Source organism: Phyllobates terribilis, unplaced genomic scaffold (genome assembly GCF_046119375.1).
Source record: "Phyllobates terribilis strain yellow unplaced genomic scaffold, ASM4611937v1 Scaffold_5__5_contigs__length_657084704, whole genome shotgun sequence".
Classification (NCBI taxonomy): Eukaryota; Metazoa; Chordata; class Amphibia; order Anura; family Dendrobatidae; genus Phyllobates; species Phyllobates terribilis.
The window spans coordinates 40,201,908-40,326,492 of record NW_027362765.1 but is presented as its reverse complement, the minus strand read 5'-3'; the positions used below and the strand labels follow the sequence as shown (position 1 = coordinate 40,326,492).

The following is a 124,585-nucleotide window of genomic DNA, read 5'->3' as shown; positions in this document are numbered from 1 at the left end:
CACGCCCCCAGCTTTGCCCATAAATTTTCAATAGGATAGAGATCAGGGCTTTGTGATAGCCACTCCAAAACATTGACTTTGTTATCCTTAAGCCACTTTCTTACCATTTTAGCAGTATGCTTCAGGACATTGTCCATTTGGAAGACCCATTTCCGCCCAAACTTTATCTTCCTGGCTGATGTCTTGAGATGTTGCAACCATATTGCCACATAATCTTCTTTTCTCATGATGCCATCTATTTTGTGTGCACCAGTCTCTCCTGCAGCAAAATAACCCCATAACATGATGCTGCCACCCCCATGTTTCACAGTTGGGATGGTGTTCCAAGCTTCTCCCTTTTTCCTCCAAACATAACAATGGTCAATATGTCCAAAAAGTTCAATTTTAGCTTCATCAGACCACAGGACATGTCTCCAAAAATTAAGGTCTTAGTTCCTGTGTGCATTTGTAAACATTAATCTGGCTTTTTATGTTTCTTTTGGAGTAATGGCTTCTTCTGGACAGAGTGGTCTTTCAGCCCATGTTCATACAGTACTTGTTTCACTGTGGTTATTGACACAATCTTACTAGCTTCCGCCCTCATCTTCACAAGGTCTTTTGCTTTTGTCCTTGGGTTGATATGCACATGTCGGACCAAAGCATGTTTATCTCTGGGACACAGAACCCGTCTCCTTCCTGGATGGTATGATGGCTGGACATTCCCATCTTGTTTGTACTTGCATATAATTGTTTGTACAGATGAACAAGACACCTTCAGGTATCTTGAAATTGTACCCAAGGATGAGCCAGACTTGTGCAAGTCCACAATTCTCTTCCTGATATCTTGGCTGATTTCTTTAGGCTTTCCCATGATGCTACACAAAGAAGCAGTGTGTTTCAGGTGTGCATTAAAATACATCCACTGGTATGTCTCTAATTAACGCAGATGTTGCCAAAAAACTTATCCGAACCTTCCAAACACATGACATCATCATATGGGTAGTTCAGAATTGTTTAAAGGCATAGTAATCTTAGTGTATGTAAACTTTTGACTCTGCAGTAAGTAATAAAAATGGCTTAATCCTCTCTCTCATTATTCTGACATTTGACAAATATTAAAAATTATGGTAATCCTAATTGACCTAAAATGGGAAAGGTTTATTTTGATATGCATGTTTTTCTCAATATCTGACATGAAATGTGTCTTTTTATATAGTGTATGGAAACTTCTGGTTTCAACTGTATAGGGAATAGTAGGATCCAGGGGATACCGGAGACTTAGACGGAAGGTTAAAGAAATATGCCAATATATATAATAAATTATCAATAGAAGGTACCCTATAACAGAGTACCAAGAGACCCCTACATAGCTTTTTACTAGAAGTAAGTTCACTTGGTGTATAGTGTGCTGGGGAACTGAGCAGTGTGTAAATTCTGCTGGGAGCTGCAGAGTACCGTTTGTTGCAGACTAAACTCTGCTTTGCTCATGTCGTACATACTCCGCTCTGTACACGTATAGACACGGCTCCGCTCACATCATAGTTAGCTCTGTACACAAACGGCTCAGCTCCGCACGCCTCGTACACACGCAGCTCCGCTCCGTACACCCGTGGCTCCCCTCCATACACCTCGTACACAAGCGGTTCCGGTCCGTACACCTCGTACACACGCAGCTCTGCTCCGTACACCTCGTACACGCGCGGCTCCGCTCCGTACACCTCGTACACGCGCGGCTCCGTACACCTCGTACACACGCAGCTCCGCTCCGTACACCTCGTACACACGCGGCTCCCCTCCGTACACCTCGTACACACGCGGCTCCCCTCCGTACACCTCGTACACGCGCGGCTCCCCTCCGTACACCTCGTACACGCGCGGCTCCGCTCCGTACACCTCGTACACGTGCGGCTCCGCTCCGTACACCTCGTACACGCGCGGCTCCGTACACCTCTTACACGCGCGGCTCCGCTCCATAAACCTCGCACACGCGCGGCTCCGCTCCGTACACCTCGCACACGAGCTGCTCTGCTCCGTACACCTCGTACACGCGGGGCTCCGCTTCCTTACGCCTCATACACGCGCGGCTCCGCTCCGTACACCTCGTACACGCGCGGCTCCGCTCCGTACACCTCGTACACGCGCGGCTCCACTCCGTACACCTCGTACACGCGCGGCTCCGCTCCGTACACCTCGTACACGCGCGGCTCCGCTCCGTACACCTCGCACACGCGCGGCTCCGCTCCGTACGCCTCGCACACGAGCTGCTCCGTTCCTTACGCCTCGTACACACGCGGCTCCCCTCCGTACACCTCGTACACACGCGGCTCCGCTCCGTACACCTCGTACACGCGCGGCTCCGCTCCGTACACCTCGTACACGCGCGGCTCCGCTACGTACACCTCGTACACGCGCGGCTCCATACACCTCGTACACGCGCGGCTCTGCTCCGTACGCCTCGCACACGCGCGGCTCCCCTCCATACACCTCGTACACGCGCGGCTCCCCTCCATACACCTCGTACACGCGCGGCTCCGCTACGTACACCTCGTACACGCGCGGCTCCATACACCTCGTACACGCGCGGCTCTGCTCCGTACGCCTTGCACACGCGCGGTTCCGCTCACCTCGCACACGCGCCGCTCCGTACACCTCGCACACGAGCTGCTCCGCTCCGTACGCCTCGTACACGCGGGGCTCCGCTTCCTTACGCCTCGTACACGCGCGGCTCCGCTCCGTACACCTCGTACACGCGCGGCTCCGCTCCGTACACCTCGCACACGCGCGGCTCCGCTCCGTACGCCTCGCACACGAACTGCTCCGCTCCGTACGCCTCGTACACAGGCGGCTCTGCTCCGTACACCTCGTACACCCGCGGCTCTGCTCCGTACACCTCGTACACACACGGCTCCGCTCCGTACACCTCGTACACGCGGCTCCGCTCCGTACACCTCGTACACACACGGCTCCGCTACATCCACACTGTAAACCCCTCCTGACCCCACACATAACCTTCACCTCATCCAGCACCATGACAACCAGCACAGCAGAGTCCTGCATCCACTGAGGCCCCTGATCATGTGACCCCTGACTCCTCCCCTCCTGTGACCTCATCACAGGTCCTGTGCGCACAGAACAGCCATATATGTGGTGGCGGCTCTGCAGGTGGAGGTATGTGGAGATCCCCCATTACTGGGTGCAGTAATTACCCTCAGCACTGTGTGCTGTATACTCAGAGCTGTGTGTATATAGTGTACAGAGTGGAGCACACAGTATGGCTGTATTGTTCTAGGGCTGACAATCTTGTGCTTCTTTCAGTCTCTGCTACTACTGTATGTCATCTGTCACAGCGGTGATGTCACTATGAATGATATTATTTATTTGTATAGCACCATTAATTCCACGGTGCTGTACATGAGGAGGGGCTACATACCAAGTTACAAAAAAAAGTGTGGAGGAAAGAAGGAGGCCTTGGGAGGACCGGAGATTACATGAGGGAAGATATGGGGAGATTAGTACGGAGGAGAAAGGTTTGGTTGGCTTTGTAGGTCAGTTGATATGACATATCAGTTGTCTGTGAATGTAATGGGAGGTCGTGACCTCAATCACAGAAGATATGTTCAGACAAAATCCAACATCTACACGTTCTATCGCCTCAAATTTCACCTCATTATCGCCTGTAATTGTGTTATTACATGAGATCTTTATCATGTCACATCATCATCTTCTCCCCATTCAGGTCCCTACAATATCGGATCCTCTCAGTGGAGACCTTCTATATAAAAGAATTTTCCTGATTGACCCGTCATAGATGGATAGGGATAGGGACAAGATGGCGGAGAGGATATTACACCTCACCCTAGAGATCCTCTTCCGGCTTACTGGAGAGGTGAGAGATTCTGATGATGTCACATTACATTATTCTTATCTATGGGAATAACAGATGGACAGAACTGGAGAGGTGAGGACTCTGGAAATGTCTGTAGTGAGATTTATTAATGTGTCTCTCCCATAACCAGGATTACACAGTAGTGAAGAAGACCTCTAGTGAGAGCTGTCAGGCCCCTGTGTCTGAGGGATGGGGAAGACCCCTGTGCCCAATTATTGGAACTCCACCTCATTCCCTGATACATGAGGACGTCAATGACCAGAAGATCCTAGAACTCATCTACAAGATGATTGAGCTGCTGACTGGAGAGGTGACACTGCTGGGAATACTGGGACATTATACAGTAATGCTATAAAGAGATCGGGGGAATGACAGTATCATTGTATGCATCAGGTTCCTATAAGATGTCAGGATGTCACCATCTATTTCTCCATGGAGGAGTGGGAGTTTTTAGAAGAACACAAAGATTTGTACAAGGACGTCATGATGGAGGTTCCCCAGCCCCTCACATCACCAGGTAATGGACCAGACTATAATTATCTGTGTGTAAGGAATGAATTGATTCCCTGTGTGTGTTTCCTCCAGTTGTATCCAGTAAAGGGACAACACCAGAGAGATGTCCCTGTCCTTTTCTTCAAGACTCTACAGAAGAAAGTCCCAATTTTCCTCAGGATCAACAGGTAGATGGAGAGAAGGTGTCATGAGATCTCCCCTATGATGTGTAGATGGCTGTGAAGGTCTTGTGTTCAGTCTTGTTTTATCCCCCAGTATTATATGTTTTATACTTGTGTTATGAGAACGGTGGAGATGGCAGGATTAGAGCTGATCATAGATGTGACTTCTCCATCTGTCTGTGACTTTTACAGTCTTTGTTTCAGGGTAAAGATCTGACCCATATTAATACTACAGAGACATATGTGAGGGGTGATGAGCCGTGTAAAGAGGAGATTCCTAGAGATAACCGCCCAGGTGAGTAGTAACCACTAAATGCGGAGAAGTCACAGATTCTTCTCAGTCACTGGCTGTGGCTTCTTTATTTGTGGTGTAGTCCGGCCATATCACTATCAAGTGGTCCCAACACTGCCACTAGACCATTGCTTGCTCCTCTACCCAAAACTTTCCCTACTTATTGTATAGTACAACATCTTCTTTTTCAAAAGTTTCGCTAGGTATGATAAATTGGATTGCAGTATGATTGGTCTGCCACCCTCTTGCGAGTCTGCAAATAACTGGAGGTCTTTTAAAAAAAAAAAGTCTCTAATGTGTCTGCGAATGTCTGAAATCTAAATTTAAGACACTTTAGCTCTGAACTATGTAAATAAGTTCTCTTTAAATGTCTAAAATATAGTCAAGAAACTCAATCGAGAGAAAAAAAATTGGCTGCTAGGATACTTTTTATTAAGAAGAGCCACCAGGAAATCGGAACAGTATAAAAATCATAAAGTAACCCTGCTTCTCAAATTGTATCTCTTAGGGAATTTCTCTATAGGAGTAGTGATTATTTCTGACTTTCCAAAAGTTACCACACAGTGGTTGTTGCACACAGGGCTGTGGAGTTGGTAAGCCAAACCTCCGACTCCAACTCCTCAATTTCCATGACTCCGACTCCACAACTCCGACTCCCTCATACATGGCTCATGTTTAAGTGATAAATTTACTGTAGCACAGATATATCTCAGCGGTGGCACCTGGTCCCTCTGCTCGGTCCCTCCCTGGTTCACGGAGTCGACTAAGCCGACGTGCGACCTTGGTCAGGCCAAGTAGATACTTAATCACATCCCTCTGGTCCCTCCTTGCACCGCAGCACAGAGGTTGCACCACCCGGATCTGTAACAGTTTGCACAGGCCATGGAACCTGGTGGCTCCCAGGCTCCTTTGCTGTCTGACCTGTACCAGGAGGTTTCTCATCAGAGATCCCAACAGGAAACTATCCTGACCTACCTGCAGTCTGTCAACTCCCGCCTGGACACGCTGTCCACCCCGTCTGTGTCCGTCTCCAGCCGAGCGGCACCTTCTCCGGCGGCACCTCAACACACTGGCACTATGGCACATGGCTCTGGACCCTGTCTCTCTGCGCCCCCATGTTTTGGTGGTGACCCCATCTTATGTCGGGGCTTCCTGAACCAGTGCACACTGCACTTTGAACTCCTGGCACATCAGTTTCCCCCTGACCGGGCCAAGGTGGCGTTCATTATGTCTCACCTCACCGGGGAAGCATTGGCATGGCTAAACCCTCTATGGGAGAGAGGGAATCCCCTGGTGTCCTATCTTCCGGCTTTCCTCACTGCCTTCCGGAAGGTCTTCGATGAGCCAGGACAAAAGACTTCTACTGCCTCCTCTCTTCTCCGTCTCTGCCAAGGGAGTCTCACAGTGGGCCAGTATGTCATACAGTTCCGTACCCTTGCATCTGAGCTTGCCTGGAACAACGAGGCCCTGGTCTCCACCTTCTGGACGACCTGGTATCACTAGCTACCCGGATTGACATCCGTTTCTTGGAACGAGTTAAGGAGACTACCCGGGAGAGAAGATTACCTCGTCTCGCTCCTGTATTCCAGAAACCTGCATCCCAACCAGCAATTCCCCGGTCACGCTCGCCCAAACACATGCAGATTGACCAGACCAAGATGGTCAAGTCTCGCCAAGAGACCCGCCGAGCCGAGGGGAGCTGCTTCTACTGTGGCAGTAAAGAGCATCAGATCCATTCCTGTCCGTTGAAGCCAGGAAACTCCAGTGTCTAGGACCGCTCGGAGAGGTCGTCCTAGGCAAGAGTAAATCCTCTCCACCCTTGACTCTATCCGTTTCTATTCCTAGTGGTGAGACCCGCTTCTTTGAGACCGCCCACCTGTATTCCGGAGCCACTGGAAATCTCATTTCTCAGGCCCTTGTGGAGCGGTATCAGATTCCTACCAAACGTCTGACTGAACTATTGGCAGTTGCTTCCGTGGATGGGAGACTTCTTCAGGAGACCATCTTGCTCGTCACAGAGGCAGTAACCCTTCAGGTGGGTATGCTGCACTCGGAGAGGATCTCCTTTCATGTGCTATCTGGACTCTCTCACTCCCTACTGCTAGGTCTACCCTGGCTACAGAGACATGAACCCGTCCTGAATTGGCGATCTGTTGAGGTGCTCCGTTGGGGGCAGGATTGCCATGAGACCTGCCTGGTTCCGGTTCGTCCGGCTCGACCTCCGTCTTCTCTGGCTAATCTACCTGGTCTGCCGGCACCCTACTGGTCCTATGCGGACGTCTTTGACAAGAAGGAGGCTGAGAATCTTCCACCCCATAGGCCCTATGATTACCCCATTGACTTGGTACCCGGTTCTTCTCCTCCCCGTGGGCGTATCTACCCCTTGTCGCTGGCTAAGACCCGGGCCATGTCTGAGTACATTGAAGAGAATCTTGCTAGGGGGTTCATTCAGAAATCTACTTCCCCGGCTGGAGCAGGATTCTTCTTCGTTAAAAAGAAAGAATGCTCGCTACGGCCGTGTATCGACTACAGGGGCCTAAACCAGATTACCATCAAGAATAAGTACCCCCTGCCTCTCATCTCGGAGCTGTTTGACTGCCTTAAAGGCGAGAGGATCTTCACCAAACTTGATCTTCGTGGAGTGTACAATATGGTCCGGAACCGCCAGGGAGATGAGGGAAGACGGCATTCAACACCCGAAACGGTCACTATGAATACCGCGTGATGCCCTTTGGTCTCTGTAATGCTCCAGCCGTCTTCCAGGAGCTGGTTAATGGCATCTTCCGAGATCTCTTGTATTCTTGCGTAGTGGTGTACCTGGACGATATCTTGGTCTTCTCTCCGGATCTGCCCACACACCGGAGGAATGTTCTTCAGGTTCTGCTAAGGCTCCAGCAGAATCGTCTCTACGCAAAATTTGAGAAATGTCTCTTCGAGCAGACTTCCCTTCCGTTCCTGGGATATATTATCTCCGAGACTGGTCTTCGGATGGATCCCGAGAAGGTTTCTGCCGTCTCAAAATGGCCCCGACCGGAGGGGTTGAAGGTTATTCAGTGATTCCTGGGCTTCGCAAATTATTACCGCCTCTTCATCCCTTATTTCTCCTCCTGGACCACTCCCATCTCCGCTCTCACCTGTAAGGGAGCAAATCCCAAGGAATGGACTTCCGAAGCGGAGGAGGCCTTCATCTCCCTAAAACAAGCCTTTTCCTCTGCTCCTGTGCTGCACCGCCCGGATTGCAACAAGCAGTTCTTCCTGGCGGTTGATGCTTCCTCCTCCGGAGCTGGAGCTTTGCTCACCCAGAAATCCCTGTCTGGAAGAAAGGTAACCTGCGGCTTTTTCTCCAAGCTCTTCTCCTCATCCGAGCACAACTACTCCATAGGAGATCGTGAGCTGCTTGCTATCAAATTGGTGCTGGAGGAGTGGCGCTACCTGCAGGAAGGGGCTCTGCACCCGATAGTCATCTACACAGACCACAAAAACCTGGCCTATTTACAAAACGCCCAGAAACTCAATCCACGTCAGGGCCGGTGGTCACTGTTCTTTGCCCGATTTTGCTTTACTCTAACCTACCGCCCTGCGGACAAGAACATTAAAGCCGACGCTCTATCCCGCTCATTCCTGTCCTCCGACCTAGAGGAGGAGCTTCTGCATATCATCGACCCCTCAAGAGTAATGCCTGTGGCCCCGTTTGACCTGTCTCATCTTCCACCCGGTAAGACTTTTGTAGCTGTTCCGGATCGTAAGAAGATTCTTCTCTGGGGTCATTCGTCTAAACTAGCCTTCCATGCAGGCCAGAGGAAGACCTTCCTGCTCATCACCTGGCATTACTGGTGGCCCTCTCTACGCAAGGATGTTACGGATTTCGTCTCGGCTTGTTCCTCCTGCGCCCTTAACAAAGTTCCCAGGCATCTTCCCGCCAGCCGTCTCCTGCCTTTACCCGTACCTTCTGCCCCGTGGCAACACATAGCTATGGACTTTATTACGGATCTCCCTGTTTCTGCCGGTTGTACGGTCATTTGGGTGGTCGCTGACCGCTTTTCTAAAATGGCCCACTTCATCCCTCTGTCTGGTCTCCCGTCCGCATCTGAACTGGCTAAGGACTTCATCCATCACATCTTTTGTCTCCACGGCCTTCCCCTCCACATTGTGTCTGATCGCGGGGTTCAGTTCACTTTGCGCTTCTGGAGAGCTAAGCTGGATGTAACTCTAGACTTCTCCTCTTCTTATCATCCCCAGTCCAATGGTCAAGTAGAACGTATCAACCAGGTCCTCACCAGCTTTCTCCGGCAATTCGTCAATGCTCACCATAACGATTAGGTTGAGCTCCTGCCCTGGGCCGAGTTCTCCTATAACAACCATGAGAATGAGTCTTCTTCCAAATCCCCATTCTTTGTGGTCTACGGCCAACACCCCCGGATTCCATTTCCCATCTCCGCTTCTGTGGACAATCCTGCTGCAGAGTCTCTGGTCAGCAAATTTTCTACCATTTGGGAGAACACTAGATCCACACTTCTTCAGTCCTCTGAGCGGATGAAGAAACATGCCGATAAGAGATGTCTGGATCCGCCTCAATTCCGTCCGGGAGACAGGGTCTGGCTCTCCTCCAAACATGTTCGGCTCAAAATACCATCGCATAAGTTTGGTCCACGGTTCATCGGTCCATTTGAGGTTCTCAAGCAAATTAATCCCGTGGCTTACAAGCTAAAACTCCCGGCCACCTTACGGATTCTCAACTCCTCCTTCCACGTATCTCTCCTCAAACCAGCTGTTCTTAATTCTTTTTCTGATGATCCATGTACCACTCCAGCGCCAGTCTCTGCTGAGGACGTCTATGAGGTAGAGAACATTTTGGCCACCAAAAGGGTAAGAGGAAAAAACTTTTTTTCTGGTGGATTGGAAGGGATTTGGCCCGGAGGAGAGGTCTTGGGAACCCAGGGAGAACATCCATGCCCCTCTTCTTCTTAAAGAATTTCTTGCTGGCCTAAAAAAGAGGGTGCGTAAAGGGGGGGTACTGTAGCATCGGCGTCTCTGCCCCCTGCCAGGCAGAGACGCCGTCCCCCCTACCGCCGCGGTCCTGCTCCGGCGTCTTCCAGCCTCCCTGCTGCTGCTGCTGGTGCACGCAGCTTTCCTGGCACTGTGCTTAGGGCGCGCGCTCCCTCCCTCTAAAAGGGGCCGCGCGCGCCATATTAAAAAGTCCTCGACCAATGGCCGGAGGGTTTTCTCTATAAAAGGCACCTCCTCCAATATGTGCCCTTGCAAGGTTGTTGCTCTGTTATACTTACTTTGCTTCAGCCCTCAGGTCCTCTGCAAGTCAGTCCTGTCAGCCAGTCTGTTCTTCAGTCCAGTCCGCCAGTCTGACTACTTTCCTGCCCGAAAGTCTGCCTACAGTCCAGTCCGCCAGTCTATCTATGGATTCTGCCCGCCAGCTTACCTGGAAGCCCCTGCCTGTTACCTGCCGTGCCTGCCTGCCTGCTTACCTGGAAGCCCCTGCCTGTTACCTGCCTTGCCCGCCCGCCTGCTTACCTGGAAGCACCTGCCTGTTACCAGCCGTGCCCGATTGCCTGCTTACCTGGAAGCACCTGCCTCTACCTGCCGTGCCCGCTTGCCTGCTTACCTGGAAGCACTTGCCAGTTACCTGTTGTGCCCGCCAGCTTGCCTACCCGGAGCATCTGTCTGTCTATCAGCCAAATCAGCCTGCCTGACTACCTGGACCACCCGTCAGCCTGCCTGCCGTGCTCTTCCACTGTACCAGTCGGTTCCTGCCTTCCCGTGGGAGTCACCTGCTCTCATACAAGGTCGGTCCCAGAGTGGCACCTGGTCCCTCTGCTCGGTCCCTCCCTGGTTCACGGAGTCGACTAAGCCGCCGTGCGACCTTGGTCAGGCCGAGTAGATACTTAGTCACGTCCCTCTGGTCCCTCCTTGCACCGCAGCACAGAGGTTCCACCACCCGGATCCATAACAGCCACCACTTGCCATTTTGATGGAAAACACCTGCCCTTGGTAACCCACTATGATACACACCACCCAGTTTTCCCAAGCACCTGATAAGTAATCATGTTGCACTCTGGCCTATATCACAGGGTAACACAACCAGATTATACTTTCCCTCTTTAAGGTTGTGGGTACATTTAGAGCAGTTAAAAACAAACTTTTTACATTTTAGATCTAATATATGAAATATAAGGTACTGTGCTTAAAAGGTTACAAAAAGATGAAACAATAAAAAAAAATACATACCAGCAAAAATAGTATAAAACAAAAAGGGTTGAATAAATAAAGATTAGATCCATGAGCGATTCTTTGCAAGGGAAATCACACCAGAAATTAGGACGGATTTACAGATTATGTCTCTCTCGGATCTGGCTGACGTTTTTTTTGAAGGAGATATTACAAAGGATATAATCTATATCCCTCACCACTCGTCCTAGTCAGGTGACAGGAGGCGAATTGTATGCATGGAACATGAGAGCAAAACTATAATTCTAAATTTGTCAGATTTTCCCACAGGAATCTTCTAATGGGATAATATGAGCACCATACAGTATTTCAGAGAATACTTTCGTCATACTCGACACATGAAACACGACTATAATATATCCATAATTCAGGTTGATACTACATTTCTGTGGTTTCCCAAGGCTGAAAATCCTGGCACTTGAACCCACAGCAGTGATTTTGTCCCTTGATCTTAGATTGATCTCAGATTTATCCGTGCACGGTGTTGATATCAGATTATTATAAATATGGCATTTCCATTTCCACCATGTAATGTTCTGATTAAATGGAGATGTCCCATCTGCCTCAGTATCTTCACCTTTGCTATAGTGCCTCTTTGCTAACGAGGAAGTGCATGTTAAAAGTTTGCTCCCCTTGAAACTGTAAACTACCTGCTAATTAATTTATCTACACACAGGAGATGCTTCCAGATATCCAGTGATATTGTATTTTTCATTTAACCTATAACTCCTTGTAGAATCTGCTGAATTTTGGGGTGCCAGTTAATATTAATTAATAAGAGCTACTGGATCTTTAAGAGGGGGTTTATTACAGATAGGATATTTACAGTCACATACTTAATGGAAAATCTAACTAAGGGACAAGGGTACAAGAGAAAGGGTAATAGGAAAGGGTGGTAGAAGATGGGAAGTGGGAAGCATGACTATCTAGCTTGATGTGCTACCTTTATATCAGTCGCACATGGCCTATTCATTGCCGATCCCTGTAACACCTCCAATCAGGTCACAGCCTTTTGAGTTCTCCAGAAGCATGCACATGGCTGCTGATGCCGACACTGTTTTGAAGGTGGCGTTCTTGGGTCCCGAATGGATAAGAGGGTCAAGGGTCAAACATGATTGTGGAGGTCTTCATCTTCCTGCAGGTGGCATCATTGTATATAGCCAAAAGGTCATTGTGTCAAAAAGTCCTGAGGACAGGTTCAAATTCCATTTAGGCTGGAGTCAAGATGTCCATCAAGAACAATGGTTTGTAATCCAAACACCACAGGGGTTATGTACCTTTCAAGAGGCCAGACAAGATGTCCATCTCCCATGTAGATGCTCAACAGAACAAAAGGCACCACACCACAAGACACACACTTGTCTTCCAGCCTCACTGGTTTTGCAACCCCCATCCTTATAGCTCATGATCTCTTTGATGTAGGTCTTTGGTGTTAACCAGAGTTTATGGATTTAATTGTGAGCTCAGTGTTCTTATGATATATACATTGTCCATGTTCACTTACAACACTCCTCCATACAGCAATGCTAAACATGTGGACCCTATCTCACGGGTGTGTCAGAAGTGACAGACAGTCGTCCTGCAGTTGTTTGCAGGAGATCTCTACGTTTGGCATTACAGACACCTTCTTAGAGGCTGCCTGTCTAGGACCCAGCGGCTACCTTCCTCTGGCTAATTAACATCCTGGCCTGGGTGTATAAATACCTGCTGTCTGCTTGAGGGAGGTGCCGGCGATACTCACATTACCCCTTGTGAAGGCTTGGAGCAAGTGCATTACTTCTTCCTCTCTGGAGCTTTGAGGACGGGAGTTCATCTCTCTGAAGTCGACTAAAGCTAAGCTATTTTCCCTTGTTTGTTCCCCCTTGTTGTCTGTAGTGGTCAGTGGGTATCGACTAGCGCTCACCCCCCTCCCTTCCCTAGCCAGGGCCATACGCCAGGGAAAGACAAGGCGAGGTCCGCGTGCGGTGATTGGTGAAGAGCCAATATAGAGACGTTAGTGGAGTGAGGGTGATATTAGATCAGCCTAGGAGGTCTCCACCCCCCCCCCCCCTTCCCTAGAGTCTGGGCCCCCTTTCCCCCCTTCCCTTTCATATTGCACTTAGTCTTTCCTACACCTTGCGTGACACCCTAACTCTGGTTTGGCATATTGCAATGAAGAGAAGAGGGTGATTTTTTGCTTTATGAACACAGATTTTGCTGGATTGGTTTAGGGAAGCCATATTGCTTTTCACAAATCTTTGAACAACTCTTAATGTGGACACACTCTATTTTTCTATTAACAGATGATGATCGACCTAAGTAGGAGCTTCTTTTTTGTGGTATGAGTAGATGTTTCGATTGATATAATTTTGAGCTATTTAACATATTTGGAGTCGAACATCATTCTCTACTGGTCCTTGCTATAAACTGAGGTCTAATTTTACATTTTGAACCGTATTTTTCTTAGTGAATAATTGAAATGTGGTACATAACTTCCAATTTTTATCAACATTTTCTATACAATTATATATTTTAAGGATATTTTATTTCAAAATAATAATTGATTTTATTTTTAGCAGATGACTGTACCAGACCAGAGGGACATCTGGCATATTCAGTTTTAAAATCAGATGACATTAATCTCACACAAGATACAAGTGAAGTGAATGCCATTATTCCAGATATACCATCATCCCTTCACGGCGAAGATCTATTATCTAATTCATCACAGACTATTAGGAAAAATAAAAATAACAAAAGGGTGTTTAAAAATCATGTTGATATGGCAGTAAAGAAACCATTTTCATCTTCAGAATGTGGAAAACATTTTTCTCTGAAAATGAATTTTGATACTCATCAAAAAACTGACATAGAGGAAAAAAGATTTTCTTGTACAGAGTGTGGGAAATATTTTAAACAGAAATCAGATCTTAATAGACACGAGAAAATTCACAAAAAGGAAAAGCCTGCTTCATGTTCGGAATGTGGGAAATGTTTTGCAGATAAATCACATCTCACTACACATCAGAGAATTCACACAGGGGAGAAGCCATTTTCATGTTTAGAATGTGGGAAATGTTTTGCAGAGAAATCATATCTTGCTGTACATCGGAGAACTCACACAGGGGAGAAGCCATTTTCATGTTTAGAATGTGGGAAATGTTTTATAAAGAAATCAGATCTTGTTCCACACCATAGAATACACACAGGGGAAAAACCATATTCATGTTCAGAATGCAGGAAATGTTTTGCACTGAAATCACATCTTGTTAAACATGAGAGAGTTCACACAGGGGAGAAGCCTTTTTCGTGCCCAGAATGTGGAAAATGTTTTACAGAGAAATCAAGTCTTGTTACACACCTTAGAATTCACACAGGGGAGAAGCCTTTTTCATGTTCAGAATGTGGTAAATGTTTTGCAGAAAATTCAAGTCTTGTTAAACACAAGAGAATTCACACAGGGGAAAAGACATGTTTTTGTTCGGCATGTGGGAAATATTTTACCCAGAAATCAAATCTTGTTAAACACCAGAAAACTCACACAGGGAAAAAGCCATAATCATGTTCAGAATGTGGGAACTATTTTACAACTAAATCACATCTTGATTTAAAATACATAAGAAAACTCACAGAGGAAAAATCAATTTCATGACCATAATGTGGGAAAAGTTTTGTACATAAATCAAGTCTTGTTATACACCAAAGAACTCGCCCAGGGGAGAAGCCATATTCATGTTCAGAATGTGGGAAATGTTTTACAGAGAAATCACATTTTGCTCACATCTGAAAAGTCACACAGGGAAGAATCCATTGTGTGAAAACAGACTCCATTTTGTGTTTATGGTATCCATCTTGGAAAACCAGGAAATCTGTCGCCACAAAAAACGCTATTAACCTGCAGATATGGGGTCAATCGGCAGGTTAATAGTGTTATTAACCTGCTCAATGCCCACACTTAGCTGCACACTGCGGAGAGAAAATTAACTTTATTTCCCCACAGCGTTCGCATTTCAGTCACATGTGCGATGCCGTCACTGGTTCAGTCACCGCTCTGTGTATAGAGCGCAGCAGTTGCAACTGCACTCCGGGCCCTGACTGACATTTTCACTGCATTGACTGAAATCGGAATGCTGCATGGGGAATAAAGTTAATTTTCTTCCCGCAGAGTTCGGTTAAGTGCGGGCGCCAGACAGATTAATAATGCTATTAACCAGCAGATAGACCCCATATCTGCAGGTTAATAGCATTTTTTATGGTGACAAGTTCCCTTTAACACTGCTGTGAAGAGAAGTTTCACATTTCTGTTCACACTCCTAAAATTCCTATTGGCTACATCTTTCGACTGGACTATTTTTTTTACATTATTTAATCTTGAGCTCTGTATTAATAAACCAAACAGAGATGTGCTGTATTGATTTCCTGAGCGCTCGTAAAACAAATCGTATTATTTGGAGTTCAAAAGGCATAGAAGATTTTGACCAGACACGCATTGTACTATCAGTATCTCGAGGGAGGATGGACTCTCCAGTGACAGTGAATTCTAACGCTACAGCATAAGGACAGGAGCTTATTCTTACATTTTTGCTTCACTTGCCTTTTTGAACTGTGTGCATCAGATGGGATTAGTATATTAGTTTGAAAGATAGTACTTGTACTTGGAGGGTTGTTAGTGTTCCTGTGTCTTGATTGGCTGTTGAGAAGGATCAACTCAACAGAAATGTATCTTGTCCGTTTACTGGTTGTTTGTAGGCATTTAAGTGTCTCGGTGACTACCTACATAAGGATGTATGGTTTTAAGTGTTTGGCGATTACCTACAATAGGAGAAAATTGTGCCGTCACTTATACAAGCTTTAACCCCTGCACGATATGCGCTGCATATACCCTACTGTTCAAAAGTTTGGGGTCACCCAGACAATTTTGTGTTTTCCATGAAAACTCATACTTTTATTTATCAAATCAGTTGCAAAATGATTAGAAAATATAGTCCAGACAGTGACGAGGTTAGAAATAATGATTTTTATTAGAAAGAATAATTTTCTCCTTCAAACTTTGCTTTCGTCACAGAATGCTCCCTTTGCAGTAATTCCAGCATTGCAAACCTTTGGCATTCTAGCTGTTAATTTGCTGAAGTAATCTTGAGAAATTTCACCCCATGCTTCCTGAAGCCCCTCCCACAAGTTGGATTGGCTTGATGGGCACTTTTTGCATACCATACGATCAAGCTGCTCCCACAACCGCTCAATGGGGTTGAGATCTGGTGACTGCACTTGCCACTCCATTACAGATAGAATACCAGCTGCCTACTTCTTCCCTAAATAGTTCATGCATAATTTGGAGGTGTGCTTTGGGTCATTGTCCTGGTGTAGGATGAAATTGGCTCCAATTAAGCGCTGTCCACAGAGTATGGCATGGCATTGCAAAATGGAGTGATAGCCTTCCTTATTCAAAATCCCATTTACCTTATACAAATCTCCCACTTTACCAGCACCAAAGCAACCCCAGACCATCACATTACCTCCACCATGCTGGACAGATGGTGTCAGGCACTCTTCCAGCATCTTTTCAGTTGTCTGCGTCTCACAAATGTTCTTCTGTGTGATCCAAACACCTCAAACTTTGATTCGTCTGTCCATAAAACTTTTTTCCAATCTTCCTCTGTCTTATGTCTGTGTTCTTTTGCCAATATTAATCTTTTCCTTTTATTAGCCAGAATCAGATATGGCTTTTTCTTTGCCACTTTGCCCTGAAGGCCAGCATCCCAGAGTCACCTCTTCACTGCGTTGTAGGAAATCTTCAGTTTCTTGAAAATTTATCACATGGAATAGCCTTCATTTCTAAGAACAAGAATAGACTGTCGAGTTTCACATGAAAGTTCTCTTTTTCTGGTCATTTTATGAGTTTCATAGAACAAACAAATGTAATGCTCCAGATTCTCAACTAGCTGAAAGGAAGGTCAATTTTATAGCTTCTCAAATCAGCCAAACCGTTTTCAGCTGGGCTAACATACTTGTGCAAGGGTTTTCTAAACATCCATTCGCCTTCTTACACAGTTAGCAAACACAATGTACCATTAAAACACTGGAGTGGTGGTTGTTGGAAATTGGCCTCTATACACCTATGTAGATATTGCAATAAAAACAAGACGTTTGCAGCTAGAATAGTCATTTACCACATTAACAATGTATAGAGTGTATTTCTGATTAATTTAATGTTAGCTTCATTGAAAAAAAAATGTGCTTTTCTTTAAAAAATAATAACATTTCTAAATGACCCCAAACTTTTGAACGGTAGTGTATGTACGGTGCATTTCATGTCTTCCTCTTTGGTGCAGGCTCCAGCGATGAGCCCGCACCTTTCCTGGCACCTTTTTTCTGATTGTTCCTCACCTGGTTTTGGCTCCCACTCCTGAGAAAAAATACTGACCGAATACTGATAGTGGGAAGAGTACTATAAAGTCCTGCAGTGTTGAGGTCTGAAAAGCAGAATGTACAATCTATAAACTTATATACGTCAGCAAAATGATGAGATGATAGAAAAATATTTTGATAGTTTGTAGATGATTTGGATGGAACCCATCAAGGAGGGACTTGTGAATGTGCGTACTGGAGGGGAAAGGATTCAAAGGACCTTTTGCAAAAAGCTAAAGAGGAGGAGCAGGAGTTTATTCAAACTCTTAGAACAAAGAGAGAAAGCAAGGGGTGAAGAGAGAAAAGAATCAGCCCCCACTCACTCATCCATCATCACTGTGAATGATTTTTCCTTACCATAGGACATAGTTAGCAATAGTTTTTAGTTCCTCCGATTCTACCCCAGTGGTCAAATTAACTCTGGATAGAACTTTAGATTTCTTAATAGATACTAGAGTAGCCTAGTCTGTTGTACATGCAAATAATGTTTTTCCTTGGGAAATCACCGAAGATTTAATTCCACGAATTTTACGATGATTGATTTGGAAAAGGCATTCTTTTCCATGCCTCTGCACCCAGACTCCCAGTATTTATTTGCTGTTACCCATGGTCATAAACAGTATACATGGATGGTGTTATCACAAAGTGCTCAAAATTCACTGACAATGTATACTGCTGCAATGTCCTCCATTTTGCAAAAATGGACTCCTCCATATACGGAGGTTGTGTTGCTTCAGTTTGTAGTATGTGGATGATTTATTGCTTTGCTGTCCTGGTCAAATCTCATGTCAGGAGTCATCTACAGTGGAGAAAAAAAGTATTTGATACACTACTGATTTTGCAAGTTTTTCCACCTACAAAGAATGGAGAGGTTTGTAATTTTTATCATAGGTACACTTCAACTGTAATACAGAATCTAAAAATAAAAACTAGAAAATGACATTGTATGATTTTTACATACTTATTGCATGCAATAAAATGCTATTTAATTATGGGGTGCAATTTTTCAGGGGTTTGTGCAATTATATGGCATTTTTTTTGTTGTTTTTACTTGGGCCAGCACTCCTCCCATTTGACCCAGGTGTTTTTAAATTAGCAGGAGACTGCAAGAGGGGTTCCATCTATTTTTGCTCTCAGTTCACATCCTGAGAGCTTGTGGAAGGTGGGCTTTTATCATCTATTCACCTGGTGTTGGTGCTGGTTGGCATCCGTTATTGCTGTGGTTTTGTGCCTATGGGGCGGTGTGACCTGGCGTTATGGGGACGCTGCCTCATAGTATGGGTACTGTAGGGTACCAGATAGTCCACCCTGCTGGTGCACTGTCTCTGTGATGGTGGCTTGTGCACGGCACCTCACCTTTCAGGCTAAGGACCCACTAAGAGGTTCATGGTGACTTGGCAGTGGGCTTCATACAGTCTGATCAGAATGTTAACTAAGAACCTCATGTTCAGTTTGTAAATTTTTGCCGAGAGGCATTAGATCAAAGTATGAATATTTGGATGTGCGGTTCATGTCTTTTTCTACAGTTCTGGAAATTAAGTATTTGATACACTGCCGATTTAGCAAGTTTTCCCACCTGCAAAGAATGGGGAGGTCTGTAATTTTTATCGTAGGTACACTTCGACTGTGAGAGGCAGAATCTTAAAAGAAATCCAGAAAATCACATTGTATGATTTTTACATAATTAAATTGCATTTTATTGCATTAAATAAGTATGAGGTGCAATTTTATAATTTGTCAGGGGTTTGTGCAATTATTTGGCTGTCACTCTATATACAGTATGTCTGTCTATCTATATGTATCTGTTATCTATCTCTATACATCCAACAAAAAAAGAGACTCTTCTCCAATGATTAATGTAAAAATCCTTTATTGGTACATCAATTCAAAGGGAAATACATATTAAAACCATTAAAAAAATAGGGGAATATGTAGCATGCAAAAAAGAGACCCACGGCACAATAGAAAAACATTGTTGTCAATGGTAACTAAAATTTACAACAAAATACCATCCATATACTGTACACCTGAAGACCTCCAAATCAAACCACCACATTGGTTGTAAATATAAGATGGAAAGGTATACACACAGAGAATATAAATAACATTTCAATAAATATGGAACTTTACAGCCTGATAATATCAGCTCTCACCTGTCTGCTTTACAGTTGATTGGCACTAAAAATGTTTTTAATGGATTTATTTAATCATTAAAAGACACATATGCATGTTTTTCTCAATATCTGACATTAAATCAGAATAAACCTTTCCCATTTTAGGTCAATTAGGATTACCATAATTTTTGTTTATTTGCTAAATGCCAGAATAATGAGAGAGAGAGAATGTTTTAAGGCATTTTTATTACTTACTGCAAAGTCAAAAGTTTACATACATTTCATTAGTATTTGGTACCATTGCCCTTAAGCTGAATGACTTGGGTCAAACGTTTGGTACATCCTTCCACAAGCTTCTCACAATAGTTGGTCGTAATTTGGTTCCATTCCTCCTGACAAAACTGGTGTAACTGATCCTTTTTAGCTTTGCCCATATATTTTCAATAGGATTGAGATCAGGGCTTTGTGATGGCCACTCCAAAACATTGACTTTGTTATCCTTAAGCCACTTTCTTACCATTTTGGCGGTATGCTTTGGGTCATTGTCCATTTGGAAGACCCCTTTCCGCCCAAGCTTTAACTTCCTGGCTGATGTCTTGAGATGTTGCTTCAGAATTGCCACATAATCTTCTTTTCTCATAATGCCATCTATTTTGTGAAGTGCACCAGTCCCTCCTGCTGCAAAACAACCCCACAACATGATGCTGCCACCCCTGTGTTTCACAGTTGGGATGGTGTTCTTAGGCTTCCAAGATTCTCCCTTTTTCTTCCAAACTTAATGATGGTCATTATGTTTAAAAAGTAAAATTTTTGGTTTCATCAGATCGCAGGACATGTCCCCAAAAATTAAGGTCATTGTTCCAGTGTGCATTTGCAAACATTAATCTGGCTTTTTTATGTTTCTTTTGGAGTAAAGGCTTCTTCCTGGCAGAGAGTGGCCTTTCAGCCCATGTTCATACAGTACTCGTTTCACTGTGGGTATTGACACAATCTTTCCAGCTTCCGCCATCATCTTCACAATGTCTTTTGCTTTTGTCCTTGGGTTGATATGCACTTGTCTGACCAAAGCACGTTCATCTCTGGAGCACAGAACTCTTCTCCTTCCTGAGCGGTATGATGGCTGGACATTCCCATCTTGTGTGTACTTGCATATAATTGTTTGTACAGATGAACAAGGCACCTTCAGGTATCTTGAAATTGTACCCAAGGATGAGCCAGACTTGTGCTAGTCCACAATTCTCTTCCTAATATCTTGGCTGATTTCTTTAGACTTTCCCATAATGCTACACAAAGAAGCAGTGTGTTTCAGGTGTACATTAAAATACATCCACAGGTGTGTCTTTAATTAACTCAGATGTAGCCAAAAGACTATCAGAAGCTTCCAAACACATGACATCATCATATGGGCAGTCCATAACTGTTTAAAGGCATAGTAATCTTAGTGTATGTAAACGTTTGACTTTGCAGTAAGTAATAAAAATGCCTTAAAACATTCTCTCTCTCATTCTGGCCTTTGGCAAATATTAAAAACTATGGTAATCCTAATTGACCTAAAACAGGAAATGTTTATTCTGAATTCATGCCAGATTTTGAGAAAAGCATGCATATGTGTCTTTTTATATAGTGTATGTAAACTTCTGGTTTCAACTGTATACAGTGGGGGAAATAAGTATTTGATCTCTTGCTGTTTTTGTAAATTTGCCCACTGACAAAGACATGAACAGGCTATAATTTTAAGGGTAGGTTAATTTTAACATTGAGAGAGAGAATATCCCAAAATAAACCAAGAAAATCACATTGTATAAATTAGATATTTTTTTTCTGCATTTTGCAGTGAGAAAAAATATTTGATCCCTTTGACAAACAACACTTAATACTTGGTGACAAAACTCTTGTTGGCAAGCACAGCAGTCAGACGTTTTTTGTAGTTGATGATGAGGTTTGCGCACATGTCGGGAGGAATTTTGCTCCACTCCTCTTTGCAAATCATCTCTAAATCATTAAGAGTTTGAGGCTGTTGCTTGGCAACTCGGAGCTTCAACTCTCTCCATAAGTTTTCTATGGGATTAAGGTCTAGAGACTGGCTAGGCCACTCCATGACCTTACTGTGCTTCTTTTTGAGCCATTCCTTTGTCGCCTTGGCTGTATGTTTTGGGTCATTGTCTTGCTGGAAGTCCCAGCCACAACCCATCTTCAATGCTCTTACTGAGGGAAGGAGGTTGTTGGTCAAAATCTCGCGATACATGACCCCATCCATCTTCCCTTCAGTACGGTGCAGTTATGTTCCCTTTGCAGAAAAGCACCCCAAAGTATAATGTTTCCCCCACCATGCTTCACAGTTGGGATGATGTTCTTAGGGTTGTACTCATCCTTCTTCCTGCAAACACGGCGAGTTGTGTTAATGCCAAAGAGCTCAATTTTTGTCTCATCTGACCACAGCACCTTCTCCCAATAACTCACAGAATCATCCAGGTGTTCATTGGCAAACTTCAGACAGGCCTGCATATGTGCCTTCTTGAGCAGGGGGACCTTGCAGGCACTGCAGGATTTTAAACCTTTAAGGCATAATGTGTTACCAATGGTTTTCTTGGTGACTGTGGTCCCAGCTGCCTGGAGATCATTAACAAGCTCCCCCTGTGTAGTTTTAGGCTGATCTCTCACCTTCCTCATTGTAAAGATGTGCGGTTGTGGGTTGTAAGTAATCACCTAGGCAGATTAACGATGCAACAATATTTTATTGATCACAGCCATGGTAATAAGCAATTCCAGGTAAATGGCCAAAAAACAGTTCTCTCAGTCCTCAAATTCCCAATCTGGGTTCAGTAGTTCCACTGGCTTTGTATAAGGCCATACTCACTGTCTCCATCCTCTTTCAATCCTTCCACACAACTCTCCTAAAACATGTCTGTCCTTTCTTCCACTGGGCTCAGTCCCCTCCCAGGTCAGAAGTGATCACACCCTCTCCCTTAAACATTCACTGTTCTCTAAAACAATGAAGAATATTCTAGAAGCCTTCATCTGAGACTGCATGTAACACCCCCTGTGGTGACGGCTCCACTGTGTCCACAATCCACACACAATAAGACCATTGGCTGTTGGAACAATGGACTCCTGAGATAAAGTTGAGATTAGTGTAATGCTGGACATTTTACAAGTGAATCTTCCATACTGACAAGTAAGCAAAACTATATAAAACATAACAAGTAAATCACTAATAACACACAATAATAATATTGACAAAAATGGTGGTCCGTGCTGGAAAAGTATCATAGTCTTTAGTAAGTGGGCAGCTCCTCACATACCTCCCCCACTTTTTCAGCATGGACACGAATGTAAGAGGTCTCGCCTTTATGAGAACGAAACTTTGTATCATCCAGTTTCCTCAAAGCATATTCAATGTCGTCCTTGCGAATATACTCCACAGTCCCCATTCCACCCTGGTATACGTCAGTGTAATAGACATCTCCAGCTTCTCTCATATGGTCTTTCAGATCCTGCCAACTTCCCGATGGGGGAAGCCCTGAGACAAGGACTCTGTATTTAGTTCGCTGGATCAGGGGTCTGTCCTTTCCACGGGGTCCTCCATATCCTCCCCCTGATCCCCAGTTTGTCCTGGGAAACTCCACACGTGCCCGATGAGAACCAAACTTGTAACCATTGCGACCAACCCCAGAGTGCTGACACCCAGTTAGGGGGATGGTCACTTGGCGGCCTGGTAAAGGGAGCTCTGGGGGGACAGTATCTGGGCTGACCAGGGTAAGGGTAGATTCAGTGTCCTGAAGTCCCTGGGCCTCCTCCCTGATGTAATTTACCTCCCCCAGATTACATTCCTTCATTGTGACAGTCATGGCATTTTGTGTATTACTCACCACAGGTGGGGGGTTAAGGCCCCGTCACACTAAGCGATGCAGCAGCGATCCCGACAACGATACGACCTGTCAGGGATCGTTGCTGCATCGCTGGTGAGCTGTCAAACAGGCAGGCTCACCAGCGATCAGGGGAGCAGCGATATCGTGGAAATAATCGTTCCACGATGTCCTGCTCCCGTTACCAGCCTGCTGCTTAAGCAGGAGCAGGCTGGTAACTATGGTAAACATCGGGTTACTAAGTGCGCGTGTGCCCCTAGTAACCCGCTGTTTACCATGGATACCACTCTGCTACGGTGCGCGGGAGCCTCCGCGCACCGTAGCAGAGTGGTATCCATGGTAAACAGCGGGTTACTAAGTGCGCGCGTGCCCCTAGTAACCCGATGTTTACCATGGTTACCAGCCAGATCGTTGGTCCCGCTGGTCACACACAGCGATGTGTGCTGGCCAGCGGGAGGCCAACGACCAAAAAATGGTCCAGGACACTTTGCAGCGATCAGCGACCTCACAGCAGGGGCCTGATCCTTGCAAAGTGTCACACATAGCGACATCGCTGGTGAGTCACCAAAACCATGACTCAGCAGCGATCTCGCTAGCGATATCGCTATGTGAGACGGGGGCTTTAGTCTGCAGATAGTGCCGCTCCCTATCGGCTGAAGCAGTGAGAACCGGTCTTTGGCTTTGGGTTACGACATTGGCCCAGTGGCACACCAATCCTCGTCCTAGGTTGTGATGTGGGCTAGAACGTTCCCAGCATTCCCTGGCAAAATGCCCCATGCGGCCACATTTATGGCAATTTAGCCCTCCTTGCCCCAACACAGACCGAACTTGGGGGCTTGGGAAACCTCCCCCTCTTTGTGAAGTCCAAAATCCCTGCAGTTCCTCATGTGGCCGATCCATGGGTCTTGATGGCCTCCCTGTAAAATCCTGTTCCTGACTCACTGGGGCTGTACTTCCACGGTGCCCTGCTCGATTAGCAGACCAATCATCAGCCAATCTTGCAGCCTCATCCAGGCTGAGTGGTTTTCTATCTGCCATCCATGTTCCATGTTCCAGCATGATTATATCCATTACATGTTCTGCTTCCTAAGCCCTCAGTCCTTCTATCCACCGAGTGCATGCCGTACGTAGTGTGTTGGCAAACTCCCGATGTGTGTGTGCAGCGGGCTTGTCAGTCTCCCGAAACTTCCTCCGGTAGGTTTCCGGCATGACGGCATACCTCTCTAGCAATGCACTGCGAATGGTAGAGAAACATCTCTGATCCACCAAAGACAAGTTATTAAAAGCTTCTCTTGCTTTTCCGGTCAGGCCAACGCTCAAAAATCTGGGCCAATCACTGACTGACACCTCATGCAGCAGGCAGAGGTTCTCAAATAACTGGAGATGTTCATCAATATCTGAGGTGTCCTCATTGAACTGTGGTATATTCCGGTACCTTAAAGATGTAGGCCCCTCTCTCCTGTTATCCATTGTCCTCTGCACTGGGGCAGGTGGGGGTATCACTATATGCACACCTAGAAATTTGTTTAACACTGCCGCCCCCTCCATCTCCGTGGCCCGATCTCCTAGCGCGTCCAGCATCCTCCTCAACTCAGTCGGTCCATCCTCCGTCATCTATTCTGCCAAGTCACCGCTCGGTAACTTTCTCTGGTATGCTCTCTAGAGATAGGTGATCCCACCGCTTGCCCCCACTTGTAAAGATGTGCAGTTGTGGGTTGTAAGTAATCACCTAGGCAGATTAAAGATGGAACAATATTTTATTGATCACAGCCATGGTAATAAGCAATTCCAGGTAAATGGCCAAAAAACAGTTCTCTCAGTCCTCAAATTCCCAATCTGGGTTCAGTAGTTCCACTGGCTTTGTATAAGGCCATACTCACTGTCTCTAGCCTCTTCTTTCAATCCTTCCACACAACTCTCCTAAAACATGTCTGTCCTTTCTTCTACTGGGCTCAGTCCCCTCCCAGGCCAGAAATGATCATACCCTCCCCCTTAAACATTCACTGTTCTCTAAAACAATGAAGAATATTCTAGAAGCCTTCATCTGAGACTGCATGTAAGACCCCCTGTGGTGACGGCTCCACTGTGGCCACAATCCACACACAATGAGACCATTGGCTGTTGGAACAATGGACTCCTGAGATAAAGATGAGATTAGTGTAATGCTGGACATTTTACAAGTGAATCTTCCATACTGACAAGTAAGCAAAACTATATAAAACATAACAAATAAATCACTAATAACACACAATAATAATATTGACGAAAATGATGATCCGTGCTGGAAAAGTATCATAATCTTTAGTAAGTGGGCAGCTCCGCACACTCATGATCAAGGATACCCCACCAGGTGAGATTTTGCATGGTGCCCCAGATCGATGTCGACTGACAGTAATTTTGTATTTCTTCCATTTTCTTACTTTTGCACCAACAGTTGTCTCCTTCTCACCCAGCGTCTTACTTATGGTTTTGTAGCACATTCCCGCTTTGTGCAGGTCTATGATCTTGTCCGTGACATCCTTAGAAAGCTCTTTGGTCTTGCCCATGTTGTAGAGGTTAGAATCTGACTGATTAATTGAGTCTGTGGACAGGAGCCTTTTATACTATGTAAGCCAGCTGTCTTTAGTGCAGGTAATGAGTTGATTAGGAGTGTCTAACTGGTCTGCAGGAGCCAGAGCTCATAATGGTTTGTAGGGGATCAAATACTTATTTCTCACTGCAAAATGCAAATAAATTTATCTAATTTATGCAATGTGATTTTCTTTATTTTTTTTTTTTATTAGGGATATTCTATCTCTCAATGTTAAAATTAACCTACCCTTAAAATTATAGACTGTTCATGTCTTTGTCAGTGGGCAAACTTACAAACACAGCAAGGATCAAATACTTATTTCCCCCACTGTATATACTGTACACATGCATGCACATATTTATATCTGGGCACGCACACACATATATTTTGGTCAATTTACACATATATAAATGCAGACACGTGTGTATCTATATATACAAATAAATGCATGCACCCAAATTTATTTATACATGGGCACCCACATATATATTTACATATGTACACATGCGCAGACACACATATGTATGTATATATGTATACATGCAAGCGCACACCACATCTACTTTGCATTTTTTTTTAAAGTGTGATTACTTCTGTCTGGTTGTTGTAAGGCCATTTCCCTGGTGTTGAATTTAAAGTGCACGAAGTTGTCCTCACGCAAGACCTTAATTTTAACCAAAATTCTTTTGAATATAGGTATGGTCATTTAACTAAAGAAAACTGACTGCCAAAAGTTTCACAACATAGAGATTAATTCATTGTTTACAATGGCATAACTTAATATTTTATAGCATAACCTCTTGCTTTCATTACTGCACCACACCGATGGGGCATTGAAGCTACTGGGGTATTCAAGATATCTTGAGGGATCTTGCTCCATTCCATTTGCAAATCTGCAAACAATTCATCTTTATTGCTATGGGTAAGAGAGCCCCAACTCGTTGTCCTAACTCATCCCAAAAGTGCTCTATGGGGTGTAAATCAGGTGATTGGCTTGACCATTGCAACAGGTGAACATTTTTCTTTGCTAACCAATTTTTTACTAAATTGGATGTGTCCTGAAGATTTTTGTCTTGCTGGAATTTCCATTCCCTGCCTACTTTGGTTTTACCATGTCACAGCATTACATTCTCCAGTATGTCCTTGTAGATGGTAGCATTCATATTTACATCAATTCTATGCAGAGGGCCAATGGCAGATGCAGAAAAGCAGCCCCAAACTATGACATTGACACCATAATGTTTTACTATTGGTGTTTGGTACCTTACATCATTACTTTTTCCAATTGGGCGGTATATATAGTGCTTGCCATCACTACCAAACAGATTGAACTTGGTTGGAATCATCCGACCACGACACCTTAGACCAATCTGTCTCTTTCCATTGGCTGTGTTCTTTGGCAAACTCAAGTCGGACCATCCGGTTCAGCGACTCCCTTTGACCCCATATTTTTGATTCATTTTGTGCAAAATCTGTACAGCACTTTTATGGACATCACATACTGACTTTTTCTTAATGATGTGATCAACTCTGGAGGAAGTTTTCCGTGGTCGTCCACTTCTAGGTTTGTCAGCTGTTCCACAACCTTATTTTTCTTTCTTTAATATACGTGACACTTAACTCTGAGAACAGTTGAATTCCATAGCTACCTCTTTTTGGGTATTGCCTGACTTCACTCTCATCATATTAAGTTTTCTGATATCCGGTGATAAATTTGGCTTTGCCTTTGCCATGTTTTAACCTAAAAACACACACAAAAAATAAAGAATTTTAGGCAAAATTTGACTACCCAGACAGAATATGCAAAACATTTGGCTCAGCAAATGTTGAAAACTAACACATAAAGGGATAAAACAGTGCCAAACACAATTTTCGTCCTTATAGTTAACAACCATTTGCTTCCAGTTTACTAAAATACTAAAATCACCAGGAAAATGGCATCACAGCAACCACACAGATGTAGTCACACTTTAAAAAAAAAAAAAAAAAAAACCTTTGGTTGCCACTGTGTATGTATGTGTATATACAGTACAGACCAAAAGTTTGGACACACTTTCTCATTTAAAGATTTTTCTGTATTTTCATAACTATGAAAATTGTACATTCACACTGAAGGCATCAAAACTATGAATTAACACATGTGGAATTATATACTTAACAAAAAAGTGTGAAACAACTAAAAATATGTCTTATATTCTAGGTTCTTCAAAGTAGCCACCTTTTGCTTTGATGACTGCTTTGCACACTCTTGGCATTCTCTTGATGAGCTTCAAGTGGTAGTCACCGGAATTGGTCTTCCAACTATCTTGAAGGAGTTCTCAGAGATGCTTAGCACTTGTTGGCCCTTTTTCCTTCACTCTGCGGTCCAGCTCACCCCAAACCATCTCGATTGGGTTCAGGTCTGGTGACTGTGGAGGCCAAGTCATCTGGCGTAGCACCCCATCACTCTCCTTCTTGGTCAAATAGCCCTTACACAGCCTGGAGGTATGTTTGGGGTCATTGTCCTGTTGAAAAATAAATGATGGTCCAACTAAACGCAAACCGGATGGAATAGCATGCCGCTGCAAGATGCTGTGGTAGCCATGCTGGTTTAGTATGCCTTCAGTTTTGAATAAATGCCCAACAGTGTCACCAGCAAAGCACCCCCACACCATCACACCTCCTCCATGCTTCACGGTGGGAACCAGGCATATAGAGTCCATCCGTTCACCTTTTCTGCGTCGCACAAAGACACGGTGGTTGGAACCAAAGATCTCAAATTTGGACTCATCAGACCAAAGCACAGATTTCCACTGGTATAATGTCCATTCCTTATGTTCTTTAGCCCAAACAAGTCTCTTCTGCTTGTTGCCTGTCCTTAGTAGTGGTTTCCTAGCAGCTATTTTACCATGAAGGCCTGCTGCACAAAGTCTCCTCTTAACAGTTGTTGAAGAGATGTGTCTGCTGCTAGAACTCTGTGTGGCATTGACCTGGTCTCTAATCTGAGCTGCTGTTAACCTGCGATTTCTGAGGCTGGTGACTCGGATAAACTTATCCTCAGAAGCAGAGGTGACTCTTGGTCTTCCTTTCCTGGGGCGGTCCTCATGTGAGCCAGTTTCTTTATAGCGCTTGATGGTTTTTGCAACTGCACTTGGGGACACTTTCAAAGTTTTCCCAATTTTTCACACTGACTGACCTTCATTTATTAAAGTAATGATGGCCACTCGTTTTTCTTTACTTAGCTCCTTTTTTCTTGCCATAATACAAATTCTAACAGTCTATTCAGTAGGACTATCAGCTGTGTATCCACCTGCCTTCTGCACAACACAACTGATGGTCCCAACCCCATTTATAAGGCAAGAAATCCCACTTCTTAAACCTGACAGGGCACACCTGTGAAGTGAAAACCATTTCCGGTGACTACCTCTTGAAGCTCATCAAGAGAATGCCAAGAGTGTGCAAAGCAGTCATCAAAGCAAAAGGTGGCTACTTTGAAGAACCTAGAATATAAGACATATTTTCAATTGTTTCACACTTTTTTGTTAAGTATATAATTCCACATGTGTTAATTCATAGTTTTGATGCCTTCAGTGTGAATGTACAATTTTCATAGTCATGAAAATACAGAAAAATCTTTAAATGAGAAGGTGTGTCCAAACTTTTGGTTTGTACTGTATATTGTGGTAAGACGACTCACTCAGCCGCTTTCGGAAGTAGACTCAGGAACCCAGGTTTTCTCTGCAGGCTTTATTATATGGCATAAAGCCTTGCAGCTCCAGCAAAATAAATACGGCCTTACTGGCTAAGCGACAAAACAAAAGATTAAAAGATAGCACAGTCCCTAGGCGTGTGGGGTTCGCCCACACAGGTTGTAGCCCAGCCTTCAGATCCTTCCTGAGCTATGGCTTCCAGACTGGAGACCTTGCCTCTCCAAACACAACAACAGAAACAAAAATAGTGACTGAGCATTTAAGCTTGATCAGCCACACCCTGAGGGGAGGTAGGGTGAATGACTTCCCACCCTCTTTGCCATTCACATAAAACCACACACTTTAGGTGAGTTAACCTCCAACATATAACATGCTGGAGGAAAGTTTGTAGGTTTCATTTCACACAGGCTAGCAGCCGGAGTCACACATACCTCCCCTCGTATAGAACACTAGTGACCCTGTCACAATATATATACATGGTGTTACGGATCCGGGTGGTGGAACCTCTGTGCTATGATGTAAGGAGGGACCAGGGGGGCGTAACTAATTGCCAACTCGGACCGACCCTGGCCACATGGTGGCTTAGTCGACTCCGTGAACCAAGGAGGGACTGGGCAGGTGAACCAGGTGCCACTCTGGGACCGACCTTGTGTGAGAGCAGGCGACTCCCATGGGTTAGGTGGCTGAGGCTGAGCACGGCAGGTAGCCTGACGGGTGATCCGGGTAGGCAAGCAGGCGGACACGGCAGGTAGCCAGACTTGTGATCCAAGTAGGCATGCCGGCGGGCACGGCAGGTAGACAGGCTGGTGGGCACGGCAGGTAGACAGGCTGGCGGGCACGGCTGATAGACAAACTGGCGGGCACTGGCTTAGCCAGCACAGGTGCAGATGGAAGACCAGGCAGAGAGATGAAATGAGCCATCTGGGAGAAGTGGTCGGCGACCACCCAAATGACAGTACAACCGGCTGATACAGGAAGATCCATGATGAAATCCATTGCAATATGTTGCCACGGAGCGGAAGGCACGGGAAGAGGAAGGAGACGACCGGCTGGAAGGGGCATAGGTATCTTGTTACGGGCACAAGAGGAACAAGCCGTGACAAAATCCGCAACATCATTGCGCAGGGTGGGCCACCAATAATGCCAGGCAATGAGCAGAAGCGTCTTCCACTGGCCGGCATGGCCAGCCAGTTTGGACGAATGGCCCCAGAGTAAGACCCTCTTCCGATCCTGAGCTTCTACAAAGGTCTTACCAGGAGATAGATGAGACAGGTCAAATGGAGCAGCAGTCATAATTCTTGAGGTGTCAATGATGTGTAGAGGCTTTTCCTCTAGGTCGGAAGACAGAAAAGAGCGGGATAGAGCATCGGCTTTAATGTTCTTGTCTGCCGGGCGGTAATGGAGAGTGAAGCAGAATCGCGCAAAGAACAAAGACCATCTGGCCTGATGCAGGTTTAGTTTTTGGGCAGTCTGCTAATAAGCGAGATTTTTATGGTCAGTGTAGATGACCACCGGGTGCAGAGCCCCCTCAAGTAAGTAGCGCCACTCCTCCAGTGCTAATTTGATGGCCAGCAGTTCTCAATCTCCTATAGAGTAATTGCGCTCGGACAGAGAGAAGACTTTGGAAAAGAAGCCGCAGGTCACCATTCGCCCGGACGAGGATTTCTGGGTAAGTACTGCTCTGGCTCCGGAGGAAGAGGCATTAACCTCCAGGAAGAACTGTTTATTGCAATCCAGACGGTGTAGCACAGGAGCGGAGGAGAAGGCTTGTTTAAGACAGATAAAAGCATTCTCTGCCTCGGAAGACCACTCCCTGGGATTTGTCCCTTACGGGTAAGAGCAGAGATGGATGCGGTCCGGGAGGAGAAATGAGGAATGAAGAGGCGGTAATAATTAGTGAATGCCAGAAACCGCTGAATAGCCTTCAAGCCCTCCGATCGGGGCCACTTTAAGACGGCAGACACCTTCTCGGGATCCATCCGCAGTCCGGTCTCAGAGATTATATACTCCCAAAACGGCAGGGAGGTCTGCTCAAAGAGGCATTTCTCAAACTTAGCATACAGGAGACTCTTCCAGAGCCTCAGCAGGACCTGATGAACATCCCTCCGGTGAGAGGGCAGATCAGGAGAGAACACCAAGATATCGTCCAGGTACAGCACCACGCAGGAATACAGGAGATCTCGAAAGATATTGTTTACTAACTCCTGGAAGACGGCAGGAGCATTACAGAGACCGAAGGGCATCACGGGGTACTCGTGACCATCCCGAGTGTTGAATGCCGTCTTCCACTCCTCTCCCTGGCGGATCCGGACCAGATTGTACGCCCCACGAAGGTTGAGCTTAGTGGAGATCTTTGCGCCCTTTAGGTGGTCAAACAGCTCCGAGATGAGAGGCAGGGGGTACTTATTCTTGATGGTAATCTGGTTTAGGCCCCTATAGTCGATACAAGAACGAAGAGAGCCGTCTTTCTTTTTGACGAAGAAGAATCCTGCTCCAGGCGGAGAGGTGGATTTCTGGATAAATCCCCTAGCAAGGTTTTTCTTCAATGTATTCAGACATGGCACGGGTCTCTGCCAGCGACAAGGGGTAGATTCGCCCGCGAGGAGGTGAAGCACCAGGTATTAGGTCGATGGGGCAATCATACGGCCTATGAGGTGGTAAAGTCTCTGCCTCCTTTTTATCAAAAACGTCCGCATAGGACCAGTAGAGTGCTGGCAGACCAGGTAGGTTAGCCGGAGTAGACAGGGGTCGAGCAGGACGAACCGGAACCAGACAGGTCTTATGGCATTCCTGACCCCAATGGAGCACCTCACCCGAGCTCCAATTCAGGACAGGCTCATGTCTCTGTAACCAAGGCAGGCCAAGCAAGAGGGGATGAGAAAGACCGGACAGTATGTAAAAGGAGATCTTCTCTGAGTGCAGCATTCCCACCTGAAGAGTTACTGGCTCAGTGATCAACAAAATGGTTTCAGGGAGAAGCTTTCCATCTACAGAGGAAACCGCTGAAAGATCCGCCATACGTATGGTAGGAATCTGAAAATGCTCCACAACGGCCTATTGGATGAGATTCCCAGCGGCTCCGGAATCCAGATGGGCAGTCTCGAAGAAGCGCGTCTCACAACTGGTAACGGAAACGGACAGCGTCAAGGGTGGAGAGGAAGAACTCTTGCCTAGGACGACCTCTCCGAGCGGTCCTAGACACTGGAGTTTCCCGGTCTCAACGGACAAGAACGGATCTGATTCTCTATATTGGCACAATAGAAGCAGCTCCCCTCAGCACGACTGGTCTCCTGGCGAGACTTGACCATCTTAACCTGATCAATTTGCATAAGCTCTGGAGAAGACACCTGGGGGAGTGCAGGTTGCAATACTGGACTTTGGAGGACAGGAGCAAGGCACAGAGGTTTCCTCTCATGGGTCATCTCCTTAGCGCATTCCAGAAAACTGATGTCAACCTGGGTAGCTAATGACACCAGCTCGTCCAGGGAGGGAGGTATGTCACGACCGGCTAGCTCATCCTTGATCCGTCCGGAAAGGCCCTCCCAAAAGGTGGGCACCAGGGCCTCATTGTTTCAGGCAAGTTCAGATGCAAGGGTTCGGAAACGCACGGCATACTGGCCCACAGAGAGACTCCCTTGGCGGAGTCGGAGAAGTGAGGAGGCAGTTGAAGATTTTCGTCTGGGCTCATCGAACACCTTCCGGAAAGCCGCGAGGAAAGCCTGGAGATCGGACACCAGAGGATCCCCTCTCTCCCACAGAGGGTTAAGCCATGCCAACACCTCTCCGGTGAGGTGAGACATGAAGAATGCCAACTTAGCCCAGTCGGAGGTGAACTGGTGTGCCAGGAGTTCAAAGTGCAGCGTGCACTGATTTATGAAGCCCCTACATTGGACAGGGTCACCACCAAAATGTGGAGGCGCAGAAAGCTGGGTTCCACACCGCCACTGGGTTGAGGTGCCATTGGAGCTGGTGCCGCTCGGTTAGAGGCGGACACAGTCGGGGTGGACAGCGAGTCCAAGCGGGAGTTGACTGTCCGCAGATAAGACAGGATAGTATCCTGTTGGGATCTCTGGCGAGAGACCTCTTGGTACAGGTCTGAGAGCGAGGGAGGCTGGGAGCCACCGGGTTCCAAGGCCTGTGCAAACTGTTATCCGGGTGGTGGAACCTCTGTGCTGCGATGCAAGGAGGGACCAGAGGGTAACTAAGTGTCAACTCGGACCGACCCTGGCCACACGGCAGCTTAGTCGACTCCGTGAACCAAGGAGGGACCGGGCAGGTGAACCAGGAGCCACTCTGGGACCAATCCGGGTAGGCAAGCAGGCGGGCACGGCAGGTAGCCAGGCAAGTGATCCGGGTAGGCAAGCCGGCGGGCACGGCTGATAGACAGACTGGCGGGCACTGGAACCTGAGGGCTGAGGAGAGTGTTAGTACACAAACAACAACCTTGCACAGGCACCTCCATTTTGGAGGAGGTGCTTTAAATAGGAGTGGTCCTCTGGCCATTGGCCGGGGACTCTTTAGGACGGCACGTGCGGCCCCTTTAAGAGGGAGGGAGCGCGCGCGCCCTAAGCACAGCGCCCGGGAAGCTGCACGCGGTGTGCACAACAGCAGCAGGGAGCTGGAGGACGCCGGACCGGGACCGCAGCAATGAGGGGAACTCCTGCCGGGCAGAGATGCCGACGCTACACATGGTCACACAGATCTGAGGTTGTGGATTGTAATAATCACCTAGGCAGGTTAATGATGCAAATAGTTCTATTCCAATCGTCCACAATGCCCTCAGTCCACAAGTTCCCAATCCGGGATCGGTAGTTCCATTGCTCTCGTACCAAGTGATACCCACGGTCTCCGAACTTTTCGTTGGCCCACAGCTTTTGATATCTACCGCTGGTATACTCTGCAGTCACAGCCTATGTTTCTCCAGACAATGGATATCACAACCGCAGCACGTGTATCCCAGCCAGCAACAACCCTTCCATTTCCTCATCAGTGTCCAACATACCCCAAGCTGGCCCCCAGATTTGAGCTCAGCCCTAAGGAAACACTCCCATCCCCCCAAAGCTAATTGTGCATTGGCGGAGGTATTTTCCTGATTCCGGGCCCATCATCTGGGACTGCATGTGAGGCCCCCTGTGGTGACTGCTCCATTGGGTCTACTATCCCCATCCACACAATGGGACTAGTGACTGGGAGAACAATGGCTTAATTGAGGCCGCTGAGACACTGACAAGAGTAATGGAATGATTGCTTTTACCTTTACCAATCTTGTGTCTGGCTTTATGTATATATAAGATCTAGCCCACATGTCTTCCTCTGCTTACTGTCACTGAATGAAAACATTGATTCCAGAAGCTGAACACTTTCCAGGTGAAATTAGTGCACTTAAACTGACGAGCAAGCAAATCTCTAATAAAACACAACAATAAGAACGACAGAACCAGTGCTCCATGCTGGAAAAAGTGTGCATTCCTTAAAGCCATGGACTCTGTTTTATATCCATTGGTCCAATAGTCTTTAGTAATTGGCCATATATATATATTAGGGTGACAGTCAAAACATTTTTATGTACACTTTTAGTTCTCACCCTTGGGAATAATTCCTTTTGGTGTGATTGTAACATACACAAAGTCTCGTGACATTGCAACATTGTTTACTGATGGCTCAATCATCACAAAACTAACAATTATTTGTAATAGGTGTCTTGTAGCAAAGTAAATGTACAATTTTACAGTAGTTTCACTTTTTTTTTTAACAAAACACGCTTTATTTGGCTCAAGATAGTCATGGTGATGCTTCTCCACACACTGGAGAATAAACTATTTCTTGTCTTCTTGAGTGCTCAGTAATGAATTAAATGTACTCAGTCATGAGTGCAATGGAGCGTTCAGTGGCATCATTCACGATTTTCAATCCAGCGATTTTTGAGGATGCATCAATATTACTTGCATTGGTGTGCCGCAGACAAGGATCTTGATGAAGAAAATCTTGGTTTATTTCCAGTGCAACAAACAGTTTTTTTGTGTTGGACGACATGAAGTGATAAAGCTTCTTGTATGACACAAGGCCTTTCTTTTGCAGAGCCAGTACCATCTCAACCTTTTCTGTGGTTGGAACCTGACTGTCAAAAAAAAGCCAGACCCACCATAATCTCACTGAGGTACCATAGGTGATTCCGTTAATTCCTTTGTATGCTACCAGTTCTTGCCGTAATGTCAAGTCAGGAAGAGAGGTTCCAAGCCTTCAAGTATATGCGGACAGTAAAAGTGCAAAATTGACGGAGATTTTTTAACTCTGTCAAAGTTAAACGAAAATGGTGACACAACATGAAGATCTTCAGAGTGTATATCACTTTGGCCATCCATCGGGCCTGATGGTAGGCACCTGAAGTGTTGATGTGTACGTCTGGGTTTGCTGGCGAACCAAGAAACAGGAGTGCCAGTGTTAACAATTCCTTGTAATCATCTTTTGGATGACATTGTGCAAGCTGGTTTGTGCAACATTCAACTAGACACTCCTTAAGTGGACCTAGCTCAGTTGAAACTATGTCATCTTCCATTCCAGCCAAAAGCTTAGTTTTATCCAGTTGATTCCAGGCAGCCGAGTGCTGTTTTGGCACTCATTCTCTAACAGGTTTGCCATCACTTTTCTAGACCAATAGAGGGTTATCATTGGTAGCTTTATCATATACTGACATTGATTTGTTTATGCATTTAAGGACACAGTGCCACTATCAGTATTCAGTCAGTATTCAGTCAGTATTTTTTCTCAGGAGTGGGAGACAAAAACAGGTGAGGAACAATCAGAGAAAAGGTAGAATAGAAACAAGTCACCAATTCTGCATTTATCACCCACTCCTGGTTTTGGCTTCCACTCCTGAGATAAATACTAACCAAATAATGATAGTGGGGCTGTGGGCTTGTCTTTCCTCACCTGTCATCTCATGATGTTAATAATATACTCAAGTATCTTGACATGTCAAGCGAGATTTTCTTGTGAATACTTTTATCTTTTTTATATTATCCACCTTTGGTTCTAAATAATGTCATTCACACAAACATAAAACTCCGCTCTGTGAATGTCATAAACAGGTAGCTCTGCTCCATACACGTTGTACACACACGGCTCCACTCCGTACATGTCGTACACACATGCCTCTGCTCCGTACACCTCGTACACACGCGAATCCACTACATACACCTCGTACACACGTGGCTCCGCTCCGTTCACCTCGTACACACACGGCTCTGCTCCGTACACCTCGTGCACACCTGGCTCCGCTCCGTACACCTCGTACACACGCGGCTCTGCTCCGTACACCTCGTACACACGCAGCTCCGCTCCATGCACCTCGTACACACGCGGCTCCGCTCCGTACACCGCGTACACACAGCTCTGCTCCGCACACATCGTACACACGCGGCTCCGCTCCGTACACCTCGTACATACGCGGCTCCACTCCGCACACCTCGCACACAGGCGGCTGCGCTCCGTACACCTCGTACACGCGCGGCTCCGCTCCGTACACCTCGTACACGTGCGGCTCCGCTCCGTACACCTCATACACGCGGCTCCACTCCGTACACCTCGTACACGCGCGGCTCCGCTCCGTACACCTCGTACACACGCGGCTCCGCTCCGTACACCTCGTACACACGCGGCTCCGCTCCGTACACCTCGTACACACGCGGCTCTGCTACATCCACACTGTAAACCTCCTGACCCCACACATAACCTTCACCTCATCCAGCACCATGACAACCAGCACAGCAGAGTCCTGCATCCACTGAGGCCCCTGATCATGTGACCCCTGACTCCTCCCCTCCTGTGACCTCATCACAGGTCCTGTGCGCACAGAGCAGCCATATATGTGGTGGCGGCTCTGCAGGTGGGGGTATGTGGAGATTCCCCATTACTGGGCGCAGAGGGTATTAACCCCTTCAATACTGCGACTATGTCAGTGTTTTTTGTGTTGACACTTTCTGACAATCATAACTTTTTGGGGTACTTTTCCTATGATACAATCTACCCAACTATGAAAGAGCAAACATGGAAACAAGTATTGATCTTACAGACTGTAGTCTGCTCGTGCATCGTATAAGTATACTACAATGAATTAGATGAGAATTGAACCAGAAGGGAACTGAAGGAAGGTAACTGGATCCACAGTCACAGTAAACAATATTTCTGATCGTTTCTCAACCGTATAATCCTCTACTTCCTACTAACCCCCCTAATCCCTACACCTAGTAAGGAACTGGTCATCTCTCCCTCCATCCTTCCCATCCATCTCACCTTTTCCTCAGATCTGTTCCTCAACATAAAATCCTTTATCTCCAAACACAGACAGCCACCTCATGCCCTGTCCTGCTCCCACCTGCTAACACTTTCTTTGCTCTTCCTCACTGCCGGCGATATCTCTCCAAATCCTGGGCCTCCACCACATCCCTACAGTCACTTCTACCTCTCATCCAAGATCTATCACAAATTTCTGCAGCCTTTCTAACCTTATACCCAGCTGCCCAACCCCACTAACACTTGCTCTGTCTATAACAAACTTTCCTACATCCATGATCTTTTCATTACTAACAAACTTTTCTTCCTCTGCATCACCGAAACATGGCTCACTCCCTCTGACACTGCCTCTCCAGCTATACTTTCTTATTGTGCTTTCCATCTTTCTCACACACCCTGCCCCGGCAACAAGCATGGTGGAGGAGTTGGTTTTCTCCTATCAGATAACTGCTTCTTCACCCATATCCCACTAGCACCTTTCATTGGTCCCCCTTCTTTTGAGATGCACTCTGTGCGCATCTACTCTCCCTCCAACCTGCAACTGGCTTTCATTTACCGCCCCCCCAGGACTAGCCACCTCCTTTCTCAACCACTTCACCACTTGGCTACTTCATTTCCTTTCTGCTGACATCCCCACTGTAATCATGGGTGACTTCAACATCTCCATTGACACTTCCCACTCAGTTGTCTCCAAGCTCCTAACACTCACTTCCTCCTTTGCCTTGCTCAATGGTCCTCCGCAGACACAAAGATGCCCACAAACTGTACCATACCTTCACCCGCCTCTGTTCCCTATCTAACCTCTCTGACTCACCTCTACCCTGTCTGACCACAACCTTCTCACGTTCTCTTCCCTCTCCTTTCCAAGTGCGCAATACTCACTCCACAAACTTGCACACCCTCGCAGAAATCTCAAAGATCTTAATTTACACTCACTCTCCGAGTCCCCTTCTCCTCTTGCAGACAATGGTTCCTTACATGATGCAGATGTTGCTGCACTTGATATAACACCACAACAGCTGCAGATCTCGAATCGGTCACCCCCCTCACACATAGCAAAAACTCGCCCAATCAACAGGCAACCCTGGCACACCAGCCAGACCAAAGTACTGAGGTGGGCTTCAAGGGTTGCTGAGTAGAGATGGAAAATATCCAAGTCCAACAAGCACTTCATCGTATACAAACCGTCTTTCACCAATATCAAGTCCACACTCACTGCAGCAAAACAAATCTACTTCTCATCTCTCTCTCTGTCTCACAACCCTAAACAGCTATTCAACACTTTCAATTCTCTCCTCCATCCCCCAGCACCTCCCCCCTCTCCTCTGATCTCAGCTGAAGACTTTGCCTCATTTTTAAAGCAGAAGATTCACAATATCAGAGAAAGCTTTGGCCTACAGTCCCCACAGCCCCTCCACATGACTACTCAGCCCTCTTCATCCAAAACCAGCTTCTCTGCCATTACAGAAGATATACTTTCCTTTCTACTCTCCAGATCCCATCTCACCACCTGTGCACTTGACCTGATCCCATCTCAACTCATCCCATCCTAAACCTCACCACAGTCTTCATCCCAACCCTAACCCATCTCTTCAACTTATCACTAACGACTAGTGTCTTCGCTTCAAGCTTTAAACATGCCTCGATCATACCCATCCTCAAAAAGTCCTCCCATTCTCTGTGTCTAGCTATCGCCCCATATCACTTCTCCCCTATGCCTCAAAACTACTGGAACAGTATGTCCATCTAGAACTGTAATCCCACCTCTCCTCCTGCTCTCTCTTAGACCGGTTATAATCTGGCTTCCGACTGTATCATTCAGCCGAAACTGCCCTAACTAAAGTTTCTAATGACCTATTAACTGCCAAAGCCAAGCGACACTACTTTGTCTTCCTCCTGGACCTGTCCTTTGCCTTCAACACAGTGGACCATTCCCTCTTACTACAGATTCTCACATCTCTTGGCATCACAGACTTGGCCCTATCCTGGATCTCTTCATACCTAACAGACCGGACATTCAGCATCTCCCACTCATACACCACCTCATCATCTCGTTCCTTATCTGTCAGTGTCTCCAAATGTTCATTTCTAGGACCCCTGCTCTTCTCCATCTACACCTTCAGCCTCAAGCAGCTCATAGTCCCAAGACTTTTGATATCATCTCTATGCTGATGACGCACAGATCTCCCTCTCTGGACCCGATATCACCTCCTTACTAACCAGAATCCCACAATGTCTGTTCGCTATTTCATCCTTCTCTGCCCGATTTCTAAAATTTAACATGGACAGAACAGAATGCATCATCTTTCCCCCATCTCACTCAACACCCCCCCCCCCCCAACGGACCTATCCATCAAAGTTGATGACTGCTCACTGTCATACTCCTGGTTTGATCACTTGAGCTTGTGTTCTGTGGTTGCCTTCTCTTTCTACCGAGCCACAGAAGACATGCCTCTCTTGGTGTTTGGGTTCTGCTATTCCAGCTTCAGTCTGTCAAACTTAACACAGGTGCTTTCATTTACTCTGTTTGTCTGTCCTATGACTTTTCGGGTGCAGCTTTAAATACCTTCACCTACTGGTGTCTCCTTTTTTTCTGGATGTTCTAACATTCTGTTGATGTTTGGAGACAGTCTGTGTATTTCAGCTAAGGGTTTTTTGCTTTGTTGTTTCTTTGCTACTGTATACTTCACACCTATCTTCTGTTTATCATTAGAAAGTAGGCAGTATATTTGTTAAAGGGAATCCGCCACCCCCTGGGAGATTTGAGATCTCTAATATGGGCATACAGGTTATAGAAAAGTAAATCTATAGATACCTGTATGGCCCATAGTAGAGGTCTGATTGCAGAGAAATGTAGTTTTATAAAAATCTGTTTTCACATGCTTGGCGTCCCCCGGATTCCAACAAATCCCCGCCTATCTGATTAGTAAGCCCAGAAATCCCCACCTATCTGCAGGGAAGGGGGGGGGGGACATGCTAAATAAACTGATAGGTGGGGATTTCTGGGCTTACTAATCAGATAGGCAGGGATTTCTTGGCATCCGGGGGATGCCAAACATGTGAAAACTGATTTTTATAAAACTACATTGCTCTGCAAGCAGACCTCTACTATGGGCCATACAGGTATGTATAGATTTACTTTTCTATAACCTGTATGCCCATATTAGAGGTCTCAAATCTCCCAGGGGGTGACAGATTCCATTTAGCAGTAATTGCTTTATTCTTTGTTTGGTATTTCGTTATCTATTATATTCACTCAGGGATCTTTCCTTTGCTCGGCACACTTCTCCTCTTGTTCATACTCTGCTCTGCCTTCCGGTTCTTTAGGAGGAACGTGAAGCAATTTGATGGCCTTTTAGGCAGTTATGTCTGAGTTGCCATCTCCTAGCCTGTGGTTAGGGCGCTTTCTATACCTACTGGCACCATTATGGACTGCAGTGTCAAGATATAAATTCTGTACAGTAACCGGCAGGGTCAGTTGCAGTTTTTTAGTGTATAACCTATTTTTCTGAGTAAGTTGCTACACAGTCATAACACTCACTCTCTCCAGTCCCTCAAGCTTGCGGCCTCAGGGTAATGCGTGACTTTGCTCTCTTCTTCCAACCACATATCCAAGCCCTTTCCACCTCTTGCCGTCTCTAACTAAGAAATATTTCCCAGATTCGTACATTCCTAAACCAAGAAACTGCAAAAACAATAGTGCATTCCGTCATAATATTCTGCCATGACCACTGCAACCTCCTTCTCTGTGGCCTCCCTTCTAACACTCTCGCACCCCTCCAATCTATCCAAAAGTCAGCTGCTCGATTAATCCACCCGCCCCCCCCCCATTATTCCCAGGCATCTCCTCTCTGACAATACCTTTACTGGCTCTCCACTGCCCAGAGACTCCAGTTCAAAACCCTATGACATACAAAGCCATCCGCAACCTTTCTACTCCATACATCTATGACCTAGTCTCCCGATACTTACCTAAACCCAACCTCTGATCCTCACAAAATCTCCTTCCCTACTCCCCTCTTATCTTCTCTTCCCACAATCACATACAAGACTTCTCCCGTGCATCCCCTCTTCTCTGAAACTTTCTACTCCAACATATCAGACTCTCATTTACCATGGAAAACTTCAAAAGGAACCTGAAGACCCACCTCTTCCGACAAGCTTACAACCTATAGTAACCCTCGTTTCACTATACCGCTGCACGACCAGCTCCACCCCGGCCTACTTTATCCTCACCCATCCCTTGTGGACTGTGAGCCCTTGCGGGCAGGGTCCTCTCTCCTCCTGTACCAGTCAGTGACTTGTATTGTTCATGATTATTGCACTTGTTTTTTTATTATGTATACCCTTTTTTACATGTAAAGCACCATGGAATAAATAGCGCAATAATTAATAATATTATGATGCCCATTTCATGGCCCCCACACAGTGTAGTGCCACCACTGTGCCCCTTTAACAAGATGCATAATGTTGCCACCGTACCAGCTTCCCACAGTGTTACATCAGCTTATCTTCTTCCAATTCAGGTCTCTTTAAAATAGAATCCTCTCAGTGAAGGTCTTCTATATAAAAGGATTTTTCTGATTGACCCATCAAGGATGGATAGGGACAGGGACAAAATTGTGGAGAGGATATTACACCTTACCCTAGAGATCCTCTTCCGGCTTACTGGAGAGGTGAGAGATTCTGATGACATCACATTACATCATTCTTATCTATGGTAATAACAGATGGACAGAACTGGAGAGGTGAGGACTCTGGAAATGTCTGTAGTGAGATTTATTAATGTGTCTCTCCATAACCAGGATTACACAGTAGTGAAGAAGACCTCTAGTGAATGCTGTCAGGACCCTGTGTCTGAGGGATGGGGAAGACCCCTGAGCCCAATCACTGGACCTCCACCTCACCCCCTGATACATGAGGCCATCAATGACCAGAAGATCCTAGAACTCATCTACGAGATGATTGAGCTGCTGACTGGAGAGGTGACACTGCTGGGAATGCTGGGACATTATACAATAATGCTATGAAGGGATCGGGTACATGATGGTATCATTGTATGTGTCAGGTTCCTATAAGGTGTCAGGATGTCACCGTCTATTTCTCCATGGAGGAGTGGGAGTATTTAGAAGGACACAAAGATCTGTACAAGGACATCATGATGGAGGTTCCCCAGCCCCTCACATCACCAGGTAATAGACAGGACTAAATACACACGGTCTATAATTATCTGTATGTAAAGAATGAATTCAGTCCCTGTATGTGTTTTGTCCAGTTCTATCCAGTAAGAGGACAACACCAGAGAGATGTCCCCGTCCTCTTCTTCCACAGGACTGTAAACAAGAAGATCCCAATGTTCCTCAGAATCATCAGGAAGATGGAGAGGTGTCATGAGATCTCCCCTATGATGTGTAGATGGCTGTGAAGGTCTTGTGTTCAGTCTTGTTTTATCCACCAGTATTATATGTTTTATACTTGTGTAATGAGAACGGTGGAGATGGCAGGATTAGAGCTGATCATAGATGTGACTTCTCCATCTGTCTGTGACTTTTACAATATTTCTTTCAGGGTAAAGATCTGATCCATATTAATACTACAGAGACATATGTGAGGGGTGATGAGCTGTGTGAAGAGGAGATTCCTACAGATAACCGCCGAGGTGAATAGTAACTACTAAATGCAGAGAAGTCACAGATTCTTCTCAGTCACCGGCTGAGGCTGCTTTATTGGCAGCGGTGTGTCCCTATATCACAATGAAGTGCTCACTATACTGCCACTAGACCATTGCATGCTCCTCCACCCCACCCAAAACAGTCATTATTACTTTGGACACTACTTAGGTTTAGTATCATTGTTAAGGGTATAACACTTTGGGTTTTTTTACTGCGTCGTCTTTTTCTACAGGTGTGCTATGTACAATGTTTTAATATTGTGTGATTGGGGCCAGGATGGGGAAATTATTACTTGGAGGGTGAACTAGTTTGTCTTTTTAGGATCTAGAATGCTACAAAGGCCACATATGACGAACATGGAGGTGAGGGCCCACGTCCAAATTTTGCATTGGGGCCCATCAGACTCTAATTTCGCCACTGCACCTTAGCACTGAACTATGTCAAAAAGTTCTCTTTAAATGTATTATACAGTGGGTAAAATAAGTTTTTGATACACTGCCAATTTTGCAAGTTTTCCCACCTACAATGAATGGGGAGGTCTGTCATTTTTATTGTAGGTACTGTGCTGTTCCCCAGATGTTTGTTTTGCACATGTTAGAAAATGAGTTCTGAATTTGTTGTCTGCTACAAAATTATCTTTATCGATAATTAGCTATTATTCCTACATCGCCATCTGATGGTCAGTATTAATTCACTGCTCACTCGCATTCGTTCCAATTAAGTTGGTTCAAACTGGGCATGGCTTTGCATTGTGGTTGGTGGGTCTCTTCCTCTTGGCAGCCATTTTATAGCCAGTGTTGCTGTGAGACGGCAATCACTTATTGGGCTAGCAAAGTCATCAATTTCTGACCAGCAACAACCAACATCAGCGGCTTCAGGGAAAGCGTCAGTATTGTACCATCAAATATTATTTCTGTATCCGGTTTTCAATAAACCAAGTCTTGAATTACACCCTCACTGTGGTTCTACATTCAAGTCTTCGGACGCTGAGTCTGATCTGGTCCTGTCTGCTCCGCATTTTGGATACGGAGGTAAGGAAAACAAAATCTCACAGCATCTTACATATCAGTTACACCTCCAATTGCCTTATGTGGAGACAGAACAGGTACACTTCAACTGTAAGAGACAGAATCTAAAAATAAAAATCCAGAAAATCACATTGTATGATTTTTACATAATTAATTAGCATTTTATTGCATGAAATAGGTATTTGATACAATAAAAAAAATAGAACTTAATATTTAGTACAGAAACTTTTGTTTGCAATTACAGAGGTCAGACATTTCCTGTAGTTCTTGACCAAGTTTGCACACACTGCAGCTGGGATTTTGGCCTACTCCTCCATATAGATCTTCTCCAGATCTTTCAGGTTCTGGGCTGTCGCTGGGCAACATTGAGTTTCAGCTCCCTCCAAAGATTTTCCATTGGGTTCAGGTCCGGAGACTGGTTTAGGCCACTCCAGGACATTGAAATGCTTCTTACGGAGCCACTCCTTAGTTGCCCTGGCTGTGTGTTTTGGGTCATTGTCATGCTGGAAGACCCAGCCACAACCTATCTTCAATGCTGTTACTGAGGGAAGGAGGTTGTTGGTCAAAATCTCACGATACATGACCCAATCCATCCTCGCCTTTGCATAAAAGCACCCCCAAAGTATGATTTTCCTCCGCCATGCTTCACGGTTGGGACGGTGTTCTTGGGGTTGTACTCATCCTTCTTCTTCCTCCAAACACAGCGAATGGAGTTGATACCAAGAGTTCTATATTGGTCTCATCTGACAACATGACCGGCTCCCATGCCTCCTCTGGATCATCCATATGGTCATTGGTGAACTTCAAACGGGCCTAGACATGTGCTGGCGTGAGCTGCTGTATTTTAATCCATGGTGGCGTAGTAATGTTTGAGAATGTGGTCCCAGCTCTCTTCAGGTCATTGACCAGGTCATTCCTTGTAGTTCTGGGCTGATTCCTGACCTTTCTCAGAATCATCCTTTCTTCTAAATTTATCTTTATTAAGTTTTGAAAAGGAAATACAAATGCGAACACCAGGTTCTAGTTGTGTCACAAGTAGTAGGTCAAACATGACCACATAACAATAACAATAAACAGTATTTCCAAAACATTTGAAAACAAAATAAATTAAGTAAATGCAATCCAAGGTAGAGTCGCTGGTAGTAATTGATTCAACGTGTGTTAGGATATACCAGCGTGGTCACTCAGACTTAAACATTAAGTCATTACTTATTCATGTGACTTAACATAGAGGGGTAATAAAAGAAAAAACGAGAAGAAGTTAAAACCAAAAACACAAATGCACACAAAGACAAAGGGAAGTGGGGGAAGGAATGTGTGGGTAAGAGGGTAAGGGTAACGTCAGAGAGGCTCCTGAAGTATAGACTTAGTTCTCCCCTATAAGATCAAGGTAATCAGTGGAAGATTTAAACTCCAGCCAGTAGAACCATGTTTTATAAAATTTAGTATGGGAGTTATTGATCGTGGAGGTGAGGTCCTCTATTAACATAATCTCATTTATTTTGGAGAACCAAAGTGAGATTGTCGGGATAGTGTTACTTTTCCATAGCAAAGGAATACATACTCTAGCAGATGTGATCAAATGTCTCAGTATCAAGTTTTTATATGTTTTTAAAGGGATGTTGCTGTGATGGAGAAGGACGAGAGCTGGGTCAAGGTCTGAAATAAGATCAATGAATTTACGAATCACTAGTTGTACTTTTCCCCAGTAAGGAGAAAGGAGTTTACAAGTCCAGAAAATATGTAGTAGATCACCTTCCTCCTCCCCACATCTCCAACACATGGGACTAGCATCTGGAAATATAGAGTGTAGGCGAGTTGGGACCCTATACCACCGAGAAAGCAGTTTATAGCTGGCCTCCTGAAATCGCGAGCTGATGGATGATTTATGTGTCAAGGTGAAGATACGCCTCCACTGATCCCTAGTTAAGGTGCAACCCAGATCTCTCTCCCATTGAGATTGTAAGCGTGTTTTAGACTGGTTCAGGGGTTTAATCAGTAGGGAATATGAGAATGACAAAGTATGTCTTAATGGGCCGGTATTTGAACATTCCACCTCAAAAATTGTTTTATCTTTTTTATAAAAGGCTCTAGGTGGTAGAGATTGAAAAAAGTGAGAAAGTTGGCCAATTCTTCAGTGTCCCAAGGGAGAAGTCGTTAAGAGACCCTGAAGATGTTCTTTTGAGGGCCACAAGTTTTCATGTCTGAAGTGTGTCACCCTGAAATTGCCATTGTTTAACCAGGACCGAAAAATGTCATCCTCTATTCCCGGGGGAAAAAGTGGATTACCCAAGATAGGGTACATAGAGGAATATGGAGGGAGATTTGATGAACGAACGGAGGGATTGTTGCAGCATGTCATAGTGGTCCCAATTAACAGATGAGTTTTGAGTGTAGAAATTGTAGATAAATCAAGCCAAGGGGTAGCTATTAGAGCGATGTTTGTAAAACTTTGTTCAATCCCAACCCATGCTTTCCCAGATCCATTCCTACACCAATCCAGAGCTCTGGAGAGGTGAGAGGCAATATAATATGATCTGAAATCAGGTAGCCCTAAGCCCCCTGAGGATTTTAGAAGATACAGTGTGGCCCTACTGATACGTGGAGGTTTACTTGACCATATGAATTTAGTTTGGACCGCCGCGAGACTCCTAAAGAAGGCCTGAATGACGTATAAAATGCAGGGGAGAATATTCATCTTAAAGATTGTGCTTCTGCCAAACAATGTAAAGGCACTCCTCGTCCATCTCGAGCAGTCCTCCTCCACTGATTTAAGTAGCCTAGGAAAATTAAGAGAGTACTGTACGTTAGTTTAATGTCATTCGGTAACAATATTCATAAATATTTTATGGCTGTCTTAGCCCATTTAAAACTAAAGGCTGTTTTCAAGAGTGCCAGGACGTAATGTGGAATATTAATGTTCAAGGCTTCCGATTTGGAAAAGTTAATTTTGAAGTTTGAAAGGTTATTATATGTACTGAATTCTGCCATCAAATTAGGTAATGAAATAGTCGGTTTATTGATAAAGAAAAGCAGCTCGTCTGCATAGGCCGCAATCTTGTAAGGAGAGCCGCGAATGCAGGGACCCACTATTGTTAGATCTAATTCTCCTAAGAATGGATTCCAATGTGAAAAGGAAAATCAGAGGGGAAAGCATACACCCTTGTCATGTGCCGTTACATATACTGAAATCCTTAGACAGGACCCCGTTGACTTTTACACAAGTGGTTGGTTTTGAATACAATGCTGAAATCCAGTTTAACATATTGGATTTCAGGCCCAGTCGAGAGAGTATTTCATTCATAAATATTCACCCTATCGAATGCCTTTTCTGCATCGGTAGACAGAAGCATTAGTGTCACGCAAGGTGTGGGAAAGACTAAGTGCAACACAAAGGGAAGAGGGAAAGGGAGCCCAGATTCTAGGGAAATGGGGGAGTGGAGACCTTCTAGGCTGATCAAGTGTCACCCTGTCTCCACTAACATCCCTATATTGGTTCTTTACCAATCACCGCACGCGTACCTCGCCCTGTCTTTCCCTGGCGTTAGGCTCAGGCTAGGGAAGGGATGGGATGAGCACTAGTCGATCCCCACTGAACACTAAAGACAACAAGGGGGTCAAACAAGGGAAAATCGCTTAGCTTTAGTCGACTCCATACAAATGTGCACTCGTCCAATAGCACCAGAGAGGAAGAAGTACTGTTCTTGCTCAAGCCTTCACAAACAGTAATGAATATCGCCGGCACCTCCCTCTGGCACACAGCAGGTATTTATACAGCCAGGCAAGGGTGTTAATTAGCCAGAGGAAGGTAGTCGCTGGGTCCTAGACATACAGCTTCTAAGAAGTTGTCTGTAATGCCAAACGAAGAGATCTCCTGCAACCAACTGCAGGGCGACTGTCACTTCTGACAAACCTGTGACAATTAGGGGCTGAGATTTAAGTCTGGTTCTATATATTAGGTTCAAAGCTTTGGTTGTATTATCCCTTGCCTCTCTACCTCTCATAAATCCTCTCTGATCCAGGTGGATAATATCTGATAATAGAGGAGAGAGTCTGGATGCAATCATTTTTCCGAACAGTTTAATGTCCACATTAAGAAGGGAAATAGGTCTGTAGCTTGCATACTGGGATGGGTCTTTCCCCTCCTTGTGTATAACTGATATGTGTGCTCGTAGAGAATCTACTGGGAGAGAGGATTCTTTGGCTAAAGCGTTGAGGCTAGAGATAAGATGGGGAGAAAGAGCATCCAAAAACAACTTTTAATATGGTAAAGAAAACCCATCTGGGCCGGGAGCCTTCCCCGACTTGGTTTCCTTTACAGCTGTTCGTAGTTCCCCTATTGTAAATGGTAGTTTGAGGGAATCTGTTGCAGCTTCAGACAAAGAAGGAAAACCAGACTCCTCAATATATGTTTAAATGCGTGATTTAAAGTCAGCACTTTGTGTAGAAGGATTAGTTGAGTCTACTGAATATAGTGGAGAGTAGAAATTTTTAAATGTTTCCGCGATGTCAGAGAGGAGGTGTTTGCGTTTTTGCGTTTGATCCATGATTGAAGGGATATGTGTTAGCTCTCTGTATTCTTAGGGCTCTAGCCAGAGACTTCCCACTTTTATTGCCGTGTCCATAATAATGACGATGGCACTTAGTGATGTAGGCTTTTGCTTTGTGTATGAGAAATTAATGCCGAGATTCACGTTTGACTATCAAAGATCTTTTTATGTCATGAGATGGAGGGTGTTTGTCTAATCTCTCTAAGTTTTCAATCTCTCCCAACAGACCAGTGATCTCCTGAGCACATTCCCTTTTTTTACTTGCCCCATGCTTAATGAGGATACCTTTAATCATGCACTTGTGTGCCTCCCATAAAATACAGGGGTCCGTTCAATGAGCAAAGATTTCTGTGAAATATGTGTCCAGAGAATTTTGTAAATCTGCCCTCACTACAAGGTCATTGGGAAGGGTTCAATTCAGACACCAATGGCACTGTCTGGTCCTAAAGGCAGGAAGAGCTACTGAGACTCTAACAATTGCGTAATCCGAGAAGATGATATTATCTATATTGGTTCCTAGAAGCAAAGAAATGTCCTGATGTCTTAACAAGAAATAGTCAATTCTTGTATACACATGGGAGTTTGAGAAGAAAGAGAAGTCTCTGTCTGTCTTGTGGAGAAGGCACCAGGTATCAATCAATTGGTGTTCCTGCAGGCTTTTCAGTACACGTTGCTGCGTTGGTCGCAAGAGGGATGATACTCCCCTGGAGTTATCTATAGAATGATCGAAGGCTATATTAAAGTCACCCCCCAGTATCAATATTCCTTCTGCGAAGGTCGCCACTTGGTCTAGGTATGCAGAAAGTGCCTTGTCCTGTTCCGAGTTGGGTAAGTATAGGGAGGCGAACGTAACCTTGTTGGGACCTATGAGGACTTTGACCATTAGGAGAAGACCTTCTCCATCTGTACAATAATCTGTGAACACCCACGGTACTGAGCGAGATATGAGTATGCAGGAGCCTGTGGACTTTGAGTCAGGAGATTGACTGTGGTAAACTGTAGGAAACCTATAATTAGAAATCTTATAAGGTTTATTTTGACAGTAATGCGTATCCCGCGGGAAAGCGAAGTCCATTTTCCTTTTATGAAGGAGATTTAATAAAATAGACCTTTTCTCAGGGTTGTGTAATCTTTTAATGTTTGAAGAGCCCATCGTAAGCGCTGAACAATGTTGATGTGTCATTTTGTGTTAGGTTGGGATAGGTAGGGAGACGGGAAGAAAAGGGGATAGACAATGGACCGGGGAAAGACTCAAACAAGAGACGGACAAAAAATAAAAATAAACACCAAAAAATAGACCAAAATGTCAAAAAGGAGAACAACAAAGCTATTGCTAATTGCCTAGGAGATATTCGTGGACAGCCTCCAGAAACTTAAAGGTTAAGGGGGTATGTAGAAGATAACCCCTAGGGGAAAAAACAGACACCTATTAATGAAAGTATCAATACAAAAATCACCGCCAAAACCCATTTCTCTTATTCCAAAATTATGATTTTCTTGTAAGGCTATGTGCCCACGATGCAGAAATGCTCCGGATTTTTCCTTACTGTTCCTGCATCTCTCTGGCAGAAAAAGCGCATGTGGATTGTACATGCGGATTGTACATGCGGATTGTACATGCGTTTTCCTGCCAAGGACAAGCTTATGTGAAGCGTTCTTCACATGCATTTCCGCATGTGGGTTGACAAGCGCTTTCCAAGCGATTTTAGCATCACTTGGAAAGTGCTTGACAACTTGGTCACACTATATAAATCCATGCAAACGGCATGGATTTATATAGTGTGACCGTAAAAGAATATCAAAAAATAAATCTATGCGATGGCCCCCGCAGTCTTGCTTCCCTCCGTCCTGGCTGAGGGCAGATCGCGGTACACTGAAGGACCTGCCGACGTCAGCATCGCGTGACCCGTCACATGACTATAACGTCAGCGCAGGTCCTTCAGTCCATCGCGATCTGCCGGAATGGGAGGACGAGCACACCGGGGGCCGTCAGAAGGTAAATATAACATATATTTTTTATTTTATTCTTTTTTTCACAGGTTCTATGGTACCCGGGTCCGGATGAGAGTCTCCTATCCTCCACACCCGGGTACCATCCGCACATTGGAACGCATGGAATGCGCATCTACATATACAGTGATGCGGAATCCATACGTTCCAATGCAAGTCAATGGCGGCGAAAACGCAGCGCTTCCGCAAAATAATTGGTAGTGCTGCGTTTTTTTCCGCAATGATAATCCGCAGCGGAAATTTCCGCAGCATGTGCACAGCACATGCGGATTATCATTGGGGAACATGGCAGGCCTTCTACCATGCGTTTTTTAAGCGTTTCTGCAGCGTTTTTGCCGCTGCGGAAGCGCTTAAAAAACGCATCGTGGGCACACAGCCTAATAGTCAGAGAGAGGCTTATTCATTTGAGAAACAATTCACAGTGTATTATTAATAGATCTAATATGAACTGGAGAAACTGTCAATACCATGTAGATAAAGTAAGTAACAACAGAAAGAAATAGCACCATGAGAATTCAGATTTGTATCTGCTAATTACACTGTGTTCCAAATTATTATGCAAATAATATTTTCTCAGATTTTCCCAAATTACCTATATGAATTGCAGTCATTGTAATTTTCCAGTCAAATAACTATTAGAGTACAATTGGAAGGTTTTTGTACAAACTGCCTATGATAACAGTATATTTTTAAAAAAAATAAAAAACTCAAACTGCACTCAAAATGCATGTTCCAAATTATTATGCACAGCAGAGTTTTCAACCTTTTCATTTTAATAAAGAACAAAAAATGGTCATTTTTGAAATTATAAGCATTAGCAGGTTATTACAAACTGAAATCAAACAGTTTTCAACTCAAAACTTTATTCTAGGTGATGTTACATTTGCACATAGGACCCCTTGTTCGAAAGGAGCTTCTGAACTCTCTCGTCCATTGAATTTGTCAGGTTTTGGATGGTTTCTGCTTCAATTGTTTTGCATGAGGACAGAATACCCTCCCAGAGCTGTTGCTTAGATGTGAACTGCCTCCCGCCATCATAGACACTCCTTTTGATGATGCTCCAGAGGTTCTCAATGGGGTTGAGGTCAGGGGAGCATGGGTGCCACACCATAAGTTTGTCCCCTTTTATGCCCATAGCAGCCAGAGATGCAGATGTGTTATGTGCAGCATGAGACGGGACATTCCTATTCTTTTTTTTTTTTTTTTAACTATTACTTGGTCACACTATATAAATCCATGCTGGTTGCATGGATTTATATAGTGTGACCAAGTTGTCAAGCACTTTTCCAACTGCATATTGGGATGATGGGATGATGGGCTGCAATGCTAGACTCGACCACTAGATGGCAGCACATTTTTCAAATGCAGACCAGGAAATGACTTCTGGCCTTGATACTGGATTAGAAGAAGCAGCAGTTTTTAACTCTTGACCTGTAATATAGAAAGAAATCAGAGGGAATTCAATGGAAATACTAAAATGAATCAGAACATCCACAGGGCTGGATTAAAGTTTAATAATAGAACCAGGGAAAAAAGATTGTAACTATATGGGATTATGGGTAGAATATCGGGGTTACACACACCTGGTGATATATCTCATCAACATCTCATAGGAATATAGGTATAATTATTGTTCTGTATGGGGATTATGGCTAAAATATCACAAATACACATGCCCAGGAACATATTTCATCTACTTCTCATAGGAATATGGGTATAACTATTGTTCTATATGGGGATTATGGGTGAAATATCACAAATACACATGCCCAGGAACATATTTCATCTACTTCTCATAGGAATATGTGTATAACTATTGTTCTATATGGGGATTATGGGTGAAATATCACAAATACACATGCCCAGGAACATATTTCATCTACATTCAATAGGAATATGGGTATAACTATTGTTCTGTATGGGGATTATGGGTGAAATATCACAAATACACATGCCCAGGAACATACTTCATCTACTTCAGATAGGAATATGGGTATAACTATTGTTCTGTATGGGGATTATGGGTGAAATATCACAAATACACATGCCCAGGAACATACTTCATCTACTTCTGATAGGAATATGTGTATAACTATTGTTCGGTATGGGGATTATGGGTGAAATATCATAAATACACATGTTACTGGATATGTGTATTTGTGATATTTCACCCATAATCCCCATACAGAACAATAGTTATACCCATATTCCTATCAGAAGTAGATGAAATATGTTCCTGGGCATGTGTATTTGTGATATTTCACCCATAATCCCCATACAGTACAATAGTTATACCCATATTCCTATCAGAAGTAGATGAAATATGTTCCTGGGCATGTGTATTTGTGATATTTCACCCATAATCCCCATACAGTACAATAGTTATACGCATATTCCTATGAGAACTAGATGAAATATGTTCCTTGGCATGTGCATTTGTGATATTTCACCCATAATCCCCATACAGAACAATAGTTATACCCATATTCCTATGAGAACTAGATGAAATATGTTCCTGGGCATGTGTATTTGTGATATTTCACCCATAATCCCCATACAGAACAATAGTTATACCCATATTCCTATGAGAAGTAGATGAAATATGTTCCTGGGCACATAGGCGGATTATAATGAGGGCAATCCGGGCGACCGCCCGGGGCCCCGAGCCGGCAGGGGGCCCGCAGCTCCAGGCGGGGTGTCTAATGCCGGATTGCCCTCATTATATGTGCGGGCCGCCGCGGCACATAGCGGTAGCAGTGGCGGGAGGGGGGGGCCCGGACCGTTCCCCCAGCAGCGGCCGCCGCTACTTCTTCATCGGCCGGGCCAGCACTGCAGCAGTTAACTTCCCTGTGCTGGCCCGGCCGCGTCACTGCTAGGAGACACGGCCCTGTGCGCGGCTGTGTCTCCTAGCTGTGACGTCACGCAGTGCACCCCGGCCTGCAGTGTTGCACCGGAAAAGAGACAGAGCAGGCAGGAGGAATGGAGCCGGGGGATGGTGAGTGTGTGTTTGTGTGTGTGTGTGTGTATGTGTGTGTGTGTATATGTGTGTGTGTTTGTGGGCAGGTGTGTTTGTGGGCAGGTGTGTGTGTGGGCAGGTGTGTGTGTGTATATGTGTGTGTGTGGGCAGGTGTGTGTGTGTGTGTGTGTGTGTGGGCAGGTGTGTGTGTGTGGACAGGTGTGTGGGCAGGTGTGTGTGTGTTTGTGGGCAGGTGTCTGTGTGGGCAGAGGTGTGTGTGTGTGTATATGTGTGTGTGTGTGGGCAGGTGTGTGTGTGTTTGTGGGCAGGTGTGTGTCTGTGTGGGCAGGTGTGTGTGTCTGTGTGGGCAGGTGTGTGTGTGTATATGTGTGTGTGTGTGGGCAGGTGTGTGTGTGGGCAGGTGTGTGTGTGTTTGTGGGCAGGTGTCTGTGTGGGCAGGTGTCTGTGTGGGCAGATGTGTGTGTGTGTGTGTGTATATGTGTGTGTGTGTGGGCAGGTGTGTGTGTGGGCAGGTGTGTGTCTGTGTGGGCAGGTGTGTGTGTTTGTGGGCAGGTGTATGTATATGTGTGTGTGTTTGTGGGCAGGTGTGTGTGTGTGTGTGTGTGGGCAGGTGTGTGTGTGTTTGTGGGCAGGTGTGTGTATATTTGTGTGTGTGTTTGTGGGCAGGTGTCTGTGTGGGCACGTGTGTGTGTGTGTGTGTGTATATGTGTGTGTGTGTGGGCAGGTGTGTGTGTTTGTGGGCAGGTGTGTGTGTGGGCAAGTGTGTGTGTGTGTGTCTGTGTGGGCAGGTGTGTGTGTGTTTGTGGGCAGGTGTGTGTGTGTGGGGGCAGGTGTGTGTGTGTGTTTGTGGGCAGGTGTGTGTGTATATTTGTGTGTGTGTTTGTGGGCAGGTGTGTGTGTGGGCAGGTGTGTGTGTTTGTGGGCAGGTGTGTGTGGGCAGGTGTGTGTGTGTCTGTGTGGGCAGGTGTGTGTGTTTGTGGGCAGGTGTGTGTGTATATGTGTGTGTGTTTGTGGGCAGGTGTGTGTGTGTGTGTGTTTTTGGGCAGGTGTGTGTGCGGGCAGGTGTGTGTGTTTGTGGGCAGGTGTGTGTGTATATTTGTGTGTGTGTTTGTGGGCAGGTGTCTGTGTGGGCAGATGTGTGTGTGTATATGTGTGTGTGTATATGTGTGTGGGCAGGTGTGTGTGTTTGTGGGCAGGTGTGTGTGTGTATATGTGTGTGTGTGGGCAGGTGTGTTTGTGGGCAGGTGTTTGTGTATATGTGTGTGTGTTTGTGGGCAGGTGTCTGTGTGGGCAGGTGTGTGTTTGTGGGCAGGTCTGTGTTTATATGTGTGTGTGTGTATATGTGTGTGTGTTTGTGGGCAGATGTGTGTGTGTGTGTGTGTTTGTGGGCAGGTGTCTGTGTGGGCAGGTGTGTGTGTGTGTGTGTGTGTGTGTGTGTGTGTGTGTGTGTGTGTGTGTGTGGGCAGGTGTGTGTCTGTGTGGGCAGGTGTGTGTATATGTGTGTGTGTGTGGGCAGGTTAGAAAGTCTTGCCCTGTTGAACACTACACCTGACTTGAGGCCACCACCTCTTGGTTGTCCAATGTTCTTGCTTCTCTAGGGCTCTTCTCAGATATTCATTATACCAGCTCCCCAGAATACCAAAGCTAGGGTGGGTGACCGCAAGCCCTGGTGGTGGTCATAACTGCGGCCACCCAGGGGCAATACTCCATAACAACAATCCCCTGAGGTGGTGTAGGATGTAAGGACCTATTCACACTACATTCAGCGCTGCATTCAGGTCTTTACACAAGGCTTAGAACTGAATCCCTGAAATTCAGGATTGTGCTGTCTGAAATGAGACATCTGAAAGCAGAGCAAATGGAGCCTAAAGATTCAGACTTTAGCCTCGGTTTGCCTTTGTTCAAATCAATGGCTATGTCAAGGCCCATCTGAATGCCGTTTTTCAGGGATTTAGATAGAAGCCTGGAAAGAGGAGATGAATGCATTGCAAAATTCAGTGTGAATAGGCCCTTATATCTGGAGTCTTGATATTGATGCCACATGCATTTTACTTGTTTTTAACTTAAAAAAAAAATACACACACACTATACATACACACACATTATACACACACACACACACTATACATACACACACACACATTATACACACTATACATACACACACATTATACACACACACACACAGATGTGTGTGTGGGAAGGTGTGTGTGTGTGATGTCTGTCTGTTTGTGTGTGTGTGGGCAGATGTCATTGTGTGATGTCTGTTTGTATGTATTTTTGTGTTTCAAATGTGTTTATGCGTGTCTGTATATGTTTGCGTGTGTGTATGACTGCATGCGGCCTCCTGCTGAGTATAGTTGGCGCCGTGCGGCCTCCTGATGTCTGTGTGGGCAGATGTGTGTGTGTGTGTGTATATGTGTGTGCTTGTGGGCAGGTGTGTGTGCTTGTGGGCAGGTGTGTGTCTGTGTGGGCAGGTGTGTGTTTGTGGGCAGGTGTGTGTGTATATGTGTGTGTGTTTGTGGGCAGGTGTGTGTGTGTGTGTGTGTTTGTGGGCAGGTGTGTGTGTGTGGGGGGGCAGGTGTGTGTGTGTTTGTGGGCAGGTGTGTGTGTATATTTGTGTGTGTGTTTGTGGGCAGGTGTCTGTGTGGGCAGATGTGTGTGTGTGTGTATATGTGTGTGTGTGTGGGCAGGTGTGTGTGTTTGTGGGCAGGTGTGTGTGTGGGCAAGTGTGTGTGTGTGTGTCTGTGTGGGCAGGTGTGTGTGTTTGTGGGCAGGTGTGTGTGTATATGTGTGTGTGTTTGTGGGCAGGGGTGTGTGTGTGTGTGTGTTTGTGGGCAGGTGTGTGTGTGTGTGGGCAGGTGTGTGTGTATATTTGTGTGTGTGTTTGTGGGCAGGTGTCTGTGTGGGCAGATGTGTGTGTGTATATGTGTGTGTGTGGGCAGGTGTGTGTGTGTGTGTCTGTGTGGGCAGGTGTGTGTGTTTGTGGGCAGGTGTGTGTGTATATGTGTGTGTGTTTGTGGGCAGGTGTGTGTGTGTGTGTTTTTGGGCAGGTGTGTGTGTGTGTGGGCAGGTGTGTGTGTGTTTGTGGGCAGGTGTGTGTGTATATTTGTGTGTGTGTTTGTGGGCAGGTGTCTGTGTGGGCAGATGTGTGTGTGTGTGTGTATATGTGTGTGTGTGGGCAGGTGTGTGTGTGTTTGTGGGCAGGTGTGTGTGTATATGTGTGTGTGTATATGTGTGTGGGCAGGTGTGTTTGTGGGCAGGTGTGTGTGTATATGTGTGTGTGTTTGTGGGCAGGTGTCTGTGTGGGCAGGTGTGTGTGTGTCTGTGTGGGCAGGTGTGTGTGTGTGTGTTTGTGGGCAGGTCTGTGTTTATATGTGTGTGTGTGTATATGTGTGTGTGTTTGTGGGCAGGTGTGTGTGTGTCTGTGTGGGCAGGTGTCTGTGTGTGTGTGTGGGCAGGTGTGTGTCTGTGTGGGCAGGTGTGTGTATATGTGTGTGTGTGTGGGCAGGTTAGAAAGTCTTGCCCTGTTGAACACTACACCTGACTTGAGGCCACCACCTCTTGGTTGTCCAATGTTCTTGCTTCTCTAGGGCTCTTCTCAGATATTCATTATACCAGCTCCCCAGAATATCAAAGCTAGGGTGGGTGACCGCAAGCCCTGGTGGTGGTCATAACTGCGGCCACCCAGGGGCAATACTCCATAACAACAATCCCCTGAGGTGGTGTAGGATGTAAGGACCTATTCACACTACATTCAGCGCTGCATTCAGGTCTTTACACAAGGCTTACAACTGAATCCCTGAAATTCAGGATTGTGCTGTCTGAAATGAGACATCTGAAAGCAGAGCAAATGGAGCCTAAAGATTCAGACTTTAGCCTCGGTTTGCCTTTGTTCAAATCAATGGCTATGTCAAGGCCCATCTGAATGCCGTTTTTCAGGGATTTAGATAGAAGCCTGGAAAGAGGAGATGAATGCATTGCAAAATTCAGTGTGAATAGGCCCTTATATCTGGAGTCTTGATATTGATGCCACATGCATTTTACTTGTTTTTAACTTAAAAAAAAAATACACACACACAAATTATACACACATACACACACACTATACATACACACACATTATACACACACACACACACTATACATACACACACACACACATTATACACACTATACATACACACACATTATATACACACACACACAGATGTGTGTGTGGGCAGGTGTGTGTGTGTGATGTCTGTCTGTTTGTGTGTGTGTGTGTGTGTGTGGGCAGATGTCATTGTGTGATGTCTGTTTGTATGTATTTTTGTGTTTCAAATGTGTTTATGCATGTCTGTATATGTTTGTGTGTGTGTATGACTGCATGCGGCCTCCTGCTGAGTATAGTTGGCGCCGTGCGGCCTCCTGATGTCTCTGGGGGGGGCGCCGTGCGGCCTCCCGCTGTGTATAGATGGCTACGTGCGGCCCCCCACTGTGTATAGATGGCTACGTGCGCCCCCCCGCTGTGTATAGATGGCTACGTGCGGCCCCCCACTGTGTATAGACGGCGCCGTGCGACCCCCCGCTGTGTATAGATGGCTACATGTGCCCCCCGCTGTGTATAGATGGCTACGTGCGGCCCCCCGCTGAGTATAGATGTCGCCGTGTGGCCTCCTGCTGTGTATAGATGGCTACGTGTGGTCTCCCGCTGAGTATAGATGGCGCTGTGCGGCCTCCTGCTGTCTCTGGTGGGAGCGCCGTGCGGCATCTATACTCAGCAGGAGGCCGCACGTAGCCATCTATACACGTATACTCAGCAGGAGGCCACACATAGCCATCTATACGGTGCCATCTATACACAGCGGGAGGCCGCACGGCACCATCTATACACAGCAGGAGTCTCAGTGCTTTGCAACAGCAGTCAATAAATTCTGCTTGACTAATTCTGAGCACCATAAAGTCTGGTTCGCTTCTAACCTGCAGTCTTCATTTTCAGCTTGCTGAATTCTAACTCATTTACTGTCATTCGAGACGATGCCTTTGCTGGTCTCTTTCACCTTGAATACCTGTAAGTGCTCCACTTAATGTCATATTTTTGATTCTGTTCTTCTTTATCTTTTGGCATGTGCAATTGTATGAGCAAGTATTCATATGAATTTATGACCTACTTAAACCTTGGAGGACCTTAAATTTTATTCAATCAAATTTTTTTCCAGTTTAAAACTATGGGACATATATGTGCCTTGGTCCTCAAAGGGTTTTTAAAGGGGCTGCAAACATAAATACGAAAAAAATAATTCAATTAGTGCTTTTTGTGCTCATTTAATTTTTATTTGAAGTCCATTTTTTATTATGCCTTGAAATTAAGCCCTACCCCATGGAATGAAGCCCTACCTACATGACATCTGAGAGCTACATGGATCCCGCTTGTGAGGTGCCTGTCCGTCACTACTATTCAGTTTTAGGGTCCACTCACTAAGCCATATATTCTCTCATGCAAGAGAATAGGGCCAATTATGCTAATGACACTGGGCTCAAACTCTGTCAGAGCTTCAACTGAGTGTGATCCGATTCTCTCGCAGCACAGATATGGAGAAGATGGAGAACTTAATTTCTCCATCTTCTCCATAGTCTCTGTGAGTGTTCATCGGACTGCACTTGGATGACATCCGAGTGCAGTCCAATGTTTTACGTGCACCCATAGACTTGTATGGGTGCACATGGTCCGAATATCGAATGAGATTATTTTCTCATGCCAATAATAGCAGATCTGCACTGTCCCATAGTATAACATAGGGCCGAGTCCTATCCGATAAAACATCACATAGCATTCGGCCGTGTTATACGACAGTGTGAGCGAGCCCTTAGAGTCAAGGAATATTTACATGCAGATGATGATATTACTCTCCAAGTGTATATTTTTTTAGGCGAGTTCATAGTAAATGCTTTGCCTTTTTGACATGTGATCAACTAAAGAACAAGAAAGATTTAGGACCTCCCCTATACAGAAACGGAAAATAGTTTGGAGGACTTGCATGTCCTTTTTTATTTATTATGAGAAAATCATAAAAGATCCCGTTTTTTAACCATGCTGTGACTTTCTGCTGAGGGAGAGGGAGAGAGCTGCCCTATTCAGAGTCTGTAATAAGACCTGCTGACAAAAGTGTTGAAGATACAGTCTAATGTGAATTAACAATGAAAAAAAGTTAATTTCACAAATGGCTTGTATTTTTTTTAATACAAACTTTTTTGTCTTTACAGCTCCTTTAAAGGGAATCTGTCATCAGGTTTTTGCCACCTAATCTGAGAGCAGCATAATGTAGGGTTAGAGACACTGATTACAGTAATGTGTCACTTACTGGGCTGCTTAGTGTTGTTTTGATAAAATCATTGATTTGTCAGAAGGTAATTATCACTAGATGACTAGTAAGTTCTGTAGGACCCCACCCCCATCACTGATCAGTAGATTTGTGTACACGGAGCATGGGCATAAAGCTGCCAATCAGTGGTGTGGGCGGGGCTATACAGAGCACAGTATTCAGAGAGCTGCTAGATCTGCAGCAGATAAAACGGTGATTTTCTCAAAATGACAACAAGCAGCTGAAAAAGTGACACATCGCTGGAATCCGGGTTTCTGCCCCTATATTGTGCTGCTCTCAGATGGGGCAGCACAATTAATATTGTGGCAAATTAATTTCCCGTGAACTATCACATGATCTATCACAGGGGATCATGTGACATGTCACGTGATAAATCAGGTGTGGGGGGGGGGCCCGCGCCTTCTAAACTGCCCGGGGCCCTTGCTACTCTTAATCCACCCGTGCCTGGGCATGTGTATTTGTGATATTTCACCCATAATCCCCATACATAACAATAGTTATACCCATATTCCTATCAGAAGTAGATGAAGTATGTTCCTGGGCATGTGTATTTGTGATATTTCACCCATAATCCTCATACAGAACAATAGTTATACCCATATTCCTATTGAATGTAGATGAAGTATGTTCCTGGGCATGTGTATTTGTGATATTTCACCCATAATCCCCATACTGAACAATAGTTATACGCATATTCCTATCAGAAGTAGATGAAATATGTTCCTGGGCATGTGTATTTGTGATATTTCACCCATAATCCCCATATAGAACAATAGTTATACCCATATTCCTATGAGAAGTAGATGAAGTATGTTCCTGGGCATGTGTATTTGTGATATTTCACCCATAATCCCCATACAGAACAATAGTTATACCCATATTCCTATGAGAAGTAGATGAAATATGTTCCTGGACATGTGTATTTGTGATATTTCACCCATAATCCCCATACAGAACAATAGTTATACACATATTCCTATGAGAAGTAGATGGAATATGTTCCTGGGCATGTGTATTTGTGATATTTCACCCATAATCCCCATACAGAACAATAATTATACCTATATTCCTATTGAATGTAGATGAAGTATGTTCCTGGGCATGTGTATTTGTGATATTTCACCCATAATCCCCATACTGAACAATAGTTATACGCATATTCCTATGAGAAGTAGATGAAGTATGTTCCTGGGCATGTGTATTTGTGATATTTTAGCCATAATCCCCATACAGAACAATGGTTATACCCATATTCCTATTGAATGTAGATGAAATATGTTCCTGGGCATGTGTATTTGTGATATTTTAGCCATAATCCCCATACAGAACAATAGTTATACCCATATTCCTATCAGAAGTAGATGAAGTATGTTCCTGGGCATGTGTATTTGTGATATTTTACCCATAATCCCCATACAGAACAATAATTATACCCATATTCCTATGAGATGTTGATGAGATATATCACCAGGCATGTGTAACCCCGATATTCTACACATAATCCCAAATAGTTACAATCTGTTTTCCCTGGTTCTATTATTAAACTTTAATCCAGCCCTGTGGAGGTTCTGATTCATTTTAGTATTTTCATTGAATTCCCTCTGATTTCTTTCTATATTACAGGTCAAGAGTTAAAAACTGCTGCTTCTTCTAATCCAGTATCAAGGCCAGAAGTCATTTCCTGGTCTGCATTTGAAAAATGTGCTGCCATCTAGTGGTCGAGTCTAGCATTGCAGCCCATCACCCCATCATCCCAATATGCAGTTTAGTACGTCCCCTTTTCCAAGTGATGCTAAAATCGCTTGGAAAGCGCTTGATAACCCGCATGCAGAAATGCATGTGAAGAACGCTTGACAAACGCTTCTACCTGGCAGGAAAAACGCATGTACAATCCGCATGCGTTTTTCTGCCAGGGAGATGCGGAAAAAATCTGCAGCATTTCTGCATCGTGGGCACATAGCCTTAATCTGTGGATTTCAGAGCTCTCACCATGAGAGGGGGGTTATTCAGGATCAGTATATAGTTTCTCTGCTTTCAAGCTTCTGTGCTGATAGCGAGAGAGAGAAGGGGGGGTCCCCAGATGACAGTACAGCAGTGTCTCTTCTAATAGTTTTACAAGATGGCAGATTTTGGCAGCAAAAAAAAAGAAAAATGTTAGGGGTGATGTGAGTCCCAGAAACTGCCAAATAATGAGTGCAGCTGGGCAAGAGGCACAGGCAGTCTCTCAGGGCAGCAGGCTATCACTACACTGCTGGCCAGGTGGAAGGGGAGCACAGAAAGCACTCACACACTGCTCCGGGGGGCTCCTACCTCCTTCTCTGTACTCTCCAGCAGCAGGCAATGTCTTCTGTGTGTCCAGCCTGGCCTGCCCCAGACCTCTGCAGACCTTCCCGGCACTCAGCTCTGCTCACTCCACAGTCAGGAAGCTCACCAGGTACGAATCCTTGTTGTTGATGGATGTTTTCCTTCTTCTATCTCCTGGGGGTCAGAAGTCTGCAGCATGGCCTGCCTTCTCCTCCACAGGCTCACCGTTGGTTTTCCAGCAGGCCTTTTGACCTGTTATCTGAGGGTCTTATCTTACTTCCGAGTAGGGAGGGGGGGGTCTCAGGAGACACGTTGAAAGAGTTGAGGGATTATTTTTAAGGCTGGGAAAGTTCTTTTATATAGCATAGATAAAGGAGCTAATGCAATGCACGTTTACTCCTGCTCGTGCCTAGGCCTGCTCCGTCATCATTGCCATATCTCCCCCACCTGCTCCATCATCATTGCCATATCTCCCCCACCTGCTCCGTCATCATTGCTATATCTCCCCCACCTGCTCCGTCATCATTGCCATATCTCCCCCACCTGCTCCATCATTATTGCCATATCTCCCCCACCTGCTCCATCATCATTGCCATATCTCCCCCACCTGCTCCATCATCATTGCCATATCTCCCCCACCTGCTCCATCATCATTGCCATATCTCCCCCACCTGCTCCATCATCATTGCCATATCTCTCCCACCTGCTCCATCATCATTGCCATATCTCCCCCCACCTACCCCATTGCCATGCCATATCTCCCCCACCTTCTCCATCTCCATTGCTCTCCCTCATCTCCCCCCAACTCCTCCATCACCATTGTTCTCCCTCATTTCTCTCCACCTCCTCCATCACCATTGCTGTCCCTCTTCTACCCCCCACCTCCTCCATCACCATTGCTCTCCCTCATCTCCCCCCACCATCACCATTGGTCTACCTCATCTCCCACCATCACCATTGCTCTCCCTCATCTCTCCCCACCATCACCATTGCTCTCCCTCATCTCCCCCCACCTTCTCCATCACCATTGCTGTCCCCATTTTCCCCCATCTCCAGTCCAGTGTATCAGTTAAAAAAAAAACACTTACCTCTCAGCACGTTCCCCTGCAGCACTGTCCTCTGCTTCCTGCCCGGCATCTTTTTCCCTGGCGCAGACTCACGCTGCATGATGATGTCATCAAGCAGCGCGAGCCTGTGTCAGGGAGGAAGCGCCGGGCAGGAAGCAGAAGTGAGGACGGATCCCTCCAGCTCTGCTGCCATTTTCCTCCTGTCGGCAGCGGAGCTGGGGGGATCGTTCCCTGCCCACCTAGGATGAGGGCAGTCTGGCCATGGGCCCCCAAGAGCATGGGGGTCCGAGAAGCAGGCCAGATTGCCCTCATCAGCCGCACTGCAAGGGCCCTCCTGACCCTCTGGGCCCTTGCAGTGTAGAGCACCGGTGCCCATGTTAACCAGGGACCCCGTGCGTCCTGCTCAGGGGCCCACTGAGGACCCGGGCCCACCGGAGAATTCTCCGGTACCCCAGTCCGACCTTGTATATACACCAGTCACAGTGTATCCTTTGTGATGTACACTACAGACGAAAAGTTTGGACACACCTTCTCATTTAAAGATTTTTCTGTATTTTCATGACTATGAAAATTGTACATTCACACTGAGGGCATCAAAACTATGAATTAACACATGTGGAATTATATACTTAACAAAAAAGTGTGAAACAACTGAAAATATGTCTTATATTCTAGGTTCTTCAAAGTAGCCACCTTTTGCTTTGATGACTCCTTTGCACACTCTTGGCATTCTCTTGATGAGCTTCAAGAAGTAGTAACCGGAAATGGTCTTCCAACAATCTTGAAGGAGTTCCCAGAGATGCTTAGCACTTGTTGGCCCTGTTGCCTTCACTCTGCGGTCCAGCTCACTCCAAACCATCTCGATTGGGTTCAGGTCTGGTGACTGTGGAGGCCAGGTCATCTGGCGTAGCACCCCATCACTCTCCTTCTTGGTCAAATAGCCCTTACACAGCCTGAAGGTGTGTTTGGGGTCATTGTCCTGTTGAAAAATAAATGATGGTCCAACTAAACGCAAACCGGATGGAATAGCATGCCGCTGCAAGATGCTGTGGTAGCCATGCTGGTTCAGTACACCTTCAATTTTGAATAAATCCCCAACAGTGTCACCAGCAAAGCACCCCCACACCATCACACCTACTCCTCCATGCTTCACGGTGGGAACCAGGCATGTAGAGTCCATCCGTTCACCTTTTCTGCGTCGCACAAAGACACGGTGGTTGGAACCAAAGATCTCAAATTTGGACTCATCAGACCAAAGCACAGATTTCCACTGGTCTAATGTCCATCCCTTGTGTTCTTTAGCCCAAACAAGTCTCTTCTGCTTGTTGCCTGTCCTTAGCAGTGGTTTTCTAGCAGCTGTTTTACCATGAAGGCCTGCTGCACAAAGTCTCCTCTTAACAGTTGTTGAAGAGATGTGTCTGCTGCTAGACCTCTGTGTGGCATTGACCTGGTCTCTAATCTGAGCTGCTGTTAACCTGCGATTTCTGAGGCTGGTGACTCGGATAAACTTATCCTCAGAAGCAGAGGTAATTCTTGGTCTTCATTTCCTGGGGCGGTCCTCATGTGAGCCAGTTTCTTTGTAGCGCTTGATGGTTTTTGCAACTGCACTTGGGGACACTTTCAAAGTTTTCCCAATTTTTCGCACTGACTGACCTTCATTTCTTAAAGTAATGATGGCCACTCGTTTTTCTTTACTTAGCTGCTTTTTTCTTGCCATAATACAAATTCTAACAGTCTATTCAGTAGGACTATCAGCTGTGTATCCACCAGACTTCTGCACAACACAACTGATGGTCCCAACCCCATTTATAAGGCAAGAAATCCCACTTATTAAACCTGACAGGGCACACCTGTGAAGTGAAAACCATTTCCGGTGACTACCACTTGAAGCTCATCAAGAGAATGCCAAGAGTGTGCAAAGCAGTCATCAAAGCAAAAGGTGGCTACTTTGAAGAACCTAAAATATAAGACATATTTTCAGTTGTTTCACACTTTTTTGTTAAGTATATAATTCCACATGTGTTAATTCATAGTTTTGATGCCTTCAGTGTGAATGTACAATTTTCATAGTCATGAAAATACATAAGAATCTTTAAATAAGAAGGTGTGTCCAAACTTTTGGTCTGTACTGTATATGCAGCATTCTTGGTGTGTCCTATGTGATCTATACACAGCAGTCTCAGTGTCTTCTATGTGATGTATATACAGCAGTTCCAGTTTATCCTATGTGATGTATTTGCACCTGTCCCACTGTCACCCATGTGTTGTATGTACACCAGTCCCAGTGTCTACTATGTAATGTATATACAGCAGTCTTGGTGTCTTCTATGTGATGTATATGTAGCAGTCAGTGTCAGGGCTGTGGAGTCGGTGTCCATTTTGGTGGACTCGGAGTTAGTATAAAATGGACCGACTCCAACTCCTAAAATATTTAATAAATTGGGTACAGTAGTTCAATGCAGTTTGTGGGAAATATTTTTTCGTAAGAATTTGGGAAAGTTCTGAAATGTCCTATAAATGTCTGTCCTATTCCTGATTTAACGGTCTAGACTTTTAGCTGAGATGAATCTGTGCTACACTAAATTTATCACTTAAACATGAGTCATGTATGAGGGAGTCGGTCTCATGGAAATTGAGGAGTTGGAGTCGAGTCCACAGCCCTGTTCTGTGTCTCTTATGTGATGTATTTACCAGCCCCTGTGTCTCCTATATGATGTATATGCTCCAGCCCCAATGTATCCTATTTGATGTGTGCACCAGTTTCTGCATCTCCTGTGTGATATATATAAACAGCAGTCTCGGTATCTCCTATGTGAGGTGTATACAGCAGAATCTCAGTGTCTCCTATGTGATGTATATAAGTCTTGGTTTCTCCTATGTGATTTATACAGCAGTGACACTTACCCTGAGGAAGCTGCCATGTGCAGCGATACGCATGGGCTTGTAAGATGGTGATTGCAGATATGATGGGGCTCCCATGTGGTATATTTGATGCCTTTCTGGCAAACTGGCATGATATGCAGGGTGTGAGCTTTGGGGATTTTGCATATTGCACATGATGATTTTGTTCCTCTTGATTACGATGATTATCATTATTGTAAATAACTCACCATAGAATTGGGTGGTTAATTTCCAGCCAGTTTATATTTCATTCATTATATATGCAGGGAGCTGCATGTATTGCATATATAGCGGTTATTTATTTACTGATCCTTGTATGTGATAGCAGTATTGATGTAATCTATTCAGGTTTATTACACCATATACATTATATTGATGGAATATTGTTACTAAAGTACTGATGCTGTGTATGATCACAAGCCATGTATACATTGGGGTTTGAAATTGAGTAGTTTCTATGTGCAATACTATTACAAGCATAATCTGGGCTTGGTGCAATAATAATAATAATAATAATATTTTCCCCTATTGTACCTTATTGATCTATTATCCTATTATGATACATTCCTGTTCTTATGTATATTGTATTCCATATCTACAATCATGGTATTTATTTTATGTTAGGTTTTAATCATGTCTAAATTGTCTTGCTTGTAATAAAAAAAAATGTTTGAATATTTATTTTGAGTGTGCTCATAGTTAATGTATCTTTTTTTTCTATTTATTGTGCAGAGGTTATACATTATGTAGCACCTCATTTCTATATAGTGGCTGTGCATCTTACTTTGTGTTTCTACAGCAGTGTCGGTGTCTCCAATGTGATGTGTATATACACCAGTCTTAATGTCTCTTATGCGGTGTGTATAGAGCCATCTCAGTGTCTCCTATATTGTGTATGTACAGCACTCTCGGTGTGGCCTATATTATGCATACTGCAGACCTCTCACTGCTTAAGTTCTATAAACATTATGTGATGAATTTTCCACTTTGAGGAGACATGAAGTATAATATATATATCCGTGTTCAGAACAACTTACAGCTGCTAGTTCTTTACAAAACTTATCTTTGTAAAGAGTCTCCTGCGCTCCAGACTGATGGAAACCCAGAAAAGCAGCTGTGATTAGCAACACCATTAATTCCACCTGTCATAACACATCTCACCAAAGACAAGCAACTAACAAGTCATGTGAGACTAACTTAATTTCCTTCTATGACAGAATCACTGACTGGGTGGATCAGGGAAATGCTGTAGATATAGTATATCTTGACTTCAGCAAAGCATTTGACAAAGTATCTCACACCATCCTTATTGAAAAAAATGACCAAGTATGGAATGGACAAGGCAACTGTTAGGCTATGTGCCCACGATGCAGAAATGCTCCGGATTTTTCCTGAGCATTTCTGCATCTCCCTGGCAGAAAAAACGCATGTGGATTGTACATGCGGATTGTACATGCGGATTGTACATGCGTTTTTCCTGCCAGGGACATGCGGATGTGAAGCGTTCTTCACATGCATTTCCACATGTGGGTTGACAAGCGCTTTCCAAGCGATTTTAGCATCACTTGGAAAGAGCTTGTCAACTTGGTCGCACTATATAAATCCATGCAAACGGCAAGGATTTATATAGTGTGACCCCATAGAATGGTTAAAAATAAAAAAATAAATCTATACTTGCCTTCCGATGGCCCCCGCAATCTTGCTTCGCTCCGTCCTGGCTGTCGGCAGATCGCGGTACACTGAAGGACCTGCCGTCACATAACTATGATGTCAACGCAGGTCCTTCAGTCCACCGCGATCTGCCGGCATGGGAAGACGAGCGCAGCGGGGGCCATCAGAAGGTAAGTATAATATTTATTTTTTATTTTATTCTTTTTTCAGAGGTTCAATGGTACCCGGGTCCAGAGGAGAGTCTCCTGTCCTCCACACCCGGGTACCATCCGCACATTGAAACGCATGGAATGCGCATCTACATATGCAGTGATACGTAATCCATGCGTTTCAATGCAAGTCAATGGCGGCGAAAACGCAGCGCTTCCGCAAAATTAATGGACATGCTGCTTTTTTTTCCGCAATGATAATCCGCAGCATGTGCACAGCGCATGCGGATTATCATTAGGGACCATGGCCGGCCTTCTACCATGCGTTTTTTAAGCGTTTCTGCACTGTTTTTGCCGCTGCGGAAACGCTTAAAAAATGCATCGTGGACACACAGCCTTAGGTGGATTCATAACTGGCTTAGTGATCGGACTCAAAGAGTGGTCGTAAATGGCTTCACATCCAGTTAGATGAATGTCTCAAGTGAGGTACCACAGGGCTCTGTCCTGGGACCTGTATTGTTCAGCATCTTTATCAATGATTTAGATGAAGGAATTGAGGGTAAACTGATTAAATTTGCAGATGACACAAAGCTAGGAGGGATAGCTAACACTAGAGAAGAGAGAGAGAGGATTCAAAAAGACCTAAATAAACTGGAGCAGTGGGCAGCAACTAACAGAATGGTTTTTAACAGGGAAAAATGAAAAGTACTACATCTGGGCAATAAAAATGAAAAAAGCATATACAGAATGGGAGGAATAGAGTTAAGCAACAGCACATGTGAAAAAGACTTAGGTATACTAATAGATCATAGACTGAACATGAGTCAACAGTGTGATGCAGCAGCAAAAAAGGCAAATACAATTCTGGGATGTATTAACAGAAGCATACAGTCTAGATCACGTGAAGTCATTATCGCACTTTACTCCTCTTTGGTCAGACCTCATCTGGAATACTATGTCCAGTTTTGGGCACCACATTTTGAAAAAGACATTGACAAACTGGAGCAAGTTCAGAGAAGAGCGACCAGAATGGTGACTGGTCTGCAAACCATGTCCTATGAGGAACGGTTACAGGATTTGGGAATGTTTAACTTGCAAAAAAGAAGACTGAGAGGAGACTTAATAGCTGTCTACAAATATGTCAAGGGCTGTCACATTGTAGAAGGATCATCTTTATTCTCATTTGCACAAGGAAAGACTAGAAGCAATGGAATGAAACTGAATGGGAGGAGACACTGATTAGATATTAGAAAAAACTTTTTGACAGTTAGGGTGATCAATGAGTGGAACAGGCTGCCACGAGAGGTGGTGAGTTCTCCTTCAATGGACGTCTTCAAACAGAAGCTGGACACACATCTGTCTGAGATGATTTAGTGAATCCTGCTTTGAGCAGGGGGTTGGACCAGATGACCCAGGAGGTCCCTTCCAACGCTACCATTCTATGATTCTATGAACTCCAGTCATCATATTAGGCGAGAATTAATTAAATGTTTGACAAGATATACTGTAGCAGGATTATTTTTAAGTTGATAATTTTGTATGGCTCATAAATGGTGATATAAATATCTGAAAGGGCCCTTGCCAAAAGAAAAGTTCCCTACCACTGTCTTTGGGTGCTTTCATATTGCACTCTGTGTCTCCGTCAGGGCATACGTCCAAAATCCCCCACAAAATGGGGTGATTTCACTGCAATGGTGACGGCAGAGTGAATGTGCGCTAGCCTACATCCGAGTGTCCGCCTACTATAGGCGTACACTCCCAAAAAAAGTGCACGGAAGAGTGCATGTTCACTCTGCCGTCACTATTGCAGTCTATGGCCCCCGTCTGCGCATATGTCTGCGCCGTGTTATGCAGGGGATTTTTGGCTTATGCCCCGACAGGGACACAGTGCAATGTGAAAGTAGCCATAAAGTAACGATTGACTGTCATTTCTCTTTACTTATTTGGGTGGTTCTTACCATATTCTTTACTGGAACAATTGTGAACCAGGGTTCTACACTGCACGGAATTGAGCACCAACACTCCCTCTGCAAAACACATCCGATGGTCACAAACACTTTCTGGAGGCTGGTGATTCTATAGATGAACTTTTGACTAGGCAACCTGTTCATTGCAAGCCATTCCAGGTGACTGCCTGACTAAGCTGCTTGAGAGAATGCCAAGGGGGTATAGTTGTCATTATCCTTAGAGTAAAAGAGGAGTAGCTTGAGAAAGTTAAGGTTTAACACACACTCTGGTTTGTTTCATATAGTTGACCCTTTTACCCCTCCCCAAGCATGTTTTCACCTACATGACCAGGCCAAATTTTTCAATCCTGACCAGTGTCACTTTGGAACGCTTCAAGGGATCCCACTAACTCTGAGATTGTTTTTTTCGTGACGTATTGTACTTCATAATAGTGGTAAAATTTGTTCGATATGACTTGCGTTTATTTGTGAAAAAAATTGAAATTTGGTGAAAATTTTGCGATTTTCAAACTTTTAATTTTTATGTTCTTAAACTAGAGAGTTATGTCACACAAAATAGTTAATAAATAACCTTTCCCACATGTCTACTTTACATCAGCACAATTTCTGAAACCTAATTTTGTTTTGTTAGGAAGTTAGATGGGTTAAAAGTTGACCAGCGATTTCTCATTTTTCCAACAAAATTTATAAAACCATTTTTTTTTAGGGACCACATCACATTTGAAGTGACCTTGAGGGGCCTATATGACAGAAAATACCCAAAAGTGACACTATTCTAAAAACTGCACCCCTCAAAGTCCTCAAAACCACATTCAAGAAGTTTAATAACCCTTCAGTTGCTTCACAGGATGAAAAGCAATGTGGAAGAAAAAAAATTTACATTTTACTTTTTTTCACAAAAAAAATATTTTAGCCCCAATTTTTTGTATTTTCACCAGGGTAACAGGAGAAAATGGACACAAATGGAAAATGGACACAAATTAGTTGTGAAATTTCTCCTGAGTACGCCGATACCCCATATTTGGAGGAAAACTATTTGGACGCAAGGCAGCGTTCGGAAGGGAAGGATCATCATTTGACTTCTTGATCGCTAAAATGGCTATAGTTGAGAGCGAACACCTTGTCACGTTTGGAGAGCCCCTGATATGCCTAAACAGTGGAAACCCCCTACAAGTGACCACCATTTTGAAAACTTGACCCCTCAAGGAATTTATCTAGATGTATGGTGAGCACCTAAATTTATAAGGTAGAGTCATGAAAATAAAAAAATCTAATTTTTCCACAAAAATGTACTTTTAGCCCCAATTTTTTTATTTTCACAAGAGTAACAAGAAAAAAATGGACCCCAATTTTTTTGTGCAATTTCTCTGATATCCCATATGTGGGGGAAAACTACTATTTGGGCGCACGGCAGAACTCAGAAAGGTAGGAGTGACATTTTGGAACTCAGACTTTAAATGGAATGGCTGATGGATTGGTCTGCGGGCATCATGTCATGTTTGGAGAGCCCCTGATTTGCCTAAACAGTGGAAACCCCCCACAAGTGACCCTATATTGGAATTGATCTAGTGTTTTCCAGGTATGTGAATGTTATATGTGAGTTATGTAGAGTGCATCAGGTTGCCATATGTAAGTTGAATAAGTCAGAATTTAATTTAGTAGTCCATGGATGTGTGGTACAGTTTGAAGCAGTCTTTTATACACAGACCAGTTTTGGCTGGGAAGGTGTCTCATAGCCAAGTGGTGTCCTTTCTCATTCCCCTTCTGTAACATACTCTGCACCTTTTTTGTGACCGTCCTTTCTTTGAGGTTTGAGGGACCTCACCGGGCAAATGTTTCCCTGGTATGATACTGGTGTCTGCTCCTTCCTGACTTCAAAATATTAGGGCCTTAATCACTACCTCCTTGAACTGAAGGAAGGTCCTGGTCTGGCCTGCACATCGTGATAGCACGAAAGCGTTATACAAAATTTGGGGCCAAAAATTGCTGGACGTACAAATTTGTCTCTGCCACCATGAGGTTTACAAAATCCTCAGAGAAAGGACTTTGAAAAAGTCTTTCTGTGATGCCGGTGGTGTCAAATTTGATTCCTGATAGCGCCACAAAACCAGGAATCTGTGGTTCATAATCTTCGGGGGTTGAAGTTCATATGGGGTCAGTAACAGTGGGCGCTGGTTCATTTTTTGTCCTGTTGCGTCTGCGTGGCGGTTCGGTAGCAGTTGTTGAAGAGGAGGAAAATAATGGAAGGTGGCATCAGCTCCCTCACTATCATTGTCGGAAGCAAGGAATACGTAAGCCTCCTCTGCTGAATATCGTATTTGGGAAGAGCAGGACATTTTTTGATGTGTGGGGTGTGTGTGTACCAAATTTTAATCAGGTGTGTGTGAGAGAAAAAGATAAAAATAAAATAAAAAGAACATAAGAACTTGATAAAATAAAAAAGAAACTTGCTAAATGGACGCCAGTAAAAAGAAGTTACTAAGCACCCACAACTATCTGACACCACTAATCCTGACTATATTCAGTAAAATATACTGTAGTAGATGCTGAGTACTACAGTGTATTTTTACTGTCCCTAATCTAGTCCTCTGAACTAATCTAAAAAAACTTATTTTTTTCACAAAAAAACCCCAGCAACTGGATGTCAAACAGTGATGTGCAACACTGATCAGCGCTCAACGGCTGTAGGACGCAGGCACGGATGTGATTCTTTTTTTACGCTTTGCTATCTGACACTAACCCTGACTTTATTCAGTAAAAAATACTGTAGTAGACGCTGATTACTACGGCATATTTTTACTGTCCCTAATCTAGTCCTATCAACTAATCTAAAAAAACAACAGGATGCCGATCAGCGATGTGTGCAGGACTCACGAATAAGAGAAAAACTGCCAAAAAACTAGTACTGATCAGTCAAGTACTGATTAGCTCTCGGCTGCAAATGGGGGGAGAAAGGGGTTAGGGAGAAGGGGGGAAAAGGGTCAAGAGGGGGATTGGGGTGGATTAGGAAAAATCAGGGAACAGGAACAGATTAGGAATGTCTTTTTTCAGGAACAGCCATAACATCAGCAGAAGTGATGGCACAGGCTTAAAAAAGTCTATGGCACCATTGCCTAAAACACTGAAATCTCTGTGATCGTAGTTGCAGGGGTGAGGGACTACAAAACCCCCAGTGACGACGAGCCCAGAAATATTTAGTGATCGCATTGTGCTCCAGGAGACACACACACCATAAATGAAGAGGGTAATTCCTACTACAGAAATGCTAAACATGTGGACACTAACTGTGGTTGGGCACAATGTAAGGTTCAGAAATGAGGAGACATGTGGCTTTGGGGCGCAGATTTTGCTGGATTGATTTATGGAAGCCATGTTATTTTTCAAGAGCGTTTAAGCTATTAGGAATGTAGACACCCTCTATTTTTGTATTGACAGATGATGATCTTTAATGGTTGCTTATTTTTTATGGGATAAGTAGAAGTTTTCATTGATCTCATTTGGGCTATTTGCTTTTTGGTGCTTATTATTTCAATATTTTGGAAGAATAATGAATAAAATAACTCAAGCATACTCTACTTGTCCATGCTCTGAGCTGAAGTCTACAGTTATATTGTGAAATGTTTTTTTCTTATGGAATAATCGAATTATGCTGCCCAACTTGCAATTTATATGGACATTTTATAAGAATATAATTTTTAAGGATAGTTTATTAAAAATAATAATTTGTTTTATTCTTGGCAGATGACTGTACCAAGGGATTAAAAGGACAGCTGACCTCTTCTGTTTTTAAATCAGATGACCTTGATATCACCCAAGATATAAGTGAAGTGAATGCCGTTACTCCAGATGTACCATCATCCCTTCACAGCAAAGATCTATCATCTGATGCTTTTACACAGGTCCTAACTTCTGATTCATCACAGACTATTAAGAAAAATAAGTCACAAAGGGGTTCAGTGTGGGAAATATAGTAACCAGAAAACATATCTTGATAAACATGAGAAAATTCATACAGAGGAGAAGCCATTTTGTTCAGAATGTGGAAAATGTTTTGAAAATAAATCAAATAATGTGAAACAGAGAATTCATACAGGACAGAAGCTATTTTCATGTTCAGAATGTGGTAAATGTTTTTCAAAGAAATCAAATCTTGCTAGACATCATAAACTTCACACAGGCGAGAAGCCATATTCATGTTCAGAATGTGGGAAATGTTTTGTAGATAAATCACATCTTGTTACACATAAGAGAAGTCATACAGGGGAGAAGCCATATTCATGTTCAGAATGTGGGAAATGTTTTACAGATCAATCAAATGTTCTTAGACATCAGAGAATTCACAGAGAGGAGAAGCCATTTTCATGTTTAGAATGCGGGAAATGCTTTAGAGATAAATCAGATGTTGTTAGACATCAGAAAAATCACAGAGGGGAGAGGCCATATTCATGTTCAGAATGTGGGAAATGCTTTGCAGATAAGTCAAATCTTGTTCATCACCACAGAATTCACACAGAGGAGAAGCCATATTCATGTTCAGAATGTGGGAATTGTTTTAAAATGAAATCACATCTTGTTAAGCACCAGAAAGTTCACACAGGGGAGAACTCTTATTCATGTCCACAATGTCAGAAATGTTTTAAAGACAAATCACGTATTATTACACATCTTAGACTTCACACAGGGGAGAAGCCATTTTCATGTTCAGAATGTGGTAAATGTTTTACAGAAAAATCAAATCTTCTTACACATCAGAGAACTCACTCAGGGGAGAAGTCATATTCATGTTCAGAATTTGGGAAATGTTTTGCAGCTAAATTACATCTTGTTAAACATAAGAGATGTCACACAGGGGAGAAGCCATATTCATGTTCAGAATGTGGTAAATGATTTAGAGACAAATCAAATTTTATTAAACATCAGAAAATTCACACAGGGAAGAAGCCATTTTCATGTTCAGAATGTGGAAAATGTTTTGTAGATAACTCGAGGCTTGTTAGACACCTGAGAATTCACACAGGGGAGAAGCCATATTTATGTTCAGAATGTGGGAAATCAGAAAAATCAAATCTTCTTACACATCAGAGAACTCACTCAGGGGAGAAGCCATATTCGTGTTCAGAATGTGGGAAATGTTTTAATCAGAAAATATTTTTAGTTGGACATCAGAGGTGGCATCTTCTTGGACATCAAAAATCTCACACGGGATAAGCCATTATCATACAAAGAAAGTGAGAGGTTTTAATTTAAGATCATATTAAGTTAACCATAAAAAAAAACCTCACATGGGGAGAAGAAATACATTTAGGGTATGTGCAGACTATCCAGAGCCGGCTGCAGCCCCGAGGCTGCGGACACGCCGCCCCCGGCTTCCGCTCATCATGCAAATGAGCGCCAGCCTCTTTTTTTTATTTTTTTCATCTGCAGACTTTCCCCATAGAGATTAGGTCTATGGGGAAATCCTGCATGCCGACCCGCTGGAGAAATTGACATGCTGCGGTCTGGAAAGACGCGCCTCATGTCAATTTCCGCGGGTGTGCCACAGACGCATAGTGGACATGGGATTTGTATGAATCCCATCCAATTCGCTGTAACATCTGGCCGCTGCGGATTGAACGCAGCGCAAGTGAACACTGATTGTGTGCACATACCCTTAAATTATAAATTGTACAAGAATCCATGTAACAGAGAAAGTCAACATAGACAAGTAAATGACAAAGCGAAAGTAATTTAGAACGTATATGAAAAATATTATGTAGTGAAATGTCGCAGCTGGACAAGTCCTGACTGTATTGTTTGTGTCACCGAAGTCCCTAGTCTTTGATGTGAATCCCACAAAGCAGGCTCACGCAGATACAGTGCTGAAAGGTTTTTTTTTTAATGGGCCCGGATTTATGGGTCCAGGTTTTAGGAGCAGCTGAAAGAACTGGGTGGTATTGGCTGCTCCCTCACCTTCAGTTCCAGGTCTTGAAAAGGCCTATTTAAGGCAGATCAGCTGCCTTAGATGTAATCTAGGAGTAGAGGTGGAAAGACCTCTGGTATGCTTGGTCAGAGTGCCAGAACCTGATTAAAAGAGTGCAGACCTGCTTCATCAATCGTTTTGTTTATTTTGTTACACTTGGTATGCCAGAAAAAAAAGGCTGATTTCTGATCATTTGCTGAAGGTTTATGACTTGAATTAAACCTTTCTGTTTTGAGACAAGAACTTTGTACCTGTGTGAACGCTAACCAGCTGCCGGAAAGTGAGTGAATCCTTACATTAGTTATTAACAGACATCTGTTATCCAAAAAGCAAATAAAAAGCAATATTCCATCTGCATTGAATATTTTACTCTTATATATTTATATATTATAGACCAAAAACCAATCAATCAATGTCGTTATAGCGGTACCATGTGAAGTAATAGCTACAGATAGATTTAAAAAAAAAAAACAGGAAAAGGGAGGTGTATTATGGTATCAAAATAGTAACTTTATTAAACATTAAACCTAAATAAATGCATGGTGGTCAGCTAAAAAACATTGAGAATACAGGACACAGCGCTGTGTAGAAACTATCACAGTCCATCATAATATTCTAGGTATATCCTATGGCAACAGCTCAGTCCGCCATGGAGATAATTGTATGTACCTAGGGGTAAGTAAACAATATACATAGAACAATGAGCTAAAATGCAGATGGAGCTAATAATGGTAAATACATTCACATGCTTTATGTACATCGAATCTTACATGAATATAATTCAGACCATATATAATTTGTATAATTATATATTAATTTGTATTTAGCAGCATAATAACTGCAATAAACAAAAATAACACACAATGGCAATGTGTCAATCAAAATTGACAGCCGCAGAATGTGGCATAGCAGCATATACATGTAATTTGATGCACTACAAAAGGATCTGCTGCATTTGTTCTGTGATAGTCAAATAGACATAATAGCATATGCTACTCAGTCAGGGGTAGTCAGAAGGAAAATAAACAGCCACAAAACAGATAAGCGAGTCAAGTGCAAATAATGCAAAGTGTTAATGACTTAGGCAATAGTGTGAACAGGGTCTGTACCAGGGAACAACACAGTAGTGGACCTGCTGCACCTTGACGCGCGTTTCACTTTCTGGGCTTCGTCACTAGGTGTGGCGAATTAAAAAACTGGGCTCTTTAAGTATTGTAAAGAGAATTAAACAAATGAAACCTGCTCTGCGACTAATCCTCTATAGTGAGGCGGCACACACCCACACTTCTGCAGGTTCAGGGCGCATTAGCAGAAAGGGTCGCAGCATGAAGAGGAAGACCTTCCAAGTTACCCTTGATTACCCGTGTATCTGTATCAGCGCTCACAGTTTTTTCCACCCTTGTCCACCTGCCCATATGTAGAAATCTTTGTGAAATTGGAAAAAGGAAGAATTTTCTCCATTAGATGGGAAAATGTATAGTGACAATGTTACGCACTCACAAAGAAGTGCCATCAGCGAACTTAAATGTTATAGAGATATTGTCATCAAGAGGGCGGACAAGGGTGGAAACATAGTACTATGGCCAATACAGATGTACAAGACGGAGGTATTTAGATAACTTAATTCTCCTCTCTGCTATGAAGGTTTGACATATAATCTAATACAGATACAGTATATAAATTGGAACTCATTGATATACTAGAGCAGTAATTTCACCCAAACTGAGAGATTGCCTTATCCAAGAACATCCAATCACATAACAACCTTCTATCTCCTGACGAAGGTTTACAAGGATCCCCAGAATCCACCCTGCAGACCCATAGTGTCAGGGGTCCGGGGGTCTTTGTGAGCCAATTTGCAGATACATTGATCACTATCTAAAGAAATGTGTGGAAGCTCCCTATATTAGGGATACAACTAACATTCTCAGAAGATTACACACGTGGTCAAAATTGTTGGTAGCCCTCGTTTAATGAAAGAAAAACCCACGATGGTCACAGAAATAATTTGAATCTGACAAAAACAATAATAAATTAAAAATCTATGAAAAAGAAAAAATGAAAGTCCGACATTGCTTTTCAACCCTGCTTCCACAGAATTAAAAAAAAATAATAATCTCAAGACTATCAAGGGATTCTAGAGAGAAATGTGCTGCCCAGTGTCAGAAAGCTTGGTCTCAGTCGCAGGTCATGGGTCTTACAACAGGATAATGACCCAAAACACACAGCTAAAAAGACCCAAGAATGGCTAAGAGGAAAACATTCGACTATTCTGAAGTGGCCTTCTATGAGCCCTGACCTAAAGGCAACCTTCAAACACGAGACAACTGGAGCAGTTTGCTCATGAGGAGTGGGCCGAAATACCTGTCGAGAGGTGCAGAAGTGTCATTGACAGTTACAGGAATCGTTTGATTGCAGTGATTGCCTCAAAAGGTTGTTCAACAAAATATTAAGTTAAGAGTACCATCATTTCTGTCCAGGCCTATTTCATGAGTTTAATTTTTTTTTTTTTAAATTCTGTGGAAGCAGAAAAGCAATGACTGACTTTTATTTGCTCATTTTCAAAGATTTTTAATTTATTACTTTGTCAGATTCAAGTTATTTCTGTGACCATTGTGGGTTTTTCCCTCATTAAACGAAGGGTACCAACAATTTTGACCACGTGTGTAGATGGGTTACAGTTGGATGGGGATATGCTGATGGTCACATGTGTACAGGGACTCCATGTCACGTCTATACATCACAACTACGGGATGAGAGTATGAGAGCTGCCAATTTTTTTCTTAAAATGAATAATCCAGATCAGGAATTGATAGGAGTTCATTATGTTCCTATTGCCTTTTGTATTGACTCATACATTTTTTGTGTTCAAGGACCGCCCCTTCCTACAGCTCCTGGGAATGACGATGGGGGCAACTGGTGTGCCCTCATGCCAATCTTTTCCTGGGGCAGTGGGATAGGGATGTTGTCCTTAACACACCTGGCCATCAATGCCTCATCTCGAGGTCGCGTTATACAGATGATGTGTTTTTCATCTGGCAGGGCTCTACGTCCTATTTGGAGGAGTTTCTAACCCATCTTAATAACAATGATCTTAATATTAGATTGACCTGGAAATATAGTAAGCTAGAAGTGAAGTACTTGAATGTATTGATTACAAGAAGAGATAATGGCACCCTAGGGACTGATATTTTTCACAAGAGCACAGCAACCAATAGGCTATGTGCGCACAATCAGGATTTGAAGCAGAAATTTCCTGAGCGTTTCTGCATCTTCTTGGCAGGAAAAACACTGCGGAAAAAAAGCACGGTTTTGACGGAATTTTGTTGCATTTTTGACGCATTTGTGATGCGTTTTTTGATGTGGGTTTTTGAAGCGTTTTTGTACATAAATGAATGCTTTTTGGAGCTAAATAAAGTTATTTGGTGGGACATTGCTTAAACCCTTGGATTACTGTCATAACTGGGGTGAGTATATTGGTTAATTTAAATGATTAAAGGGGTTGTCCGGTGTTGCCCAATGTATTCAGCATGTGGGCGTAAGTACCCTGTGTTGCAGATAATGCCTGTGAGCGGCGCTATCACTGGCCACTCCAGAGCATCACGTGGCCCCCGGCTGCAGCTGGCGCTGACATCTGCTGATGTCACGGCAAGTCCAGGATGCAGCTGAGGGTCCCTCTTCCACGTTCCACCGGTGGCTGCTGGGTTGTGGACTGGGTTATTCCCCTGCGTTACACCTGGATGCTGGGTGTGACTCGGGGAATAACCCCGCCCACAACCCAGCAGCCACCGCGGGGACCCCAGCGCTGAGTCACACCTCACTTGTCGTGACGTCAGAGCGGGGTCACGTGATGCCTGTGAGCGGCCACCGATAGCGCCACTCACAGGCATTATCAGCAACACAAGGTATTTACAAATATACTTATTCACACATGCTGAATATATTGGGCAATTTAAAAAAAGTACCGGACAACTTCTTTAAAGAATGTGTCTGTTGGATTTCAAATAAAGTGTTTGCTCTGTGTATATTTAACTTTTTACTTTACTGTAATTAGGTTTGGTGATGAAAAGGTCTGATTGACACCTTGTCATCACCAAACAAAAGAGCTAGGTGTCAGCTAATCCCATTCACCCAATCTTATTAGCATTTCTATTCATGTAATTTACGCAGCAGCTGTGAGCTGCTAGTTTTAGCCTGGGAAGGTGCCATTTGCGAACATGGTCCCTGGCCATTGTTAACAGCTCACAGGTGTTTCGTTAGCTGCTACGTCCCCCCGATCAGCACTCAGCAGCGCTTTGGATGCAGGGTATTGTTGCTGCATCCAAAACGCGGTGTTCTAATGCCTCACTTTTGTTGTCGGTACATGTGAATCCTCCGCATATAATGACACTTCAATCAGTCAAAATCTGCAGCGGAGACTAGCGTGTCCGCTACAGAAATTGACATGCTTTGGGTGAATTTGGGTACGTGGCCACGATCATGAGCCACTGCAGGTTTGACACTGCGTGTTTATACAGCATCAAACCCTCAGCGTCCAGATGTTACAACATAGTGGATGGGATCTCTAGAAATCCCATGTCCGCTTTGTGTGCAACAGAGGCTGCGAATCACCCGTGGACACTGACATGCCACACGTATTTCAGGACCACAGCATGTCAAATTCTTTTTCGGAGTCGCTAGTCTCCATAACAGAAATTTGACCACTAGAATGTATTGAAAGCGATAAATTTGCATGGTTCAGTGAACACATGTGGATTTATGTGCGTTCAATAGAATGCAACATTTTGGACTCAGCAAAAAATATGCGCCCAAAGCGCTACTATGTCCGGATCGTGGGCACAGAGCCTAAAATTTTTTTAAAAAAGTGGCGTGGGCTCCTGCTTCATTTTTATAACCAGCAGAGGGAAAGCCAACCGCTGGAGGCTGATATTAGTAGCTGAGGAGGGGGCCATTAGCGAACAATGTTTGATATTAATAGACGTGGAGGGAGCTAGTATTCATGGCCCTATCCCTGGCTATTAATATCAGCCCACAGCTGTTTGCTTAGCCTTTACTGGCTAGATTACAGGGAGACCCCAGAAAAAAATTGACGTGGGGTCCCCCTATAAAATCTAACCAGAAAAGGCTAAACAGACAGCTGCTGGCTGATATTAATAGCCAGGGAAGGGGCCATGAATACTAGCTCCCTCCACGTCTATTAATATCACCCCTCAGCAGTCCCAGAAATGGCGCATCCATAAGATGTGCCAAATCTGGCGACTAGCCTCGCTCTTCCCACTGCCCTGTTCTGTGATAGTCAAATAGACAGTGGGGTAATGGGGTTGGGGTTCACGTCAGTCTTGTATTGGTGGCTGACATGAAGCCCAGGTTAGCAATGGAGGGCGTCTATAAGACGCCCTCATTACTAACAGCGTAGTAAAATGGTCGCCGCTTTTTCAATAAAAAACGGCCAGAATAAAGTATTTTAATGAAATAAAAAGCACATGGTTCTAAAAAATTTTTTATTACCCTCTCAGTCCCCGAATCCCTCGTCTCTTGAAAAAAATGTAAAATAACAAACAACCATATTCTTCACCTGTCCTCCGTCAACAACGCAGTCCATGATTACCGCTAATTGTCCCTCAGTGATCCGGGTCACTTCTACAGCAGTGACATCAGCAATAACTGATGTCACTGCTGTAAAAAACAGCACTGTATACTGAGAGGAGTGTAAAATCACGCCTATCAGTATACATTGCTGCAGGAGGTCACTGGGGTTCATCAGCTGATCAGCTCCGGTGAGCTTAACACCATTCTTGAGAATGTTCCCACGGGGAGGTCACGTGAGCAATCAGCTGATCGCTCACGTGACTGCAGGTCCTGGCAGCACAGCAGTATACCGCCGGGGAGAAAACATCACCGGGGACCAGGAGGACATCGGGGGGGCACCAGACAGGTGAGTATATGGATTTTTTTTTTCTTTTTTCACTGCCGGTGGTTCCCGACTCTGCTGAGGAGAACTACTTATAACTTACTGTTATCAGCGGGAGTGGCGGATGGGTGATAGGAGTGGTAGTCCTCCTCTGCCAACCGGGTACCACCCGCAGCGCTTTTCCAGACCGTTTCCCGCCCATTGGATTTAATTGAAACTTAGCAAATCTGTAAGTATAAATATTATACTTGCAGATTTGCTGCATTTCAATTAAAGTCAATGGGCAGGAAACGCTCTGGAAATGCTGGGCTTAATGGTCATGCTGCGTTTTTTTCCGCAATGGTAGTCCCGAGCCGAAATTTCCGTATCATGTGCACAGCACTTCAGGATTACCATTGCTATAGCTGGCAGACCTGTTAACAAGCGTTTTTGTAGTGTTTCCAACGAAAACGCATCAAAAACGCTTTGTGTGCCCATAGCCTTAGTTAATTTCTTAGGGCCAGCAGTATCTGCTCAGATGATAAAACTTTTCATCAACAAGAGGAAGACCTAACCCTGGGATTTAAAGAGAGAGTATAAATACAACGATATTAAGAAAGGGTTTGAAAGAGCTACAAACTCCAATAGACAATCTCTCCTAGTCTACAAGTCAATTAACAATAAAAAAAACAACAATCCAATATGGATATGAAACCTCATTATATTATTAACCTTATTTCCAATAGAATCCAAATGAATCAGATTCTCTCTAAACATTGGGCTATTCTCCTAACGGATAAAGATCTAAAACACCAATTAACAAAGGGCCCAATAATGAAATGGCGCAGATCATGCAATTTGGGAGATATTCTTACTAAAAGTCATTATGTTCCCCTGAAGACAAATCGTTTCCTATTTAATAGTAAGGGTCCAGCTTTGGGCTCTTTTCCATGCAAGAGATGCTCTGTATGCAAAAATACTTTAATTCAGCAGTGAATAAAAACTTTAAAATAGTTCATCATATTACCTTTAATACAGAAGCTGCTATATATCATGCCACCTGTCTGTGTAACCTTATATGAATGACCACCTGGACTTTAAAGGTACGCGACACGTACAGGATCATGTTGGGGATATAAAAAATTCAATGAATTGCCAGGACTTAACGTAAAACTATCCCCAGACACTTTTGTGATCATCATAATTGCAACCCGAAGGGCCTTATAGTACAGGGAATAGACCATGGCTAGTTAGGTATTAGAGGTGGTGATCAGAAACCTCTCCAAATGGAGACTAGGTTGATCGTTACCCTTAATACAGCCACACCACATGTTCTCAATGAATTCATTAGTTTCAAGTCTTTTCTATAAATTTTACGTTATTTTAACTCTTGGGCCTTTAGTTTAGTTTGTTTTTTACTTCAACATCATTTTTATTTGATTTTTCAAAACATAAATACATACCATACATCTAATCTGGTACATAGAGAGGTAAGGGTGCTCGTACGCACACTGGGTCTATAACAACTCTATTCACATACTTAATTGGTATAACAGATATAACAAACAACAAAATGAATTAGTTGACAGCATGTCTTATATCTCCTTGAAGCCATCAAGGATAATTAATGCATTTATATCTATGCCAGAAGTCCTGGCCCATTGATTGTTCTCCTCACCATTCTCTTCTTCCTTTTAACCCCTTTACAACCCAAGGTGGTTTGCACGTTAATGACCACGCCAATTTTTACAATTCTGACCACTGTCACTTTATGAGGTAATTACTCTGGAACGCTTCAATGGATCCCACTGATTCTGAGTTTGTTTTTTAGTGACATACTGTACTTCATGATAGTGGTAACATTTCTTCAATTTCACTTGCATTTATTTGTGAAAAAAACAGAAATTTGGCGAAACTTTTGAAAATTTAGCAATTTTCAAAATTTGAATTTTGATGCCCTTAAATCAGAGAGATATGTCACACAAAATAGTTAATAAATAACATTTCCCACATGTCTACTTTACATCAGCACAATTTTGGAACCAACATTTTTTTTTATTGGGGAGCCATAAGAGTTAAAAGATGACCAGCGATTTCTCATTTTTCCAACAAAATTTACAAAACCATTTTTTTTAGGGAACACATCATATTTGAAGTCACTTTGAGGGGTCTTTATGACATAAAATACCCAAAAGTGATACCATTCTAAAAACCACACCCCTCAAGGTGCTCAAAACCTCATTCAAGAACTTTATTAACCATTCAGGTGCTTCACAGGAATTTTTGGAATGCGGAAGAAAAAAATTAACATTTAATTTTTTTCACAAAAATGTTACTTTAGACCCAATTTTTTTTATTTTCGCAGGGGTAACAGGAAAAAATGGACCCCAAAATTTGTTGTGCAATTTCTCCTGGGCACGCAGATACCCCATATGTGGGGAAAAACCACTGTTTGGATGCACGGCAGGGCTCGGAAGGGAAGGAGCGCCATATGACTTTTTGAATGTAAAATTTGCTTGAATAATTAGCAGACGCCATGTTGCATTTGGGGAGCCCCTGATGTGCCTAAACAGTGGAAACCCCCCACAAGTGACACCATTTTGGAAACTAGACCCCTCAGGGAACTTATCTAGATGTGTGGTGAGCACCTTGAACCCCCAGGTGCTTCACAGAAGTTTATAACACTGAGCCGTAAAAATAAAATTTTCACATTTTTCCCACAAAAATGTTTTTCAGCCCCCACTTTTGCAATTTTATAAGGGTAACAGGAGAAATTGCACCATGCAGTTTGTTGTGCAATTTCTCCTGAGTAAGCAGATACCCCATATGTGGGGGAAAACCACTGTTTGGGCGCACGGCAGGGTTCGGAAGGGAAGGAGCGCCATTTGACTTTTTGATTGTAAAATTTGCTTGAATAATTAGCGGATGTGCCCCTGATGTGCCTAAACAGTGGAAACCTCCCACAAGTGACCCCATTTTGGAAACTACACCCTTCAAGGATTTTATCAAGGGGTATAGTGAACATTTTGAACCCAGAGGTACAACACAGAATTTGATAACATTAGGTCATCATATTGAATAAGTTGTAATTAGTCTTGAGCGCAAGTGTTCGCTACTTGAGTTTGCATTGGGTACTCAGGTATGCACCATGTATCAAGGGTGCTCAAGTGACATGCTCGAGTCCCCACTCGCATGTTTCATGGTTATTAGACTCCCCCAAAAAAACATGCGGGGATCGCTCATGCATGGCAGGCAATCCCCGCGAGGTTTTTTTTGGCCGTGAAGCATATGGGGCGGAGACTCGAGCATGTCACTCTGCACCCACGATACTCCATGCATACCCAAGCACCCGATGCAAACTCAAGTAGCGAGCACTTGCGCTCAACACTAGTTGCCATATCGTCTTTTTTTTTTTTTACTTTTGAAAAAAAAAAAACAACCCCAACCCTAACCCTAGCACCAACCCCAACCCCAGCCCTAGCATTATTTTTTACGCCGTTCCTAGTGCGGTATAAGTGATTAGACGACTTTATTCTTCGGGTCGGTGCAATTACAGCGATTCCAGATTCAGATCGGATTTTTATGATTGACAGCTGTCACACACTAAAAGACTCTTTTTTGCAAAGACTAGTTTTTGCATCACCATATTTTGAGAGCTATAATTTTTCCATATTTTGTCCGACAGAGTCATGTGACGGGTTGTTTTTTGCGGGATGAGTTGACGTTTTTATTGGTTCCATTTTCAGGCACGTGATATTTTTTGATCACTTTCTATTCCGATTTTTGAGAGGCAGAATAAACAAAAACCAACAATTCAGGAATTGTGTTTTTTTACATTTTTTTATTCTGCTCCGCATGTGGTAGAATTGATAAGAATTGATAAGGTAGCTTTATTCTTCGGGTCAGTACGTTTACAGCTGTACCACATATCATTTTTCTATGTTTTGGCTCTTTTACACAATAAAAGCTATTTTATAGAAAAAATTATTTTTTTGCATCGCTTTATTCTGAGAGCTACAACTTTTTGATTTTTCGGATGATGGAGCTGTACGGCGGCTTGTTTTTTGTCTTTTTGATCGCGTGTTATTCCATTTTTTGTTTGGCAGTATGATGATAAAGCATTGTTTTTGCTTCGCTTTTTTTTTTTTTTACTGTGTTCACTGAAGGGGTTAACTATTGGGACAATGTTATAGGTCAGGTCGTTCCGGACGCGGCGATACCAAATATGTGTGCTTTTAATTGTTTAAATGCCAGAATTACGGTGTTTTTTGGCCTCCGCAACATTGCAATAAATTGCAAACAGGCGATCAAAACATCAGATCTGCCCCCAAATAGTATCAATAAAAATTTCAGCTCGGCACGCAAAAAATAAGCCCTCACCCTGCCCCGGATCCCAAAAAATTGAGACACTATGGGTCTTGGAAAATGGCAACTTTTTTTTTTTAACAAAGTTTGGATTCTTTTTTCACCACTTAAATAAAAATTACCCTATACTTGTTTGGTATCTACAAACTCGTAATTACCTGGAGAATCAAAATGGAAGGTCAGTTTTAGCTTTTAATGAACATGGTAAAAAAAAACAAAGAAAAAAAACAATTGTAGTATTGAACTTTTTTTGCAATTTCACCTCACTTGGAATTTTTTTCCTGTTTTCCAGTACGCAATATGGTAAAACCAATGATGGCGTTCAAAATTACAACATATCCTGCAAAAAGTAAGCCCTCACATGGCCATATTGACCTAAAAATAAAATAAAAAGTTATGGCTCTGGGAAGGGGAGCAAAAAATTAAAACACATAAATGGAAAATGGCCCTGGGGTAAAGGGGTTAATATTCTTCTTAGGATATAATGGGAGCAATTATACACTATATGAGGATTTTTTAGGTTGTAATATGTTTATATATTGTAGGGTTTCAGGTAGATATTAGGGAGCGTTCACACAGGCCCTGGAACAAAAAAAACAACATATCCTCCTATTTGCTCTATCTAACTTCTAATTTTCAAACCACAATCTGCATATCTGTAGAAACGTCTTTCACTTATCTACAATATAATAATAAGTTCATATTGAAAATTGCTATTTACATATATGATACATTCCTTCTTTGTAGGAAAAATTGGTGGGATCAATTTTTTTTAAATTCACTTTCAGTGCTAAGTATGGCAGTTTCTTTCCCCACCATTGGGAAATTATTCCCTTTTCTAGACACCAATAAACATGTTATTTGCTTTTCAGATACTTTGATTTTAAATACTTTCTCAATAACCTGAGCCTTCAAGAAGACCACCCACTCATTGCATCCGAGACTCGGATGCACCTGGAAAGAGGTACTCCCACTTCTCACATTCATTCATCCACTCACATATCGCAATAGGCTCACAATTAGCTATGTAGACCCAGTAGCCAGTTCACACATCCACATCACACTTCATGCTGCCCCTACTCTCCGTTTTGATAGGCAATAGGTTATGCTTTCCCTTTTAGAGGTCGTGGGTACATTTTTAGAGCAACAAGAAACAAACTTATTAAATTACCACTTAATTTTACATTTAACATAAGAAAAAAAATATAGTGCTTACAAAACAATAAAAAATTTAATAAATAAAAGACACGCATACAAGGTAAAACAGTATAAAACAAATATGGATACATAAAGAAAGCCCTTATAGATTATCTTGATAATTGGACTGTTTGACTTCTACCCTTGTACACATACCATGACCACCCATAACATTCTGATGGAAATCCCAGTGCCTATTTTACAGGATAATGTAATTAATTAAGGAGAAATTACAGCATTGCGCCAAGGGAGAGAAGTTGAAACCTTTTTTATGGCATGCAATAGGACAGATATAATTAGTGTTAAAGCCCTTGAACAGAAAATTTACAATTTTTCTGAAAAAGAAACTAGAATTTTTGGATAAAACAGACATGATTTTCATAACTTGAGTCAGGGAGATCTCCATGGGGCCTCCGAGTGTGCAAGGCAGTTTCTCAATATTATGATGACCCAATTATGATCATATAATCTGGATAATTGGAATGTAGTGGGTCTCCTGTGCTGCTGATGTATGTCAAATCAAGGAGTTAAATCAAATGTCAGTAATCACAGTACAATTTATTCTCTTCGCATTTCGAAGCGATCCAACTTTTTCTTCAGGAGAACCAGAGATTGTATACAGGTACACATAAGAGTCTTTAAATAGTGTGAAAACTCAAATAATATTGTCAAGGAATAAACGCCAACATGGGGTGTGAGTGATTCATTCATTGTCATTGCAATTAAAATTCATGAAAAAAGGGATAAAAAAAAGAGAAAAAGGAAGAAGGAAGAAAAAAAAGAGAAGATAAAAGGGAGGGGGAAACACTGGAAGATGAAAGTGCTAACAATATAAATTGTTTGTTATTTGTATTGGTTTTTGGTTTTAGGAAATGTACTTAATTTCATTACTAAAACAGTTCATATTATATTATGACTTAATATCTAATGAATTGTGGAATAAAAAAAATAAAAATAAAATGAACATTAAAAAAATAATACAAAATATTAATTAAAAAAATGAAATAATTGAGCTAAATATAAAAAAAAAATATTTAAAGACTTGAAGAAATTAAAATGAGAAATAAAAATTGTGTCCTGTTCTTATTTAACAATAAGGAGATGAATGGAAGATGTGTTTTGAGAGTGTAGGAAAGGAGAAAACACATTCTAGGTATCCTATCTGATTTTGAATACTATCAATTTACATCCATTGATCCTCTGCCACGAATACATTCTCAATACAATTCACTCATTAATATTTTTTTTTTATTTAATATTTTTAACACAAATGAAAAAAGGTTTCAAATTATGAGTTGCACCACCACTCCATTTTTAACCATTTTCCAAAACTCCATAAAAATCTTGTAAACCCACCTGGCAGACCTATTATTTTGTGACTGGCTCCCTAATGAGCAATCTCTCATACTCTATTGATAAGATAATGCAAAACCATGCATTCGAAAGGGATTCCAAACAGCTTATTGGTCTTCTCCAAGAGATTAAGTGGTGTGACACCTACAAATTCATTACATTAGATGTGTCTGCTATGTATTCTAATATTGCACACAAAATTGCTTTAGCCTGTATAGAGAAATATAGCTTTCATTTGATGAGAGACTATCACATCACCAAAAACAATTCATTCTAACAGGTCTTTTATATTGAAGAATAATTATTTATTTTCTAAGGGACACACTACCACCAGATACGTGGGACAGCCGGTTCAATGAAAAATGGCCAAAGGAAAAATGCTTACAGTGATGAATGCCCAAAAGAAAATTGGCCACATGGAAATTCAACCATGCAGAATGTTGCCCACATTGAGATTTGCCCACACAGATTTGCACTATTGCAGCATCACAAAGTTTCGAATCTGAGATATTTGAGGTGCAAGGTAAAGATGTTCACATGATATGTGATCAACTTGTGATTTTGGGTTGACCTAGTGCAAAAATTATGAAGATCTGTGGTTTTGAAACACAGTCCGGTTTCATCACTCACTGATTCTGCCTTACCCTCACCAGCCCAGCACATAGCAGCACATGCCGAGCTCAGGAAAAACGAGCAAGCAGTGTGGTCCAGAGGATAGCTATTACTGCTATCTGTACTCACAAAGGTATCGCTGTGATATCTGTGGTGTTACATAGGACTGCAGGTCACATCTACTGCATTATCTGTACTCCGAGACATCACTGTTTTACATGTGGGGGTACATAGGACTGAGTGGGACATAAAAGGGGTTGTCTGCCCTTTTTCAGAGGGTAGGTCATCAGTAGTTGATGGATGGGGGTCCACCACTTGGGAACGACATGCATCATCTGGTCATCTGGCACAATGTTTCTTGCATCAGGCAGGAGGTTGTCATAAGTGGAGCGGGGAGGAAGTGCGTGTGAAGGTTGGTCAGGACTGGATGTAATGTCAATTTTTGGATACTAAACCCATCATGGAATTCATCTAGGGGATTGCTGAGCATTTGCTCTCATAATTGGTTCACAAAACGTTTTAAAATGTGGATGTGAAAACGATTATTATTATTTTTTCCTCTAAAATGTTGTTTTTGCCCCAAATTTGTAATTTTCACAATGGATAACAGGAGAAAACAGACTTCATAATTTGTTACACAATTTCTCCCAAACAAGATAATAACCCCATATGTGTTAAAAAAGACTGCTGTTTGGGCTGTTAGGTGAAGCTAGACTCCACAATTTATTGCATAATTGTTCACTAATGTGGTGATGCCCCATATGTTGTCAGAACCTACTGTTTGGCCGCACGTCAATTCTCAGAAGGAAGGAGCACTATTTGGCTTTTGGCGCACAGATTTTGCTAGAATAGTTTGCAGTTGACATTAGCAGAGCCCTGAAGATGCCAGGACAGCAGAAAAACACTTAAAATGACCCCATTTTAAGCAATGGCCCCTCTATCAGTATTTGGTCAGTATTTTTTCTCAGGAGTGGGAGCCAAAACCAGCGGATCCGCTCTGTACGCTTCGTACACGCGCGGGTCTGCTCCGTACACCTCGTACACACGCGGCTCCGCTCCATATGCCTCGTATACACGCGGCTCCGCTCCGTACACTCACTGCTCCGCTCCATATGCCTCGTACACATGCAGCTCCGCTCCGTACACACATGGCTTCACTCCGTACACCTCATACACAAGGATCCGCTCCGTACACCTCGTTCACACGGATCCGCTCTGTACACCCTGTACACACGCGGCTCCAGTCCGTACACCTCGTACACACACGGCTCTGGTCCGTACACCTCGTACACATGGCTCCGCTCCGTACACACGCGGCTCAGCTCTGTACACCTCGTACACACATGGCTCTGCTCCGCACACCTTGTACACACGTGGCTCAGCTCCGTACAACTCGTACACATGGCTCTGCTCCGTACACCTCGTACATGCGCGGCTCCACTCTGTACACCTCGTACACACACGGCTCCGCTCTGCACACCTCGTACACACGCGGCTCCGCTCCGTACACACGCGGCTCCGCTCCGTACGCCTCGTACACATGGCTCCGCTCCGTACGCCTCGTACACATGGCTCCGCTCCGTACACGCGTGGCTCCGCTCCGTACGCCCCGTACACGCGCGGCCCCGCTCCGTACGCCCCGCACACGCGCGGCTCCGCTCCGTACGCCCCGCACACGCGCGGCTCCGCTCCGTACGCCTCGTACACGCGCGGCTCCGCTCCGTACGCCTCGTACACGCGCGGCTCCGCTCCGTACGCCTCGTACACGCGCGGCTCCGCTCCGTACGCCTCGTACACACGCGGCTCCGTACACTTCGTACACTCGCGGCTCCGCTCCATACACCTCGCACATACGCGGCTCCGCTCCATACACCTCGTACACGCGCGGCTCTGCTCCATACACCTCGTACACACGCGGCTCTGCTCCGTACACCTCGTACACACACGGCTCTGCTCCGTACACCTCGTACACACACGGCTCCGCTCCGTACACCTCGTACACGCGCGGCTCCGCTCCGTACACCTCGTACACGCGCGGCTCCGCTCCGTACACCTCGTACACACACGGCTCCGCTCCGTACACCTCGTACACGCGCGGCTCCGCTCCGTACACCTCGTACACACATGGCTCCGCTCCGTACACCTCGTACACACGCGGCTCTGCTACATCCACACTGTAAACCCCTCCTGACCCCACACATAACCTTCCCCTCATCCAGCACCATGACAACCAGCACAGCAGAGTCCTGCATCCACTGAGGCCCCTGATCATGTGACCCCTGACTCCTCCCCTCCTGTGACCTCATCACAGGTCCTGTGCACACAGAACAGCCATATATGTGGTGGCAGCTCTGCAGGTGGAGGTATGTGGGGAGACCCCATTACTGGGCGTGGGGGGCATTAACCTGCTCAGTGCTGAGACAAAGTAGGTGTATTTGTGTTATCAGTTTCTAAGAATTACACATTATTTTTCCCTTTCCTCTGATAGATACATATGACAGAACTGTGAACAATAGGAAATAAGGAAACACATGTTGCTCACATAGTACAGCGCCCATTTCTTGGCCCCACACAGGATAATGTTCCTACGAGTGATGGGCGAGCAGGTCGAACGCTCGGACGGGCTCGTCTTGAGTACCAAGTATAAGGGAAGTCAATGGGAAACTCGAGCACTTTTCCGGCAGACCCTAAAAGGAGGGGGGGGGGGGGGGGGGGCAGGAAAATCACTGAAATGGATGGAAATGGGACTCAAATGACATAGGAACAGTATGGGGAGGTCGCTGCTGGGAACAGTGTTGTCAGAGTATTCCTCCACTTTTATAGACTGACAATGAAACATACAAAGCCGGAGATAAAATGGATTTTACAAGAAAAAATGTTAGGAAACATTCTTTCTTGTATAAATAAGGCAAAATTAAAAAGAGAAAATAAAACCCGCCTCCTCCACCCCTTAGGCTGTGTTCACACATAGCATTTTTGCTGCATTTTTGCATTTTCTCATCGCTTTCAATGGTGAAAAAAACATTAATCGGTAATTGTAATTTTAACATTTTACTCCCCTTATCTGGGCATGTGGTGTGTGTGACATGGTCAGACACATCCTGTTTAACATATGAAGGAGGGACTCTGAAAGTCACAAAGCCTATACGGACAACGCAAGAACTGGCAAACATTATAAGGAAGAGGGCTACACCCTGCATTAGGCCTTCACACGTCCTGATATTTCTGGTCTGGAAACATCAGTACCGCTGTTATCCGTGTCTATGTGTGCTATCCGTGTGCATCATCCATGTGACACGTACTGGAATAATATGAAATATAGAAATGACAGATGTTTACGTGTTAAAGATGTGCTAACATAGATGATAGATTAATAGATATCTAATTATTGTCTTACGTGTGTACGAATAGTTTACTGTATTTGTTAAAAAATAAATGAAAAAAATGACATGGGGCCTCCCTTATCTAATATATATAATTGTCTTATCCCGTCTGTCTGTCCTTCTGTCCCGGAAATCCCACGTCGCTGATTGGTCCGGCCGCGGCCAATCAGCAACGCGGGATTTCAGAACAAGATGGCGGCCGATAGCGGCTCATCTGCCACACTGAGGCATCGCGACCAATCAGCGATATTGGCGCCAAATTTACACTCTCGCCCTCACACGCTCACCCACACACGCTCACCCTCGCACACTCACCCCCAGACGCTCCCACCCCACAGACGCTCCCACCCTCAGACGCACACCTCCACACGCTCACCCGCTCACCCTGTGCTAGCCGGTCATCTCCCGGCAGCTCGCAGCAGAAGTACCCCGACCGGCGGCCTCGCTCCCCGGTCCTCCAAAATTCATTAGGGGCCCCAGGGGATACATTGGGGGGTTAATTTAAATTGGTGCACAACCCATTTAAATACTGCTTCGCTGATTAGTCGCGCCCGGTCGGCCGCATACATACATACATATTCTAGAATACACGATGCGTTAGAATCGGGCCACCATCTAGTTTTTGATAACCATCCAAGGTGCATCACATTAGAAACGTCAATTCTGGTGCTTTGCCCTGCTCTTCCCAATTGCCTTGGTGCGGTGGCAATCGGGAAAATGGTAATTGGGGTTGATGACAGTTGTGATTTGTCAAATTACTAAACCGGTAATAAAAACACACAGACACAGAGAAAAAAACACTTTGTTTAAGAAAAAAGCAGATCCGCAGTAATCCAACAAATCTGAAGTAGTCCAGAAATGGATAACTGAAAGGTATAAAAAGTCAGCAACAAACACAAGAGACAGTCCCTCGTTCACCAATTTATTTGTAAAAATCTTCCCACGATGATCCATTGTAATCCACGTTCCTCGATTCTTGCACTGGCGACTGTGAAAAGCAGTCAAGTAACTGCTATTCTCAGGCGCCAGGTAGTAATGTCAATGCTCATCATCGTTGCAGGGGTCTCACTGAGCGCAGCGAGACTTGGCAGCTCTGATGGTCGTTGTGAAGACCTGTGGTCTTCCGTGGCCGCGACGCTACTCAGACAACACAGGGTGAGGGTAAAACAGCGTGGCAATACTTTATTGAAACACAAAACGGACAATAAACACACACCAGTCCCAGCAAATACCCAAGATGGTACAACATTACACCTTCTCACCCTTCCTTCTCCGCCCGCCTGGGAAAGAACAGCTGCGACTTTGGAGACGTCCAGGTCCAACTTTTTGATGTTCCTTGATTCTCTGGGCTCAAGTCTGACTCCTACAGAAGCATATCTCCTTTTTAAGTACACATCCACAGGTCAAAGGGTTTTTGGAGGGCAGCCTCACATGGCTAAGCTATCATTGTTTGAGCTAATCTATTTACATAGTTGGTATCACAGGGGCTATTGTAAATAAACATCTAGGTGACTTTTAGTACAATTTGTCATTAGCATAATAAACATGATTGTTTCCAAAAGAATAGAATTCAACATTCAGGGTTATACAAATACTGGTCTGTTCTTATTGACCAGACACAAATACACAAAGATAATAGGGTATTTATCTTGGATTAACAAGTCTAAACGTTTTAAGATTTTACTCTGTATCGTCACAGTCATTGTAGTTACTACCTGGGTCTGATTATAACCAAACCTTTCCCACAGAAATCACGCTAAGGAAGAATAACAAGATCCAGAGGTTCCCATTCAGTATTCTCACATCAATCACCCCCACCACACTGTTAGATCCAGCTTCAAGCACCTTCTCTGATAGCATCATCCAGTCTTCAGCTTACCATACTTAAATTATCTTCAACTCCCCCCTCACACTTCAAGGCCAGAATATAAACATTCAGATCTGCTTTTTTGTGCAGGGCTACTCATAAAATTCACCATCTGGAGACCTCCTGTTTATAGTTGTTTGCCATACCTGGTGCTATTGCACCAAGCGGTCAGACAGCCGCGAGCCACACATCATGGGCCCACGAGCCACATGGGAACCTGTGGCATAAGCAGTAATTAACATAGAAGTGATTGGGTTTATGGAGGGGCAGTTTTAGTAAGATATTCAACTTATCTTCCTGTCCAGTCATGATGAGAGACTACAACATCTACACATTACAGTGGGGAGAAAAAGTATTTAGTCAGCCACCAATTGTGCAAGTTCTCCCACTTAAAAAGATGAGAGAGGCCTGTAATTGACATCATAGGTAGACCTAAACTATGAGAGACAAAATGAGAAAACAAATCCTGAAAATCACATTGTCTGATTTGGAAAGAATTTTTTTTTTTAAATTTTGGTGGAAAATAAGTATTTGGTCAATTACAAACAAGCAGGATTTCTGTCTCTCACAGACCTGTAACAACTTCTTTAAGAGCCTCCTCTGTCCTCCACTCATTACCTGTAGTACTGGCACCTGTTTGAACTTGTTATCGGTAAAAGAAAAGACACCTGTCCGCAACCTCAAACAGTCACACTCCAAACTCCACTATGGTGAAGACCAAAGAGCTGTCGAAGGACACCAGAAACAAAATTATAGCCCTGCACCAGTCTGGGAAGACGCCTCATGTTTTACCTTATTATCTCCAGTACTTGTATCATTACATGAGATCTTTATGATGTTACATTTTCTCCCTATTCAGGTCCTTACAATATTGGATCCGCTCAGTGGAAATCTTCTATATAAGAGAATTTTCCTGATTGACTCATCAAGGATGGATAGGAACAGGGACAAGATGGCGGAGAGGATATTACACCTCACCCTAGAGATCCTCTTCCGGCTTACTGGAGAGGTGAGAGATTCTGATGACATCACATTACATCATTCTTATCTATGGGAATAACAGATGGACAGAACTGGAGAGGTGAGGGCTCTGGAATTGTCTGTAGTGAGATTTATTAATGTGTCTCTCCATAACCAGGATTACACAGTAGTGAAGAAGACCTCTAGTGAGCGCAGTCTGGCCCCTGTGTCTGAGGGATGGGAAAGACCCCTGAGCCCAATCATGGGGCCTCCACCACACCCCCTGATTCAGGACATCAATGACCAGAAGATCCTAGAACTCACTTACAAGATGGTTGAGCTGCTGACAGGAGAGGTGACACTGCTGGGAATGCTGGGATGTTATACAGTAATGCTGTAAAGGGATCGAGGGATGAATGTATCATTGTATGTGTCAGGTTCCTGTAAGGTGTCAGGATGTCGCCGTCTATTTCTCCATGGAGGAGTGGGAGTATTTGGAAAGACACAAAGATCTGTACAAGGATGTCATGATGGAGGTACCCCAGCCCCTCACATCACCAGGTAACAGACAGGACTAAATACACACGGCCTATGATTAACTGTATGTAAAGAATGAATTCAGTCCCTGTATGTGTTTCCTCCAGTTGTATCCAGTACGAGGACAACACCAGAGAGATGTCCCAGTCCTCTTTTTCCACAGGACTGTAAGCAAGAAAATCCCAATGTTAATCAGGATCATCAGGTAGATGGAGAGAAGGTGTCATGAGATCTCCCCTATGATGTGTAGACGGCTGTGAAGGTCTTGTGTTCAGTCTTGTTTTATCCACCAGTAGTATATGTTTTATACTTGTGTAATGAGAACGGTGGAGATGGCAGGATTAGAGCTGATCATAGATGTGACTTCTCCATCTCTCTGTGACTTTTACAATATTTGTTTTAGGTTAAAGATCTGACTCGTATTAATACTACAGACACATATGTGAGGGGTGATGAGCGGTGTAAAGAGGAGATTCGTACACATAACTGGCCAGGTGAGTAGTTAGTACTAAAAGCAAAGAAGTCACAGATTTTTCTCAGTCACTGGCTTAGGCTGCTTTATCGGTGGTGTTGTCCCACCAGATCACAATGAAGTGCTCACCATACTGCCAATAGACAACTGCATGCTCTTCTATCCAAAACTGTCATTCTTGGTGGGGTTAAAAAGTCCTCATTTTCTCTACCGAATTTCCAAGACCTAAATTTAACACAACTGATTACTGGACTTATATCAAAGAGTTCTCTCTAAATTGCTAATATGTTTTCAAGAAACTCATCTGACAGAAAATATTGGACTCTACGATAGTTTGGATTACCAAGAGCCACTAAGTCACATATTCTAATTACCCAGAGATGTTGTACCACTACTTACTAAATCATTCTTGATGAAGACTGTCGGGGTTTAATGTGATCAATATGTTATTGTTGTTATCAGATACTCTGATTTAACTCGTTCCTCAGGGAGCCAATCTTGATGGTCATATCCAGGCCCTATTTCTCAAAACTGCATTTGAGATTGCTTTTTTTTCCGTGACACATTTTACTTTTTATTTATGAAAATATCTGAAATTTGCAAAAAATTTAGAAGAATTGGCAATTATCAAACTTTGAATTGAATTTTTATGTCCTTGATACAGATAATCGTACCACACAAAATAGTTAATAAATAATGTTTACCATATTTTTCCTATATGTCAGCAGCATTTTTCGAATATCCTAATTGTTTTTAGAATGTTAGAAGCAGTGGTGTGCCGCCCATAGAGGCAGATCACGTGACTAGTATGGGGCTCGAGGGTTCAGGGGGCCCGGTGTCAGCTGTCCTGTCCATAGACACGCCCCTCTAGATTACTACGCTGCATGCACACCAGAGAAGACCTGAGCAGCTATTTACCTCAGGTCACTGTGACAGCTGTGGGATCATGCTGACACCTGTCAGCATGATGCCACAGCGCTCTAACCGCGGTAATGCTATTACTGCCGATCATAGCCTGTGTTTCCTGTGCTGTCACGCAAATGACAGCTCGGAAACCAGGTATATTCGTCTCCCCCTTTCACATGAATGGGGTCCGGGTTCGGGTACTGTTCTGGTACCCGAACTTTTAATAAACTGTTCGGCATTCAGCTCAATTAGCCGAAACCAAACAGTCACGGGTTCGCCCATCACTAGTCAGGACTTGTAGGGGGGCTGTGGGGCCTTATACTGTGGAGGGGACTACCGTGGGGTCATCATACTGTGTGTGGGGCCTGTGGGGACCATCATATTGTGGTGAGGACTACTGTGGGCGCCAACATTTCTGTATGTGGGGGACCTGTGCAGGCCATTATACTGTGGGTACCTTCATCATATTGTATGGAGGTCCTGTGGAGATCATGATACAGTGGAAGACCTGTAGGGCCATCATACTCTGTATGGGCGGCTGTGAGGGCCATCATACAATGTGGGTCTGAGGAGATCATCATACCTTTTGGGAACCATAATACTGTGTGAGGGAAGGGGTTTGCTGGGGGGGCCAATCATACAATGTGAGTATATGGGGGGCCATCATACTGTATGGGTGTTTGTGAGGGCATCATACTTTTCTGGGAGGACTATGGGGTCATCATACTGTGCGTGTGGAGGTTACAGTAGGGGAATTTACTGTAGGGGGGTATAATACAGTGTGTTGGATGCATGTTTTGGGGTATTTAAATCTATAGGGCGATAAAAAGGGGTGAGAACACTAAAGAGCTTCAGTATGGGCACATTCACTATGTACATGCCACAAGACATGTCCATTTCCCTGTTTTCAAAAGTTGAGAGATATGCCCTTTTGTGAAAGCGCCTATATACTGCGATTCCACTTACCCTGCTGAATTTTTTTTTTCTATTATGGGGGGGCCCAATTTGGACTTTTGCTATGGGGCCCCATGATTTCTATGTACGCCTCTGGTTAAATGCTTAGCATAAAGTTTTCATATGTTACCCTCACTCTGCATCCAACTCACCCCAAACCAACTCAGATGGGCTAAGGTTGGGTGATTGTGGAGGTGATGTCATCTGACGCAGCAATTCATCCCTCCTCTTGTTGGTCACATAACCTTTAGGGTCCGTGCCCATGATGCATTTTTCAAGCGTTTTTGCTGCGGAATTTTTGCAGCGTAAACGCTTGTAAAACGCTTTGTAATCCTTCCCCCGTGGTCCCCAATGTCAATTCGCAATTTCAATGCCCATGCTGCGGAATTTTCCGCAGCGTTTTTGATGTGTGGAAAATTCCGCAGCATGTTCATTGTGTGTTTACGCATGCAGAATTGCCTTCTCAATGCATTAAAAAACGCAAGGCAATTCCACATGTGCAAAACGCTTGAAAAACGCTTGTCAAGTTACGCACACGTTTTTCCGGGCAAGGACATGCAGAAATTAAGCGGAAATTTTCCGCTTCATTTCTGCATCGTGGGCACATAGCCTTATACAGCTTTGGGTGTTTTGGTTCATTGTACTTTTGGTAGTAATTTTAAAATGGTTTGTACAAATTTTTTCTATAGGAGATTTGGCTTCTTTTTTATATAGGTTTTTTAATGTTGACTCAATTTAAATATTGTATATCACTGCGCATGTCTGAGGAAGGGGCATGTACCCGAAACATTGTATCAAGATGGCGTGTGGTGCTATATGTTGAAACTTTCTTCTTTATCTCCACTGTTCACCGATGTTATAGAGTTATGGAGTTAAAGACTCAGTTATAATTGCCTGTTTTGGGTGAATATAATATGTTCCATTTTTTACACTTAAGTAACGGTAATATCTGCAATTGGAAGATAGATATCAAGTATTGAGGAAAAAATATTTACCACTTGGTGTTCTTCTTGGTGTCTATTTTGAAACCATAGGCACTTTCCTGAAATTAGCACAAAGTGGATGTTTTAAAGTTACAATTGGAAATTTGCCATCTTAGTGGCCAATACATACATCCCAGCTTGTGCTCCTGGAGACACGCACGCCATAAATTAAGCTTATTCGTACTACAGCTATGGTAAAAATGTGGACATTAACTGTGGTTGGGCACAATGCAAGGCTTAGAAACGAGGGGACATGTGGCTTTGAGAGTGCAGCTTTTGCTGGATTAGTTTATGGAAGCCATGTTGCTTTTCCAGAGCCTTTGAGCTATTACTAATGAGGACACCCTCTATTTTTGCATTGACGGATGATGAACTTTAATGAAGGCTTGTTTTTTTGTGGGATGAGTAAAAGTTTCCATTGATCTCATTTTGGGTTATTAACTTTTTTGGTGGATTTTTATTTCAATATTTGGAGGAATAAAGAGTAAATTACTCAAACAAGTTCTATTTGTCCTTGCTCTAAGGCGAAGTATACAGTGATATTGTGAACGTTTTTTCTTTTATTAAGGAATAACTGAATTATGCTATATAACTTGCAATTTCTATGGACATTTTATATAGAAATGTTGTAAGAATATAATTTTTAAGGATAGTTTATTCAAAATAGTAATTGTTTTTATTCTTGGCAGATGACTGTACCAGGAGATCTGAGGGACAGCTGACATCTTCTGTTTTTAAATCAGATGACATTGATATCACACAAGATACAATTGAAGGAAATGTCATCATGACTCCAGATATACCATCATCCCTTCACAGCAAAAATCTGTCATCTCATCCTTTTACACAGGCCCGGTCTTCTGATTCATCACAGACTATTGAGAAAAATAAAAGTCACTCAGGGATAGAATGTGGGAAATATTTTAACCAGAAATCAGATCTTGTTAAACATGAGAAAATTCACAGTAGGCAGAAGCCATTTTGTTCAGAACCTGGAAAATGTTTTGAAAAGAAATCAAATCTTGTGAAACAGCAGAGAATTCACACAGCTCAGAAGCCATATTCATGTTCAGAATGTGGGAAATGTTTTGCAAAGAAATCAATTCTTGTTAATCACCAAAAAATCCACACCGGTGAGAAACCTTATTCATGTCCACAGTGTCAGAAATGTTTCATAGACAAATCAAGTCTTAATACACATCTTAGACATCATACAGGGGAGAAACCATTTTCATGTTCAGAATGTGGGAAATGTTTTGCAGATAAATCAAATCTTGTTCGACACCGGAAAGTTCACACAGGGGAAAAGCCATATTCATGTTCAGAATGTGGGAAATGTTTTGCATCTAAATTACATCTTGTTAAACATACCAGAAGTCACACAGGGGAGAAGCCATATTTATGTTCAGAATGTGAGAAATGTTTTGCAGATAAATCACAACTTATTACACATCAGAGAACTCACACAGGGGAGAAGCCATTTTTCTGTTTAGAATGTGGGAATTGTTTTACGCAGAAGTCAAGTCTTGTTGCACATCAGAGAACTCACACAGGGGAGAGGCCATTTTCATGTTCAGAATGTGGGAAATGTTTTGCAAAAAAGTCAAATCTTGTTAAGCATCAGAGAAGTCACACAGTGGAGAAACCATTTTCATGTTCGGAATGTGGGAAATGTTTTATAGAGAAATCACATCTTGCTAGACATCAGAGAACTTGCACAAAGGAGAGGCCGTTTTCATGTTTAGAATGTGAGAAATGTTTCGCAAAGAAGTCAAATCTTGTTAATCACCAGAGAATTCACACAGGGGAGAAGCCATATTCATGTTCAGAATGTGGGAAATGTTTTACAGAGAAATCACATCTTGCTACACATCAGAAAATTCACACAGGGGAGAAGCCATTTTCATGTTCAGAATGTGGAAAATGTTATACTCACAAATGTAATCTTCTTAAACATCAAAAATCTCACACAGGATAAGCCATTATCATAACTAGAAAGTGAGAGGAATTACTTTCAGATCATATTTTGTTAGCCATCCAAAAAACTCACATGAAGAGAAGCAATATATTTAAATTACAAATTATACAAACAATCATATAACAGACAGTCATGGTATAGACATGTAAATGACAAAGCAAAAGCAATTTAGAACCTATGAGATTGAAAAATAAATGGTTACTAACAAACCTCTTTTATCTAAAAAGCAATACTCCATGTGCATTGTATATTTCACTTATATACTAATATACACTGCTCAAAAAAATAAAGGGAACACTTAAACAACAGAATATAACTCCAAGTAAATCAAACTTCTGTGAAATCAAACTGTCCACTTAGGAAGCAACACTGATTGACAATCAATTTCACATGCTGTTGTGCAAATGGAATAGACAGTAGATGGAAATTATTGGCAATTATCAAGACACCCTCAATAAAGGAGTGGTTCTGCAGGTGGGGACCACAGACCACATCTCAGTACCAATGCTTTTTATTGGATGTTTTGGTCATTTTTGAATGTTGGTTGTGCTTTCACACTCGTGGTAGCATGAGATGGACTCTACAAACCACAGAAGTTGCTTAGGTAGTGCAGCTCATCCAGGATGGCACATCAATGCAAGCTGTGGCAAGAAGATTTGCTGTGTCTGTCAGCGTAGTGTCCAGAGGCTGGAGGCGCTACCAGGAGACAGACCAGTACACCAGGAGACGTGGAGGGGGCTGTAGGAGGGCAACAACCCAGCAGCAGGACTGCTACCTCCGCCTTTGTGCAAGGAGAAACAGTAGGAGCACTGCCAGAGCCGTGCAAAATGACCTCCAGCAGGCCACAAATGTGCATGTGTCTGCACAAACGGTTAGAAACCAACTCCATGAGGGTGGTATGAAGGGCCGACATCCACAGATGGGGGTTGTTCTCACAGCCCAACACCGTGCAGGACGTTTGGTATTTGCTACAGAACACTAGGATTGGCAAAGTCGCCACTGGCGCCCTGTGCTCTTCACAGTTTAAAGCAGGTTCACACTGAGCACATGTAACAAACGTGACAGAGTCTGGAGACACAGTGGAGAGCGATCTGCTGCCTGCAACATCCTTCAGCATGACCGGTTTGGCAGTGGGTCAGTAATGGTGTGGGGTGGCATTTCTTTGGAGGGCCGCACAGCCCTCCATGTGCTCGCCAGAGGTAGCCTGACTGCCATTAGGTACCGAGATGAGATCCTCAGACCCCTTGTGAGACCATATGCTGTTGCGGTTGGCCCTGGGTTCCTCCTAATACAGGACAATGCCTGACCTCGTGGCTGGAGTGTGTCAGCAGTTCCTGCAAGATGAAGGCATTGAAGCTATGGACTGACCTGCTCGTTCCCCAGACCTGAATCCGATTGAGCACATCTGGGACATCATGTCTCGCTCCATCCACCAACGTCACGTTGCACCACAGACTGTCCAGGCACGTGGAGGCCACACACAATACTGAGCCTCATTTTGACTTGTTTTAAGGACATTACATCAAAGTTGGATCAGCCTGTAGTGTGTTTTTCCACTTTAATTTTGGGGGTGACTCCAAATCCAGGCCTCCATTAGTTAATAAATTTGATTTCCATTGATGATTTTTGTGTGATTTTGTTGTCAGCACATTCAACTTTGTACAGAACAAAGTATTCAATGAGAATATTTCATTCATTCAGATCTAGGATGTGTTATTTGAGTGTTCCCTTTATTTTTTTGAGCAGTGTATATATTGTGACAGGGTCACTGGCGATATATGTGAGGGGAGATATGTGTCACGGAGGTTGTTATCTTCCGTGATGTGAAACCCAGAAGCTTGTCTCCAGCATGTTAGGTGCTGAAGAGGTTAATTAGCCATGTTTGGGTTGTTTTTTTTTTTGCTAGTGGTTGTAAGAGATGGGCGCTAAGGCCACTCACCATATCTTCACCTCAAGGGTGTAGCTGGATAAGTTAAATCTCCAGCTACTGAGCTTTTGTTTCCTGTGGTATGTTTGGAGACAGAGGAGTCTCCTGTGTGGGACTTCAGAGAGAGCTGAAGTGGATTATAACCTGAGCGGGCGAATCCCGCATGTTTAAGAACTGCGCTATACTTTATCTTTTGTTTTGCAATTATGCCAACAAGGCCATATTTATTTTGTTGAATTGTTGAACCTGCAGTGCTTCATGCCATATTGAATAAACCTGCAGACGAAAACGTTCCTGCGTCTACCTCTGGAAGCGTACGAGTGATTCAGTCTACCACAATATATATAATATATGGACAAAAGCATTGCAACCTCCCTGTTCAAAAATAAACATAAACAAAAAATACCAACATATCCTGATATCTCTTCTAACTTCCAATCTTACGCATTTACCATTCATTACTGTTTCTTTCAATCCATAATCTCCATATCTGTACAAATGTCTTTCACTTATCTATATTATAATAATAATAAAGTTCATATTCCAAATTGCTAATTACATATAGTCCAAAAAGAAAAAGCCCCAGCACCTGTGTACCGCGTGCTGCCTGTGTATACCAGTGATATTCAGGGACCCTGTTCAACACCTCATGCCATTTGTTCCGGGTGCTATTGCAGAAACAAAGTCATTGGAATAGTTCATGTGGAAAAAGAAGAAAAAAAATACTTTAAGGAAACGTCTTTATTCTGTCACATTAAAAACGATGAGGCTGGGAAGCATGTGGAACACACTACTGACGACGGCCGGAGCGCGAAACGACCATCGTCCATAATGTGTTTCAGATGCTCACCTGCCTCATCATTTTTAATGTGACAGATTACAGAAGTGCTATTTACATATATTATCCATTCCTTCTTTGTAGGAACAATTGATGGGATGCTTTTTTTTTAAATCACCTTCATTGCTAAGTATAGTAGTTTTTTCCTCACCATTGGGAAATGATACACCCATACACATATTATTTGTTTTTTTGGGTAGTTTGGTTTTAAATACCTCAATTGCTTCAATATCCTGACCCATCAAGAACGCCAAGACAAGAGGGACTCCACTTCTCACACTAACTCATCCACTCATCAATCGCAATTAGCCCACAGTAAGCTAAGTTCACCCCACAGCTAGTTCACACATCCAAATCACGCTTCCTCCTGGCCCTACTTGCCAGTTTGATAAGCCAGTGGGACGCCTTCCCTTGGTAACTCATTAGAATACAAACCACTTTGCTTTACCAAACACTTCTTGCACTCTGGTTTACCAAGGGTAGCACAACAAAGTTATTTTTTCCCTCCTCAAGGTTGTTGGTACATTTAGAAAAACAAGAAGCAAACTTATTAAATTTTACATTCAATATATGAAAAAAATACAGTGCTTACAAAAATAATAAAAAGATGAAATAAAAAAACATCCACACAAGGTAAAAACAGTATAAAACAAAAAGGGATAAAGAGAGCCTGTATAGATTATATTGATAATTGGACTGTTTGGCTTCTACCCTTGTACACATGCCATGAGCACCCATAACATTCCTATGTAAATCCCAGTACCTATTGCACAGGATAATGCAATTAATAAAGGAGAAATTATGGCATTGCAGCAAGGGAGGGAAGACATAGAAACCTTTTTTTTATGGCATGCAAGGGCACGGATGTAACATATATTCTTAGCGTTGAACAGAGGATTTACAAGTTTTTTGACAAATAGATTGTTGTGGACAAAACAGACACTAAAATCATATCTTGAGTCTGGAGATCTCCATGGGGCCTCCGAGTGTTCAAGGTGGTTTCTCAATATTATAACACTGTATTTCTAGCCAAATGTGAAAAAGCGCACATAGATCATTCATTATGGTTGTCCAGAATTGTATTAAGTGTAACTGAATAGGACTGTTCACAAGCAGTTGTGGAACTTAATAAGATAAAAAAAAATAGATGCACTCTAACCAAACAAGTGTTTAATACATTTCTTGCAAGAGTTGATAAATGCAAAATACAAGCAATACAGGAGGATATTAACCCCTTCCCGACATGCGCCGTATATCTATACTGCTCTGCGGGAGATGTGTTCCCACAAAGAGCAGTATAAATATGGCACCGTGATTGTGTGTGGGCTCACGTTGAGCGCCGCTGCAATAGAGTGACAGCTGACACCCCACAGCAACACCCACTATCGGTGCTAGCACCGATCATGGGCGTTTAACCCCTGTGATCCCGCTGTCAATAGTGACAGTGACATCTAGGGGCATCACAGAGGGAGTGTGCTTCCATCAGCACAACGTTATGTAATCTGGTTGTGCTGATGGTCTCCATGGTAAGCCCCGATTCCAAGATGGCCCCGGCGTCCTTCAGGGTCTTCACGGAAGGTGGCCTGTCAGTGCCTGCTCAAAGAGCAGAAGCTGAGACTCCTCCTCCCTGCCTGACATACGCTCATCTGATGATCTGCAGGGCAGATGCATTGCAGAGTGTAACATCCCTGGTGGCGTGCTGGCATGGCTTACCACCTCCCACCATGCAAGACCCCCATCTTGCCTCTCAATCCAGGCTGCACACTTTGCTCCAGTACCTGCTGTGTCTCTTGTCTGATTGCTTAGGGCGGCGGCACGGCTACTGCCTGATTCTTATAGTTACTGTGTGCGCACTCCTAATGCCTCCCCAGCCTATTGCTGTGTGTCACTGAATACTTAAACCCCCTCCATCCAGTAGGGGGTGCCTGAGCAACACTTTCATTGTTTGTTCTGTGCAACTGAGTTGCCAGGTCCTGTCCTGTATCTTGTCTGTTTCTGCCCCCTGGGGGCTGTATACCCAGGTCTGTTACCTGTATCTGTGACTTCTAGTCTGTCTCTGCCTCCCTGGGGGTTGAGTTCCCAGGCTCGTTCCTGTATCTTATTCCTGGTTCAGTTCTTGTCTGAACTGTGTCCTAGCCCATTACCTGTTTCTATGTCCGAACCTTCCCTTTTCCTGCAGTGTCTGAACCTGCACCTAACTCCAACTCGTTGTCTCTGAACTTCTGTTTGTGAGTTTTGTGTACACTCGCTACACCATTGTAAGTACCTTGTGTGTATCTGGTTCTGCTTGTTCACCGCACCTGCGGTTTCACTCTGCTCTGCTTGTTCACTGCACCTGCGGTTTCGCTCTGCTCTGCTTGTTCACCTCACCTGCGGTTTTGCTCCGCTCTGCTTGTCCACCGCTCCTGCGGTTTTGCTCCGCTCTGCTTGTCCACCGCACCGGCTGTTTTGCTCTGCTTGTCCACCGCACCGGCGGTTTCGCTCCGCTCTGCTTGTTCACCGCACCGGCGGTTTCGCTCTTCTCTGCTTGCTCACCGCACCTGCGGTTTCGCTCTGCTCTGCTTATTCACCGCACCTGCGGTTTTGCTCTGCTCAGCTTGTTCACCGCACCTGCGGGTTCACTCTGCTCAGCTTGTTCACCGCACCTGCGGTTTCGCTCTGCTCTGCTTATTCACCGCACCTGTGGGTTTTGCTCTGCTCTGCTTGTTTACCGCACTTGCGGGCTTTGCTCTGCTCTGCTTGTCTACCGCATCTGCGGGTTTTGCTCTGCTCTGCTTGTCTACCGCGTCTGCGGGTTTTGCTCTGCTTGTCTACCGCGTCTGCGGGTTTTGCTCTGCTCTGCTTGTCTACCGCGTCTGCGGGTTTTGCTCTGCTCTGCTTGTCTACCGCGTCTGCAGGTTTTGCTCTGCTCTGCTTGTCTACCGCGTCTGCGGGTTTTGCTCTGCTCTGCCTGTCTACCGCATCTGCGGGTTTTGCTCTGCTCTGCTTGTCTACCGCATCTGTGGGTTTTGCTCTGCTCTGCTTGTCTACCGCATCTGCGGGTTTTGCTCTGCTCTGCTTCTCTACCACACCTGCAGATTTTGCTCTGCTCTACTTGTCTACCGCACCTGCGGGTTTTGCTCTGCTCTGCTTGTCTACCGCATCTGCGGGTTTTGCTCTGCTCTGCTTGTCTACTGCACCTGCGGCTCCGTTTCTGTGTCCCAGTCTGTACTGGTCCCTATCCTGCCTGTGTTCCTACCTGCCAGTACCCGCCTGTCTGTATGCCAGCCTAACCTGCCTGTACCTGCATTCCCTGGTGTGGGTCAACAGCTGTAACCGGGGTCTGACCTGGAGTAGCACCTGGTCCCTCTGCTCGGTTCCTCCCTGGTTCACGGAGTCGACTGAGCCACCGTGTGACCTTGGTCGGACCGAGTTGATACTTAGTTACACCCCTCCAGGCACTCCTCGGTTCATGGTCCAGTGGGATCACTAATCATGCTGACGCCAGTCAGTCCGGGCGTGTGAGTAACAGTTTGCTCAGGCCATGGTCCCCGTTGAGCCCCACCGCCCTTCGCTCTCGGAGACATTTGAATTCTTGTCTGTCGAATACGTGCACCAAGGAAAAAATTTTTCTCAAGCTGAAGTCCAGGCGATTTACGCACCAGCCCAAATGGAGCTATCAGCACTCGTTCGTGCGGATCCACCACGGTACTATGGGGATCCAAAACAAAGCCGTGCGTTTGTGGAGCAATGTATGCTGCATTTCAAATTCTATGCTGACCATTTTCGCACTGATCGGGTTAAAGTAGCATTCATGATGTCCTACTTAGCGGGTGATGCCTTGAATTGGATCACCCTCCCCTATGGGAAGCATGGGATCCTATCGTATCTGACCTGCAGGCCTTCCTGGTGGCCTTTTTAATGGTCTTTGATGACCATAACCCTGAGGCATCTGCTAAAGCTTCCCTTCCCAATATCCTGGAGCAGTCCCGATGGGTGATGCATGTAGGTAGCCCCCCAGCTCTCCAGCTTGAAGAGACTGCTACTCACACAGAATTCACACAGGATGACAATGCTCCACAGAATACTTCTCTTCCCAAGCTCAAGAGGCAGTCCAGACGTGCAAGGCGTAGCGATAAACCGTCACGCCAGGTTCTGTCCTCCCAAAGACCTCCTGTTCTCCAGCCTGTTGGGCAGCTACCCACACAGAATCCATGAAGGATGACCATGTTCGTCAGGCAAAGCAGAGGCCGGAACTCAGTCACAAAATCGGATTGCGGTCCCGCTGCGGTTGTTTGGAACAACCTAACGGTCTCTATCCAGCAAAGGTTGGAGAATCCCAAGACATTAGGCCTGTAGGAGAGGCTGCCCTTTGCATTAGTGTTTCCTCTCCACAGATGACCGTGACTGTCTCCGTGGCAAGTGAAGGCCTCGGATTAACCGGAAGTTTCGGGCGTAAAGCCTTGAAGAGTCGGTGTCTGATTCCCGTCCGACAACTCCAGAATCCGGTTTGGGCATTGTCAGCGGAAGGACGAGCCCTACTTAGAAACAGTCAAAATATGTCTGTACAAATTAAGCTCCAGATTGGAGCATTACACATGAAGAAGTTCACATTCCAGGTGATGTCTGGTTTACCCACAGGTCGTCCAGAGCCGAGAGATCTAGTGCCCACTCAGGTCTGGAGATCCTGCATGGTGTTTCCTGGGGGACTGCGGAGGTACAAAGGGTGTCCAGTCCCCATATCTTCAGGACAGTCAGCAGTGTCGTCTTCTTCTTCTTCACCAGATCTGCTAGTCGCTGATTCGCTGTGCGCTGAAGTCTCCGAAGGAAGGGAATCGGAGGCATTGTCCCCACACAGTCTCGATGATTGTACCAATGATCTGGCTTTAGGCACCGCTCCGCCTCGCATACGTGTTATCTCAGAAACCAGACTGAAGTTGGTCCCTAAGCAAGGATCCTCCATCTCTAACAAATCTAGCAATAAGTCCATCAAGGCGGTGGCTACCTCCAAGTCTCTGCACCCCTCCAACCAGGCGGAGGACCTCCAGTTGCCTCCTGAATCATCCAGGGTGCTACCTGATAACAAATGGAAAGAGACTTTTCTGCACCCTGAACCTGGTACTTCGCCCACTTCATCCAGTAAGCTTGGCAAAGTGTACATCAAGGCGGTGGTTACCCCTGAGTCTCTGCACCCCTCCAACCCGGTGGAGGATCTCCAGTTGTCCTGTGAATCCTTTGGGGTGCTACCCGATATTAACAAATGGAGAGAGACTTTCCAGTGTCTCGTTCCTGGTACTTCACTCACTTCATCTGTTGCTGAGGATGGCTCGATGGGAGAAAGCATCCTAGTCACCAAGATGGTGAGACCAGTTTTGTTCCCTCTAGTGGACAGGAGAGGTAATTTTGTTGAAGAGAAGGATCGGCCTCCAAATTCTCTGCAGAAAATCCTTGCAGGCTTGAAGAAGAGGGGGCGTAAGGGGGGGGGGGTACTGTAACATCCCTGGTGGCATGCTGGCATGGCTTACCACCTCCCACCATGCAAGACAGCCATCTTACCTATCAATCCAGGCTGCACACTTTGCTCCATTACCTGCTGTGTCTCTTGTCTGATTGCTTAGGGCGGCGGCACGGCTACTGCCTGATTCTTATAGTTACTGTGTGCACACTCCTAATGCCTCCCCAGCCTATTGCTGTGTGTCACTGGATGCTTAAACCCCCTCCATCCAGTAGGGGGTGCCTGAGCAACACTTTCATTCAGTTTGTTCTGTGCAACGGAGTTGCCAGGACCTGTCCTGTATCTTGTCTGTTTCTGCCCCTGGGGGCTGTATACCCAGGCCTGTTACCTGTATCTGTGACTTCTAGTCTGTCTCTGCCTCCCTGGGGGTTGAGTTCCCAGGCTCGTTTCTGTATCTTATTCCTGGTTCAGTTCTTGTCTGAACTGTGTCCTAGCCTGTTACCTGTTTCTATGGCCGAACCTTCCCTTTTCCTGCAGTGTCTGAACCTGCACCTAACTCCAACTCGTTGTCTCTGAACTTCTGTTTGTGAGTTTTGTGTACATTCGCTACGTCATTGTAAGTACCTTGTGTGTATCTGGTTCTGCTTGTTCACCGCACCTGCGGTTTTGCTCTGCCCTGCTTGTTCACCGCACCTGCGGTTTCGCTCCGCTCTGCTTGTCCACTGCACCAGCGGTTTCGCTCTGCTAGTTCACCACACCGGCGGTTTTGCTCTGCTCTGCTTATTTACGGCACCTGCGGTTTCGCTCTGCTCAGCTTGTGTTCACCGCACTTGCGGGTTTTGCTCTGCTCTGCTTGTTTACCGCACCTGCGGGCTTTGCTCTGCTCTGCTTGTCTACCGCATCTGCGGGTTTTGCTCTGCTCTGCTTGTCTACCGCATCTGCGGGTTTTGCTCAGCTCTGCTTGTCTACCGCATCTGCGGGTTTTGCTCTGCTCTGCTTGTCTACCGCATCTGCGGGTTTTGCTCTGCTCTGCTTGTCTACCGCATCTGCGGGTTTTGCTCTGCTCTGCTTGTCTACCGCATCTGCGGGTTTTGCTCTGCTCTGCTTATCTACCGCACCTGCGGGTTTTGCTCTGCTTATCTACCGCACCTGCGGGTTTTGCTCTGCTCTGTTTATCTACCGCACCTGTGGCTCCGTTCCTGTGTCCCAGTCTGTACTGGTCCCTATCCTGCCTGTGTTCCTACCTGCCAGTATCCGCCTGTCTGCATGCCAGCCGTGCCTGCCAGTGTCCACCTGTCTGCATGCCAGCCGTGCCTGCCAATACCCACCTGTCTGCATACCAGCCGTGCCTGCCAGTACCCACCTGTCTGTATGCCAGCCTAACCTGCCTGTACCTGCATTCCCCGGTGTGGGTCAACAGCCGTGACCGGGGTCTGACCTGGAGTAGCACCTGGTCCCTCTGCTTGGTTCCTCTCTGGTTCACGGAGTCGACTGAGCCGCCGTGTGACCTTGGTCGGACCGAGTTGATACTTAGTAAAGCCCCTCCAGGCACTCCTCGGTTCATGGTCCAGTGGGATCACTAATCATGCTCACGCCAGTCAGTCCGGGCGTGTGCGTAACACAGAGTACCAGATCAGTGATCAGGGCAGGGAAAAAAAATAAATAAAAATTATACAAATATAAAAAAAAAATCACATAATTAAAGAAAAAAAAAGAAAAAATATTAATCCAATAAATACATTTATCTGTGTAAAAAAAAAACAACAAAACAATAAAAGTACACATTTGGTATCACCGCATCCGGAACAGCCTGACCTATAAAACGGTCACACTAGTTAACCCCTTCAGTGAACATCGTAAAAAAAAATAAATGAAAAACGAGGCAAAAAACTATGGTACCGCTGAACAAACAGTGGAATAAAACACGAATAAAAAGATAAATGTAAATAAAAATGGTACCTCTGAAAACGTCATCTTGTCCCGCAAAAAAAAAGCCACCATACAGCTCCGTCAGTGGAAAAATAAAAAAGTTACAGCTCACAGAATAAAGGGATGCAAAAATAATAATTTTTTCTATAAAAGTTTTTGTGTAAAAGCGCCAAAACATAAAAAGCAACATAAATGAGGTATCGCTGTAATCTTACTGACCCAAAGAATAAAGCTGCTTTATCAATTTTGCCACACACTGAATGGCATAAGAAAAATTCCCAAAAAACAATCCCTTAATTTCTGTTTTTTGTTCATTCTGCCTCCCAAAAATCGGAATAGAAAGTGATCAAAAGATGTAATTTGCCCCAAAATGGTACCAATAAAAACATCACCTTGTCCCGCAAAAAAAAAAAAAAATCCTCCCATGACTGTCGGCAGAAATATGGAAAAATTATACTTATCAAAATATGGCAATGCAAAAACTAATTTTTACAATAAAGAGCGTCTTTTAGTGTGTGACAGCAGCCAGTCATAAAAAGCCGATCTAAATCTGGTATCGCTGTCATTTCACCGACCCGAAGAATAAAGTCACCTAATCATTTATACCGCATGAGGAAGGCGTAAAAAATAAACCAATTGTTCCCCTGCTGTTGATTAGTTCATTCTGCCTCCCAAAGATCGCAGTAAGACTCGGCTCACATTTATCCTGCGCTTACACCGGGGTTTCCATGTAAATCTCTGAAATATGTGATTGAGTCTGAACCCCCCCCCCCTCCCCGTCAGTAGATTCCCTGTAGTGAGGCAGATGGAGGCAATGTGGACACCGTAGGATCTGTGATCCGGCGGTCTCCGTCTTTTTAGGCATGCATTAAAGCGCCGTCAGCCACAGTTATGTGCGCTTCTGTAAAGAAGGACAGCACTGAACAGAGGATAGATGGAATCCAAAGTAACGCTGCTGCCTCGTTATAATGAATGTGTCCCTTTGTGGTTTCATGTGAATCACGTCACTCTGAGATTTAGATGGAAACCGGGATGTAATGGTCAGCTTACATCGAGCTGTACCTCTTGCAGTATAAGTGATTAGGTGAGCGCTGGATAAATGTGATTTAAAAATGTTCCCAATAAAAGCTTGAACTCCATTCACACAAAAAAGCCCCCCACTCAGGTCCATCATCTGTTAACAGAAATATAGAGGCTTCCACGTTACTGTAGCACAAGGGCTCTGGAAAAGCTAAATGGCTCCTCGCCCTCCAAAAGAAATCCAGCAAATTCTGCGCACCCAAATCCAAGTGCCCCCTCCCTTATGAGCCGCAATATGCCTGAACCATATTTAGCATTCACATGTTTGGCATTTCTGTAGCGATGAGAGGGTGCCTAATTTCCGCGTGCGTGTTTCCAGAAGCAGGAGCTGGGCTCAACGTACTGGTCACTACAACGTACTGGTCACTACAACTTCAATTTTCACTCAGCCACATCCACTCCTGCTTGTTTCTGGAAAACACCCATGGGGTCAAAATCATTACTACACCAGTAGATGAATTCACAAAGGGGTATAATTTCCAAAATGGGGTCACTTGAGGTGGATTCTGCTCTTCTAGCACGTAGGGTCTCTTTTATATGGAGTCCGCAAGCTATTCCAGGAAAATTACCCTCCAGGAGGGAAAAAGCGCTCAGCTCCTCCCGAGTCTCGCAGTATGGCTAAGCAGTACTGCACAGCCACATATGGGATATTTCTACATTCAGCAGAAATTGTAGGACAAATTTTGGTGCCATTTTTACCCATTTCCCAGTGTTAAAATGTAAAATCTCAGGCTAAAACAAAATTTTTATGGTAAAAATATCATTATTTTTTCTTCACTGCCCAATGGTCTAAAATGCTGTGACATACCTGTGGTGTCAATATGATCACAGTACCCTTAGATGAATTCATTGAAAGGTCTAGTTTGTTAAATGGTGCCACTTATGAGGGGGGGGGGGGTCGGCTGATCTGGCACCTCAGGGGCTCTACCAATGTGACATGGCACCCTCAAACCAGTCCAGCAAAATCTGAACTCTAACATGGTGCTTCTTCTTTTCTGAGCTTTGCACAATGCCTCAAAAGTAGTTTTCAACCACACATGGGGTATCTGCGTACTCAGAGGAAATTACGCAACACATTTTGGGATCCATTTTCTCCTGTTACCCTTGTGAAAATGCAAAATATGGGGCTAAAAAACATTTTTGTGGGTTTTCATGGCTCAACGTTATAAACTTCTGTGAAGCACCTGGGGATTCAAGGTGCTCACCACACATCTAGATAAGTTCCGTGAGGGGTCTAGTTTCCACAATGGTGTATTTTGTGGGGGGTTTCCACTGCTTAGGCACATCAGGGGCTCTCCAAATGCAACATGGTGTCCGCTAATTATGCCAGCAAATTTTACATTCAAAAAGTCAAATGGTACTCATTCCCTTCCGAGCCCTGCTGTGCACACAAACAGTGGTTTTCCCCCACATAATGTGTATCGGTGTGCTCAGGAGAAATTGCACAGCACATTGTCTGGTCAATTTTCTCCTGTTACCCTTGTGAAAGTAAAAAAAAAAAAAAAAAAAATATGGGTCTAAAGTAAAATGTTAAATGTTTATTTTTTCCTTCCACATTGTATTAATTTCTGTGAAGCACCTGAAGGGTTAATAAACTTCCTCAATTTGGTTTTTAGCATCGGGAAGGGTGCAGTTTTTAGAATGGTGTCACTTTTGGGTATTTTCTGATATATAGACCCCTCAAAGTCACTTCAAATGTGATGTGGTCCCTAGAAAAATGGTTTTGTAAATTTTGTTGTAAAAATGAGAAATCACTGATCAACTTTTAACTCTTATAACTTCCTAACAAAAAAAAGTTTCCAAAATTGTGCTGATGTAGAGTAGACATGTGGAAATGTTGTTTATTAACTATTTTTTTGTGACATACCTCTCTGATTTAAGGGCATAAAGATTAAAAGTGTGAAAATTGTAACATTTTCATAATCTTTGCCAAATTTCCGATTTTTTTCACAAATAAATTGTACCACTATCCTGAAGTACAATATGTCACGAAAAAAAACACTCTCAGAATCACTGGGATCCGTTGAAGTGTTCCAGAGTTATTACCTCATATAGTGAAACTGGTCAGAATTCAAAACATTGGCCTGATCACGAAGGTAAAAACAGGCATTGGGGTGAAAGGGTTAAAAGAAGATTCATGACCGAAAGTGTTGGATTACCTATTACTTGCCACATGTGAGTTTGAACGAGCATCACATGCGTGAAACAAAGTTGTTCGCCCACAATTTTGGAAAGATGCCAACAATTTTGTCCTGCCCATCTTTGTGTTTTTTTATGAAATTATGTCCAATTTGCCTTTGTATCTCTTGTTTTTTTGTGTTGTTCCAATACACAAAAAGGAAATAAACGTGTATAACAAAACGTGTAAGTGCAATAAATTTCTGGGAGAAATACTTAATTTTCTGGAACAATTTCAGTGGTGCCAATACTTTTAGCCATGACTGTGAATTTCAATGATTCTGAGATTTTTTTTTCGTGACACATTGTACTTTATGTTAGCAGTAAATTTATGTTGTTGACTTTTCTTTTTGTTTGAGAAAATATCTGAAATTTGATGAAAATTTCTAAAAGTTAGTGATTTTCAAACTTTCAATGCTTATATATTTAAACAAAATAGTCATACCACACAAAATAGTTAAAGTAGACATAAGGGAAATGTTGTTTATTACGGTATGTCTGCATCGGTAAGGTGCCATCAATTTTTTTTTTTCTTTATGTGAAAATAACATTAAAATATTAATTTAAGCTTTGTAATGCAGTGTTTGCATAGATTGCAAAGAGAATGCCAAGAGTGTCCAAAGCTGTCATCAACGCAAAAGGTGGCTACTTTAAAGAACCTAGAATATAAGACATATTTTCAGTTGTTTCACACTTTTTTGTTAAGTATATAATTCCACATGTGTTAATTCATAGTTTTGATGCCTTCAGTGTGAATGTACAATTTTCATAGTCATGAAAATACAGAAAAATCTTTAAATGAGAAGGTGTGTCCAAACCTTTGGTCTGTACTGTATATATGACGCGCCCCCTGGGCCAGTGCTGTTTGGGGATACCCGGAACCGGATCGGATGGGGGTTGTAGTCTCCGAGTGGCGGCGACCCGGTCCGTGCCCAGGGTGTCAAACTCAGTGTGTGGCAGTCTTTGCAGATGTTGTTAGATGTTCTTAGTGTCGACTACGCCACCCGTTGATTTGCGGTCAAAAGGCCGCCGCTGCAGAAGGGTCCGCTGAGGCTGGTGGTATGTGTGCAGCTGTGGTAGTATAACCCCCAACGGGAGGGGTATAGCCTCAGGGGGTCAGATGTAGAGGATGGTGGTTGTGGAGGTGCAGGAGAGTTAAGCAAGAAGACTCAGAGTCGGGCTGTGCAGTTCAGGGGTTTTTACTTACGGATGTTCTTGTGGTCACTCTGGCCTTGAGCGACCACCCGAGCCGTGCTGCGTCCACCAGGTCCTGGACTCGGCCAACCCCCAAGCAATTCTGGAGCGTGGTCCTGAGCTCCTTTCTGACTTCCCTTTCTACTGGCCGTTCCCACCAGGGATCCACTTATGTCCGGCTCCCTCGGGTCTCTTGTTGGTTGCACCTCTTCTGGGCTCCCTGACCCTATGCTTGGTGTGCCTTTCTAGTGGATTTGGTGAAGGTCGGGGCAGATCCTGTCCACGACCTCCGGTTCCTGGCTAAGGTGTGCTTTGGCCTCTGCCAGCTTGGGATCCGGTACCCTCGTGCGCCAACCCTTCACCCTTTTGTCTGTATTCTGGGATCTTGGGGTTCCTTCTTCTTTCCTCTCTGGGCCTTCCTTTCTCCTCTCTCTCTCTGCAGACTTGGCCTTGGAGCTGGGCCCAGCCGTAGCCACAGCTCCCTGTCAGCCGTCCTGGCTGAGCTTCTCTGCTCTGCTCCTCTGACTCTACAAAAGACTGACTCACTCTACAAAAGACCCTGTCCTAAGATGGTGCCCACCTTATATACTCCCTCTATGTGTGAGCTCAGGTGACCAGCACCCAATGAGCTCCTAGCCTTACCCAGACTGCTCCCCCTATCTGCCCCTACACTACTGGGATGTTCCACCCCCCTCCCACTCCAGCCAGGGACAGACGCTGTCGTACCTGCACATAAACTGGTGGGAGTACCGTCGTTCTGTCCCCCGGAAATGGGATGTATGTAGTGCATGCAGCCTACCGAGCTCAGTTCCACACTCCATCCTTACCCGGGAGTGGAATACCACACCTCTGGCTTGAGGTGTAATACCCCTGTAGCAGCCGAATCCTCAGGGTGCTACATATACACACATGGCCAACCCCTCCCCCCAATATCCAATTGAGGCTCTTTCACATGTCAGAATCTCCGGTACAAGTGGTGATGACTTTTTCCACACATACCGGAGACACACACAGACCCACTTCAATGTATGCTTGGTCACGCATACGCTGTATAATAATCTTACATTTCAATGTATTTAAAAATAAAAAAAATTGGGTTGCATGGATTTATATAGTGTGAAGTTGACAAGCACTTTCCAAGTGATGCTAAAATCGCTTGGGAAGCGCTTGTCAACCCGCATGCGGAAATGAAAGTGAAGACCGCTTCATTTCCGCATGTCCCTGGCAGGAAACCGCATGTAAAATCCGCATGCGTTTTTTCCTGCCAGAGAGATGCAGAAACGCTCAGGAAAAAATCCTGAGCATTTCTGCATCGTGTGCACATACCCTTACTGCACAGGCAGTGGAGGATGGGAGAATATGAGAGCAAAGCTGGGGGAGCTTGTGTGTGTGTGTAAAAAGCTTCCAATTACATGTCCTTAGTGTGGAAGCTCTGGGCCACAATGAAATGGCACCTAGACACACCTACAGCTGTGAATTGAGCAGCCCACAAAGGCTTGCCCAGTTCACAGCTAATGTGGCTACAATGTTACAGGGCATCCAACTGCTGAAGCCTATGTCCAGGGGTATTTGAAGGAGTGTGAGTGTAGTGTAGTAACTCTTACACTCCTGAAAAGCAAGATGGCAGCCCCCAGTAGCTGCAAAACAAATTAATAAAAAATAAACTATAAATACTGGGCACTTGAAAATATGTTATAACATTAAGGAATTTAACATTTTAATTTATTTTACATAATGTAAAAATGTGGCACCTTTCCTTTAACTTACAATGTTAGAAGGTTTAAAATTTATTAGCAATTTTTCTTTTTTTTCAAGGAAGTTAAATTTTTAACATACCTATTCAGTTTTGAAGGGACTTTTAGGGGCCTATATATCGGAAAACCCTTAGAAGTTATACCAATTTAGAAAGTGCACCCCTCAAATTATTCTAAATAGCTGTTAGGAAATTTTCTAACCATAAAAGTGCTACACAGGAATCAATGCAAAATAAATTGGAACAATGAAAAATTTAATTTCTTCCACCAAAATATTGCTTTAGCGGCAAATTTTTAATTTTCACGAGGGTTAGTAGAAGAAAATGGATCCCAAAATGTATTGCGCAATTCCATATCACGTGAACCAATGAATATTACCACTATATTTTTAATTCTTTTCAGAATTTGTTCTTTGGCAATACTGTGTTAGAAGATGCAAAATGTTCAGAAAAAAAATTCTATAAATTTTAGGGTTTTTTTAAATTAATTTTCAAAGTTGTGAAAAGTGAATTTCGGTGTTGCATGCCTTTACTTTCTCCTCATAACTCAGGCAAGAAACAAGATAGAGAAATGGGAAAGTCACCAGTAAACTCAGAAAAGTACAGGCTTTCAACAGATATGTCACAAGAGTATCTTTGTTAATATTATACCCATGCGTAATCAAATGCAAAATTTCAAAATGCATTTTAGAAAAATCAATGATATTAAATTTGCAAAAAATGCATATGTGCCTCCTATGCTCCTAGCCACATCTGTACCAAAATTAAAGTTGGGCTCTCAATGGGATCATACTTATAAAAAAAACAAAAAAAAACCCTATATAAACAGTGTCCATGCAAAAATCAGATCTGTTCTGCTTGTGGTCTAAAAGTGTAGGGTATATGTTTTCCAAATAAAAAACGGCTTTGTTTTTTTTAGATATTGGGAGGGTGGGAGGGATGCTTCGGCTGCTTCTTCACACTACGAACAGCTGACTGGACCGTGAGATGACCTTTATAAGCACCCAAATCTTCCCGCTCAAATTGCTCTCCATCAATCCAGTCAAATCTCTCAGATATGCCCAGTAACGGAGACAACCTGAGCAGACTCCTGAAGGGGTGCAGAATATAGCAATAATTAAAATAAAAAGGGAACAAATTAATAAATATCTGAAGGGGAAAATTAAAGGGTTAATACTGACAGAAGTGAAGTATTATTTTAAAAGCAAGAGAGGCAAAGGATAACCCATTAAAGGGGGGGGCGTGGTTTGCCAGGGAAGCAAGCGGCTGTGTTTTTGCTGAGTTCCCTCTTTCCCTGGGATATAGCGACTACAGAAGACTTGAAAAGGACCCCTTTTGGATTTATATGCTGTGGGAACACTCCAGGACCAAGCCAGGAGAAGCCCAGAGGAGAAGACTGTATGCTTCCAGAATTCTTAACGCTGCAGAGGTGAGCACTCTGAAGAGGCCTAAAACCACGGTCAGGAGTGCAGCGGCTCCTGCAGCCTCAGTGCAGACAGCTTAACCAGGACAGAAGCCCCTTCCTTTCCAGCCAAGCTTGCTTCCCACCTCTCTGGAGAATCCCTGCCACGGAAAACAGTGCATACGGAGAAAGAAGTTGCCACAACACCGAAGACCCTGAGGACCTGTAATAAGACAGGCGCCAAAAATTTACCAGTACATCAGAGGAGAGATGCGGCTTCCTACGCATTGGCTGGAACTTTCCCTTTAATCTGACCCAGCCCGGATGAGGTCAAACAAGGTAAGTGTGCAGAAGCAGTGACAGCCTTGGAGGACACCAGCTTCGGCGAGACACACGGCCGGGGGACCTCTCCTGATGAAGACTGCTTCTTCACCCATGTCGGAGGGTCCGGACGGCCGTGCGCTGCGGCTGGAGCCGCTGCGGCCCCACTGCTGACGGCTTCATCCAAGCTGGGTTCCTCTTACCGTGCAGGTCACGGGGAGCTGGAGGTGAGTTGCGGTGGCTTGCCAGAAGTCTTACCTGGAGAACGGGGTCCCGCCGGTACAGGAGCGTCGGAGGAGGGTCGCGGCTCCCTGCGTGTCAGCCGGGGCAACCCCACCCCTTGATGCGCTCCAGTCCTGGAGCAGACACAGACAGAGGGAATTCTTCCGCTGGAGGATCGCGCCACAGGGGGATCTCTCTTAATGGGACCCCATCTCCATTTAAAAGTGTCCAGTTACTAAAGTTTGGACACATGGTTTCAGCTGCTGGGACACCTCCCAGGACCCATCAGAGGACCATTCTACCACAAACAAAGGAGCGCCGTGGATCTGCATCTTTTGTCCATTCTGAAGTCAGATTTCCCTCCTCTACCTTTTTTGGATCAGAAAATGTTGTCCAAGGAGACTGTTGTAAAGTGACTTGCTCGGCTCTCCCAGAGGAAGACACAGGACACACATCTTGAGTTAACTTCCACCACCTCGTACGTACCTTGCCATTTGGCCAGGAACTTGCTCTTGACTGTGGGGATTAGCACCAACACACGGTCCCCGGACTGGAACTGCCTCGGTCTCGTCGATCGGTTATAGACCCTTGCCTGGGCTTCCTGCGCCTGGAGGAGATGCGCCTTCACAATCGGCATCACTTTCGCTATTCTTTTCTGCATCTGGGCGACATGTTCAATGATGCTCCTGTGTGGCATAACCTTGGCATCCCAGGTTTCCTTAGCGATATCCAGGAGCCCTCGATGATGTCATCCATACAGTAGCTCAAATGGAGAAAAGCAAGTAGAGGCTTGTGGAACCGCCCTTACCGAGAAGAGCAGGAATGGCAGCAGGTAGTCCCAGTCCCGTCCATCTTTCTCTACAACTTTTTTGAGCATCGCTTTCAGAGTCTTATTAAAGCGCTCTGCTAGGCCGTCTGTCTGTGGATGGTAAACGGAGGTTCACAGCTGGGTAATCTGGAGGACCTTGCACAGCTGCTTCATTACCTTGCTCATGAACCGGGTCCCTTGATCCATTAGGATGTCCTTCGGCCGACCGGTCCTGGCAAATACTCCCTGGCTATGCATTTGCTTGATGAGTTCCTTAGCGGTACCGCTTCTGTATACCGGGTCGCATAGTCCATGATCACCAGAACATACTGGTGGCCTCGGGCTGATTTTGACTAAGGGCCCTACTAGGTCCATAGCAATACTCTCAAAGGAAGAAAGCTCTATCACCGGTAGTGGGACCTACTATAGTCTAGAATTTCTCGGTAACACCATGGCCAATAAAACAATCTCAATATCCTCTCCTGAGTTTTCTTGTGTTATGAACTGCTACAAACACTAAGGAAAGATAGGAAAACTGTCCCTACAAAAGGACTAAGCTGATTCCCTACAATGCAGCGGGGAACCTGTTCCTTGTGAACAGACCCGCCTAAGTCCTCGGCTAGTCTGAACGCAGACCTATAGATATAAGGGAGGGGTCCCTACAAGAACTAAGGACTGGGATATAGTTGGACACCTCCTAGCAGAAATTGTAGCAGAGCAAAGACAAACAAACAGAAGTACTAGTGGTCAAAAGACCAAGCAAACTACAGAGTAAGGTACAAGGCACCTGGCTAGCTTAAGAGTAAATGTAACACTGAAGTCCAGCAAGGCCAGGAGGGCGGAGCTGGATTAAATAGGCAAAAAGTCATGTGACAAGCAAAATAGAAAAAACTAACAGGAGGGTTCTAACAGTACCCCCTCTTCTATGAGGATCCTCCGGATTCCCCAGGCCCAGGTCTATCAGGAAACCTCCTGTGAAACGCTCCGACAAGTCTAGGAGCAGAGACATCATCCGCCCTTACCCAGGAGTTATCCTCGGGACTGAAACCTTTCCAAGCGACGAGTTACTGTAATCTCCCTCTATGCCATCTAGAATTAAGAATGCGAGAAATTTCATATTCACCGTCTTCCTCCACCGGAGGAACAGAGACAGTGGCGTCCCTATCAGAAACATCAGCTTTTTTCAATAAGGAAACATGACACACCGGATTAATCTTCCAGGAGGTAGGAACCTCCAACCTAACAGCAGATTGGTTAACTACCTGAAGCTCCTTAAACGGACCCACAAACTTCGGGCCCAATTTCTTAGAAGGAATCCTCAACCGCAGATTCCTAGAGGACAACCAAACCATGTCACCAACAGTAAACAAAACCTCTTGACGTTTCCTGTCAAAGTACCTCTTGGATTTTTTGTTAGCCTCTTGAAGGTGACGACGTACATCAGTCCAAACTCTCTCCAAATCAGCGGAAAAATTCTCCTCCTCCGGCACAGCCGATACCAATTTGGAGAATGACCCAAACGACAGATGTCTCCCAGTACTACAAAAAAAAGGAGAACACCCAGCAGAAGAGGATGTATGGTTGTTAAGAGCAAATTCAGCCAGTGGCAGAAACTCAGACGACCCCTCTTGATTGTCAGCCACAAAACAACGCAAAAACTGTTCAACATCCTGGTTCTTTCTTTCTGTCTGTCCATTAGACTCAGGATGATAACCAGATGAAAATGACAAATGGACTCCCAACCTGTCACAAAAGGCATGCCAAAAACGAGCCACGAACTGAGGTCCCCTATCGGAAACAGTGTCGGTAGGAACGCCATGGAGCCTGACAATTTCTTTAACAAAAGCCTTAGCGAGTGTCTTGGCGCAGGGCAGTTTGATGAAGGGAACCAAGTGACACATCTTGCTAAAATGGTCCACGACCACCCAGATAACAGTGAAACCCTCAGAGGCAGGAAGGTCAGTAATAAAATCCATAGCAAGATGCGTCCAAGGAGCACTAGGAACCTCCAGAGGGCAAAGCAACCCCGCAGCAGGAGCATGTGAAGACTTAGATCTAGCACACACAGTACATTGACGCACCCACTTAATGACTTCCTTCTGCCACCCAGGCCACCAAAAACTGCGACCTACAAGTCTCTTAGTCCCCGAAATTCCTGGATGACCTGCCAACCGAGACTCATGACACTCCACAAACAAATCTCTCCTAAAGTTGCTAGGCACAAACAACCTCCTATGGGGAGTGTTAGATGGGGCATCCTCCTGGGCTTTCAGAATCCCATCTTCCAAAACGGAATCCAATGCTGCTATCACAACACCTTCCTGTAAAATGCTCTCCTCCTCCTCGGTACCAACCATGGGAGAAAAACTGCGAGATAAAGCATCAGCTTTTACATTCTTGGTACCCGGAATGTAAGTAACAGAAAAATTAAACTGCAAAAAAAAAAGTGCCCACCTAGCTTGACGGGCATTCAAGCGCTTGGCAGCATCAAGATAGATCAGATTCTTATGATCAGTAAAAACCTGAATGGGAAATTTGGCACCTTCCAAGAGATGACGCCAATGTTCAAATGCGAGTTTAATCGCCAGCAATTCCCGATTACCGACATCGTAATTAAGTTCGGTCTCAGAAAATTTTTTTGAAAAAAAAGCATAGGGATGTACTGAACCGCCTGAACCTTCACCGGGTCCATCTCAAAGCCCTCGCTGGAGATAATGTAGCCCAAAAAACTAATTCTCTGCACAGCAAACTCACATTTCTCCAGCTTAGCAAAAAGTGAATTGTCGCTTAACAACTGCAATACCTCACGTACGCTCTGCCAATGAGACTCCAGATCCGGCGCAAAAATCAAAATGTCATCCAAATACACCACCACATTCTTACCGATCAACGGTCTTAGGATGTCATTAATAAGGTTCTGAAAAAACGCTGGCGTGTTGGTAAGACCAAAGGGCATAACCAGATTCTCAAAATGACCCACTGGAGTGTTAAAAGCAGTTTTCCACTCATCACCTTCCTTCATACGTAACAAATTGTATGCCCCCCGGAGATCAATCTTAGAGAACCACTTGGCCCCCACTAACTGGTTAAACAAGTCAGGAATTAATGGCAGTGGGTAGGAATTGCGTACTGTAATTTTATTAATTTCACGAAAGTCCAGACATGGACGTAAACCGCCGTCCTTTTTTTTTTTACAAAAAAGAATCCAACAGCCACAGGTGACTTAGAAGGTCTAATGTGACCGGCGGCCAAGCTTGTCTGTATGTATTCCTCCAAGGCCTTTCTCTCAGGGATAGTAAGATTAAATAAGCGACTCTTGGGAAGAGTTGCTCCAGGGACAAACTCAATAGTACAATCATAGTTACATAGTTACATAGTTTATAAGGCCGAAAAAAGACAAGCGTCCATCCAGTTCAGCCTATTTCTTGTGC

The 124,585-nt window shown here is 44.2% G+C and overlaps 1 protein-coding gene and 1 pseudogene across 1 annotated transcript; both read left to right on the top strand.

The window, feature by feature from the left end:
• Window positions 1-3,078: 3,078 nt before the first annotated feature.
• LOC141271420 (uncharacterized) lies at window positions 3,079-104,300 on the top strand (annotated as a pseudogene).
• Window positions 37,528-44,614, top strand: LOC141270686 (gastrula zinc finger protein XlCGF66.1-like). Its single transcript, XM_073680783.1, has 5 exons — window positions 37,528-37,849; window positions 42,518-42,667; window positions 42,797-42,976; window positions 43,060-43,183; window positions 43,267-44,614. The coding sequence occupies exons 2-5, from the start codon at window positions 42,590-42,592 to the stop codon at window positions 43,383-43,385; spliced, it is 501 nt and encodes a 166-aa protein (XP_073536884.1). The 5' UTR covers window positions 37,528-37,849; window positions 42,518-42,589; the 3' UTR covers window positions 43,386-44,614.
• Window positions 104,301-124,585: the final 20,285 nt, after the last annotated feature.

Bases quoted from the DNA above. Each gene is read 5' to 3' on its own strand.
- LOC141270686 (XM_073680783.1), top strand. From the start codon at position 42,590: ATGGATAGGGACAGGGACAAAATTGTGGAGAGGATATTACACCTTACC. The intron at 42,668-42,796 runs GTGAGAGATTCT...CTCCATAACCAG, and splicing joins TCTTCCGGCTTACTGGAGAG to GATTACACAGTAGTGAAGAA. The intron at 43,184-43,266 runs GTAATAGACAGG...TGTTTTGTCCAG, and splicing joins CCAGCCCCTCACATCACCAG to TTCTATCCAGTAAGAGGACA.